At 36.9% G+C, this 144,179-nt stretch overlaps 1 protein-coding gene and 1 pseudogene across 10 annotated transcripts; both read right to left on the reverse strand.

Annotated features, from left to right (window-relative positions):
- Positions 1-59,493: 59,493 nt before the first annotated feature.
- PWWP3B (PWWP domain containing 3B) lies at positions 59,494-103,274 on the reverse strand. Of its 10 annotated transcripts, XR_007149034.1 has the most exons (8): positions 95,734-96,336; positions 94,914-95,014; positions 92,979-93,110; positions 85,117-85,250; positions 82,780-82,851; positions 79,089-81,495; positions 69,301-69,307; positions 59,494-59,504 (listed from the first exon to the last, which is right to left on the reverse strand). XR_007149034.1 is itself a non-coding variant. In XM_047844587.1 (7 exons), exon 7 carries the CDS (start codon positions 81,272-81,274, stop codon positions 79,193-79,195), a length of 2,082 nt encoding a protein of 693 aa, XP_047700543.1. In that variant the 5' UTR covers positions 81,275-81,495; positions 82,780-82,851; positions 85,117-85,250; positions 92,979-93,110; positions 94,914-95,014; positions 95,734-95,910; positions 103,161-103,262; the 3' UTR covers positions 77,742-79,192. The 10 variants fall into 10 exon arrangements, 9 of the variants coding, with proteins under 9 accessions (XP_047700543.1, XP_047700550.1, XP_047700545.1 ...); XM_047844587.1 differs by lacking the exons at positions 59,494-59,504; positions 69,301-69,307 and adding an exon at positions 103,161-103,262 and having other exon boundaries at positions 77,742-81,495; positions 95,734-95,910; XM_047844594.1 differs by lacking the exons at positions 59,494-59,504; positions 69,301-69,307 and having other exon boundaries at positions 77,742-81,495; positions 85,117-85,222.
- An 8,592-nt stretch (positions 103,275-111,866) lies between these two features.
- Positions 111,867-115,259, reverse strand: LOC125157031 (histone acetyltransferase type B catalytic subunit-like; annotated as a pseudogene).
- Between the last annotated feature and the right edge of the window lie 28,920 nt (positions 115,260-144,179).

Genomic DNA, 144,179 nt, shown 5'->3' on the forward strand with positions numbered 1-144,179 from the left:
ACTGGAGCCACCAAGGTCTAAAAGATGCTGGGTTTGTTCTAACATTGCAGGTGCCAAGAGGGCCAATAGCTGCGTCTTGACAGTGTCAGTGATGAAGCAGCCCTTGGTTTACCAAATAATTTTCAGGAATTTAACGAAGGTGGCACGGCCTTGCCCTATGTGTGGAACAATGGCCCGTCCCCTTTTTGTAAGCCCCTTTGTGAGTATTTGCATGTCCTGAGTCTTTCAAATGCCTATCCTTGGAGGAGGAGGTCATCCATGTAATATCATACATGTGATCCTAGACAAATGTGGATGCAGTTAAAATCTTGCCTGTGTAGACCATGTACGATGGCAGGGCTGATACAGAGGTACCCTGTGTGTCGCCAGGTAAATGTGTATCGCGTCCCCTCAGAAGTGAAGGCACACTGAAACTGAGACACTGTTGATATACAGCCACCGAACAGAGCACATTAGCCAAGTCTATAATAACAAAGCCTTTACCGGCTTCTGATTGGATGGAGTCCATAATTTCAATAACATTGGGTATGGGGGCCTTAATGTGTGAGACCAGACACTGAGGTACCAAGGCTGCGGTAACCCATCCTAAGGTGCCATTCATTCTTTCCTAGTTTAAGAACAGGCCAAACCGGAGAAGGTTAAATGGAGAAGCAGTGGGGAAAATCATTCCTTCTCTACAGAGGACTTACCTCATGGATTTCAATCTGTTATAGGCCCTGTTTAATTTTCCCTAAGCCTATAATCAATGTTTTTCAGTGGGGATAGTCCAGTGGGTCCCATTTTGCCAAGCCGATTTACAAGTGGAAAAGACTTAATTTAACTTTATTAACCATTGTGTCAGAGTGCCTATGCCTACTGTAAGATACTGGAGGACAATGGGTACCATGACCATGGGGAATTGAGGCAAGGCAATACTTCCAATGCATAAGGCAAGGTAAACCCATTTTTCCTCTATCAGTAGCTACCCTAAGATTGTAGGGGTGTGATTTCCAAGTATTACTATAATTTGAGCCCCACAATGAGAACATAGAGAGTTCCTAAATGTTGCATTTTAGCAGATGTTGAAATTAATTCAGTCTACACAATGAGAACATAGAGAGTTCCTAAATGTTGCATTTTAGCAGATGTTGAAGTTAATTCAGTCTATCTGTAAAAGTGTAAAGACAATCAGCACCTTTTATCTGTTTCTGTTGTTGTTGTTGATGATGATGATGATGATGATGATGATGAATTCACCATTTTGGAAGGTACATGTCAGTGGCATTTAGTACATTCACAATGTTGTCCAGGCATCGCCTCTGTCTAGTTCCAAAATAAACCATCACCCCAAAAGGAAACCCCGTACCCATTAATTAGTTCTTCCCCATTTCCCCCTCCCTGCCCCCAGGTTCTGAAAACCACTTATGCTGCTTTCTTTCTCTATGAATTTACCTATTCTCCATTTATTTTATATTACCTATATTTGATACAAGTGAAATCATACAATATGTGGCCTCTCGGGTCTGGTATCTCTCACTTAGCATAATGGTTTTGAGGTTCATCCATGGTGTTGCATGTATCAGTACTCCATTCTTCTTTAAGGCGGCATGATATTCCATTGTATGGATAAACCACATTTATTTCTACATCCATCAGTTGGTGGACACTTGGGATGATTTCCCCTTTTGATTATGGTGAAAAGGACTGCTATGTACATCTGTATGCAAGTTTTTGTTTGAATAAATGCTTCCGATTTCAGGGGATGGGAGTGGTATTTACCTAAGAGTGGAATTGCTGAGTCAGTCATATGGTAATTCTACAGTAAACTATTTGAGGAGCTGCCACACTTTCCCCACAGTGACGGCATCATTTTACACACCCACCAGTGATGTGCAAGGATCTCAATTTCACCACATTCTGCTCAATATGTTTTATTTTTCAGTTAAAAATAAATTCCATTACACCCACCCTTGTGAGTATGCCGTGGCATCACATGGTAGTTTTGTTTGCATTTCCCTAATGAATAAGGACGCCGAGCTGATTTCCATGCCCTTATTGCACATTTGTGTATCTTTTCTGGAGATATTTGTAGTCACATCCTATGTCCATTTTTAATTGGATTGGCTACTTGTTGTTGGGTTGTGTTTTTTATGCATTCTGGATACTAGACCCTTATTAGATACATGCTTGCCACAAAATTTTTTATCCCATTCTGTAGGTTGTTTTTGCTTTCTTGTTAATATCCTTTGACACAAAAACGTTTCTAGTTTGGCAAAGGCCAATTTATCTATTTTTTTCTTTTTTTTTTCCCTCGTGCTTTTATTGTCATATCTAAGAATCCATTGCCAAATGAAAGGTCATGGAGATTTGCCCCTAATTGACTGAATTATATACCCCCAAATTCATATGTTCAAGCCCTAGACCCCATTATCTCAAAACTTCAGTATATCTGGTGACTGGACCTTTTAAAAGGTAATACAGTCAAATGAGATCAACGGGTGGGTCCTAATCCAATCTGACTGGTGTCCTAGAAAAGAAGAGATAATTTGAACATACAAAGACACACCAGAGATACATGCATACACACAGAGGAAAGATCATGGAAGGACACAGTGAGAAGGCGGCCACCTGCAAGCCAAGGAGATAGTGCACAGAAGAAACCAAACCTGCTGACAACTTGATCTTGTACTTCTACCCTCTGGAACTGTGAAGAAATAAATTTCTGTCTGTCGTTTAAGCCACCCAGTCTGGGGCATTTTGTGATGGCAGCCTTAGAAAACTAAAATACCAGGTGTGGACAGACAAAGCTCCTACTGAAACACTCTTTGTCTTTTCCATTGATGTTGTTGTCTTTCTTATTCATTCCATTTCCATACTTTTGTTATTTAGCTTTGGGGTGAAACCCATCAGAGAAATTTCCAGGCAGAGGAGAGAAATTAAACCCCGATATTTTAGCCAAAAGACGGTACGGGTACCCTGAAGCACTAGAATTCACCAAGGATTTTGCTGAGATAATGGAGTTCATGAAAATGACCACATAAAATTGTGCATAAAGATCTGAGCTCCGAACAAACTGCACATGCATGTATCTGAACCTAAAAAGAATATTAAACGATTTGAGTATTGATCAAGCAAGTAGACCACTGTCATTATCCCACATTCCTCACTGGTTGCCACATATATAAGCCAGATATGAATAGCACCACAAAGGCTTTGAAAGGTGAACGGAGACTGGAACAACAGCCAACAAAATTTAGATACGAATTTTGGCCTGAACCGAAAACAAAGCTAAACTGAACTTAGCAAAAAATATAAACATGCTCCGTAGGATTCAACGATACAGTGTCTAAACACATAATACTAAAATATTCAGGCTATACGTAGAATTAATTACTATATGAAGAACCAGGAAAATGTCAATAAATTCCAAAGGAAAACACAAGCAACAGGGGCAAACACCAAGATGACACAAGTATTGGAAATAGAAGAAAAAGGTATTAAAGCAGCTATTATACTACAAGAAGTAACAGCTGTTGGTAAAAAACTAAATCAAAAAGGAATGCTATTCTCTAATTTTTCAATCTCTATACACATGCACCTATAAATACAAATTTATACATACAAATACATGTATATATGTACACACACATATATGTGTATATACACACACATATAGAGATATACTTACACATGCACATCACACACACACACACACACACACACGGGAGAGCTGTCAAGCCAAAGCTGCAGCATGCATTTCTGTGAGGCATTAAAAGTTCCATCCGTCAACTTCAGACCCACTCTATGGTGTGCAGCCTTTTTTGAGTGCCCAGAAAATTGCACCAAACTTTGTAGAGACAAGTATAGAGGGCCTATATGTGTACACAAATTATATCATGTTTTTATCAGTTTCGTTGTGTTTACATTTGGCCACAAAATGAGATTTTTTAATACAGACCCTTCTGCAATTTCCCTTTATCATACCGCCTGACATCATTTTACACCCCCCCCCCTTCTCTACAGAGGGATGTGAATACCACTCCTTTCGATCTCATCACCTTAGCATCTGTATGGCATTATATTGTTCAGAGAACATAATTTGTATAAATTAAAATGTTTTAAGTTTATTGTGGCTTATTTTAGGGCCCATACAAGGTCTGTCCTGCAGAATAATCCATGCCCTATTGAAAAGAATGCATATTCTGCTGTTGAGTATTCTATAGATGTCTGTTAGTATGACTTATAGTGTTGATTGCATCTCTTAATTTCTGCCTGATCTTCAGCCTAGTTGGTCTATTCATTTGTAAAAGTGAGTTGTTGAAGCCTCCAACTAGTGATGAATTGTGTATTTCTCCCTTCAACTGTGTTAGTTTTTGTTTCATGTATTTAGGCACTTTGTTGTTAGGTGCATTTATATTTTTAATCATTATATCTTTTCTATGAATTGTCCCTTTAGTCATTATCAACAGTCCTTCTTTGGTCAGTAACTCTCTTTTGTGTTAAACTCTATTTTATCTGATCTTATGATAGCCAAAGGGGAAAAAAAAGGTTACTTTTGGTTATTCTTTCCATATTCTATATTTTCGATCTTTTTACTTTCAATTTATTTTGAATCTAAAGTGTGTGCCTTGTAGACAGCATATCATTGGACAATGGCTTTTTAAATCCATTCTACAGATAGATGATTTTCCATTGGAAGATTTAGTCCATTTGCATTAAATGTAATTAATGACAAGATAGGATTTATGTTTACCATTTGGCTACTCCTTTTCCGTACGTTTTATGTCTTTCATTCCTTTATTCATTTAATATTGCTCTTCTTAGGGGTGCCTGGGTGGCTCAGTTGGTTACACTTGGTTAAGTGTCTGACTCTTGATTTCAACTCAGGTCATGATCTCACTGTTTGTGATATCTAGCCCTGCATTGGGCTCCGTGCTGACAGCACTGAGCCTGCTTGGGATTCTCTCTTTCCTTCTCTGCCCCTCCCCCACCCACGCTCTTGCTCTGTCTCTCTCTCAAAATAAATGAACTTTAAAAAATTGCCCTTCTCAAAGTTAAACAGATACTTTTATTATACAATGTAATTGCCTTATTGTCAATTTTACTAAATTCTTGAGTTATTTTCTTCATGGTTGCCCTAGAGATTACAAGTGACATTTTATCTTAAAATAACCTAGGATACAGTAATACCAACTTAATTTCAGTAGTAAACAAAAACTTTGTAACTATTACCATTCCCTCCTTCTTTCTTAAAGCTACTGGTGTTATATATGTTATGGGTGTACATGTTATAGGCCCATTGATGCAGGTTTATAATTATTTTTTGTAGAAGTGTGTCTTGAATCAGATAAGAAAAGAGAAACAAACAAAAATCCATGTGCTCTGTCTTTGTATTTACCTATCTAGTAACATTTGTTTGCACTTTTTATCTCTTCCTGGAAATTAGAGTTTTTGTTTGGTGTTCTCTTATTTCAGCCTCAAAGATTCATTTTAATATTGCTTGTAGGAAATGTCTGCTAGTGACAGGGCCTCTAGGTTTTTGTTTATGTGTAAAGGTCTTAATTCTTCTTCAATTTTGATGGATAGATTTTATTTGTTAGATATAGAATTACTCACTGACAGTCTTTTTCTTTCAACACCTGAAATACATCATCTTGCTAGCTTTGGGTTTCCATGGTTGTAGAAGAGAAGTAAGGATCTCTCATATGTAAAGACTTGCTTTTCTCTTGTTACTTTCAAGATCTTCTTTTTGCATTGGGTTTTGAAAGTTTAATTATATTGTGCCTTGGTGTATCTCACTATGAGTTCATCCTACTTGGATCTATTGAATTTCTTGAAGGTGTAGATTAACATTTCTCAACTAATTTGGGAAGTTTTGGTGATTATTTCCTCATATACTCCTCCTGCCCTTTCCCCTATCTCCTCTATTTCTGAGACTCCCGTTATGTGTATATTGACATGCTTGATTTTTGTTCAATAGGCCTCTGACTCTTTGTTCTTAATATTTTTCTTTCTATTCCTCAGTCTGGATAATCTTTATTGACCTACCTTCCCATTCACTGATTCTTTCTTTTGTTAGCTCAAATCTGCTATTGAGATCCCAATGGGGGAATTTTTCATTTCACTTACTGTGGTTTAAACTCAAAATTTTCTATATTTTAAATGTTTATTTATTTTTGAGAGAGAGAGAGAGAGGGAGAGACAGAGGGAGAGGGAGAGGGAGAGAGAGAGGGGGAGAGAGAGAGAGAGAGAGAGCACGAGTGAGCAGGGGAAGTGTAGAGAAGGAGGGAGACACAGAATCCAAAGCAGGCTCCAGCACAGAGCCCAATGCAGGGATCCAACTTATGAGCCCTGAGATCATGACCTGGGCTGAAGTTGGACTGAGCCACCCAGGTGCCCCAGAATTTCCATATTTTAAAATTATGTCTCTTCATTGATATTTTAAATTTGGTGAAATATTGTTCTCATGTTTAACTTTAATTATGTAGACATGCTTTCCTTTAGTTGGTTTATAATAGTTGTCTTACAAAATCATAATGAGATATCACCTTACATATGTCAGAATGGGTAAATTAGAAAGACAAGAAATAATAAGTGTTTCTGAGACTGTGGAGGAAGAGAAACACTTTTGTACTGTTGGTGGGAATGCAAACTGGTACAGCTGCTGTGGAAAACAGTATGGAGGGTACCCCCAAAATTAAAAATCGAAATACCGTATTATTCAGTAATTCCACTCCTGGGTATGCACCCAAAGAAAATGAAAACACTAATTCAGAAAGATATATGTATCCCCCATGTTTATTGTAGTAGTATTATTTATAATAGCCAAGATATGGAAGCCACCTAAGGATCCACTGACAGATGAATGGATAAGGAATATGTGATACACACACACACACACACACACACACACACACACAGAGGCTAGAATATTACACAGCCATAAAAGAGAATGAGATTGTGCCATTTGTAACAGCATGGATGGACCTAGAGGCCATTATGCTAAGTGAAATCAGTCAGACTGGGAAAGGCAAATACCATATGATTTTCACTAATATGTGGAATCTAAAAAAACAAAACTAATAAACAAACCAAAAGCAGAATCAGACCTATAAATAAAGACAACAAATTGATGGTTGCCAGAGGGAAGGGGGATGAGGGGATGAGTAAAGTGGGTGAAAGGGAGTGAGAGATATACCCTTCCTATTATAGAATGAATAAGTCATGCGAATAAAAGGCACAGCATGGGGAATATAGTCAATGGTATTGTAATAGTGTTTTATGATGACAGATAATAGCTATACTTGTAGTGAGCATAATATAAAGGGGGAAAAAAGTTGAATCACTATGTTGTACACCTGAGACTAATGTAACACTGTGTTTCCACTATACTTAAATTAAAAATATTAAATTAAAATAAAATAACACAAAATCAAATTTAAAAGAATAGTGGATTTAAAGTCTTTGTTTGGTAAATCGTATGCCTAGGCTTCATGAGGAACAGTTTATGTTCGCTGTTTCTTTTTCCATGAGTCATACTTTCTTGGCTGTTTGCACAATATTGTAGTATTGTGTTTTTTTTTTTAAAGTTGAACTTTTAAGATAATACATCATGGAAACTCCAGGAGTCACACTATGCCTCCCTCTCCAGACTCATTGTTATTGTGTGTTCCTTTTGTTGTTATTGTTTAATTGTATAGTGACTTTGCCTAAATAATTCATTAAAACCCAGATACTTTTTCAACTGTGTCCACTCAATTCTCTTGTCTGATAGCTTACTGATGAGCTAGTGATCATACAGAGATTTAATTAAATCCCTCGAACCAATAAATCTTCCAGTCTTTATCAGGGTACTTTGTGTGTATGATTTGAGATGGCTTCGATGCTCGGGTGGGCAGTTTACAACTCTGCCTGACCCCTTCAGGTTCTGCATGGACCGGGCATTCTTGTCAGCTAGAGGTGAGAGCTCGGCCTCCTCAGATATTTTCTGAGCACGCACACCAACCATTCTACACGTACTCATGACCTTCTAGATCCCAGTTATATGTTGGAACTTTTCAAAGCATCTTATGGACATTTCCTTTCCCAGTTTTTCATCTTTAATTTTTTGAATGGCTTCTTCTTATTAGCCCCAACTAGTAGCACCACATTTGGGAGCTGCAGTGATAAACAATTGCTGCTGAATATTTTTTCCAAACGCCTTGAGGATAGGCCAGTTTACACAAAACAGATTCTAAGGGAAAACAAATGAAGTCATGTCTGAGAATGGAACATTTAGAGAGCTGCCAGACAGGTCAAATATTGACAATCCTTTGAGGACTGGATTGTTGGGGAGCTCTCAATCTTTCTGCCCCTCCACTAGGTGCCAGGCTGCAGTCTCACGGGTCACACGATTTCAGATCTATCGCTTTTCAATGCTACCACAGATCTGGGGTGAAGGGGTTCAGAATAGGCCAAATTAAAATACCATACAGCTTATTGTTCATAATAAAATTGGGCCATTTTCCTTGAATAAATGTTCTTTGGATGACTGGCAGCATTTCATTAATTTCCATAGTTCTGAAAATTTGATTTTGGCAATCGTTTCCAGTGTTCTCATTGCATATATGGAAGAACAGATTTTCGGAGGTCCTTACATCTCCATTCCAGAAGTGCTACTCTAACTCATTTCTTCATGTCAGTAAGTGTTCCTTTTAGTTGTAGAAATTCCATTGTGATCTGTTTGTTTTCCTTGTAGTTCCACCCTACTTTTTTAAAGTTTATTTATTTTGAGAGAGAGAGAGAGAGAAGGAGTAGGGGATGGGAAGAAAGAGAGGGAGAGAGAGAATCCCAAACAGGCTCCATACTGTCAGCGTGGAGCCTGATGCAGGGCTTGATCTCACAAACCATGAGGTCATGGCCTGAGTCAAAATCAAGAGTTGGATACTTAATGGAGTGTGCCACCCAGGTGCCCCCACCCTACTTAGTTTTATAGATTCCAAAATTATGCTGTCATGTCCTTACATTTTATGATGACTAGTTTCTTCCATTAGAATAAAACGTCTCTCCCAGGTTCTCTGAAGGTTATTTGTCACAAATTATAGTTCTTGGACAGACTTTGCTATATTTGCTTTGTTGTCTACATGTGTTTTCTCTATTTTTTGTCTCTTTATAGGCTTTTAAAAAGTAAAATTGAGTTGCATACCTGAATCATAAGGTCATTCTTCTTGTAAAAATTTCAAGCATTATGAGAATACTAAAGTCCTGTTTTACCACCTGTCACCATCTTCATTCTTCCTCACTTCATATGTTAGCCCATCATCAGACAATGGTATATCCTTCAAGAGCTTTATTATGTAGATTTACATGTCCTTGTGTATTCTAGGAAATATATTCTTTTCTTTATACATATTTGTGATTTTAAAACAAAAGATATAATTTAGTACTTGTTTGCAATCTTAATTTCACTTGAATTGTCTTTCTATTTGTTATATTTGTATCAGCCTCATGCTTTCTTCTTTTTGTAATGTTTATTTTTGAGAGAGAGAGAAAGAGAGTGCGAGCGGGGGAGGGGCAGAGAGAGAGAGGGAGACACAGAATCTGAAACAGGCTCCAGGCCCTGAGGTGTCAGCACAGACACCGATGCGGGGCTCAAACCCACGGACCCTGCGATCGTGACCTGAGCCAAAGTCAGATGCTTAACCGACTGAGCCACCCAGGCGCCCCAGCATCATTCTTTCTAACTGATGCATAATATTCCATTTTCTGGGTAGACTACAGACTATTTTTCTTTCATACTTTGATAGTCACTCTAACTTCATGAAAGGACATTTTCTTGTTATTACAGAGGATAATGCAGTGAATAACCGTGAAAACATCTCCTTATGACAACGAGACACTGTGTGTACTGAGCACCATTGAGGATTCTCAATAGGTGAGGAGAAAATTACCTACTCCACTCTCCTGGAAGTCATAATGGAGGTCTTAACTTTGGCAAAGGATGAAATGATTCTTGCCTTTTTAATATAAAACGTCATTCAGTAATTTATTACAGTAAAAGGGATTTGGAAATTCTCGGCCATGGCAGAGTATGAAAGTAGGAATCCATAATAAGAAGACATGGGAAATTCACAAAAATTAACAACACAACCCTAAACGACATGAATAAAGGAAAAGAATCGCATTAGAAATTAGCAAATACTCTGATATGAAAGAAAAGGAGAAAACAAACTATCAAAGCATGTTTATAATTGTTGTCTTGCAAAATCATAATGAGATATCACCTTACATCTGTCAGAATGGATAAGTTAAAAAGATAAGAAATAATAAGTGTTTCTGAAGATGTGGAGGAAGAGGAACACTCTTGTACTGTTAGTGGGAATGCAAACTGGTACAGCTTCTGTGGAAAACAGTATGGAGGGTACCCCCAAAATTAAAAATAAAATACCATATTATGCAGTAATTCCACTCCAGGGTATGTACCCAAAGAAAATGAAAACACTAATTCAGAAAGACACACGCATCCCCTATGTTTATTGTACTATGATTTATAATAGCCAAGATATGGAAGCCACCTAAGGATCCACTGACAGATGAATGGATAAGGAATATGTGATACTCACACGCACACACAGACGCAGATGCAGACACACACACACACACACACACACACTCACCGATGTATTACACAGCCATAAAAGAGAATGAGATTGTGCCATTTGTAACAGCATGGATGGACTTAGGGGGTATTATGCTAAGTGAAATAACTCAGACTGGGAAATGCAAATGCCATATGGTTTCACTAATATGTGGAATCTAAAAAATAAAACAAATGAACAAACAAAAGGCAGAATCAGACTTATAAATAAAGAGAACACATTGATGGTTGCCAGAAGAAATGGAGATGAGGGGATGGGTAAAGTGGGTGAAAGGGAGTGAGAGATACAGCCTTCCTATTATAGAATGGAGAAGTCATGGGAGTACAAAGTATACAGCCTAGGGAATATAGTCAATGGTATTGTAATAGTGTTTTATGATGACAGATAATAGCTACACTTGTGGTGAGCATAACATAAGGAAAAAGAAGTTGAATCACTATGTTGTACACCTGAGAGTAACACTGTGTGTCAACTACACTTAAAAATTTAATTAAAATAAAATAAAACAAAATCAAACTTAAAAGAATAGTGGATTTAAAGTCTTTGTTTGGTAAATCGTATGCTTAGGTTTCTTGGGGAACGGTTAATGTTCGCTGTTTCTTTTTCCATGAGCCACACTTTCTTGGCTGTTTGCACAAATTTGTAGTAGGGTGTGTGTGTGTGTGTGTGTGTGTGTGTGTGTGTGTGTTTAAGTTGAACCTTAAAAATAGCACATTGTCGAAACTCCAGACGTCACAGTATGCCTTAATGTTACACAATGTTCCAGACCTTTAGCTAGATTGACCAAGGAACAATTTGAGGAGATTTAAATTGAAAATACCAGGAATGAAAGAAGGGATGTCACAGTTGTTAAAAATGAGACAACAGAACCAAAGTGAATCATTTATGTTAAGCCCCATGTCTGTCATCAAACCAAGACTGAACTTAAATACAGTTTCAGCTCTCTCAGAAATGGAAACTTAAACCAGTCAATCAGGAATCACCTAATCAGCACTAGATAAGTAATCTGCCTGATACACCACTGCCATCCTCAAAAGGAAAGTGCCTTGCTACAACCAATCCACATTTTCCTCGCTAACTTCCTGGTGCCTGCTCCCTTCTGCCTATAAAACTCTTTCATTTTGCACAGTTCCGTGGACCTCTTTTCTATCTGCTAGGTTGAGTGCTGTCTCATTCATGAATCATTGAATAAAGCCAATAAGCTCTTTAAAATTTATTCAGTTGAATTTTGTTTTTTCACACTATGAACGCTACAAAATTAAGGGGGATTGAAAGGTAGGGCTATGAAAAAGTGTATTCCAACAAATTAGATAATCTGTATGAAATGCATAAATTACTGGAAAGACACAAAGCAATGAGATTGACTCAAGAAGAAGTAGAAGATATGAATGGACCCTATAACAAGAGATTGACTTGGTAATGACCGCACCCGCACCCACACCCCAACACACGATAAAAAGCCCAGGACCAAATGGCTTCACTGGTCTACTCTATATTTAAAAGAGACCTAACATTGGGGTGACTGGGTGGCCCAGTGGGTTGAGCAACCGACTTTGGCTCAGGTCATGATCTCACCGCCCAAGGTGTTTGAGCCCTGCACTGGGCTCTGTGCTGACAGCTCAGAGCCTGGAGCCTGCTTCAGATTCTGTGTCTCCCTCTCTCTCTGCTCCTCCCCTGCTCATGCTCTTTCATTCAAAAATGAATAAACATTAAAAAAATTTAAATAAATTAAAATAAAAGAGACCTAACATCAATCTTTAAAAACTCTTCCAAAAAACGGATGAGGAAGAAACATTTCCCAACTCATACCATAAGTCCAGTATTACCCTAGCACTCATTGAGTCAAAGTAATAACAAGAGAAAAAAAATCCCTGCATGTCAAAATCCCTTACAAATAGAGATGGAAAAATTGTCAACAAAATATATATATTACTAATCCAGCAGCATAAAAAAAATAATGATTTACCATGGCATTGTGGAATTTATTCCAAGAATAAAACATCAAGCAAAATATGAAAATCAGTCAATGTAATTGTGGGGAAAAGTACTTGTGCACAGTCCATTCATCCCTGATCCACTGCATAAAAATGGGCCTTGGGATTGTGGTCTAAGATGGTAGAACAGGAAGATCTTGAGCTCGTCGTATCCCATGGACACACTGAAGCAACACGTACATCTATGCAATTAACTTTGTAATCAACCTGATGACTGGTAGAACAGATCTTCCACAGCTAGTCATAGAGAAAAGACCACACTAAAAAGGGGTAGGAAGGGTAGAAATGCAGTTGGAAACCAAACCCTCAGTGTGACTAAGCACCAATGGGGGAGACATTACAAGCACAGAAAAGTGAGAGGACCAGACCCCTCATCAAGCACTTCTGGCACTGGGGACCCTCACTGGGAGGACAAGTCTCCATTATGTCTGGTTTGAAAACCAGTGGGGGTTAACTTGGAAAGCTTTAAAAATCAGTGGGGCTTAACTCTGAGAGAGTCAAAGTCCCCACCTTTAAGGAGCTAGCATACTAAATAACTCAGCTTGAGACACAGCACAGAAGCAGTAGTTTGAAAAGTGCCCAGGCTATATAGTGAAGATTTATTGACGAATCTTAGAACTTGTGCCAGAGGGGCAGGGATCTGCAGGAGATTTCTCCAGGAACAAAAGTGCTGGTGGGTGCCATGTTTCTTCCCTTCCCTCAGCCTAGATAGCCAGACACTTGCACAAACCACTTCCAACACTCCCCATCTATCTTGCTAGCATGGCATGCCCTGTCCCAACATTCCTCTGTGGATGTGTCCCACCCAAGCCACCCTCCTCAGCAGGCATCTCGTCAAAGTGGTTCCTGCCTCTGCCACACCTGGCAGGCAGCCAGAGCCAGGACTAGTGCCACACTAAAGTGATTCCTGCTCAGGGGAGGGGGAGAGATACCCCACACCCCAGTTCACTCATAGTTCCTTCAACCAGACCTTTCAACAGCACAGGGAGCAAACTCTGCCCAGCGCACCCACTATAGGCAAAGTGAGTCATTGCAGCTGACTGGGCTGAAGGCAATCACAGCTCACACACAACAGGGTGGTGCATGCAACCCATACAGTGGACACCCCTGGAGTTCCTGGTTCTCTGCTGACTGGGGAGGTGTGCTGTAGGGCAAAACAGGACCTCTTCTACATGAGGCGACTACTTTTGAGACTGGGAGATATAGCTGATCTACCTAATACATAGAAACAATCACAGAGAATTGGACAATTTAAAGAGACAGATGAATATGTCCCAAATGAAAGAACAAGACAAAGTGACAGTAAAAGAGCTAAATAAAGAGAAATATGCCTGAAATTGTTCAAAGTAATGGTCATAAAGATGCTCACTGTACTTGAGAAAACAGTGGGTGAACTCTATGAGAACTTCAGACAAAAGACAGAAAATGTGAAAAAGAACCAGTCAGAGCCGAAGAATTTAACAGCTAAAATGAAAAATACACTAGAAGAAATCAATAGCAGATGAGAGGATGCACAAGAATGGATCAGTTATCTGGAAGACAGAGTACTGCAAAGCAACCAAGCCAAACAGCAAAAAGAACAAAGAATAATAAGACAATGAGAATAACTTAAGGGAGCTCTGCAAACTAAATTAAGCAAAATACCAATAGCATTTCACAGATCTCAGAAAAGGAAGAGATAAAGAAAGGAGAAGAAATGTTATTTGAAAAAATAATAGCAAAAAATCTTCCTTAATCTGGGAAAGGAAAAATACATCTGGGTCCAGGAATCACAGACAGCCCTAACAATATGAATCCAAGAAGGTCCACACCAAGGCACATAGTAATTTAAAAGGCAAAACATAACGGTAAAGAGAGAACTTTAAAAACAGCAAAAGAAAAGAAAATAGTTATATACAAGGGAAACCCCACAAAGCCATCAGTTGAAGTTTCAGCAGAACCTCTGCAGGCCAGAAGGGAGTGGCATGATATATTTAAAGTGTTGAAAGGAAAAATAAAACCAGGAATACATGGTATCATTCGGAATAAAAGGTTATCATTCAGAATAAAAAGAGGGATAATGAGTTTCTTAGACAAACAGATGTTAAAGGAGTTTATCATAACTAAACCAGCCTTAAAAGAAATGCTAAAGGGGATTCTTTGAGTGGGGAAAAAAGACATAACTAGAGGAACATTATGAAAGTTATGAAAAGTTCACAAGCAAAAGCAAACGTATAGCAAAGGTGGTAGATTAATCGGCTACAAAGCTGGTATGGAGGTTATAACGCAAAAGTAGAAAATCAATTTTATCTACAAATATTCATCAATGGATACAGAAAATAAAAAGGTATAAAATATAGCATCATAGGCATAAAACATGGAGGGGAGAGTGAAATTTAGCGCTTTTAGAATATATAGCGACCTCCAACTGCTATACACACAAGATGCTAGATGTGAACTCCATGGCATCTACAAGTCAAAAACCTATAATAGGTACAAAAAAATAAAGAAAGAAATTGAAGCATAACCCTAAAGAAAGCCATCACACCACAAGGGAAGAGAGCAAGAGAAGAAGAAAGGAACAGAGAAGAACTACACAAAGAGCCAGGAAACAATTAACAAAATGGCAGTAGGTACATGGACTAAGTGCTCCAATCAAAAGACACAAAGTGACTGAATGGATTAAAAACACGACCCATCTATAGGCTGCCTACAGGAGATTCACTCCAGACCCAAAGACACATAAGGATGAAAGTGAAGGGATGGAAAACGACATTCCTTGCAAAAGTAAGCAAGAAAAAAAAAAATATATATATATATATACACACACATATATATACACATAATATATATCATTGGTGACAGCAGTACTTGTATCATATGAAATAATCTTTAAGGTAAAGAAAGAAGTGTATTACATAGTAATACATGTATCGATCCAACAAGGGATATAACAATTGTAAATATCTATGAACCCAATATAGAAGCACCTAAACACATAAAGCAAATTTGACATAAAGGGAGACATTGACAACAATAAAATATTAGTAGGAAATTTAACACTGCACTTCCATCAATGGACAGATCATTAGACAAAAAACCAACAAGGAAACATTGGCTTTGAATGATATATTAGATCAGATGGACCTAAGAGGTATATACATAACATTCCATCCACAAACAGCAGAATACACATTACTTCCAAGTGGACATAAATCATTATCATTCGGTAGGCTGGGGCACCTGGGTGGCTCAGCCGGTTGAGTGTCCGGCTTTGGCTCAGATCATGATCTCAGAGTTTGTGAGTTTGAGCCCCCCATCGGGCTCTGTGCTGACAGCTCAGAGCCTGAAGCCTGCTTCAGATTCTGTGTCTCCCTCTCTCTCTGCTCCTCCCCTGCTCATGCTCTGTCTCTCTCTCTCTCTCTCCTTCAAAAATAAATAAAAACATTTAAAAATTTAAAAAAAAAGTCATTTGGTAGGATAAATCACATGTTAGGCCACAAAACAAGTTGCAAGAAATTTAAGAAAGTTGAAATCGTATCAAGCATCTTTTCCAAGGACATCACTATGAAGCTAGAAATCAATTACAAGGGAAAAAAGGGGAAAAGCACAAACATACGTAGGCTAAACAACATATTTCTAAACAACCAATGTGTCAACAAAGAAATCAAAGGGAACATTTAAAAATACATACAGGGAAATGATAATGAAAATACAATCATCCAAAATTTGGAGGACACAGCAAAAGCAGTTCTTAGAGGGAAGTTTATAGTAATATAGGTCTACTTCAAGAAACAAGAAAAATCACAAATAAACAACCTAACCTTATACCTAAAGGGACTAGAAAGAGACGAAGAAGCAAAGGCCAATGCTGGCAGAAGGAAGGGAAGTATAATAAAGATTAGAGTGGATCTAACTGAAATAGAGCCAAAAACTTGAATAGAAAAGATCAATGAAACCAAGACATGGTTCTTCAAAAAGATAATAAAAGTTGGTAAACCTTTAGCCACAGGCATCAAGAAGAGGACTCAGATAAATAAAATCAGAACTGAAGAAGGAAAAATAACAACCAACACCACAGAGATGCAAAGAATTATAAGAGAGTATTATTAAAAATTATATGGCAACAAATTGGACAACTGAGAAGAACTGGATGAATTCCTAGAAACATACAATCTTTCAAAAACTGGATAAGGAAGAATTAGAAAATTTAAACAGTCTGATTACTAGTAACAAAATTGAATCAGGAACAAAAAAATTCTCAACAAATGAAAGTCCAGGACCAGATGGTTTCACAGGCAAATTCTACCAAGCATTAAAAAAAAAAAAAGAGTTAATACTTACTCCGCTCGAGCTATTAAAAAAAAAAAAAAGGAAGAGAAAGGCTAACTTCCAAATTCCTTTTATGAGGCCAGCATTACCCTGATATGAAAACCAGACATAACCATTACAAACAAACACCCCAAAACTGTAGGCCAATATCTCTCATGAACATAGATGCAAAAATCCTCAACAAAATATTCACAAACCAATTCAACAGTACATTAAAAGGGTCATTCACCATGACAAAGTGGGATGTATTCAAGGGAAGCAAAGGTGGTACAATATTTATAAATCAATCAATATGATACACCCCCATTCATAAGAGGAAAGATAAAAACCATATAATCATCTCAACCATTTGACAAAATGTATTTGTTCAACAAAGTGCGTTTATAGGTACATAACTCAGCATGATAAAGGCCGTATATGAAAAACCCACAACTTAAATAATTCTCAATGATCAAAAACTGAGAGCTTTTCCTTTAAGGCAAGGAAGAAGACAAGAATGTCTGTTCTCACCAGTTTTCTTCAACATAGTACTGGAAGTCCTAGCTCCGGCAATCAGACAACAAAATGAATAAAAGCCAGCTTAGTTGGTAAGATAGAATTAAAACTTTCCCTATTTGCTGATGATGTGATACAGTGTACAGAAAATCCTAAAGGCTCCACCAAAAAACTACTAGAAATGATAAATCAATTCAGTTTGTTTCAGGATACAAAATCAATGTGCAAAAATATGTTGTGTTTCCATGCACTTGTAATGAAGCAGCAGAAAGAGAAATTGAGATAAATAATCCCATTTACAACTGCACCAAAAGGAATAAAACACCTATAAATAAATTTAACCAAAGAGATGAAAGATCTATACTCTGAAAACCCTAAGTCATTGATGAAAAAAATTGAAGATGGTACATACAAATGGAAAGATATTCCATGCTGATGAATTGGAAGTGTTAACATTGTTAACATGTCCATGCTAACTGAAGCAATCTACAGATTCAATGCAATTTCTATCAACATACCAATAGCATTTCCCATAGAACTAGAACAAATATTCATAAAATGTATATGGAAACACAAATGATCCCAAACAGCCAAAGCAATCTTGAGAAAGAAAGTTCTACAGATACCAGAGTCACAGATTTCAAGATATAAAACAAAATTATATTAATGAAAACAGTATGATACTGACTCAAAATGAGGCAGATAGATCTGTAGAACAGGATACCAATCCCAGAAATAAAGACACACCTGTATAGCCAATTCATCTAGGACAAAAGAGGCAAGACAATGCCATGGAAAAAAGGACAGTCTCTTCAACAAATGGTGTGGGAAACTTGTCCTCTAAATGCAAACGAATGAAACTGGACTGCTTTTTCACACCATACACAAAAATAAACTCAATATGAATTCAAGACTTAAATATCAGACATGAAACCATAAACTCCTAAAAAACCAGTAATTTCCTGGAGATTGGACATAGCAAAATATTTATGGATATATCTCTTCAAGTAAGGGAAACAAAAGGGAAAGTAAACTATTGAGACTACACTGAACTAAAAAGCCTTTCAATAAAGGCAATCTAGTAAATGGAAGAAGATATTTGCAAATGATATATCCAATAAAATGTTAGCATCCAAAATATACAAAGAAATTATACAACTCAACACACACACACAATTTGATTTAAAAACACAGGCAGAGACCTCTGAATAGGTATTTTTCCAAAGAAGACATACAGATGGCCAACAGACACATGAAAAGATACTCAACATCACTAATCATCAGGAAAATGCAAATGAAAGCTGCAAGGAGATATCACCTCACACCTGTCAGAATGACTAGTATCAAAAAGACAAGAAATAACAAGTTTTGGCAAGGACGTGAAGAAAAGGGAACTCTCATGTACTGTTGGTGGAATGTCAATTGGTGCAAACAATTGTTGGTAGAAGACAGTATGGAGGTTCCTCAAAAAATTAAAAATAGAAATATCATATAATCCAATAATTCCACTACTAGATGTTTACCTAAAGAAAACAAAAACACTAATTTGAAAAAATATGTACCCCTCTGTTTATTGTAGTGTTATTTATAGTAGTGAAGATATGGAAGCAATCCAAATTTCCATTGATAGATAAATGGATAAAGAAGATATATAATCGTATATATCATATATTTAATATATATTACATATATAAACTTACAGGTATAAAATAAATAATTCATGGAGATAAAATTATAGCATACAGAATATAGTCAATAATATCATTATAATGTATGCTGACAGATGGTGGCTACACTTACAGTGAGCATTGAATAGTTATAGAGTTGCTGAAACAACATATTGTATACATGAGACTAATAAAACATTGTATGTCAGTTATATTTCAGTAAAAAAAAAACTGAATGGGCTCTGGCCCTGGAACAGTTCCTTACTGGAAGATAAATGTCCTTAACAGCCTGTGCTGGGCTTATCTATTTGTGAGGGAATGTCTTTCCCTGTTCTGCACTTGAAGTATATTTCATTGCTCTGCTAATGTGGTGCATCAATGACCCTCAGCCACTCTCCCAGCTGTCTTTATTTCAGACTCCACAATGGAGGGGTTACTTCCACAATGGCACCAAGTAAGGTGCATGCAGTCACACCCCAAGTGGGCTGCAGAATTAATCCCCTGGCTATGGGGGACTTGTGCATTACAAGGGGTTGGATCTTGTGCACACTATCTCTCCTCTTTCTTTAAGTAAGTGCTATGCCACGTGATCCTGATGTATATGTGTTATCTGTTCTCAGCAACATTGAATCATATAGTGGTTTCTTCCCCACATGACACTTAACCTGAATTTTAACCTTGGCCACTCTGATGTTATATTCTATCTTGAAGCACAGCCCAACCACCCAGTTAACAGCAAAAAGTAATACATCATATTCATAGAGAATAAAAGTTGCATAATTATCTCAACAGATGCAGAAAAAATATTTCATGAAAATCCAACAGCTTTTTATAATAATCATACTCAACAAAGGAATAGAAGAGAAATCCCTTACTTGTTAAAGGACATCTATGAAATCCCCACAGCTGTTATTATATTTAATGGTGAAAGACTGAAAGCTTTTCCCCTAAATTCAGGAACAGAAGATGATGCCTGCTCTTACTACTTCTATTCAACATTATACTGAAGGTTCTAGACAGGGAAATTAGACAAGAAAAGGAAAAAAGATGTAGATTGGAAAAGAAGTAAAATTATTTCTATTTTCAGAAGGCATAATATAATATATAGCATACCCTAAAGAATCTATTCAAAAAATTATTAGAGCTAATAAATCAATTCATCAAGGTTGCAGGATACAAAACCAACATATAAAAATCAATTGTTTCTTTATATTAACAATAAACAATGCAATAATGAAATTAAGACATAAATTATATATACAGTAATATAGAAGAACAAAATACTTAGGAATAAATTAACAATCCAATGTCCATCAACTGATGGATAAATAAAATGCGGATAAATAAAATGCGGTGGGATATTATTCATCCATGAAAAGAAGGAAGTACTGATAAATGCTACAACATGTATGAGCTATGGAAATACTATGCTAAATGAAAGAATATAGTCATGAAATGTCGTGTATTGTGTGTTTCAATTTATATGAAATACACTGAAAAACAAATTACTGGAGACAGAAAACATATTTACGGTTGCATGGGTCTGAGCCTGGGATCGGGAATGTGAATTGCCTGCAAATGGGCACCGAGTATTTTCTGAGGTATCAGAAATGTTCTAAACTTGAATAGAATGTATAGATTGTGATGATGATTTCATAACTATTTAACTTTAATATAAAGTCATTGAATTGTATATTTAAAACAGGTTTATGTTGTATTAATTATACCTCAATAAATATATTAAAATGATCTCTACTAATAGTGTTTTGTATACTGTTGTTGTATGAAGTAATCTATGAGTCAATTGGAGATTTGGTGGAAGGAAAATTTCATTTTCCCATATTACTCAGACTCTCCTTCCTCATTAGAGCCATCTCAATATTCAGATTCTAACACATTGTTTTTTTTTTAATGTTTAATTTATTTTTGAGAGAGAGAGAAAGAGAGAGAGAGAGAGAGAGAGAGATAATGAGCAGTGGAGGGGCAGAGAAAGAGGGGAACAGAAAATCCGAGGCAGGTTATACGTTGACAAGAGAGAGTCTGACGGAGGGCTCAGACCCATGAACGGTGATATCACAGCCTGAGCCGAAGTGGAACGCTTAACCAACTGAGCCAACCAGGCGTCCCTAACATATTCTGTTTTATCTCATTCATTTAGTTTTAGAACTGTGAGTCAAGTGTGAGCCACTTAGTTGTGTTACAAGGCTATGATTTTGATGGTAAATTTAAGGTACTATAAATAATATCTCAATCTTGTGTACCAGATAATCTGGAGCTCTTGAGTGTTTGTACTGGATCTGGGGATTATTTGAGATCCTTTTCAGCACAAGCACCTGTTATTTCATGTTCTAAGGTAGCCCTGAACAGAGATTAAAACAGGTTTGGTTTGTCTGATGGGAAAGCTAGAATGATTATCTTTTTTGTCCACTTTAACTCACTGTGTTAAATTTTTTTTTTACTAAAATGGTCATTATTTGAGATTGGCTTTATAACTTCACTTATTTTATTCATTTATTGTATTTGATTCTGAGAATGAAGTTGTATGTCTCACTTTCCGCAGAAAGCTAATGTCAAGCTGATTGCTATACTAATATTCGTGTTAAATGACAACTTTGAAAGGTTATTTAATAGCTGGAGGTATAAATAGATTTAGGAATATTTGGAGACAGGAGAGGTGGCATACCTACATCCATAACAGCCCTGTTGGGGAGTTACCACCACTGTGACTGTGTGTATGTATGTTGTATATCTGTCTATGTTTGGGAAGGTGATATATTTTATTGAAGAAGCTATGTCTGAGAACTCTATTATGTGGGGTAAATTGTTATCTCCTTGTCAGTGAGACTGGAAGTAGCTGAGTCACCAGTTATTCATTTACTTCCCTTGTTTCTGTGTCCTAAAATAGCCTGACAACTGTATAAGGAAAGCCTAGCTATTCTTTGATACTTTCAAATGTATTATGTTGATGGACATAGAACAAAATTTGGAAAGTTAGAAAGAATAAAGTTTTCCAGTCTTTTAAGAAAACTGATGTTAATTTCATGCATTTATAAATTTTTGTAGTATTTTTAAATGTTAACATTATGTATTAAAGATTCCCCTGCTAAAATGGATATTACTTATTAAGAAAAAAATTAGAATTTAGTGAAGTCCTAAAATCTCTTTAAATTTTTCTATGTTGACTACCTAGTTAATTATCAAAATTTCCTTTTAGTTATAGAAGGCAATTCTAATATTTATGTCATATCAGTAAGGTGCCAGATCAGCCAGAATACTTTTATTACACAGTACCAGTAGGAACTTTCCTTTTGTTGTAATAAGAAAAGTATCCTTTATATTTATTTTTTTGGAAATTTCAAGGACCTTGAAATTTTAACAGGCTACGTCATAAAAGAAGCTGCAAGGTAACAGCTTGAAATTTCAGTAGGGAAGTTTGAAATAAAAATAAATATAAATCAGTTTTACCATGGGTCTTTGTGTTCATGAGGGATATTTTAAGAAACATGCCCTTATTTAGAGAAAACCCTATATCTAGGGTTTCTTTTCCTTTGGGTATATGTCAACTAACCACCTGGGGAGGTATTATCAGAATATAGATTCCAAATTAATACTTTTGTAAGTCATGCCTGTTTGTTGAATACTGGAAAATTATTTTTTGTTCAGTGATTTTGTTTTCAGCCTAAAAGAAATGGTGAAAAACAAATCATTATTTCTGTTAATATTAAATTGTTGGAAATTAAAAACTCTTCATTTGTACATTTTATTTCTTCATGATCCTTAGAAAAGTTTAATTTGTTTGGCATATATTTAGAAAGATTGGAGCACCTGGGTAGCTCAGGCAATTGAGTATCCAACTCTAGGTTTCAGCTCAGGTCACGATCTCATGGTTTATGAGATCAAGCCCCACATTGAGTTATGCACTGACTGCGTGGAGCCTGCTTGGGATTCTCTCTCTCTCTGTCCCTCCCCCACTCTCTCAGTCTGTCTATTTCAAAATAAATAAATAAACTTAAAAACAGAAAGAATAATTATTTGTTCTTTATGTCAATTTTATTGTGGATAGGAAAGTGTTGTTCAGACAATGCACATTTCAAAGTGCCTGTCTTCTAGGCTGGTACTTGGCAGAGTCCTGAGGGCATAACCTCTGACCCCTTGGAATATTCTACCTGGCAAGTTTACTTTTGTATGTATGAGTTTTGGGGCCACGCTGTACCTATTTGAACAGTTAAAATTTCTTCTAACAATGTGATTTATTCTGAATGCCTATTTTTGCTCTGGAGGATGGACTGGAATCTGAGTCAGTCCATACCTATGTGACTGACCTCCAGTAAAAGCCTCTAAGGCTCAATTGAACTTCCTGGGTTGGCACACATTATTTCTGGGAGAGTTATGTGTGTTTCTATGTGGTTTCCCTGAGGAGGGACTCTTGGAAGCTTGCACCTGGTTTCTCCTGTACTTTTCTCCATGTGTCTTTTCCCTTTGCTGATTTTAATCTGTTTTCTTTCACTGAAGTAAACTATAACCATGAGTACAAGGGCTTTCTGAATTATTTTTTTATTTAAATATAATTAACATAGAGTGTTATATTAGCTTCAAGTATACAATATAATGATTCAACACTTTTATGCTTTTTTGAGTTCTTTGAATCTTTCTAGCAGGTCATGAAGCTTGAGGGTGGTCTTGATGATGCCCAGCAGAGTTGGCATCAGAAGTGGGATTCACCAGAATGACCCTGACTCACTGAAATATGGTAGTCTCATTGTTTAGGAATATGAAGGATATGGGGGTGATGAATGACAGATCTTTGATATGTGTGGAGCTACTGCATTACCCATTGTATGAGATAGCAGCTGTGCTTTAGTCAGACCTTGAATACATAAAAAAATCCAAAACAATGAGAAACAAGCTAACTACCAATCCCCTTAGTTTTTCTAATCTATAAGAGATAAAATGAAATAAAGAAAGTTTTGGAGTGGATCCTAACACTGCACTGAATTCAGATTTTAGTTATTGTGATCTATAACTATCAGCCTTAGAGCTGCTGCCAAAGGTAAAAATTGTTTTCAAACAAAAGATAACATCTCTATGATGTATGGTCACCAAGAAGGTATTCCATATGTCAGTGGGAGGAAAATCCCCAAAACTACTAAAACCAGTGGGTATAGTGTTAAAGAATTGTTTCCTTTTGTGGATCTATATCCGCAGCTTCCTGAAGATTCTTGAATAAAAATTGGTGGTGATCATTACTAAACTAGGAGTCTCTTTACTGTTGAATGCTGCAGAATAAAGGAATAGGTTTGATTTGAAGTAAGACCTACTGCATACTGTTGAACAGATGGCTGTATATAATTTAAACAAGCAGCAGTTTCTTCCTGAGGGGAGAGCTAGCCTTGTGGACTGGATAAAAGCTACTATAATTTGTTTGCCCTGAGAAGGGGAATGCTCTTTCCTCTCCCTTAAAAGTCAATGGGGACTCTAAGATGAAGCAGCTGATCTGCTTTATCCGCAATATGCTGGATGGACTTTACAACGATCAGGATGTTTATCTATGTAATGTGATTTAAGGACACTCTTTTCATTGTCACCCAATGTAACTTTGTTGTTGCAAAATCAAGCAATGGTCCAAGGAGCTGTATCCGATTCATTATCTCAGTTTACATTTATGGGTCTCACAGATGCTAAGAAAATTAGAGTTATTAACAAGAGAATAGGGAAATAAAAAAGCGATAGTCAAGGGACTCACTCCAGCAAAGTAGAACTCTTTAAATAGTTGTTAAGGAAGGGGATGAATTAAGTAGCACTGATGGGATCAACACTGTGATAATGGGAGAATATGAAGATACCATTGTTACTGGGAGGTAAGATCAATGTTTGGATGAAAATTGAATGTTTGAACAGACTTTATATAAAGTGTTTGCATTTCCTTTTCTTGCATGTATTATTGAGAAGGATATATGTTTACTGAGGAGCACTTTCTCTATGTAGTATTATAAAACAGAAGGCATGTAAGTTCACCCTTTGGTCAGTATTAATTGGATATGCTAAATGAGAACCTACAGAATTTCCTAAGCTCACAGAGGTTGTTAATTTGAAACTGTATATGATACATGGTAGAAAAAAACAGACTACAACTTTAATTAATGACATATCAGAAGTTAAAATGCTGCAACCAACAAATTCTCTATACAACAGCCCTGTGTAGCCAATGAACAGGCAGATGGCACATAGAGACTAATAGTAGATTATCAAGGCTTGAATAATATAGAACTTCATATAGCATTATCAGTCCAAAAAAGTGAAAAAAATTCAAGTTAAATAAGGTGACAATTTGGTGATTGATCTTGAAAATACTTACAAAATACAAATCACGGAAACAAGTCAACTGCAATTTTTCTTTATGTGAGGGGGACCTCCATTTGTTTTTACTGTATTGTCACAGTATTATTTAAATTCACTAGCTTACTGTGATAATTTGGCTAAGAGGGACTTAGACTTGATACAAATGTTGAGTGCAATACTACACTGCATTAAGGATGTCATGATACAGGAACTGAAGAATAAGATACAACTTACCTAATGCAGTCGTGACACACTAAAAAAGGCTGACTGATAAATCCAACAAAGATCCAAGGGCCTTTACAAATGGTGAAATTCTTAGGAATAACATGGGCACAAGCCACTAAGACATTTTATGGTAACTAAAAATAAAGTGCTGTCATTGCCTACCCCTGGAAACAAGCAAGAAGCACAGCCCTTGGTAAGTGTTTTGTTTTGTTTTTTTAATTTTGGAGGATGCATATTCCACTTCTGGGAATATTGCTAGTTCCAATACATAAAACTATCTGTAAGAAGGGCACCTGAACAACAACAGGCTATTTCTGAAATGCAAAAATCAGTAGCTTAGTCAATGACTTTAAGCCTTTATGATACACACTCAGATATAATTTTGGAAGTATCTGTAACTTGCACTTGTGGTGACTGGAGCTTATGACAAAGTGCATGAATGCTGCTCAGCAGTGACCACAGGAATTTTGGACTAGAAAGTTTACAGACAGGGAAGTGCACAGCATACTGACAGATAATTATTGATTTGCTATTAGGTATTTATTGAAACTGTCACTTATGACTGGAGGACATAAAATAATCTTGAAATTATTACATACAGTGTCTTGGGTAATATCTGATAAAAAAGGCAGCGCCCTGAAGGAACTAGCTAGTGGAAAAATAGGAGAACATACTCATCATGTTTATGACTATGGAGGTTCTTTTCCCTTATGCCAACTTTGAAATCACCTAAGGAACTTCCAGACCCTATTGTCACATGGGTGGAGCTCTATGTGCAGCTCTCAACTGATGAAAAAATACCTGCTTGGTGTATAGATGTCAGTTACAAGGTTGATTGGAAGCATCCTGGTGCTTTATTACCTGCTGATGGTAGAACCCTGATTGAAGTAGGTAAGAATACATCAGCTCAATGGGCTATTGAACTGCATGTTCTTTTTCTTGCAGTGGTGAAAATATTGAAAAAAATAAAAATTTAAAAGTCTGGGTTTGTTCTTACACATAATTAGGATAGATGGGTTTTGGAGGTGGCCAGTGGCCTGGCCATATAATCATGTAGATGGGCAATGGAAAATTGGACTCAAAGAATTCCTGTATGTGTCAAAGCCCTATGAAAATTACTATGAAAACTTAAGACGCACATTGAAGGACTTCCTTCCCAAATCAGAAGATAATGTGAATCAGCAAGTGGACGTCCTGGTGTGCTTGTTTGTGATGGCAACTTGGTTCATAAAATGAGTGCACGTGGGGTAGCTGCAGCAATGCAGAGATGGTCTGATCATCAGTATATTCCACTTACACCTTCTGAGGCACAAAATTCCATAAAAAAATTTTGTTTTCCAGCCAGAGAGACAAGAACTACAGATGGATATGTGACAGATTCCCTAGGAGAGAAAGTCTACACACATAGTTGGCATATAATCTACATCAGACCACTACCAGTAGCCTTACGAAGTATACATTAGTCTTGAGGGGAATAGATATTTATGGTGGACTAGGTTTGCATACACAGTGGTAGATGCAAATTCTAAAAACTCTATAAAGGATTGGAACAGAAAATACTGTACCAGTTGAAACCATCAACTTACACTTCTTCAGACCAAGGGTCATATGTTACAGTCCATAGGTTCCAATAATGGTTAAAGAGATATTATATCAAGTGGACATATCATATTACATATCATCCTAAGAGTAGTGATTTGGCAATTAGAATGGTAAATTAAAACACTAGTTGTCTAAAATTAGTGGAGATAAAGATATGAAAGTTGACACATTTTCATGAATGTGAACTCACATTCAACATGAGAAGGGGACAAAGGAGAATTCCCATTTGGTAGATTCTTGTTTTTCTGGGTGATTTGGTAGAAAAGGAGGTAGAGGAAGATGCTGGTACAACTATACAATGCTTCCCCAAATCATCCCAACTTTCCTTTTTCCTACCTGATTTAGTGGTCCTAGAATAAGGGCTACAGGTGCCGAATGCAGAAAATGATGCCTAAGCAAGAACTATATCTTTAAAACTTTATGCCAGTATTCTTTTAAAAATTTTTTTTAAAAGTTTATTTATTTTTGAGAGACAGAGAGAGCATGGGAGGGGCAGAGAGAGAGATAGAGAAAATCCAAAGCAGGCTCCAGGCTCCAAGCTATCAGCACAGAGTCCGACGCGGGGCTTGAATCCACAAACTGCGAGATCATGACCCCAGCCAAAGTTGGACGCTCAACTGCTTGAGCCACCCAGGTGCCCCAGTATGCCAGTATTCTTAAAAGTCTTATGTGATGAACTGACCTTTCACTTCATCTGGCGAAATTGGGGTTGACAGTGAATGCAGCCTTATTGCCTAGTGGTCAAGAAAGCCTACTAGTTCTAAACTTATGTGACTCTATCCTATCTGGATGAGAATGGACTGGGTTTCTCCCTACACAGAAAATGTTGAAACTATTTAGGGTAGGCAATTGTTAGACTGGTATTGGTGCTAATGATATGGACCAACACAATGCCTCAACCTAGCATACTTTCCAAATATGGAAAAGTTTAGGTTAAAAGAAAACAGAGAAAAGGAGCAATAGCACTTGAGGTTAAGGGAATTACTAACTGGGTTATGGAATAGGAAACTCCAATATTACAATGGTGTCCTGAGAGAGGCTCAGAGCAAGAAAAATATATTGTTTCTTAGCACAATTATACCCTAAAGCTCAAAAAAGTGAAATCACATGTTTTCCAAAAACAGCCCTGCTTTTTGAATCTGATTAGATTGAATGGAAATCTGAGTGGCATTGCTCTGAGACATTTTGGTCATACAATATGATGAAATGTATCCTATAGTTAATGACAGAGTGGAACTCTAGTGATGTGCCAGTATCTTTTGGCTCTTGTTTTTCAGGTTACATTTACTAAAAAGGATATCATTTGTGAAAGAATTTCCCAGAACTACTGCATACTGGGCTATTGGTTTGTGGAGTATATAGCTCCTGGAAGACTAATTACTGTGTAACTATAAAACTTGGTAATAAATAATTAGAAATATCCCTGGTTATAATGGATGAAATGTAGCAGGACCATTCCCAACACTGGTTTCTCCAACTGTTGGGCATATTCATGGTGATACTATTGCTGTATCTGTTATGTAAATGCTATACCAAATATAGATGCACAGAACAGTGTGATAATTTTGCTATAAGAAGGCCTATGACAAGGGTCAGGGGAGCTGACTGGGCAGGAAAGAAATAACTCAGCTGGCCTGGTCTTCTCAAACACTGCATATTCTAAAGAAAGGACTGTCTTCAGAACTGGCCTTAGACTAACTTCTGGGAAATAATCTCTGTATACAAGGGTATTCTACCTGATAAGTTTGTTTTTGTATGCCAGATAACTTTAGCATTTATGGTGAAGGCTTGTTTTGGTTTGAGAATGTGGAGATGAGCACAGGTACAAGCAGATGAGGTTCATCACATTGTGTGACTACCCCAAAATCTTTAGGCAGCAAGGCTCAAATGAGCATCCTTGGTTAGCAATATTTCACATGTGTTGTCACAACTGTTTCTGGGTGGGGATTGAGCATGTCCCTGTGGAAATCCACTGAAAAAGGACACCTGGAAACTTGAACCTGTTTTGTGCTGGGATTTGTTCCATACACCCTTTTCTTTTGCATATTTTCTATTTGACCTGAATTTTCACTATAACAAACTGTCACTGTGGGAATAATAGCTTTTTAAATTTTCTTGAATCCTTAGATTAAATGATTAAGCATAAGCATGAAACATGTTGTGTATCTAAACATACATGACATAGTAAAAAATTTAGGTCAATATAAATTGAGATATTTGGTTATTTGTGAAAATACCAAAACTGGGAATTTGGAGATAGTTTAACATAGGTGGGTGATGTTGAGTTTCATGTAATAATGGTGAAATATAACAAACAGGAGAAAGAAAGAGGGAGTGAGAAACAGAGTATGAGAGAGTGGAGGGAGAGGAGAAAGGTGCCAAGGAAGTGGAGGGAGGGAAGGAGGAAGAGAGGAAAAATAAAGATGAGAGAAAGAAAGGGAGAACTGAGAGAGTGAGATTTCTATGGGTATGGAAAATTAAATGACATTACTAGAAATTTATATACAAACTTGGTAGTAAAGGGTATATTGAGAAAGGGACACTGGGAGCTGTGCCAGTTCATTTAGATATTTTTAATGTAAGGGATCTTCTAGTTTATATTAAGCATATATCATTTTTATCAGAAAAAAAACTAATTTTGAGAGTATGTGGAAAATATATCATTAGTATGATACAAACTTTCTAAGTAACATATAAGTATGAGCAACAAAATATGTTGAAATCTGGTGTAGAACTAAAAAATAGACTTTTGGATGTAGAAATAGAAAGACATAGAGAAGAGAGACTTAAATATTGGCAGTAATATTTTTACCTCTTTATTATATATTTTTGGCATTTTCTTCTTTAAAATTTTTTTTACCATTTATTTATTATTGAGAGACAAAGCATGAGCATGGGAGGGGCAGAGAGAGGAGGAGACACAGAATCGGAAGCAGGCTCCAGGCTCTGAGCTGTTAGCACAGAGCCGGATGTGGAGCTTGAGCTCACAAGCCACGAGATCATGACCTGAGCCGATGTCAGATGCTTATCCGACTAAGCCACCCAGGTGCCCCTATTTTTGGCATCTTCAGTGAGCTTTCCTATGGTGATGAATACTAAGGAGAGATACCCCCCTTCTTTGGTGGTTGATTAATCTTCGTTCCAATTTAGGCACTCCCACCTGTGGGATCTCAGGAAATAGCAACTCTTCCCTGCAGCCCCCAGGTGCCTGTTTCCTCAGGCTTTGGATAATCTTATTTTGACATTTTTCTGGTTTACCAATTTGAAGAGGTGAAATATGGAATGCTATTGCATTTGCATTTTATTATTATTATTATTGTTATTATTATCTTTCTAGGCTCCAATACTTCATCATCTTGCTTACCACTACTTGAATAACTGAACATCACTTTGGCAACCAGTTCTCTAAAGGAATATTTATGTCTTTTTCCACCACTATTTAAAAAATCAATATGGCTTCCCTTTACCTGTAGCATAAAAAACAAGTCCCTAAATTAAAACTATTTTAAGTCAGCTTGGATGCATTCTAGTAAAATATTGCTGATGATGCAGTTAGTAATTCATTCTATTAACAATGTTTTGAAAGAGATGCATAGTTTCTTCAGTACTTATTGGTTACTTTCTTATATGAAATATGTTTTAAGCGGAAGTAGATGGTGGGTAAGAGATTGAAATCTCTGAGTTCAGTATTCTTTAAAGTGTGCATAAATGCTGTGGTAAGGACTCTGACAGCTCTATCCTTTACCACCTGCCTCCCATTTGGATCTTACCCTTGAGAATGCCACAGAGAGCTAGGAGATCAAGAGGAGAGAGAAACAGGTTGCACTTCCTTTCTGATTCTTATTCTTTTCAATGTCACCCCATAGAAGACCCTTCACTCAGCTGTGCCATGTGGTTTCAGTAGGGGCAGTAAGAATTAGTTTGCATATTTCTTCTAGTTGCAGGTACATTGAACATCATACCCCCTTAGAAAGTTCAGGAGCATTTCCTGGTTTGTGACCTCTTTCCTCCTTGCATCTGAGTCTCAGCTCTCGGGAAGCCTCCTCTAGATCTTGATGCTCAGCACCGGTAGAGTAGCTCACCCTCTTTAGCAATAACTTGTCAGGTTTGTGGGGTCATTTCTCTAATCCCCTTAAAAAATCACCATTAGCTGGGCACCTCCCTTTACTCAAAAGTCTGGGTCCCAGTAATTAAGGACCTGTCTTCTTCTTTTTTGTATTCTCAGAAACCTCATATCTTTCATTAGTTTGCCCTGCTCTGGGAGTGGGAATTCCTTCATGTTTCTCCTATCTCTGTATAACATTAATCTTTTTTGTCTATTTAGATATCACCAGCCTCGTGAACTAATTCCCTCTATTAAATTCACACTCTTACAAACATGCAGTGTCTAAACAGAAAAGTGATCTCAGCCTGCCTGATCATGTTTCTGTCTGGAACCCTTCTTTGCTTTTCATGACTACTTCTTGGATCTCCTGCTTGAATATTTCCCATAATTTTTTGGGGAAAGTCCCCATTGTTTCTCTTCAAATATTGCTTCTTTCGTATTATGTCTCATTATTCTAGGAATCCAGCTACATATCTCTTTGAAATCACATTTGTCGGGAACTTTCGGCAAGATGGCGGCTTAGGAGGACGCTGGGCTCACCGCACGTCCTGCTGATCACTTAGATTCCATCTACACCTGCCTAAATAACCCAGAAAACAACAGAGGATTAGCAGAACAGAGTCGCCGGAGCCAAACGCAGACGAGAGGCCCACGGAAGAGGGTAGGAAGGGCGGCGAGGCGGTGCGCGCTCCATGGACTGGCGGGAGGGAGCCGGGGCGGAGGGGCGGCTCGCTGGCCAAGCAGAGCCCCCGAGTCTGGCTGGCAAAAGCGGAGGGGCCTGACGGACTGTGTTCCCACAACAAGCGCGACTTAGCGTCTGGGAGGTCATAAGTTAACAGCTCTGCTCGGAAAGCGGGAAGGCTGGAGGACAAAGGGAGGGAGAGCTGCTGAGCCCCCTGACAACAGAGCTCAGTTTGGTGGGGAACAAAGGCGCTCGCCAGTGCCATCTCCCCCGCCCATCCCCCAGCCAAAATCCCAAAGAGAACCAGTTCCTGCCAGGGAACTTGCTCGCTCCGCGCAAACACCCAACTCTGCGCTTCTGTGGAGCCAAACCTTCGGCAGCGGATCTGACTCCCTCCCGCTGCCACAGGGCCCCTCCTGAAGTGGATCACCTAAGGAGAAGCGATCTAAGCCTGCCCCTCCTGCCCCCGTGCACCTTGCCTACCCACCCCAGCTAATACGCCAGATCCCCAGCATCACAAGCCTGGCAGGGTGCAAGTAGCCCAGACGAGCCACACCACCCCACAGTGAATCCCGCCCCTAGGAGAGGGGAAGAGACGGCACACACCAGTCTGACTGTGGCCCCAGCGGTGGGCTGGGGGCAGACATCAGGTCTGACTGCAGCCCCGCCCACCAACTCCAGTTATACATCACAGCACAGGGGAAGTGCCCTGCAGGTCCTCACCACGCCAGGGACTATCCAAAATGACCAAGCGGAAGAATTCCCTCAGAAGAATCTCCAGGAAATAACAACAGCTAATGAGCTGATCAAAAAGGATTTAAACAATATAACAGAAAGTGAATTTAGAATAATAGTCATAAAATTAATCGCTGGGCTTGAAAACAATATACAGGACAGCAGAGAATCTCTTGCTACAGAGATCAAGGGACTAAGGAACAGTCACGAGGAGCTGAAAAACGCTTTAAACGAAATGCATAACAAAATGGAAACCACCACAGCTCGCCTTGAAGAGGCAGAGGAGAGAATAGGTGAACTAGAAGATAAAGTTATGGAAAAAGAGGAATCTGAGAAAAAGCGAGATAAAAAAATCCAGGAGTATGAGGGGAAAATTAGAGAATTAAGTGATACACTAAAAAGAAATAATATACGCATAATTGGTATCCCAGAGGAGGAAGAGAGAGGGAAAGGTGCTGAAGGGGTACTTGAAGAAATCATAGCTGAGAACTTCCCTGAACTGGGGAAGGAAAAAGGCATTGAAATCCAAGAGGCACAGAGAACTCCCTTCAGACGTAACTTGAATCGATCTTCTGCATGACATATCATAGTGAAACTGGCAAAATACAAGGATAAAGAGAAAATTCTGAAAGCAGCAAGGGGTAAACGTGCCCTCACATATAAAGGGAGACCTATAAGACTCGTGACTGATCTCTCTTTTGAAACTTGGCAGGCCAGAAAGAATTGGCACGAGATTTTCAGTGTCCTAGACAGAAAAAATATGCAGCCGAGAATCCTTTATCCAGCAAGTCTGTCATTTAGAATAGAAGGAGAGATAAAGGTCTTCCCAAACAAACAAAAACTGAAGGAATTTGTCACCACTAAACCAGCCCTACAAGAGATCCTAAGGGGTACCCTGTGAGACAAAGTCCCAGAGACATCACTACAAGCATAAAACATACAGACATCACAATGACTCTAAACCCGTATCTTTCTATAATAACACTGAATGTAAATGGATTAAATGCGCCAACCAAAAGACATAGGGTATCAGAATGGATAAAAAAACAAGACCCATCTATTTGCTGTCTACAAGAGACTCATTTTAGACCTGAGGACACCTTTAGATTGAGAGTGAGGGGATGGAGAACTATTTATCATGCGACTGGAAGCCAAAAAAAAGCTGGAGTAGCCATACTTATATCAGACAAACTAGACTTTAAATTAAAGGCTGTAACAAGAGATGAAGAAGGACATTATATAATAGTTACAGGGTCTATCCATCAGGAAGAGGTAACAATTATAAATGTCTATGCGCCGAACACCGGAGCCCCCAAATATATAAAACAATTACTCATAAACATAAGCAACCTTATTGATAAGAATGTGGTAATTGCAGGGGACTTTAACACCCCACTTACAGAAATGGATAGATCATCTAGACACACGGTCAATAAAGAAACAAGGGCCCTGAATGACACATTGGATCAGATGGACTTGACAGATATATTTAGAACTCTGCATCCCAAAGCAACAGAATATACTTTCTTCTCGAGTGCACATGGAACATTCTCCAAGATAGATCATATACTGGGTCACAAAACAGCCCTTCATAAGTTTACAAGAATTGAAATTATACCATGCTTACTTTCAGACCACAATGCTATGAAGCTTGAAATCAACCACAGAAAAAAGTCTGGAAAACCTCCAAAAGCATGGAGGCTAAAGAACACCCTACTAACGAATGAGTGGGTCAACCAGGCAATTAGAGAAGAAATTAAAAAATATATGGAAACAAACGAAAATGAAAATACAACAATCCAAACGCTTTGGGACGCAGCGAAGGCAGTCCTGAGAGGAAAATACATTGCCATCCAGTCCTACCTCAAGAAACAAGAAAAATCCCAAATACAAACTCTAACAGCACACCTAAAGGAACTAGAAGCAGAACAGCAAAGGCAGCCTAAACCTAGCAGAAGAAGAGAAATAATAAAGATCAGAGCAGAAATAAACAATATAGAATCTAAAAAAACTGTAGAGCAGATCAACGAAACCAAGAGTTAGTTTTTTGAAAAAATAAACAAAATTGACAAACCTCTAGCCAGGCTTCTCAAAAAGAAAAGGGAGATGACCCAAATAGATAAAATCATGAATGAAAATGGAATTATTACAACCAATCCCTCAGAGATACAAGCAATTATCAGGGAATACTATGAAAAATTATATGCCAACAAATTGGACAACCTGGAAGAAATGGACAAATTCCTGAACACCCACACGCTTCCAAAACTCAATCAGGAGGAAATAGAAAGCTTGAACAGACCCATAACCAGCGAAGAAATTGAATCGGTTATCAAAAATCTCCCAACAAATAAGAGTCCAGGACCAGATGGCTTCCCAGGGGAGTTCTACCAGACGTTTAAAGCAGAGATAATACCTATCCTTCTCAAGCTATTCCAAGAAATAGAAAGGGAAGGAAAACTTCCAGACTCATTCTATGAAGCCAGTATTACTTTGATTCCTAAACCAGACAGAGACCCAGTAAAAAAAGAGAACTACAGGCCAATATCCCTGATGAATATGGATGCAAAAATTCTCAATAAGATACTAGCAAATCGAATTCAACGGCATATAAAAAGAATTATTCACCATGATCAAGTGGGATTCATTCCTGGGATGCAGGGCTGGTTCAACATTCGCAAATCAATCAACGTGATACATCACATTAACAAAAAAAAAGAGAAGAACCATATGATCCTGTCAATCGATGCAGAAAAGGCCTTCGACAAAATCCAGCACCCTTTCTTAATAAAAACCCTTGAGAAAGTCGGGATAGAAGGAACATACTTAAAGATCATAAGAGCCATCTATGAAAAGCCCACAGCTAACATCATCCTCAACGGGGAAAAACTGAGAGCTTTTTCCCTGAGATCAGGAACACGACAAGGATGCCCACTCTCACCGCTGCTGTTTAACATAGTGCTGGAAGTTCTAGCATCAGCAATGAGACAACAAAAGGAAATCAAAGGCATCAAAATTGGCAAAGATGAAGTCAAGCTTTCGCTTTTTGCAGATGACATGATATTATACATGGAAAATCCGATAGACTCCACCAAAAGTCTGCTAGAACTGATACATGAATTCAGCAAAGTTGCAGGATACAAAATCAATGTACAGAAATCAATTGCATTCTTATACACTAACAATGAAGCAACAGAAAGACAAATAAAGAAACTGATCCCATTCACAATTGCACCAAGAAGCATAAAATACCAAGGAATAAATCTAACCAAAGATGTAAAGGATCTGTATGCTGAAAATTATAGAAAGCTTATGAAGGAAATTGAAGAAGATTTAAAGAAATGGAAAGACATTCCCTGCTCATGGATTGGAAAAATAAATATTGTCAAAATGTCAATACTACCCAAAGCTATCTACACATTCAATGCAATCCCAATCAAAATTGCACCAGCATTCTTCTCGAAACTAGAACAAGCAATCCTAAAATTCATATGGAACCACAAAAGGCCCCGAATAGCCAAAGGAATTTTGAAGAAGAAGACCAAAGCAGGAGGCATCCCAATCCCAGACTTTAGCCTCTACTACAAAGCTGTCATCATCAAGACAGCATGGTATTGGCACCAAAACAGACACATAGACCAATGGAATAGAATAGAAACCCCAGAACTAGACCCACAGACGTATGGCCAACTAATCTTTGACAAAGCAGGAAAGAACATCCAATGGAAAAAAGACAGCCTCTTTAACAAATGGTGCTGGGAGAATTGGACAGCAACATGCAGAAGGTTGAAACTAGACCACTTTCTCACACCATTCACAAAAATAAACTCAAAATGGATAAAGGACCTAAATGTGAGACAAGAAACCATCAAAACCTTAGAGGAGAAAGCAGGAACAGACCTCTCTGACCTCAGCCGTAGCAATCTCTTACTCGACACATCCCCAAAGGCAAGGGAATTAAAAGCAAAAGTGAATTACTGGGACCTTATGAAGATAAAAAGCTTCTGCACAGCAAAGGAAACAACCAACAAAACTAAAAGGCAACCAACGGAATGGGAAAAGATATTCGCAAATGACATATTGGACAAAGGGCTAGTATCCAAAATCTATAAAGAGCTCACCAAACTCCACACCCGAAAAACAAATAACCCAGTGAAGAAATGGGCAGAAAACATGAATAGACACTTCTCTAAAGAAGACATCCGGATGGCCAACAGGCACATGAAAAGATGTTCAGCGTTGCTCCTTATCAGGGAAATACAAATCAAAACCACACTCAGGTATCACCTCACGCCAGTCAGAGTGGCCAAAATGAACAAATCAGGAGACTATAGATGCTGGAGAGGATGTGGAGAAACGGGAACCCTCTTGCACTGTTGGTGGGAATGCAAAGTGGTGCAGCCGCTCTGGAAAGCAGTGTGGAGGTTCCTCAGAAAATTAAAAATAGACCTACCCTATGACCCAGCAATAGCACTGCTAGGAATTTATCCAAGGGATACAGGAGCACTGATGCATAGGGCCACTTGTACCCCAATGTTCATAGCAGCACTCTCAACAATAGCCAAATTATGGAAAGAGCCTAAATGTCCATCAACTGATGAATGGATAAAGAAATTGTGGTTTATATACACAATGGAATATTACGTGGCAATGAGAAAAAATGAAATATGGCCTTTTGTAGCAACGTGGATGGAACTGGAGAGTGTGATGCTAAGTGAAATAAGCCATACAGAGAAAGACAGATACCATATGGTTTCACTCTTATGTGGATCCTGAGAAACTTAACAGGAACCCATGGGGGAGGGGAAGGAAAAAAAAAAAAGAGGTTAGAATGGGAGAGAGCCAAAGCATAAGAGACTGTTAAAAACTGAGAACAAACTGAGGGTTGATGGGGGGTGGGAGGGAGGAGAGGGTGGGTGATGGGTATTGAGGAGGGCACATTTTGGGATGAGCACTGGGTGTTGTATGGAAACCAATTTGTCAATAAATTTCAGAAAAAAAAATAAAAAAAAAATAAAAGTGTACAGTGTATTGAAAAAAAAAAAAGAAAATTAAAAATAGACCTACCCTATGACCCAGCAATAGCACTGCTAGGAATTTACCCAAGGGATACAGGAGTACTGATGCATAGGGGCACCTGTACCCCAATGTTTATAGCAGCACTCTCAACAATAGCCAAATGATGGAAAGAGCCTAAATGTCCATCAACTGATGAATGGATAAAGAAATTGTGGTTTATATACACAATGGAATACTACGTAGCAATAAGAAAGAATGAAATATGGCCTTTTGTAACAACGTGGATGGAACTGGAGAGTGTGATGCTAAGTGAAATAAGCCATACAGAGAAAGACAGATACCATATGGTGTCACTTTTATGTGGATCCTGAGAAACTTAACAGAAACCCATGGGGGAGGGGAAGGAAAAAAAAAAGAGGTTAGAGTGGGAGAGAGCCAAAGCATAGGAGACTCTAAAAACTGAGAACAAACTGAAGGTTGATGGGGGGTGGGAGGGAGGGGAGGGTGGGTGATGGGTATTGAGGAAGGCACCTTTTGTGATGAGCACTGGGTGTTGTATGGAAACCAATTTGACAATAAATTTCATATATTGAAAAAAAAACAAAAAAAACAAAAATAAACATTAAAAAAAAACTAGTCAGGATGAAATAAAAAAATGCTATAGCTGAGATTCAATCACAAGGATGGAAGAAGCAGAGGAAGGAATAAGTGATATAGAAGCTAAAATTATGGAAAATAATGAAGTTGGAAAGAAGAGGGGAAAAGCTATTGGATCACAAATATAGACATAGAGATCACAGTGGCTCCATGAAGCATAATAGCATTCATATCATAGAAGTCCCAGAAGAGAAGAGAAAAGGGGAAGAAAGTTTATTTGAGGAAATAATAGCTAAAAACTGCCCTAATCAGGGGAAGGAAACAGATATCCAAATCCAGGAGGCACAGAGAACTCCTGTCAAAATCAAAAAAAGCAGAGCAACACAAAGATGTATTGTAGCTAAATTTGCACAATATAATGATAAAGAAAAAATCCTAAAAGTAGCAAGACAGAAGAAGTACTAACTTACCAGGGAAGACAAGTAAGTTTAGCAGATCTCTCCACAGAAACTTGGCAGGGCAGAAGGGAGTGGCATGATATATTCAATGTGCTGAATGAGAAAAATCTGCAACCAAGAATACTCTATCCAACAAGGTTGTCATTCAGAATAGAAGGAGAAATAGAGTTTTCTTAAATGTTTACCTAAGCTAGACAACTTGAGGTAAACTTCAGAAGGATTGCCATAATAGCTCTTATATAGACAATATTCCTGCTTGTTACTCTGTGGGGGTAACAAAAGGGACCCCATGGGCATATGATTACTTAAGCAGCTCGACATTGGAATGGAGTCCCCACAATTGTGTAACTCAGTTGTCACCTTGATCAATTCTATGTGGCTAGGGTAAAAAAATTGCTCCTTAAAAGCCAAAGAGTGAACTTGTGGAAATAATAGATGCCCTGATGCCACCACCATCCTTATTATTGGGTGGGGTAATACACTTGGGGATGCCTTTGTCTCCCAGGACAAGAAATCTTGCATTTCCCACTGATTCCTCATAATTAGGATATTGTTAAGACTAGACATCAGACAAAGAGGGCTTCTTTTTTATAATGTTTATTTATTTATTTTTAAGAGAGAGAGAAAGAGTATGTGGGTGAGTGGAGGAGGGACAGAGAGAGAGAATTTCAAGCAGGCTCTGCAGTGTCAGGACAGAGCCCCGATGTGGGGCTCGAACTCATGAACCATCACATGATGACCTGAATCAAAATCAAGGGTCAGGCATTCAACTGACTGAGCCACCCAGGTGCCCCCAGGCAAAGAGGGCTTCTTAATGGTTTTATCTCTTAGTCATATTTGTCCTGGGAGCTACCTTATAGCCATCGATATAAAATTACAAGTAGAGGCTTTAGCCAAGCATACAGTAGCCACTTTTAACCAAACCTAACATGAAGTCGCCCACCAATTCAAAAAGTGGTCTTCCAAAACCTGATGGCCCTTGATTTGCTGATTGTAAGTCAAAGAAAAAGTTATTATACTAATATTGATACTAAATGTTATATAAATGTCCCAGATGACTCTGCTAATGTATCCAAAGTTTTAGCAGACATGCAGACCATACCTAAATGGAAACTCTCTTTTACAATGGGCACATTAAATTGAGATACAAAACCAGTCTTCATGCTAGATTTGTGGCTTATGGCCCATATCAAGCACTTCAAGCCTCCCTTGGTGGGTTTCTCCATTACAAGGCACAGATTCAAATTATTTATATCAATACATAGCTGATGTGATACATCACCCCAATGCCAGTACATATAGGGATATTTCTCTTCTTTTTTTTTAAATTTTTTTTTTCAACGTTTATTTATTTTTGGGACGGAGAGAGACAGAGCATGAACGGGGGAGGGGCAGAGAGAGAGGGAGACACAGAATCGGAAACAGGCTCCAGGTTCTGAGCCATCGGCCCAGAGCCCGACGCAGGGCTCGAACTCACGGACCGCGAGATCGTGACCTGGCTGAAGTCGGACGCTTAACCGACTGCGCCACCCAGGCGCCCCGGGATATTTCTATTCTTAAAAAAATGTTTCTTGCTGGCTTCTGGTAAATGGGACTCTCTGGGCGGCCTCTGGTAAATGGGACTCTCTGGGCCATAAGAGGCCTTTCTCTTATCCTCAAACTAATAAACATTTTAACTGAATATGACAACCCACAGATGGGCTCAGAACAATGGACAAGATCCGTGTTTCAATGATATGACCATCTGACATCTATTTTTATTCCATCAATAGGTTTAGCAGATGTCATATAGCACGTGGAGGTTCTTGATAAATATACAATTAAGGCCTTAAATGACTCTCAGAATAGCATTACATTATTAAAAACTGAAATGACCCAAATGCATAAAGCAGTTCTACAAAATAGAATGGTGTTAGATGTCTTGACAGCAGCACAAGGAGGAACATGTGCCATTATTAAAGCAGAATTCTGCATATATATTCCAGATTATAACAAAAATATAACAGGATTACTTGCTGATATGAATAACCAAATTGGTGCTCTTAAAGACCCTACATTGTCACTTAATAATTGATTATATTCCTGTTTGGGAGGTGGACTATGGTCCACCCTAAGGGATCTTCTCATTACACCTTTTATTTTTATTATGATATTAATCCTAATTAAAAAAATATCAATCCTATGTTGTCTCTTTAGCTTTGTTCTTTCCTATTGTCAAGATATATGCAAGCAGTTCTTGACTCCTTCACCCAGCCGACGGATGATCCATAGTATCCAAAACAAATTCACCCTGATGTCCCCTCTGGACTCTACAGCAATGGTCTTCCATAATAGTTACTTGTAGGGACAAAGAGTGACCAATTTCATTCCATAAGTAGGGATATCTCTATGCCCCCTGTCAGCTTGAAGAAGTTAGAGAAGACGAGCACTTCACCCTTCAACAACTTAAAAATTTAAGGACTGAAAATTGGTCAGGGGTGAAATGATGAGGGATAGAAGTAGAAAAATGTTCACCTTTAGTCCAGAAGGCTGACCTATATAGTCTACATAGTTTTGGTAAGGATTAGCTAAGTGCTGGTTGCTACATTCTTAAAGGGTCTTATGACTGCCTGTACATGTCACTGATAGTTAATATTGAACTGAGTGATAAGCACTAGAGAAATATTGTGAAAGTAGTTTTGCAAGTTGAAATTTGAAGAAGACATTATGATCTAATACTACCTGCACATACCCTCCCCCTTGAGCACTAAGGATATAATCACCAGGTTCACACAGCAAAAGTGCAGCTCTTTATGCCCATGGGTCTTGTCCCTGTGCTTTACTAAAAACATCTTTTTGCACCCAAGATATCTCAAGAATTCTTTCTTGACTGTGTCTCATGGCCCCACATTAACATGTAGTGTTTTATCTACAATATCAAGGATGAATAAAAGTGCTTTAAAAATTCCAAGGTTTTTTCTATAATATTCAGGCACCAGTCCATGAAAGCATGAAATTTCAGTCTAGAAATTCTGAACTCCACTTGTCAGCATTTAAATGGCCAGCAAATAAGTATTTAGATAATTATCTAAATGTTCCCACATGCCGAATGGGGAAGAAAATGAGATTTCTTGCACCCTCTTCATTCCATAACAAGGAAACATTAAAAACACAACAACCAGAGAATAGTAAAAGTTACTTACTTCAATAATAATTAAGGGAATGCAAATGGGAAAGCATCCCATATTTCACCTCTGCAGATTAGTAAAACAGTAAAAGAACTGGAAAATGTGAATCATTCAGAGTTTAAGGTGACAGGTAACTGGGGAAGAGTTGCTGTTTCCCAAGATCACCCAGGTGGGATATGGAACACCAAATAGAAACCCAGATTAATCAACCACCAAAAAGGGCATTTATCTATCCATAGAACTCATTATAGGAAAGCTCAATGAAAATGCCAAATAATAATAATAAAGAGGTAAAAATATTACTGCCAACATTTGAGCCTGTCTTTTTTCTCTTTGTCTATTTCTACAACTAAAAGGTTTTTTTTTCTTTTCAAGTTTATATTTAAATTCCAATTAGTTAACATACAGTGTAATTTAAGTTTTAGGTGTAGAATTTAGTGATTCATCAGTTATATACAAAACCCAGAGCTCATCGCAACAAATGCCCTCCTTAATATCCATCACCTATTTAACCCATCCACCTGCCAAGCTTCCTTCCAGTACCCCTCAGTCTGTTCTCTATAGTTAGGAGTCTGTTTTATGGTTTCCCTCTTTCTCTTTTTCCCCCCTATGTTCACCTGTTTCCTTTTTTAAATTATACATATGAGTGAAATCATATGATATTTGTCTTTCCCTTACTGACTTATTTTGCTTAGATTAGTATACTCTAGCTCCAACCATATTATTGCAAATGGCAAAATTTCATTCTTTTTTATGGCTGAGTAATATTCCATTATATATATATATCTCACATCTTCTTTATCCATACATCTGTCCATGGAAATTTGGGCTGTTTCCATAATTTGGCTATTGTATATAATGCTGCTATAAATATTGGGGTGTATGTATCCCTTTGAATTAGTATTTTTGTATCCTTGGTGTAAATACCTAATAGCGTGATGGCTGGATCACAGGGTAGTTCTATTTTTAACTTTTTGAGGAACCTCCATACTGTTTTCCAGAGTAGCTGCACCAGTTTTAATCCCCACCAACAGGGCAAGAGGGTTACCCTTTCTCCACATTCTCACCAACCTCTGTTGTTTCTTGTATTGTTGATTTTAGCCATTCTGACAGGTGTGAGATGATAGCTCATTGTTTTGATTTGTATTTCCCTGATAATAAGTGATAATGAGCATCTTTTTATGTGTCTGCTAGCTACTTGTATTTCTTCTTTGAAAAAATGTCTACTCATGTTGGCTGCCCATTTCTTAAATGGAATATTTGTTTTTTGGGTGTTCAGTATTATAATATAAGTCCCTTATATATTTTAGATACTAACCCTTTATCAGATATGTCATTTGCAAATATCTTATTTCATTCTTTGGGTTGCCTTTTAGTTTTTTTGACTGTTTCCTTCACTGAGCTGAAGCTTTTCATTTTGATGAAGTCCCAATAGTTTATTATTGCTTTTGTTTCCCTTGCCTCAGGTGACATGTCTAGTAAGAAGTTGCTATGGCCAATGTCAAAGGGGTTACTGCTTGTGTTCTACTCTAGGATTTCGATGGTTTCCTGCCTCACATTTAGATATTTCATCCATTTTGAACTTATTTTTGTGTACGGAGTAAGAAAGTGGTCCAGTTTCATTCTTTTGCATGTTGTTATTCAGTTTTCCCACTCAACACCACTTGTTGAGGAGACTCTTTTTTTCATTGGATAGTCCTTTCCAACATTAGTTGACCATATAGTTGTGGGATCATTTCTGGGTTTTATATTCTATTCTATTGATCTATGTGTCTGTTTTTGTGCCAGTACCATACCGTCTTGATCACTACAACATTGTAATATAACTTGAAGTGCAGAATTGTGATTCCTCCAGCTATGCTTTTCTTTTTCAAGATTGCTTTCGTTATTTGGGGCCTTTTGTGAATCCATACAAATATTAGGATTATTTATTCTAGCTTAGTGAAAAATGCTATTGGTATTTTGTTAGAGATTGCATTATATGTGTAGTTTGCTTTGGATAGTATAGACATTTTAACAATATTTATTCTTGCAATCCTTGAGCATGGAATGTTTTTCCATTTGTGCCCTCTTCAGTTTCCTAAGTTATCTGTAGTTTCACAATACATATCTTTTACCTCTTTGGTTAAGTTTATTCCTACGTATCTTATGAGTTTTGGTGCAATTGTAAAATGGATCAGTTCCTTGATTTCTCTTTCTGCTGCATCGTTATTGGTGTATAGAAATGGAACAGATTTCTGTACATGGATTTTATATCCTGTAACTTTACTGAATTCATGTATCAGTTCTACCAATTTTTTTGGTGGTATCTTTTGGGTATTCTATATATAGTATCATGTCTTCTGCAAATAGTGAAAGTTGACTTCTTCCTCGCTGATTTGGATGCCTTTTATTTCTTTTGGTTCTCTTTTGATCGCTGAGGCTAGGACTTCCAGCATTATGTTAAAAAACAGTGGGGAGAGTGGACATACCTGTCCTATTTCTGACCATAAAGGAAGAGCTTTCAGTTTTTCTCTATTTAGGATGACATTAACTGTGGGTTTTCATATACAGCCTTTATTATGTTGAGATATATTCCCTCTAACTATACTTTGTTGAGGGTTTTTATAATAAATGAATGTTGTATTTTGTCAAATGTTTTTCTGCATCTATTGAAAGGATCATATGCTTCTTATACTTTATTTTATTAATGTGGGGTATCACTTTGATTTGTGAATAGTGAACCACCTTGCAACACAGAAATAAGCCCCACTTAATCATGGTAAATGGTTCTTTTAATGTATTGTTGGATTCAATTTGCCAGCATTTTGTTGAGATTTTTTGCATTGTGTTAATCAGGGAAATTGGCCTGTAGTTCTCTTTTTGCTTGTCTTGTTTTGGAATCAGGGTAATGTTGGCCTCATAGAATGAAATTGGTAGTTTTCCTTCCATTTCTATTTTTTGGAATACTTTGAGAAGAATGGGTATTAAGTCTTCTTTAAATATTTGGTAGAATTCCTCTGTGAAGCCATCTGGCCCTGGACTTTGCCTCTTGGGAGTTTTTTTGAATGTCCATGCTGGTTATTGGTCTGCTCAAGTTTTCTATTTCTTTGCCTTTCCGTTTTGGTAGTTTATATGTTTCTAGGAAGTTATCCATTTCTTCCATGTTGTCCAATTTGTTGGTATATAGTTTTTCATAATATTCTCCTATAATTGTTTGTATTTCTGTGGTGTTGGTTGTTATTTTTCCTCCCTCATTTGTGATTTTATTTATCTGGGTCCTTTCTCTTTTCTTTTTGATAAGTCTGGCTAGGGGGTTATCAAATTTATTATTTTTTCCCAAGAGCCAGCAGCTGGTTTCATTAATCTTTTCTCCTTTTTTTTTTTTTTAAGTTTCTACATCATTTGTTTCTGCTCTAATCTTTATTATTTCCCTTCTGCTGGCTTTAGGCTTTGTTTATTTTTCCTCTTCTAGCTCCTTTGGGTGTAATGTTAGGTTGCTTATTTTAGATTGTTCTTGCTTCTTTAGGTAGGTCTGTATTGCTATTAAATTCCCTCTTAGAATTGCTTCCACTGCATCCCAAATGTTTGACTGTCATGTTTCATATTCATTTGTTTCCATGTATTTTTTTATTTCTCTGATTTCCTAGTTGACCTATTCATTCCTTAGTATTGTGTTGTTTGATCTCCATGTATTTGTGACATTTCCAGGTTTTTTCTTGTGGTTCACTTCAAGTTTCATAGCATTGTGGTCAGAATATATGCATGGTATGATCTTGATCTTTTTGTACTTATCAAGGCCTGATTTGTGACCCAGTATTTGATCTATTCTGGAGAATGTCCCATGTGAACTTGTAAAGAATGTGTATTCTGCTACTTTAAGATGAAGTATTCTTAATATAGCTGTTAAATCCATCTGGTTCAGTGTGTCATTCAAAGCCATTGCTTCCTTGTTGATTTTCTGCTTAGATGATCTGTCCGTTGATGTAAGTGGGTTATTAAAGCCCCTACGACTATTGTATTATTATAAATGAGTTCCTTTCTGTTTATTATTAATTGTTTTATGTTTGTGGGTGCTTTCATTTTGAGGGTATAAATATTTTCAATTGTTTGAACTTTTTGGATAGTCCCCTTTATTATGATATAATGCCCTGCTTCAACTCTTGTTACAGTCTTTTAAAATCTACTTTGTGTGATATAACCATGGCTACTCTGGATTTCTTTTGACATCAGTTTGGATGATGAATATTTCTCTATCCCCTCACGTTCAATCTTCAGGTGTCTTTAGGTCTAAAATTAGTCTCTTACAGGAAGTATATAGATGGGTCTTGTTTTTTTTGTCCATTCTGACACCCTATGTCTTTGTATTGGAGCTTTTAGCCCATTTATGTTCAAAGTAATTATTGATAGATATGCATTTTGTGTCATTTTATTACTTGTTTTATCATTGTTTCCAGAGATTTTTCTCTGTTCCTTTCTTGACTTTGTCACTTTTGCTCTTTCTTTCCACTCAAAGTGTCCCCTTTAATATTTCTTGCAGGGTTGGCTTAGTGGCCATGAACTCCTTTCGTTTTTGTTTGTCTGGGAAACTCTTTATCTCTTCTTCTATTCTGAATTATAGCCTTGCTGGATAGAGTATTCTTGGCTGCAGATTTTTCCCATTCAGCACGTTGAGTATATCATACCACTCCCTTCTGGTCTGCCGAATTTCTGTGGACAGATCTGCCATTAGCCTTATGAGTCTTCCCTTGTAAGTTAGGGACTTCTTTTGTCTTGCTTCTTTTAGGATTTTTTTCTTTATCATTATATTTTGCAAATTTAACTACAATACATCTTTGTGTTGCTCTGCTTTTTTTGATTTTGACAGGAGTTCTCTGTGCCTCCTGGATTTGGTTGTCTGTTTTCTTCCCCTAATTAGGGAGGAAGTAAATCTCAAGTAAATCTTCTTTCCTCAAGTAAACCTTCTTTCCTCTTTTGTCTCTCTTCTTCTGGGACTCCTATAGTACTAATGTTATTATGTTTTATGGAGTCACTGAGTTCCCTAAGTCTATTCTCATGATCCATAATTGTTCTTTCTCTCTTTTGGTCAGCTTCATTATTTTCCATTATTCTATCTTCTATACCAATTGTTTATTTCTCTGTTTCTTCCATCCTGTGATCATTACATTCAGTATGTTTAGAATCTCAGTTATTGTATTTTTTTCTTTCTGACCGATTGTTTTTTAAATCTTTATTTCTATGGTATGGGTCTCCCTGATGTCTTCCATGCTTTTCTCAAGCCCAAAGAGTATCCTTATTATTGTTGCTTTAAACTATGGATCAGGCATATTACTTATATCTGTTTCGATTAGATCCCTGGCTGTAACTTTTTCTTGTCCTTTCTTTTGGGATGAATTCCTCCATCTTGGCATTTTGTCTAGGTCTCTGTATTCTTCTATGTGTTAGGAAAGCCAGTTATGTTTCCTGCTCTTGAGAGTAATAGCTTTATAAACAAGAGGTCATATACTGTCCATGGCTTGGTGCTTCAGGGAGTGTCTCTGGTGTGTGCTGCATGCACTCTTGCTGCTGTGTTTGGCTGTTTCCCTCAAGTTAGTCATCTGCAGAGGTTCTCCTTGCCTGTAGTGGGGAATGTCTAGACCCTGGCTAGAGTGTGGTGATTTTTAACTAGGTGTACCTTGGTCTGTTTATTAAATGAAACCTGATGCTACTTTCACTAGAACTGAAGCTTTGCAAAACTCTATGGTTGGTAGATGCAGTCCACGTGTGGGTTTCTGCTGGTCTTCTGGGGAAGGGACCCATTGTTCTGGGCCTTAGGCACACTTGCCAGAGAAAAGCAGTACAGCAGAGTGCAGGGAGGTGGGATTTGGTGTAAGCAGTTTTGGGAGCCGGTATTGGCACTGTGCTGTTTACTGAAGTTGGTTTATACTTAGGGGTGGAGCAAGGGAAAGGGCTCCAGCCAGCTCCTTTGCCCCCAGAGAGGTGTGTCTGTCCCTCCCTTGCTGCTCTCAGGGAAGCATACCCAGAAGAGTGAATAACTTTTCCTCATTTGTCCCAGGCATTTTTCAGATCACTATTTTCATGCTGTCTGTCTTTGGATTGCTCACCTGCTTGGAGCAGCACAGTGAACTTTGGGCTCTATCTCAGCCAAGCCTGCTGACTTTTAAAACCCTAAACTTTAAGGATGTGCTCTGGCAGAGGTTTGCACTGGTCTTCTGTGGGAGGGTCTCACCATGCTGAGACAGATGCAGATATGACTGAGAAGGATAGTTGCACCATAGTGCAAGGGCATGGGATTTGGAGCAAAGCAGGCTAAAGAACCAATGTCCAGAGACACCTCAGCAGGTGTCTCTGCATCTTTGCTAAGGAATGGGGTTGGGAAATGGCACCAACCAGCTCTTTTGTCCCTGGAGAGGCGTCTTTGTGAAAATCAGCACTCACAGATGCCCTCCAAGAAGAACAGTTTCTCCCTGTATGCCTTATTGATACTCAGATATTGCCATCTGCCTCAGGGTTGTTTGCCTACCTTCTTTCCAGTAGTGCAGCACCCTCAGGGCTCTTTACCAGCCAAGGCCAGTGACCTTTAAAATTCTGGTCTTTGAGCCCTGCTGTTTGTAAAAACTCACAAAAAACAGCCCCTCTCATTTTCCCAGCCAATGGTTTTGGGGGAAGTGTTCTCCTTGTATGTATCCCTGTGCACTCCACTCTCACTTTTCTCCATGACCATGGATCTTTGCCCTCCACAGCACCCATAACCCGTTTCTCCCCAAACCATGTCTCCAAGTTTCCTATCTTCATCAATGTGGCCTCTTCTCTCCCTCTAGTGCAGTTTTTTGTCAGTCCTCAGTCAGTACCCAATTTCTTGGGTATTGGGAATGATTTGATAGTTATATAACTGTGTTCGAGGGACAAGGCAAGCCTAGGGTCCGCCTACTATGCCATGGTTTTAGCTCAGATCCCAAAAGTCTATTTGTTTTAGCTCTACACCAGATTTCAATAGATTTTATTGTTCATATTTGTATATTACTTAGAAAGTATGTATCACATTTATGGTATATTTCCCATATATCCTAAAAATGGTGATAAAAATAATGATAAAAATGATGAATGCTTAATGTAAACAATTAATAGAAAAATATCTTACATAAAAATATCTAAATGAACTGGCATATCACCCAGTGGTCCCCTTTCAATATATCTTCTACTACTAAGTTTGTATATAAACTAATAGTAATTTCATTTCATTTTCTGTACTCATAGAAATCTCTCTTTCTCTCTCTCTCTCTTTATTTCTCTTTGTGTTCTCCTTGACCATTATTAGTACATGCACCAAACAACACATAACTTGTTTAAGCATACCCCAACTCTCAGAAATTTTCAACTTTTAAAATATCCAAATATTTATTCTGACCCAGATCTTCTAGAACTTGGTGTAATGTTTAAATACAAAATCAAATTAGTATAAAGACAAAATATTAATCTTGGCCAATCTATGCCCCATAAATTCATAGTTTTTAAATTGTCATCAAGAAATAAAATTTCCAGGAGTTACATCAGCAAGGTGGTAGAGTAGGAAGTCTTAGATCCTCCTTCCCCTCACAAACACACCAATTCAGCAACAATACAAGGACAAATTCCCTTTGTGATAAATCCAGAATGTAAATGGAATGCTCCTCTACACTGTGTGAACATGAAACCAGGCTCACTGAAGCTAGCAGAGAGATTCAGGACATCTTCTCATTTCAGTCTCTGCCTCTGGTATACGATCAGAAAAGACCATTTAGCTCTCAGCTTCTTCCAGGGGAAGGAAGAAGTTTGTTCATGTGTTCCACACACCAACATTTCCTCAAGGGCTCCCCAGAGAACTGGTTTTTCTCCTTCCAGTCTTGGATCTCTGACAAATCTGACACAGTCTAGCCACCTGAGAGAGAATGGAGAGGATGGTTTGAATTATTAGATGCTGAAGATACTCCCCCCTGCTCAGCATAGAGTAAGCAGATGAAAAATCCCAGCTTTCAGCTTCCCCCTTAGAGGAGACGAGTTGATCCATCCATCCAACACTCCATCTACTCCAGGCCTGCCCTAAGAAGTGGCATCTGGCTTTGCAGTCTTGGAACTCTAGTGGGTCTAGCATAGTTTAGCTACCTGAGGAAGAATACCAATTTCGACTGGTAGAGGCCATAGATCCTCCCCTTCTTTAGCACCAAGCAAGCAGACAAAAACACAGCTGCCTGCCTCTCCTGGAAGAGGGAAAGAGTTGACAGAGAATCCCAGAATCTCTAGCCAGGCTGTTGGATAGAGGACTTCATGCATTGTGGCCAGCCCATGGAGACTGAGAGAGGTAACTGCCTTAGCTAGTGCACAGATATCAGCACAGAAAGTAAAGGAAAATTAAGAATCAGGAAAAGATGCTCCAACCAGAGGAATAAAACAAATCTCCAGAAACTAATCCTAATGAAATTGTACATAATTTACAGAGATTGATAGAGAATTCATATCAACTGTATAACATTACTCACTGAGTTCAAGAGAACAATACATGGACAAAGTAAGAATTTCAACTAGGATAAAATATTGAAAAGTACCAAATAGAATTCATGCAGCTGAAGAACACAATAACTAAACTGAAAAATTCACTGGCAACACTGTTCTTTAAGAATGAAGGGGAGGTATGCCTGGGTGGCTCAGTCGGTTAAGCATCCGACTTTGGCTCAGGTCATGATCTCATGGTTCATGAGTTGGAGCCCTGCATCAGGCTCTGACAGCAAAGAGCCTGCTTGGGATTCTCCCTCCCTCTCTCTCTGCCCCTCCCCCAATCATGCTGTGTCTCTCTCAAAAATAAACATTAAACATTAAAAAAATAAGAATGAAGGGGAGATAGACTCATCCTTCCCCCCACAAAAAACCCAGAAACAAAAACTGAGTAAGTCCATCACTACTTTCCATGCACCCCAAGAAATGCTAAAGACATGTATTCAGGTTGAAGCAAAAGGACCCTAATCAGGGCCTTTATGATAATTGCATAAGAAAGCATGAAACTTGTTGGGAAATGTAAATATTAAGACAAATAGAGAATACTCTATTACTATAATGGTGTTGGGGTAAACATTTTTAATTCTAGTAGTAAAGATAAAGGAAAAAGTATTAAAAATAATTGTAATTTAAAAATGTGTTAGAGGCCCCTGTGTGGCTCAGTCGGTTGAGTGTCTGACTCTTTATTTTGGCTCAGGTCACGATCCCAGGGTCACGGGATCCAACCCTGAATTGAGCTCTATGCTGAGAGTGGAGCCTGCTTAAGATTCTCTCTTTCCCTCTCCCTCTGTCCCTCTCTCCTGCTTACGTGTGCCATCTCCTGAAAAAATTGTTTAAAAATGTTAAAAAAATATATACTATAAATAGATGTAAATTCTAACAATAACAAAATGTGAGGGGGCAATTAAAATGTGGTGTTTTTGTATGTGATTAAAGCTAAGTTGTTATCGGCTTAAAATAAAGTGTTAAAAATAAACTGACAAGGGTGCCAAGAACACTCATTGGGATAAGGGTAGTCTCATCAACAAATGGTCATGGAAAAAATGAATATCCACATGCAAAAAAAAAAAATAAGGTTGGGCCCTTACCATAACCACACACAAAAAACCCAACTCAAAATGGATTAAAGACTTAAACATAAGACCTGAAACTATAAAAGTCCTAGAAAAAAAATAGAGAAAGAGCTTCATGACATTGATCTTGGCAATTATTTCATGGATGTGACACCAAACATGCAACAAAACCAAAAATAAACTAGTAGGACTACATCAAATTAAAAGTCTTCTGCACCACAAAGGAAACAAGTAACAACAGAGGGAAAAGGGAATCTGTGGACTGGGACAAAATATGCACAAACCATATATCTGATGAGGTTAATCTCCAATAATATACAAGGAACTTCTATAGTTCAAGAGTAAAAAAAACAGAACAAAAAAAACCCCCCAAAACAAACACTAATAACTCACTTAAAAATGGGCTAAGAAACGGAATAGTCATTTCTCCAAGGAAGACATAGATAACAACAGGTATATGAAAAGATGCTCAATGTTAATAACCATCAAAACCATAATGAGATGTCCCTTCACACCTGTCAGGTTGGCTATTATTAAGAACATAAAAGATAATAAATATGGGCGAGGCTGCAGAGAAACTGGAATCTTTGCACATTGTTGTTGGGTATGCAAAACATTGCAGCCAATACGGAAAATAATATTTTCCTCAAAAAATTAAGTACATAAATATCATATAATCTAGTAATTCCATCCTAGGTATTTATCCAAAAGAATTGAATAGGATTTTGAATAGATATTTAGAACTCCCATGTTCATTGCAGTACTGTTCACAATAGCCAAGATGTGGAAACAACCTAACTGTCCATCAACAACTGGATGAATAGAGAAAATGTGATCTATATCTATCTATCTATCTATCTATCTTTTATCGATCGATCTATCTATATATCTATCTACCCATCCATGTATCTATCTATCTCTATATATACAATGGAATATTATTCTATTTTAAAAAAGAAGAAAATTCTGCAATATGTGACAACATGAAAGAACCTTTGGAATATGATGCTTAGTGGAAAAAGCCAGTCACAGAAAGACAAATGCTGCATAATTCTACCTACATGAACTATGTAAGATAGTAAATTTTCTAGAATCCAAGAGTGAAACAGTGGTTTCAGGGGTCCAGGAGGAGAGGAAAATGGCAAGTTATCAACAGGCATAAAGTTTAAGATGAATAAGCTCTAGAAACCTGCCGTATAACATTATACCTATAGTCCACAATAATGTACACTTAAAATTTTGTTAAGAGAGTAGATTTCATGTTAAGTGTTCTAACCACAATAAAATCTAATTTTTTATAATAATAAAATGTCTAAATTATGAGTTTTTATTCCTATGCTTTTTAAAAAAATTATTCATTTTCTACAATTAGGTTGAAATAAAATCATTAATCAAAAAGTAGTTTTTAGTTATCTTATTGACAGTCATGCTCTATAGAAATAGTGATTTGGAAGCTATACTCTGATAACTCTTTACTAGGTGGTTAACATATTATCTCAAGGAAAAGAAATCTTCATATGGAGTTCTTTCTCAGTAAGTGCACATTTCTTAAAATAACTCCCATGAGCACCAACATCCATAGACTGAAATTCATTTTTTTCACTTTTATCTGAAATGCACATCACCAAAATTCCAACTTATTACATTAGAGCTTCTTGTACTAAGTAGCCTGTGGAAATTTAGAGGCAGCTGAAAGGAGTATTTCTTCAAAATAATGAGTAAGGAAATTTTACTATACTAAAAGAGCAGTTTGTAATGGTTTCATGTAATAAAATATTTTGGCTCTTCTATCACCTTACTGACACTAGATCAATTTTATAATTGCTTTGTGTAGTTAAAAGGAATTTTTGATAATTATTTTGGTATTGAATATAAAGGATAAATTAAGGAGAATTTTGATCTTTACTAAAATTCTATTTCTTCATAAGGTATACACATTTTGTTACGGGAATTTTAATACATAATGTTAAATTTTAAAATATACACAATTTTTAAAATCATAAAATTAATTTAATCCTCTATTGGATTTCCAAATTTTATTCTATGTCCACTAACAGAATCAAATGAAAGAATCAATGGTTAAATTGGTTCTTCCTGCACAGGTGTCAGGCTATTTTAGGGCACAGAGACAAGGGAATTAAATAAATAACTGGTGACTCAGCTATTTCCCACTGTCCTCATGAGGAACTGACAGTCTCTGCAAAATTACAAGGGAGATCAGACCCAGGTTCTCCAATAAAATAACTCACTCTCTCAAAGACCCATGTAAAAAGACACATGATCACAGTCATATTGATGGGAGACTCCCAAGTAGGCCTGTTTTGGATGCATGTGTGCCATTCTTTCTAGCCATGAATATCCTTGCTAACTATTTCTCCCTCTGACCATTAGATAGCACATTCCAATTGTCATAGAAACCAGAATATCAGCATAACAATCAGTATTACATTAGCTTTCCAAGGAAACTGAAGCAAAAATTCATCCTCAGAATCAGTGAAAGGAAGAGATTATTTCAGCAGTATCCCCCCAAATTTACTATTGGAGTAAAATAAAAGGATTTCAAAACAAAGAGTTAAATGGATGAAACGGATGATTAATCATTCTGGTTTTCTGTCATACACAGCAAAACTGGTTTCAGTGTCTGAAAAAGATCACCTTAGAACCTGAAATAACATACTTGTGATGAAAGGAATTTCAAAACCCACATAGCCCCAAACCCAGGGCAAACACTCAATACATCCAGATGCCCTGGTTCACAAAATTACCACATTCTTCCTATTTCATCTTAAGTTTATCCCAAAATCAATGAATGCCTGATACCACAGCTCAGTGGTTCACTCATTACAATGCTAAAACTAGATGAATAAATGAATGAGGTAGAACAGAAAATGTTAGAATCTGGACATTGAGATGACTCTAATAAGGAAACAGAACTGAGTAATATTTGACAATGAGATTTTTCCTCCACCAAAATCCTTGTTGATAATGGAAGTCCTTGATTATAACAAGAATATATTGAGGCCATGTCCAAGGATTTTTGGTATTTTTGGGACAACACAGGGAGGAGAGAATTTAGTGAATATTAACCTTCCAGATATAATATTAAGGAAACCAGCCACTGAGGATCTTCCTAGGCTAAGGGCACTGGTAAGTTTTTGGACAAATGTTTATGAAAATGGTAGTATTAAGAAAATGATTCCAAAAAAGGTAAATTGACTTCCAATTCTAGGACAAAATGACATGGACTAATTTTCCCTTTTCCTCTGTTGTAAATGTCATGGGAATAATTCAACAGTTATAAAAGGACTCTGAAGGTTGAAGGAAGGTGACAGGCTTGTAAACACAAGACTTAAAGAAAGACACAGTGGTGTCTGTGAGTCTATTAGGTTTTTTTTGTATCTTTTATGTATTCTTGCTTGTGTGCAAAAGAGGCCTACAACCTGGAAGCTCCCACAGGCATAGATGAAAAACAAAGGGAAACACAAAAAATCTACTCTCTCTGCCCAAAGATGTTGGAAAAAGGAAATCTTAGCAAAGACCTAGTGAGGCAATCCACCACACCCAACAACAGAAGCAGTGGTGGCCTAATCAATAGCAGCAGCATAGTCTTCCAGGCCTAACCAGAGAACTTTTCCACACTCCATGCATGAAATAATGGTGGATCAGTCCACCACAGCATTGGCAACTAACGCCTAATATTTCATGATATCCCACTCAATGGCATTAGGCACACAGGTGGCACATACAGATATCAAGAGGGAGACTAGCAGAGCCAGAATGAAGTCAGCTAGAATAGCGCTTGAATTGGTGTCTGAACACTAACCTGCCATTTGAACAAAAGGTCACAAAAGTTAACTGAGATCTACAAGCTAGATCTAAAAAAGAGTGACTACCTGTTGAAATGGGCTATAAGATCAAGAATCTTCAAACATAATAGTCAAAATGTCAAGGATTTGTTAAAAAATCATTCATCATGCCAAGGACCATGAAAAACAACTTGAATGAAAATAGAGGCACTACCACATAGTGTTTTGGTACAAGGGAATACAGGACAAAAGATAAATATGAGGCTACTACTTTAGGGATTATGCTGTTTCCAAAGCAATGATAAAATCTACAGACTTCCATAGATAATACATTCATAGGTAAATGTTTCACTTATATACTATGTTAAGATTAATTTTATAAAAATATTTAGGTATATTTGATGTTCACCATACCAACTTATCATCAGAATAGTTAAGCACACACATAGTTTCTCTAATATATGCATTAGGACACAGCTCTACTTTCTATTAACAAGCATAGAAAGGATGCCTCTATGCTCAGTTGAGGGACTCAAAAGCAAAAAGAACTCATCTCACACCTCCTGGGATCCATGGGGGATGTGCCAAGCAATTCTAAAAATATGCCTGTTTATAAACTGAATGAAGATTTTCAAAACATTTTTTTAGTGAAGATAAAATGAAAAGGGAAACCAAGACACATGTCCAGACTTTATAGTTAAACCTAGAAAATAAATTTTGATAAGATTGCCAGATTTAGCAAATAAAATTATAGAATGCCTGGTTGAATCTGAATTTCAGATACACAAAAAATATTCCCAAACTTAGGGATGTTAAGCATATTTTTTTATCCATACCCTTTACCAGTTTGAGGATGTTTCTTTTCATTACAAGTTAGAGGATTTTATCACAAATAGATGCTGAATGTTGCCAAATGTTTTTTATGTATTGACTGAGTTTTTCTTTTGTGTATTTATAGGTGAATTGCATTAATTGATTTCTGAATGTTTAAGCAATTTTGAATTCATGGGTAGTTCCCTTTTATAGATGATATATTAACCCTTTTATATGTTGTTGAATTCAATTTACTAATACTTTGTTAAGGATGTTTTTACCTATATCAATGAGAATTAATAGTCTATAGTCTTCTTTCTTGTAATTTTTTGTCTGTTTATGTCTTCAGTAAAATATTGTTCTTATAAAATGACTGTGTAAGAGACTCTTAAATATAAAGAATAAACAGAGGGTTGCCGGAGGGGTAGTAGGAGGGGGAATGGCCTAAATGGGTGAGGGGCATTAAGGAATCTACTCCTGAAGTCATTGTTGCACTATATGCTAACTTGGATGTAATTTTATAAAAATAAATAAATAAATAAATAAATAAATAAATAAATAAAATGTGAAGTGACATTTTATTTTCTATTTTATAGAAGAATTTGTGTAAAATTGGTAATGTTTATAACTTAAATATTTTATAGAATCTCCCTGTGACGACATCTAAATCTGGAGTTTTCATTGTTGGAACAATTTTAACTATTAATATAATTTTTTCAGTAGATATAGAAGTATTCAGGTTGTAGATTCCTCTTTTAGTGACCTCTGGTAGTTTCTTTCAAGCAGTGAGTTTATTTTATTTATGTTGTTGAATTTAACTGTATAAACTTCCTCATAATATTCCCTTATTATATTTTTAATACTTGTAGTATCTGTAGTGATGTTTTACCTTTAATTTCTGATAACTGGTAATTCATTTCTTTTCTCTTTTTCTTGATTACTCAGGCTACAGTGCTATCATTTTTTTAAGTTTTTATTTAAATTCCAGTTAGTTAACATACATTATACTAGTTTCAGGCATAAAATTTTGTGATTCAGCACTGACAAAACACCCAGTACTCATTATAAGTTTACTCTTTAATCCCCATCACCTATTTAACCCATTCTCCCACCACCTCTGGTAACCATCAGTTTATTCTCTTTAGTTAAGAGTCTGTTTCTTAGTTTGCCTCTCTTTTTCCTATGCTAATTTGAATTGTTTATGTTCAACATATGAGTGAAATTATATGGTATTTGCCTTTCTCTGACTGACTTATTTTTCATAGCATAATACTCTCTAGCTCCATTTACATTGTTGCAAATGGCAAGATTTCATTCTTTTTTATGGCTAATATTCCATTGCATATATATACCACATCTTCTTTATGCGTCAGTTCATGGACTTTTGGGCTGTTTTCATAATATGGCTATTGTAGATAATGCTGCTATAAATATTGGGGTGCATATATCCCTTTGAATTAGTATTTTTGTATTCTTTGAGTAAATACCTAGTAGTGCAATTGCTGGATTGCAGGGTAGTTCTGTTTTTAACTTTTTTGAGGAACCTCTATACAGTTTTCCAGAATGGCTGAACCAGTTTGCATTCCTAACAGCAGTGCAAGAGGGTTACACTTTCTCCAACCTCGCCAACACCTGTTGTTTCTTGTGTTGTTGGTTTTAGCCCTTCTGACAGGTGTGAGGGGATAACTCACTGTAGTTTTGATTTGCATTTCCCTGATGGTAAGTGATGATAAGCATCTTTTCATGTGTCTGTTGACCATCTATATGTCTTCTTTGGAAAAATTTCTAATCATGTGTTCTGCTCTTTTAATTGGATTATTTGTTTTTTGGGTGTTCAGTATTATACATTTTTTATATATTTTGGATACTAACCATTTACTGGATATGTCATTTGCAAATATATTCTCCCATTCTGTAGGTTGCCTTTTAGTTTGAAGATTGTTTCATTCACTATGCAAAAGTTTTTTTATTTTGATGAAGTCCCAGTAGTTTACTTTTGCTTTTGTTTCCCTTGCCTCAGGAGACACATCTAGTAAGAAGTTGCGACCATTTTTTTTTCTTTTTAAAAATCAGCTTGTGGGGCTCCTGGGTGGCTCAGTCGGTTGAGCGTCCGACTTCGCTCAGGTCACGATCTCACGGTCCGTGAGTTCGAGCCCCGCATCAGGCTCTGTGCTGACAGCTCAGAGCCTGGAGCCTGCTTCAGATTCTGTGTCTCCCTCTCTCTCTGGCCCTCCCCCCATTCATGCTCTGTCTCTCTCTGTCTCAAAAATAAATAAATGTTAAAAAAAAATTTAAAAAAAATCAGCTTGTGCTTTCATACATTTTCTTTATCGATTCTTTGCTCTCCAGTTGGCTTCTATCCTGATTTTGATTATTTCATTCTTCCTGCTCTCTGTGAGTATAATTTGCACTTCTTTTTTGTAATTTCTTAATGATGTAACTTAGATCATTGATTGGGGATTTTTCTTCTTTCTTATTCCAAACATTTCATGCTATAGTTTTCTCTCAAGGTATTGCTTTAAAAACATCACAAATATTTGGATATGTTGTATTTTACTTTTATTCTATTCAAAAAATTTTCTAATTTCCTTTAGAGCTTTCTCTTTGACAGATTGAATTGTCAGTGCCATTTAATTTTAAAACAATGGGGATTTTAAAAATATTTTTCTATAATTTATTTCTAGTTTAATTTCATTATGGTTAGAGAAGATACTTTCTCTACTTTTAATATTTAATCTTTTTGAGGTTTTTTAGTATCCAAAATATTGTCTATTTTGGTAACTGATCCAGGTGCATTTGAAAGGAATGTTATTATGCCAGTTGTGTCAAGTGCTCAATAAATATCAACCAAGGCAGTTAATTTATATAGTCTTATTTAGATTTTACTCAAACTTAATTATTTGTTCTATAAATTATTGAGAGTGTAGTGTTAAAACCTCCAACTATAAATGTATATTTTTCTATTTTTCTCTTTATTTCTATCTCTTTTTTTGCTTCATTTATTTTGAAGTTCAGTTGTTAGGGATGTATCCATATAGGATTTTTATTTCCTCTTCTTGATCAATTAACTCCTTTATCATTGTTATGTCTCTCTTTATCCTTTTAATGTTCTTTGTTTTAGTCTCTAATTTTTCTGTATTAATATATCCAGTCCAGCATTGTTTTGATTAATGATTGCATGGTATGTCTTTCCCATCATTTTACATTATTAAATGGCTGTAGATGGGTATAATTGTCAAAATATACTGCATATATTTAAATTATACAATGCAGCTTTTGCCATGTGTATAAGCTTATGAAACTATCACCACTCTCAAGATAGTGACACTTCACTCATTTCTAGAAGCTTCTTCAATCCTTCATTGTTCCCACTCCCTGCAACCTACCCCCTCCTGTTCCAAAGGTATCCATAGGTTTTGCATTTTCTATGATTTTATATTAATGTAATAATGCAGAATGTACTTTTTTCTTCTTTCTTTCACTTCTTTATCTTACTACTATTAGTATCTTGAGTTTAATCTGTGTTGTAACAACATATCAATAATTCATTTTCATTAATTAAATAATCATAGATGTTAGATAGAGATAGAGATGTATGTAGATCTAGATAAAGATACAGTTCATAGTTTAACCATTTACTTATTTTTTATTATTCATCTTTGAGAGAAAGAGAGAGAAAGACAAAGAGAGTGTGTGTGAGCAGAGGAGGGGCAGAGAGAGAGGGAGACACAGAATCTGAATCAGGCTCCAGACTCTGGGCTGTCAACTCAGAGCCTGACACAGGGCTCAAACTCATGAACCATGAGATCATGACCTGAACTGGAGTTGGACATTTAACTGACTGAGCCACCCAGGCACCCCACCACTTACTTCTTACTGTTCATTTGGATTATTCCCATTTATGATTTTTGCTTAATACAAATAAAATTGCTATGACCATTTGTTTGCAAATGTTTCTATGGATATATAGTTTCATTTCTCTTGGGTAAGCATCTAGGAATCGAATGTCTAGCTCATATGGTAGGTTTGTGTTTGACTTGTAAAGAAACTGCTAAACTGTTTTTCAGTGTGTCTGTACCATTTTTGTTCCCACCAACAGTGTATGACTGTCCCATTTTCTCCACATCCTCACCAGTACCTCATATAGTTAATATTTTAATTTTAACCATTATTATAAGTGTGATTTTAATTTGCATTTCCCTAATAATGATGTTAAACATCTTTTGATATACTGATTTGCCATTTATATATTTTCTTTGACAACATGTTGAAATTCTTTTTCCATCTTGTGTTGTGTATTATCTTATTATTGAGGTTTGTGATTTCATTTTATGTTGGGTTGTTTTCTTATTTCTGAGATTTTTAAAATATTCTGGCTACCTGTCCTTTATAAAGTGTAGAATTTGAAAATATTTTCTCTCTGTAACATATCTTTATTCTCTCAGTGTCTTTTAAGGAGAAATAGCTTTAATTTTGATAATGTCCAGTTTATTAATTAGTTTTATTATGAATCATGTTTTTAGTGCCATATCTAAGAAATTTTTGCCTCATCTAAGGTCATGAAGATTATCTTCTATGACTTTTTTCCTAGATGTTTCATAGCTTTAGGTTTTACATTTAATTTGATACTGTATTTTGATAAAATATTGTACATGATGTGAGGTGTATATCAAAGATGGAAAGAAAATGGATATATCTGTGATCTCTAGGAATGTTAGGCATTTCCTTTCCAACTCCTTGGGCTTTCTGGATCTCCCACTTTCTACACTACAGTGCTCACTTCTGGGTTTCGGAATGCATTGCATTTAAGTCAGGGGATAAAAGAAGAAAAAAATGTCAAACTCATAGTTCCATAATAGTTTGATTTTGTTTGCTCTTTCTCAATTTTCCTGCTGTTATTTACATTTCAGAATTCTCATATAGCTTCCTCATGCATTCTGCTCAAGTTCTATAGTTGTATTCAGTAGCAGAGATGGGTGACATATGCTTATTTTACATTACCTGAAGCAAGTACTGACATTCCCACTTTCATGTTTTTATACCACGACTTTCACCTCACAAACACACACAGCTCACAAATCAAAATGCTTTTCTTGAAAGAACTAAATATAAGTGTTGAGCATACCCAGAAGCCAACAGCCAAGGATGGCATTAGATTCCAGAAGCACCAGAATGTAAAGATGTATAAAATATACTCCGTTGTTTAAGGACAATTCCTACATATGTAAATGTAAATGTCCCAATGCAATGGAGGAATTCTGTTTCTCACAAATGTGCCACACAAAACTCTCCCTTGCTTTTAAAAAAATTTACATTTTACTATATACTAAGTAGTTCAATCACATATTTATCAACTGGACTATCAATCTGGATAAAATATTTTCTTATTGTATACCATTCTGTGCCAATAACACTCAAAACTCCATTTTATTTTTTTTTTATTTTTTTTTTAAATAAACTTTTTTTTTTAAATTTTTTTTTTCAACGTTTATTTATTTTGCGGACAGAGAGAGACAGAGCATGAACGGGGGAGGGGCAGAGAGAGAGGGAGACACAGAATCGGAAACAGGCTCCAGGCTCTGAGCCATCAGCCCAGAGACCGACGCAGGGCTCGAACTCACGGACCGCGAGATCGTGACCTGGCTGAAGTCGGACGCTTAACCGACTGCGCCACCCAGGCGCCCCGAAAACTTCTCCATTTCAAAGGAATATTTTTATTTTTTAATTAATTTTTTTTTTAATTTTAATCACCTAGTGCTCATCACAGGTGCATGCCTTAGTTCTCATCATGTACTTCATTCATTCCTGCCACCCACCTCCCTTCTGGTAACCATCAGTTTGTTCTTTATAGTTAAGAGTTTGTTTCTTTGTCTCTCTCTCTCTCTCTCTCTCTTTCCCTATGATCATTTGTTTTTTTTCTTAAATTCCACATATGAGTGAAATCATATGGTATTTGTCTTGCTCTAACTGATTTATGTTACTTAGCATTATACTTTCCAGCTCCATCCATGTCATTGCAAATGGCAAGATTTCATTTTTTTTTAATTTTTTTTTCAACGTTTATTTATTTTTGGGACAGAGAGAGACAGAGCATGAATGGGGGAGGGGCAGAGAGAGAGGGAGACACAGAATTGGAAACAGGCTCCAGGCTCTGAGCCATCAGCCCAGAGCCTGACGCGGGGCTCGAACTCCCGGACCGCGAGATCGTGACCTGGCTGAAGTCGGACGCTTAACCGACTGCGCCACCCAGGCGCCCCCTTTTTTTTTTAAGATTTCATTTTTTATGACTCAGTAATGTTACATTGTATTTATGTATACCATTTCTTGTCCATTCATCTATCAATGGACACTTGAGCTGCTTCCATATCTTAGCTATTATAAATAATGCTGCTATAAACATAGGGTTGCATGTATCCCTTTGAAATAGTGTCTTTGTATTCTTTGGATAAATACCCGGTAGTGCAATTGCTGTATTGTAGGCCAGTTCTATTTTTAACTTTTGGAGGAATCCTCATACTGTTTTCCAGAGTGGCTGCAGGGAGTTTGCATTCCCACCAATAGTGTAAGAAGGTTCCACACCCTTACCAACCCCTGTTGTTTCTTGAGTTTTTTCTGTTAGCCATTATGACAGGTATGAGGTGGTATCTTATCATGGTTTTGATTTGTATTTCCTAGATGAGTGATGTTGAGCATCTTTTCATGTGTCTATGGGTCATCTTTATGTCTTCTTTGGAGAAATGTCTGTTCATGTCTTCTGCTAATGTTTTAATTGGATTATTTGTGTTTCTGGTATTGAGTTGTGTAAGTTCCTTATATATTTTGGATACTCCTTATCAGATATGGCAGTTGTAAATATCTTCTCCAATTTAGTAGGTTGTCTTTTAGTTTTGTTGATTGTTTCATTTGCTGTACAGAAGCTTTTTGTTTTGATGTAGTCCCAATAGTTTATTTTTCCTTTTGTTTCCCTAGCCTGAGGAAACTTATCTAGAAAAAAATTGCTATGGCTGATGTCAGAGAAATTACTGCCTATGCTCTCTCCTGGGATTTTTGTGGTTCCAGGTCTCACATTTAGGTCTTTAAACAGCTTTGACTTTATTTTTGTGTATGGTGTAAGAAAGTGGTCCTGTTTCATTCTTTTGCAGGAGGATGTACTGTTTTCACAACACCATTTTTTGAAGAAGACTATCTTTTCCCCATTGCATAGTCTTTCTGTTTTGTCAAAGATTAACTGACCATATAGTTGTAGATTTATTTCTGGGCTATTCTGTTCTATTGGCCTATGTGTCTATTTTCACGCAGGTACCACACTGTTTTGATTACTACAGTTCTGTAATATAATTTGAAGTCCAGAATTGTGACTTGACTTTTCTTTTTCAAGATTTCCTTGGCTATTCAAGGTCTTTTGTGGTTCCAAGCAAATTTTAGGATTGTTTGTTCTAGGTCTGTGAAAAATGCTATTGGTATTTTGATAGGGATTGAATTAAGTGTGCAGATTCCTTTAGGTAGTGCAGATGTTTTAATAGTATTTATTCTTCCTTAAATAAATGTTTTTTAAAACTTTTCATTAGTATAAAATCTTTGTATCCCCAAATTTCCAAATATAATTGAATATTTTCTTTTAACACAAAGGCAGATTTATATAAAGATGATATACAAATGCATGTGAAGATGATTGCTTTTGAAATACAATTTGGGATTAGAAGTATTTCAGATTGTAGTTTATGTTTCATATTGCTCAACAGCAGAGCCAAAGTGACAAAGGCTTTCTGAGAGAAATCTCACAGAGAAAGGAATATATTCTCAGTGTTTAGTACATTATTTTTTCAATTTTAAACTTTGAAATATACTGTAAATTTTCTGAAATAAAGCAATCCACAAAAATTTATTTTCCATATTTCTTTTTATGCTAATTACATTTATATAAGCCATCCTGGAAAACTCATGAGATTTGAACTACTTTTATTTTCTCTTTGAGACTAATACAACATATGTGTTAAGTTTTCCTTTATGTTCCCTACCTTAGAACTAATTGAACATTAGTATTTGGGTAAAAGAGAGGTGTACTTCAAAATACTAACTTTATTCCTGATATCAAACCAACATGCTTACAAATAGTTCCCCCCTGAACTAGACAAATTAACTTATCTAATATATCACACTATTAGAAAACCACTGCCTTCAGAATCTCCCAGCACCACAGAACAGGTCCATTTTAACTTATGGCATAGAGAAAGTCAGGATGAACCCTCAGAGTGGACAGTCAGATCCACAGACAAAAGAAGGAACTGATCCAGGCATGCTCAATTTTTTCTCCCAAGCTCACCAGGCATCCTCCTCAAGGGACAGAATACTAGGGGAGAGATCAGGAATGTTACTCTGAAATCCTTTATCAGGGAAATAAGTAGACAGGGAAATGGATGATCTCTTGCCCACCTTTATTACAATATTCCACATGGCCATTGTTCTTTGAACTCACATGGCTCAAGCATTAATTAAACTTATGATAAACCAAGTGTGTAGCTGCATTATCCTGTCATCAGATCTCACTAGAAGTGCCTTTTCTTCTCATCCAGAATATTTAAACTTTCTTATATGCCTATTGAACCCTGTGCTACTGGCACTATGTAGAGTCATGAATTGACTGTAGACTTTGTCTAGCCATCTGGTCTCCATGCTCTCATTAGCAAGATTTCCCACATCTGTAGCAGCAAATTGTCCATTTACAAGCATGGCCTTGCTTTCTCTGTAGTCCTAGTCTCCTCCTCTAACTCCCTCTTCTATTTTTCATTTTAATTTATGTCCTCTATGTTGCTCAATATAGTTTATCAGAGTTTCTAATATAAGATCACATTTAGTTATACCAATAATAAAATGACCAGAATATAGAGATGCTCCAAATTTGAAAAAAAAATCCTTTTTTTAACCTGTGTAAGTTTACCAGAATTAAATAAACAAATAAAGTCAAAAAGATGTAATAAACATTATTTTTCCCTTGTATCAAAATAAGTGAAACCAAAAGATTTTAAGCTCCTCCATAATTTCTTTTTTTTTCATTTAACTTTGGCCAAAGATATTCCTGACATCTGGATAGTGTTGAGCTTACTTCAAAACTTACATCCTGGGATATATTTCATTGTAATTAGTATAGTGCTTTAAAAAATCACTTTATTGAGGTATGATTAACATACAAAAGCTGTACATTTATTTATTTATTTAATTTTATTTTTTATTTTTAAAAATTTACATCTAAATTAGTATATAGTGAAACGATTTCAGGAGTAGATTCCTTAATGCCCCTTACCCACTTAGCCCATCCCCCCTGCCACAATCCCTCCCGTAACCCTGTTTGTTCTCCATATTTATGAGTCTCTTCTGTTTTGTCCCCCTCCCTGTTTTTATACTATTTTTGTTTCCCTTCCTTTATGTTCATTTGTTTTGTCTCTTAAAGAAGTCTTCATATGAGTGAAGTCGTATGATTTTTGTCTTTCTCTGACTGACTAATTTCACTTAGCATAATACCCTCCAGTTCCATCCACATAGTTGCAAATGGCAAGATTTCATTCTTTTTGATTGCCGAGTAATACTCCATTGTATATATATGCCACATCTTCTTTATCCATTCATCCATCGATGGACACTTGGGCTCTTTCCATACTTTGGCTATTGTTGATAGTGCTGCTATAAACATGGGGGTGCATGTGTCCCTTTGAAACAGCACACCTGTATCCCGTGGATAAATGCCTAGTAGTGCAATTGCTGGGTCGTAGGGTAGTTCTATTTTTAGTTTTTTGAGGAACCTCCATACTGTTTTCCAGAGTGGCTGCACCAGCTTGCATTCCCACCATCAATGCAAAAGAGATCCTTTTTCTCTGCATCCTCGCCAACATCTGTTGTTGCCTGAGTTGTTAATGTTAGCCATTCTGACAGGTCTGAGGTCGTATCTCATTGTGGTTTTGATTTGTATTTCCCTGATGATGAGTGATGTTGAGCATCTTTTCATGTGTCTGTTGGCCATCTGGATGTCTTCTTTGGAGAAGTGTTTATTCACGTCTTCTGCCCATTTCTTCACTGGATTATTTGTTTTTTGAGTGTTGAGTTTGATAAGTTCTTTATAGATTTTGAATACTAACCCTTTATCTGATATGTCATTTGCAAATATGATCTCCCATTCTGTCGGTTGCCTTTTAGTTTTGCTGATTGTTTCCTTTGCTGTGCAGAAGTTTTTATTTTAATGAGGTCTCAGTAGTTTGGTTTTGCATTTGTTTCCCTTGCCTCTGGGGACGTGTTGAGTAAGAAGTTGCTGTGGCCAAGATCAAAGAAGTTTTTGCCTGCTTTCTCCTTGAGGATTTTGATGGCTTCCTGTCTTACATTGAGGTCTTTCATCCATTGTGAATTTATTTTTGTGTATGGTGTAAGAAAGTGGTCCAGGTTCATTCTTCTGCATGTCGCTGTCTAGTTTTCCCAGCACCACTTGCTGAAGAGACTGTCTTTATTCCATTGGATATTCTTTCCTGCTTTGTCAAAGATTAGTTGGCCATACCTTTGTGGGTCCATTTCTGGGTTCTCTATTCTGTTCCATTGATCTGAGTGGATGTTCTTGTGCCAGTACCATACTGTCTTGATTACAGCTTTGTAGTATAGCTTGAAGTCTGGGATTGTGATGCCTCCTGCTTTGATTTTCTTTTTCAAGATTGCAAAAGCTGTAAATTTAAAACGTGTAGGGGCTTCTGGATGGCTCAGTCAGGTAAGCAACCAACTCTTGATTTTTGCCTCAGGTCATGATCTCACAGGTTCCTGGGATTGAGCCCTGCATTGGGTTCTGTGTTGACAGCAGGGAGCCTGCTTGGGATTCTCTTTCTATCTCTCTCTGCTCCTGCTCCTGTGTGCTTTCTCTTAAAATAAATTAATTAATTAAAAAAAAGAAGTTAGTTAGACAATAATCTCTGCGGCCCTGAAGCTGGCATTCTAAGAAGCTCATCATGTGTACAAGTAGAAAACAGAAGATTCTTCCATATTTTTAAGGCAATTATCTCATGGAAAATTATGTTACTAGAACACAGTACATGATGTTGCCAAAGATTATAGCAACAGTTGAATGGCACTTGATGAAAAGAGAGATCAAAATCTTGGCTTCAGTATTGCTGACCATTTTATGCAACTTGTTTAGATGAAAAGTCTAATCATAAATTCAATGAAAGAGATATCCATTTAAGAAGTCAATTATAGAATCATGTTATTTAAACACTCATTAATACTGTTACCTCTATCAGAGGGTGTCATTTGAGACATTGCTATCTTCTAAGTTTAGAAATTGGCAACAATTAACAGCCCACTCACTGTCTTACCCAAGGTTCCCATCTTTACTATGCAACACATTTAAATCCTCCTAATTTCCATTTATACTCTGAGCCTCATGATTTTGGTATGATGATACTTAGTGCATATGGGTTTTGTCTAGTGACAGTTTCCAGACACTTTCATGAGCATACATTTTTAATCCTATGCCATAAGAGCTGTTACCACTTATTCATATAAAGGAATTGTGTGGGTCTTGTGAAACCTGCATAGAACTAATCAGTCAGCTCAGCAAGATCATAGGATAAAGGATCAACATGCAAACAGTGGACGTGCAAAGATGGAAATAAAAAAAAACCAATATGATTTATTATAACTTCAAACAAAATGAAATACTTAGGTGTACACTTATCAAAACATGTACAGGATCTGTAGGCTGATAATTACAAAATTTAGATAAAAGAAATCAAAGAAGATCTAAAATGGAGAGGCATACTGTGTTCATGGGTTGGAAGACTCAAAATAGTAAAGATATAAATTCTCCCTAAATTTATCTATAGATTGATTGCAATTCCTATAAAAATATTAGAACTTTTTTTTATAAACATAGATAATCTTATTCAAAATTGTATGTATAAAGGCACAGGATTTAGCACACCCAAAACAAATTTGTAAAAGAAGAATAACACCACTCCTCCCAATGTTGTGTGTGTGTGCTCTGTCTCTATATCACCTCTATCTACCTCTATCTCTATTGCTATCTCTATCTCTATCACTATCTCTATCTCTGTCTTCTATATGGTGATTAAGATATTGTTGTACTGGTGTGGAGACAGATATATAGCTCAACCTCACAGAACTGACAACCTAGAAATAGACTCCTACAACTATGCCCAACTCATCTATGACAAAATGTCATAGATCATTGTAAAAATAATCCAGTAGAAGACAGATAAGCTTTTCAACAAATGGTGTGGAAAAAATGGACATCTATAGACAAAAAACAGAAAAGAACATTGACATAAACATCACAGTTTCTTAAAAAACTTAACTTAAAATGGAATAGCCTTAAATGTAAAGCACAAAGTTATAAAATTTCTAGACAAGAAATAAAGCATAGGAGAAAATCTTTAGGACCTAAGGCAAAGCAGTTCTTAGTATTTACATTAAAAGCATAATGAAATAAGGAAAAATTGATCATTTAGACCTTAACAAAATTCAAAGCTTTTGCTTTCAAAAGTACATGTGGACAGGATGAAAAGAAAAGCTACAAGCGCACCTGGGTGGCTCAGTTGGTTAAGTGTCCGACTCCTGGTTTCATTTCGGGTCATGATCTGATGACTTCATGGGTCTGAGCCCCACATCGGGCTCTTTGTTGGCAGTGCCAAACCTGCTTGGGATTCTATCTCTCACCTCTCTCTCTGCCCTTACCTCACTCGCACTGTCTGTCTCTTTCAAAATAAGAAAATAAACTTTAAAAAGAAAACAAAGAAAAAAAAAGAAAAGCTACAAACTGACCAAACCAATTTGTACAGTACACATCCAACAAAGAACTAGCATTTATGCTAATTGGAATATGCTCAAAAAATAGAATATACAGGTGAAAAACAAGCACATGAAGAGGTATTCAATATCTTTAACCATTGGAAAAATGCAAATTAAAATCACAATGAGGTATCACTATACACCTATTAGAAGGGCTAAAATAAAAGGTAATGCCAATGCCAAATGTTGGCGAAGATGCGGAGAAATGGTATCACTTTTATATTACTAATGGAAAGGTAAAATGGTACATACAGTCTGGGGAATTTTTTTTTGGCAAGTTCTTGTAAGGCTGAGCATGCCATTACTATAGGACCCAGCAAGTGCACACTTGGGCATTTACCTCAGAGAAATGAAAATTTACAATTACAAAAATTCTTCACACAAATGTTCACAGCAGCTTTATTTGTAGTAGTCTAAAATGAAAACAGCTCAGATGTCCTTCAAAGGATAAACTGTAGAACAGCCATACTATGGAATACCACTCAACAATAAAAAAGAACTGTAGAACAGCCATACTATGGAATACCACTCAACAATAAAAAAGAACAAGCTATACACACAACTTGAATGAATATGGTGAGTGAAAAAAGATAAATGCAAGAGGCTATAAACATTATTATTTCATTTACATAACACTTTAAAAATAATATTTGAGAAATGGAAGACAGATTAGTGTTTGCTAGTGGTTAGGGATGGACAAAGGAGGAGAGAGAAAAGTATGTTTACAAAAGAGCAACAAAACGGGTCTTTTTAGTGTTGGAACTGTTCAGTATCTTGACCTGCCATATAGGTAAAAATAGACAACCACAATTCTTTGAAAACTAGGTCCACATTACTCCTCTGGCACTAGCAAGCCATACAGGGCATGTAGGCTAGCTATCATTCTCATGGTCACCTCCGAGCTGGCAAGTGGCAAATGATAGGTAAATAAAAATGCCTTAACCATCTCTTATCCAAAATTATCAGCTTATTTCTTTTTTAAGGATCTCATGATTGTATATTTTCTAAAATTATGCTAAAAAACCCATGTAACATAAAATTTACTGTCATAATTATCTTTAAGTATATAGTTCAGTAACATTAAGTCTATTCATATTGTTGTGAAACAGATCTCCAGATTTTATCTTTACAAACTGAAACTCTATACCTATTAAACAACAATTCTTCTTTTCTTCCCTCCCCAGCTACTGGTAATCACCATTCTACTTCTGTTTCTATATATTTGACTACTTTGAATACCTCATAGAAGTGGAATTATACAGTATTTGTCTTTCTGTGAATGGCTTATTTGACTTAGCATAATATCTTCAAGGTTCATCTATATGGTAGTTATGGTTGAATAATAGTCCATTGCATGTATACACAATATTTTCCTTATCAATTTTTCAGTCAATGGACATTTGGGTTGCTGTTGTGATTTTATTTGATTCCAGAATTTCCAAAAAGTTGATTCTAACAATTTTTCTGCAAGCTTATAGTTTGCTTCAGTAGACTGAAAGAGACTTGGACTTTTCTACCTCACAATTTCAGCAATGCCATTTGACTATTTTTTACTACTATATCACACTTTGAAATCAACATTGAGAAAGGGTTTAGCAGGAACACCTGGGTGGCTCAGTCAGTTAAGCTTCCAACTCTTGATTTTGGCTTAGTGTGGGATCAAGCCCCATGTTGGGCTCTGCATTGACAGCATGAAGCCTGCTTGGGATTCTCTCTCTCCCTGTCTCTCTGTCCCTCCCATGCCCTTGCTCTCTCTCTCTCTCTCTCTCTCTCTCTCTCTCAAAATAAATAAATAAACATTAAAAAAAGAAAATGGGTATAACATATTACAAATTTTGTTTGTAATTATTTTGACTGAAAGTCTGTATTCCTCTTAAAACATTAACTTACTAATTGAAAGGAAAATGGACAACCACCCATCCAATAGAAAATGCAGTATAATTTTTACTAAAGGAATTTCTGTAAAGTGAGGGGGAAATTAGGGAAGTGGCCTCATTTTTCCCACAAATTCAACTTCCATAGTCATTACTGTGAAAAAAATATATGTAAATGACTTCACATGTCAGTTGTAGTTAATCTACCATAAAAGGTAAAAAATATAGTTAGGTCTAGGTTAAGCCCTTAGTATTTATTTTCACATCAAGTTTTAAAAATACAACAGTTTTTCAAACATTTATTTTCACAAAAAGTAGTGTTTTAAGATAAACATTCAGCTTCAGGCTTTAACTTTTAATTTTTTATATTTAACCATATTCAGGTAACTGTCAAATTTAGCCAGGTGGCTTTTTCCATCATACATTTCCAATTCTTAGATCTTGGCTTATCTACTCCTTCTAGCAGAAAGGAATAACTTACCAGTCCGCATTTATATTGTTGGAACCTATTAGAGATACTCTAAAAATAAGCCAGATGACAAAGCTTGCTTGGTTTATGACAAATGACTATGTTTTGGGAGATACAAGAGTCAGAACAAAGTGCTTATATTTCCTACAGTTTAGAGCAAACTGTATAGGCTCTTAAGCAGTCAGCCTGGACTCATATTCTAGAGTAGCCAGATCATGAATACAATGACTCTAGCTATCTTCCACATATTGTCAGATGGCTATATTAAGAGGATCTAGTCGCTTTCAGTTAGGAAGGCAACCAAAAAAAAAGCCTGTCTATTTTAAGAAGACATTCATCCATTGAAGAATTGATACTCCCATAAATGAAATTTCAGGAAAGGTAGAGTGAACAATTTTTATCAAGGGTGCCAAAATTGATTTATTACATGTTGAGATTTCATTCATGCACATACACACTGCAGACAGATAATGTGTTAACCTTATTTTTTAATTGCAGACTGTTTTCTTGCAAATGAAACTGAAGTTAGTGATAACACATAATAAAGCATCTTTGTCATTGGCTTGATGTCTCTTTAAAGTGATTTTTCCAAAAATAAATAGGCATTATAGGGAAATTTAAGAATTATGTTTAAAAAATCAACAGATTATATCAATGAAAAAAAGGGAAAAATTCAATATATATCTCAGGAAAATATACATTAAGTTTTGAAAATTATTACTGTTTAATATCTGACACCAGTGCCTTTTCATATAAAAAATATGAATCCTATTTTAAAATATCAAGTACAGTAAAAAGAAATGCTATAAAATACTTCAAATTATTTGAGGAATTGGTCCATTTCATCTATTTGTGTATATATTGTTATTGATAATATTTTATGATCCTTTTCATGTCCATGAGATCAGCAGTAATATTCCATCTTGCATTCATAATATTGATCATTTGTGTCTTCTTTTTCTTAGTTACCTTGGCTAAAGTCTTATCAATTTATCGCTCTTTTCCAAAAATTAGCTTTATTTTCATTGATTTACTCTATATTGCCCTGTTTTCAAATTTGTTGATTTATGCTCCACTATGTATTTTCTGTCTTCTGCTTGTTTCAGACATAATGTGCTCTTCTTTCTCTAGTTTTCTAAGGTAAGAACTTAAGTTATTGATTTTGGCAGGATGAATGGGGGAAATGTATGACTCCATCCCATCCAGAACAGGAAAACATTTCATTCGTTCATTCATTCATTCATTCATTCATAATTCCAGTGTAGCTAGCATACAGTATTATATCAGTTTCAGTTGTATAATATAGTGATTCAACATTTCCATTTATTAGTGCTCATCAAGATAGGTATACTCTTAATCCCCCTCACCTATTTCACCCATCTGTCCACCTACCTCCCTTCTGGTAACCATTTGATTGTTCTCTACAATTAAGAGTGCATTTTTTTGTTTGTCTCTCTGTTTTTCTTTTGTTCCTTTGTTTTGTTTCTTAAATTTGATGTATGAGTGAAATCATATAGTATTTGTCTTTCTCTTACTGGCTTATTTTGCTTAGCATTATACTCTCTAACTCTCTAGATCCTTCCATATTTGTGTAAGTGGCAATATTTTGTTTTTTATGGTTGAATAATATTCCATTGTATATATACAATTATATATATGCAATAAACATGAGTGCATGTAACTCTTCAAATTAGTGATTTGTATTCTTTGGGTAAATACACAGTAGTATGATTACTGGATTGTAGACTAGTCATATTTTTTCTAATAGTATAATTTTGTTATTATTTTTAAATTCAAGTGTAATTAACATACGGTATTTTGTTAATTTCAGATATTCAATATAGTGACTCAACAATTCTATACATTACACAGTGTTCATCATGATACACTTGATCCCCTTCACTGATTTCTTATTTTAGTATGTATTTACTCAGTTATTTTAAATTCCAGTATAGTTACTTTACAGTGTTATATTAGTTTCAGATGTATAATATAGTGATTCAATAATTTCATATATAACCCAGTGCTTTTCATGGCAAGTGAATTCCTTCATTCCCATTACATATTTCACACATCCCCCTACCAACTGTCCCTCTGGTAGCCATCATTTTGTTCTCTGTAATTAAGAGTCTGTTTCTTGGTCTCTCTCTCTCTGTGTTTTTTCCTTTGCTCACTTGTTTTGTTTTTTAATTTCAACATACGACTTAAATCATATGGTATTTTTGTTTCACTGACTAAATTATTTTGCTTAGCATTATACTCTTTAGCTTCATCCATGTCATTGCATATGGCAAGATTTCATTTTTTAATGGTTGAATAATATTCCATTGTGTATACATATCATTTCTTCTTTATCCATTCATCTACTGACAGATACTTGGGCTGCTTCCGTAGTTTGTCTATTGTAAGTAATGCTGTTATAAACATAGGGGTGCATATATCCCTTTGAAATAGTGTTTTTGTATTCTTTGGGCAAATACCCAGTATTGTGATTACTCAATCATATGGTAATTTTATTTTCAACTTTTGAGAAACCTCAGTATTTTTTTCTAGAGTGGCTGAACCAGGTTTAATTCTCACCAATAGTGCATGAGGAGGGTTCTTTTTTCTCCACATACTTAACCAAACTTGTTTCGTGAGTTTTTGATGTTAGCCATTCTTACAGGTGTTAGGAGATATCTTACTGTAGTTTTCATTTGCATTTCCCTGATAATAAATGATGAGTATTTTTTTCATGTGTCCGTTGGCCATCTGGATGTCTTCTTTGGAGAAATGTCTGTTCATGTCTCCTGCCACTTTTTAATTTGAATTATTTTGTTATTTTGTATACTAACTCTTTATCAGATATATCATTTGCAAATACCTTCTCCCATTCAGTAGGTTGCCTTTTAGTTTTGTTGATTGTCACTGTGCAGAAGCTTTTAATTTTGATGTAGTCCCAACAGTTTATTTTTGCTTTTATTTGCCTTACCTCAGGGGACTTATCTGGAAAAGTTACTATGGCCAATATCAGAGAAATTACTGCCTGTACTCTCTTCTGGGATTTTTATGGTTTCAGGTCTCACATTCAGGTCTTTAAATAATTTTGAATTTATTTTTGTGTATGGTGTAAGAAAGTGGTCCAGTTTCATTCTTTTGCATGTAGCTGTACAGTTTCCCCAACACCATTTGTTGAAGTGACAAACTTTTACCCATTACACATTTTTGCTTCCTTTGTCAAAGATTAACTGACCATATAATTGTATGCTTATTTCTGGATTGTCTATTCTGTTCTATTGATCTATGTGTCTATTTTTGTGCCAGTATCATACTCTTTTGATTACTAAATCTTTGTAATATAATTTGAAGCCTGGAATTATGATGCTTCCAGTTTTGTTTTACTTTTTTCAAGATTGCTTTGGTTATTTGGGGTGTTTTGTGATTCCATAAAAAATTTTAAGATTTTTCTAGTTCTGTGCAAAATGTTGTTGCTATTTTTATAGAGATTGCATTAAATGTGCAGATTGCTTTAGGTAGTATAGACATTTTAACAATATTTGTTCTGTTAATTCATGAGCATGGAATGTCTTTCCATTAGTTTGCATTGTCTTCAATTTCTTTCATCAATGTGTTATAGTTTTCAGAGTACAGGTCTTTCATCTTTTTGGTTAAGTTTATTCTTTCTAAAATTTTTTAATGTTTATTTATTTTTGAGAGAGAGAGAGAGAGAGAGTGGGAGTGGGGGAGGGGCAGAGAGAGAGAGGGAGGCACAGAATTTGAAGCAGGCTCCAGGCTCCAGGCTCTGAGCTGTCAGTGCAGAGTCCGACGGGGAGCTTGAATTCACGAACCGTGAGATCAGACCTGAGCCAAGGTCAGACACTTAACTGACTGAGCCACCCAGCCACCCCAAGAAGCTGTTTTTCATTAAAAAAAATTTTTTTAATGTTTATTTATGTTTGAGAGAGAGAGAGAGAGAGAGAGCAGGGGAGGGGCAGAGAAAGAGGGAGACACAGAATCTGAAGCAGGCTCCAGGCTCTGAGCTGTCAGCACAGACCCCCACGCAGGGCTCAAGCTCATGAACCGTTAGATCATGACCTGAGCCGAAGCCAGACACTCAACCAACTGAGACACCCAGGCATCTCTAAAGTATTTTGTTTTAAAGTATTTTGTCTGATATATTGTTACCCCAGCTTTGTTTTGACAACCATTTGCATGAGAAATTTTTGTGAGAACAAATAACTACCACTATTATAAGATAGAATGAGTGTAGTGCATTCAAAGTGGAATGAGGTAGCTGAAAGATATCCTTGAAGGAAGGTTTCAGAATTGAGGGCCCAGAATCAGATGTTGCTCTTAGGGAGCAACACACACACATTATGGTGATGTCCTGAAGTTTTGTGCTTGGCACTGGGGCCTGGAATCCTATCATCTTTATTGCAACATAGTTTACTTCCAATCATGGTTTGCAGAGGAGAGCCAATATTGAGCTTCTAAAAAATGTGTTTCCCCTCACCCACAGACTCATTATACTAGAGTCTTCTCTGCCCCCCCCCCCAGGAAAATAGTTTAAAGATAGGTCCTCTTGTCTCATACTAGAAATCATTTCTAATACTTTCACTCCCTTTGACCTTTTCACCAATTCTTCAGCATTCTGGCAAGGAAGTTCCAGTACTGCTATCTCATTCACTATAGGGTGTCATCCAAGCTTAAAGATGTCACCTGAGCAGCATATTAAGGCAGCTCTAGGTCACTGAATTCTGAGTCATAGTTTTGCACTCCCATGTTAGTAAGTACTCTCGTATATTCACTTTTTTTCTGCTTCGTTCTCTTGATAATTCATCATCCTCAAAGTCAATTCCAACATATATTATCCCGGTTCATGCTAGTACATATCAGCCAGTCTCTGTAGTTCCTTCTGGATTTTCCACCTAAACAAAGACTACATTTTGCTCTTTGTGCTGTGATACCTCACCCTTAAGAGTTAGAAGTAATGAAATATATCAATGCTGGGTGTTGAGGAAGACACGCAATTTCTTTTGAGGTAGCTGCCTTAGATGAGGTTACTGCCTTGTCTTTAGGAACAGAGAGGCTGCTCTCCAATTATAAGGGTTAAGGGGCTGCTTTTGCCAGGCTGAGGATTCAGGGGATTGTAGATATTCAAGATTCTCATACTCATTACCATTCCAACTCCTAGAGTTCCACTCTTTATTGAAATACATGCATTGATATAGAGACATGTAATGTGAATGCAGTTTCCATGAAACTCTTCTAGCCTTACAATTAGAACCTGTGCCTTATATTCAGCAGTCTTCTTTATGACTGAAGGAGATGAAGGTCTCCTTAACCTAATGGCTTAGTGTAGATGACAGGTTGGGCATTCTTACTAGACACACAAACTTGGGTTAGAGATTCAGATTAGGGCAGTCTTAGAGGCTGCTCCAACAACCACTTAGACTGAAAGGTATCTCAGAATCCACGCTGAGTTGGAAGCCAAATTCATTCACTCCCATACCTCAAATGCCAACCCATTTATAGAGAATAGATGCATGTCTGAAGCATATTTCCCTCACTGCAATAAATGCTACAACATGACATCCCAGGAGGAGTCAGTTACCCTCCTTTTACTCCAAACCATATACTCAGGACTCAAATACGGGGAAGCCTGGGGCTCTTGTTTTGAAATATAAGCAGTCCACAAGGTTAATAAGTACTTCTCACTATTATGATGTAGTGCATCCTAATCATTTTAGAAATTAGATTATCATCTGGTTCACCTTAGATCTAACCCTGTCATTTGGGGTACCTTAAATCCTCAGAGTTGAGCTTTAAACCACACATTGTTTGCTCTCCTGACTCACAACCATATGAATGAATGAATGAGGTAGGAAAGAAAATATTGGAACCAAGTGATAGAGTTGGCTCCATTGAGAAAACTGAAGGTTGGTAATAGATTGGAATCAAAGGGACACAGTTTTATAGAGTAAATACAGTGTTTTCTCAGGGTACAAGGTCACATATAGTGTGGTGATGTCTGTTGTCAAATACATCTCAGAACCATGAAGAAGCTATATGGATTGATTTGGCTGTATGCCCAGAGTCTTGGTCTTTGTCAGGCAGGGTCCAAAGAAGGTTCTGTGGAATCTGAAGCTTATACAATTTAGATGGCTTTCTTTTAAAATAATACAAAATCAATCATGAAAGTGAATATTTATTTAGAATGATAATGTATAACATGTGTTAAACTTATGACAACTACAATAGGCAAAAATTCCAAATTATAATATATGTGTGTGTGTATAATTTTTTTTACAGAAACACTACTTTGGAGGCTGCACAATCTGAAGTATGATAAAGTGACAATCCAAAGTGAAAGGTATAATAGTTTTATTGCAAATCAAAACATAAAACATTTGTAACTTTTACATAAACATGTGGCCATGTGAACACATAACAAAAGCCCAAGAATGGTATGTGTCTCACTCAGTAAAAACGCAGACAGGTAAACGTTAAGCCTTTAGCATTTATTTTTACATCTATTTTTAAAAATAAAGCAGCTCTCCTAATATTTATTCTCACTAAAGTCTTGTTTCAAGTTAGAATAAACAATTCATTGGCTTCAAACTTTAACTTTTAATTGTATATTTTAAATCATATTCAGATAACTGTCAATTTTGGCCAAATGAAGGCTTTTTCTGTGACCCATTTCCAAATTCACAGATTCTAGTCCATCTACTCTTTCTACTAGCCTGGAATAACGTACCAGTTGGCATTTATAATATTGGAACCAACTAGAACTATTTTACGAATAAGCCAGATGCTGAAGATTGGTTGGTTTGAAACAAATGACTGTATATTCAGAGATACAAGACTCAGAACAAAGTGCTTGCATTTCTATAGTTTATATCAAATTAGATGGGCTTTTAAGCAGTCAGTCCGGATTCATTCATCTAGAGTAGCCAGACCATGAATACAATGACTCTAGCTGCCTTTCACATGTGATCAGACGGCTATATTAAGATACAGTCTCACTGTTAATAATGAAGACAGCCAAAAGGCAAGAAACCATTCAACTATTGAATAAAAGACACTCCATAAATGGAATTTCAGGGAAACATAAAATGAACAATCCTGTTCAAGGCTGCCAAAATTATTTTCTGCATGCTGAGATGTTATTCACACACAGAAAGACTGCATGCAGGTAATCTATTTACTTTATTTTTGAATTCCAGACTGTTATCTTGCAAAAGCAATTGCAATTAGTTATAGTATATAGCAAAGCATCTCTCTATCTTTGGTTCCACGTCTCAGAGATATTTTTTTCCAAAAATAAATAGGCATGGCAGGAAAAATAATTCAACTAGCTTAAGAGAAAACCCAATATTTTATAAAAAATTAAGCAAAAAATATATGTGATGTTCTTTAGACTTTTTTCTAATTATCTCTGTTAATATCTAACACCAGTACAATTTTAATATTAAAATGATTGTGCACACTGTATTTAACTATACAGCATAGACACAAAAATGTCAAAAAACAAAACAGTACTTTCCCTTAAAAATCATTTAGGAATTATGCATTCCAAAAATGTATGGGAAAGTAGAACTGCTGATATATGTTAGTAAAATTGACTTTGAAGAAGTGTAAGAAAAGAAAACAAAAATGTAGTAATAGTCACAAATCCTAGAGATCTAAAAAAAAAAAGTGAATACATTACCCAAACTTTCTCATTTCTGGAAAATATATGTTAGAATTGCTCAGCGAATTTTTAAAACTAATATGTATGTAATTTTTCTGTTATGATTGGGATTCTCAAGAGATTTAATGAGACTCATTTGTTAATGGTTTCCGTCTCTTTTCAAATAAGATTTTTGCATCAAATAATTCTCTTTCCCTGTATCCTAGGGATGGTCCCTTTAGATACTTTGCTTCAGCTGCCTTGTAATCTAATCCATCAACAGCAGAAATTGAACAAATGATAGCTTCTGGCAGAAGAACTTCCAGGATAAATTTAATTTTATCATCTCTTATCACAGTCAGCATTCTTTCATCTATTTGTTTGTAGACTTCTTGTAAATATTTCACCACCTCATCCAACTGATCTTCATCCTCAAAGTATGTTTCAATACAGGGAGTGAACCTATTTGCGTTCAAAAATGATTTCAGCCACCTGGATCCTTTTGTACCTTTTAAAATGGCTAGAAGATGGTTCTCTGTTCCCTTTGCATTCACAATGAAGTCCACTAAGTTCTTGTTGGCTCGGTCCCGAGCAGCCTTCATTCGGTCAGGAAGAATTTTCTGGAAGGACATTTTCTTGGTCTGGGAAGTCACAACCATCTGTTCAACAGGATTCTCATTATGCAGCTTAGGAAATAAGTTCCTGAAGGTATCCTGTTTGATTACTTTCCTAATCGGATAACTAATATCAGCAGCATAATACTCAAGGAAAGAGCCTGCAAAAGAACCACAACCTAGTCTTACTCTGTAGTCACAAATCAGCGAGATGCACCAGTCAATACTTTCACTGTATTCTTCTCTGGCTTTATCCACTAGTGCTTGTTTCTCTTTACAATCAAATTTCTTTAATCTTCTAAAAGACACCCTAATACCTCTCTTTTCAGGATTCATATTTGCCTCAACAAAAAGCACACTTGCTTTTCTCTCCTTTCGCCTGATGCTCTTCACCACTGCTGGCCAAAATGGATATTTTTGATATTTAAACCAGACTATCATTCCTGTTTCAAATGAACGAGGCTCATAATTAAAAACAAAGCGTGGAAGTTCTTCATCTTCCTCATTCTCATCTACTATGGAAGTATCAATAGGATTTAGATGCACTGACTTATCAGAAGCTTGAAGTTCTTCTCCAAGTTCTTCAAAATCCAGTCTCTGAGGATTTCTTTCATTATTCACAAGAAGGAGTGAATAATCCAGGACGTTGTTAGAGGCACTAAATGAAACTTGACATTCCCATGAACAATGCCTGGGGGATGTCACAGCACTTGCTTCTGATTCTACAGTTTGATTCTGGCTGGTATCTGAGCACGGATTTGAAGGGCCCTCTCCAGGATCTTCAATATTCTCTGAGAAGGAAGAGCATTCAGAGGAAATAGCCTGGGTCTCTGGGCAAATGTCCTGTGCCTCCTCTTTCAAAGCTTTGGGCACAGTGAGTGTATCTAATGGCAAAATTGGAGTGAACTTTTCATCTTTAACACATACATCCTCCTCTTTGATTGTGGAATGCAAAGGCATAACTGTTGAGATATCAATCTCTTTCTTGCTTTCCTTTTCATCATCATCTTCTGAAAGTGAAGGAAATCTCTGGCACCAGCTGGAGTTTTCTGATGACTTTGTTTCGATTTCACTTGGAAGAGTATCAATGGTTGCATGCACCTGTGATTTATCATCATACAGGGAATCATTATTCTCTAATGATACTAACGAGGATGTTGCATTTTTACTTTCCTCAAGACATTCTGATAAGTCTCCTTCATGCTTCCGGTACTTTTTATGAGGGGGTGAATCAGAAAGTTTTTGTGCATCATTTTGAGACAGAGTAGTGGTTTCTTTGTCATATGAACTGCTTGCTTGACTCAAATATATTCTTTCATTCAGAATATCCAGTGCCACTTTTAATGACCTTTCATAGGCTGTTTCCACTCTAGGTGGAGTGCTGACTTCTGACTGTGCTGCTAGTGAGGAGGCAATGGCTTCAATTTGAGATTTATTTAGAATCTTTGTTTCCGTGCTTTCCACTTTAATTTTTTCATCTAGTGAGAGTATTTGAACTTCTAGGGAAAATGCCTTTTTTCGTTTACTGTTTGATGAAGTCTCATATCCAGACAAAACTTTTGCCGGCCATAACTGGTCTTTCCAGTTGCACAGGACATACTTGGCATCCATTATGATTTATATACGTGTGCCAAGAGGTTATTATCAGAGATTGAGGTGTCTGGCTATTCTTGACTCTGCTAAGACAGTTTCAACCAAAAGCAATACTCTGATCAAAGCCTCTTTTGTGTTAGAACTACAAAGGATATACAGCTTGTGTCACCTGTTCTTCTCCAGCTGAATTTCTCAAGGATGCTTGAACATGTTGTTTGAATGGGACAATATGGAGGATACTAGAATAAGTCAAAGGAAAAGAAGAAAGGTATCAGCAAGTTTTTGCCCAAGTAGAGGTGGGCAATTGCAAACAGAGAAGTAAAAGAAAGAACAATGCTCAATGGGGTATCAATTGGGAGGAGAAAAAAAGCAACATAATGTAAGATGGGGGACAAGAATTGGAGAAATGCTTTTATAATATCTCAAATTCAAAAACTTGCCCCTATTACTACACATGATTATTAAGGAGTAAATTTGTATACATAATGGCAGAGGTGGAAGAGGTTGCAGTGATATGTCAGGGAGTCTATGTTATTAGATGCTTTGGGACTTAGGTGTCCCCTAATGTTTTACCTAGGCCAGTGGGACTCTAAACTATGCACGCATCAGAATAATTTGGAGCACTTGATAAAACTACATTTCTAGCTCCTATCCCGAGAGTTATATTCAGAGGGTCTAGATAGGACCCAACATTTTATATTTCTAAAAAGTTCTCAAGTGGGGCGCCTGGGTGGCGCAGTCGGTTAAGCGTCCGACTTCAGCCAGGTCACGATCTTGCGGTCCGTGAGTTCGAGCCCCGCGTCGGGCTCTGGACTGATGGCTCAGAGCCTGGAGCCTGTTTCCGATTCTGTGTCTCCCTCTCTCTCTGCCCTTCCCCCGTTCATGCTCTGTCTCTCTCTGTCCCAAAAATAAATAAACGTTGAAAAAAAAAATTAAAAAAAAAAAAAAGTTCTCAAGTGATTCTAATGCTTCTGGTCCACGAACTCCTTGAGAAGCACTGTTCTAGATGAACAAACAGCTTTATAATTTTTAAACTGTAAACAAATGCTTCTCTGTTCACCCAAAGCAGGCAGACAAAGATAATAGGATTATGTATTTCCTGGACTCAGACAACATACAATGACCTTGTTAAAAGCATGAACTTAGGAGGCAGAGATTCAGAATGACTGCTATGTTCACTTATTAGGATAGTTATCAAGGATTTCTTGAGAGTCAGGTAGCTGACTAGGACCTCATAGTAGAAATCTTAATAGCCTTTTGCATAATTTTTTCATAGTGGTTAAACACATGAGATTCTTTCCCCAAACTGGAAACTCTGATACTTAATTATGAAATGTTATGGCTATAGAACAGGGAGCAAAATAAATTATACCTCATATGCTCAAACAAACATAATTTTAATATGAAATGTGGGTTTTAATTTAAAATGGTATGGTTGCAGAGCAGGAAGCAACATGAATTACACCACATGTTCTCAACATATTTTTAATGTGAAATGTTTCATGAAATGGAAAGTGCCTTACCCAACTTGTGACTCGTGAAGGGTGTGGCCCTATGATCTGGTTGTCTCCATTCGTACTCTAAAAGGAGGGAAGCTGTCCAAAAAGAGACAAGCCAATTAAATGGAAAAGGCATAAAGAAACTTCCCTACCAAAACTTTAGCAGGCATGTCATTCTGAAACACAGAAATGGGATGAAATCTCATCTATGACATAGATACCATGTTTATTTTCCTTCTTGTTCTTATTATTTAAATACACTCTCTGTGATACAATTATGCTATTTGGTTCATGCTGAAATAATCTCTCAGGAAAACTGTAAGGTAGGGATAAGAGAGAAGGGAAGTAACAACTACCTTGTGTCTATTATGAGCCAGACTATAGACCTTTGTTTGAATCTTCACATCGATCACCATGTGTATTTTTCCTTCTTTAAATATATAATTTTCTCAACAGAATTTTGATTACACTCGATATACTGTATCATAGTTCACTAATACAAATATGTGTCATTGTTCTGTTTGCCTACTTCAAAAAATGGTTGCCTGGAGAAATTCAGGAAACCTGGCAAGTGCCATCTTGTGACCAAAACCAGAACTGCAGCCTCCTGGAGAAGTACAGACAAGGCCTCAATCACTATCAGATCCTTCTCATGAGAGAAGGGTGGGAACTGCATTTAGCCAGCTAGGAGCCTTCCCAGGTTTCTATAATTTTTGTTATAAGCTCAAGGATTTTATTGTATAGAATTATAACAGGATTATAATGTCTTCAACTATAATATTTCTGGTTGTAAAAATATCCAGAAGCAAACTTAAAAGATACAAAAAGATATATGCAAAATAAAGTACAGCTCTATACAAATATTCACTAGGAATATTTTCTCTTTCCAGAATTTTTACATGTATAAATGAATGCATATAATTTCAAACCAACTTCAGATCTCAAGAGCAGAGTTTGAACATCATTCTACATAAATTATTTTCCACATATTTCATGAATTACTTAAAATGATATTTTTCCCACATTTGCAACATTTTATGTTAGTATTTTCCCTTATGATGTAAATATTTTAAATAGAGAGCAGTAAAGCTAGCTCTGTATCTCCAACTACGCAAATAATCCCATTAATACTGTGGCAGACACATTTTCCGTGATTTGGTTGCAAGTCCTGTAGTAGCATACACATGTTTCACTAACATACATATTTAATTTTAAGTGAAGTCATATGATAAATGTTATGATCTAATTTGGTTTTCTCACTTCATACCATTTATTTCTCAGACATTTCAAATCACCAGATGTAGGAGTTCATGTTTCTCTTCTCCAGATACATAGTACACCATGCTTTGTAACAATTTTAAAAACTGTTTATAGAAATAAACCACTGTATCTCACTCTTAGATCACAGCCCTGCTGACCACAGTCATATCTGTGGTCTGGAAGAATTAGCTGCAAGGAGAACATATGCAATTCTGTAGCCTGTAACACAGCAACCAGGTTACATGTTTGATCAGGTCTAGAAAAATTTCCAATATTGGCAAAAAAAGGGGGGGTATGTTTGCATGTCTGCATGTATCTATGAATGCTTGCTTATGTGTTTGAAACAAAATAGGCATGTTGCTTCAGCTTTATTTTTCTTTCCTGATTATAAAAATAATCATGGCAACAAATTTGACAATAAATTTCATATTAAAAAAATAAAATAAAATTTTCTAAATTTTGAAAAAAAAATAATCATGGGAAAACCTACTCTAAAGATGATGAAATATACTAAAAAAATAACATTAATATAGTAACCTCACCACCCAGAAATGCTAACATGGGAGTTTATTTTCTCCCAGGTTTTGCTTCTACTCACACATATATACATGTATATATATGTGCAAATGTCTTCACTCAGCTACATACATGCTCCCCTTTCTATATTCATGTACTTATGACACACACATAGTATTTCTATATGTTAATCAATTCACAGGAGTATTTCCCCCCAAGTTGTTAAATATTTTTATCTATCATTTTTGTGTGTAACTTAATAAACGCTTAAAAATTCAAACAGTAACAGAATGTCTAACAATATAAACAAGTGATGCCAAGTCAATAAATTAGCATGAACGGCCATGTTGCACAGAGGCCTTAATATAGAGGCTGTAATCTGATCACCCCTTCTCTTACTGGAGACTTTTAAAGCATTGGGAGATACAACATTTCCAAAGGATTAAATCCTTCAAAACACCAGCAATTCTCTGAAAAGCACATACCTTTCCCACCACTCCAAGACCACCCTCCTTGTTTTTCTCATCTCTACTCCAGGGCCCTGAGAAGTCCCTAGAAAATAATTAGCTTTAAGACAGCCATTACCTTGAAGCTTCTTGTCAGCTGCAGACTGGTGAAATGCAGCTCCTCCCCCAAGACTGACCAGACACAGCTCACTTCCAAGCTTCTCAGAGAATTCTCCACCCAGTCCCTGTGATGGGGATGACAGAGGCACCTCCCTGAATCAGAGAAGGGAGAATTGCCAAGTTAAACTAGTGAAGTATGAAAGGGTAAAGTGTTTTTTTTCCCAAAGAACTTTAAAGTGGAATAGCAACAAGTGCCTGTTTAATTTCCACTCAACTCTGAGAGCGTGCAATTTTTGGATAAAAAGAGGTTAGCAAACCACTTTACTAAAACACAAAAATCTAGTTTAAAATATTCCTAACATATTTTTTTTCCTTGCCTTCTTTGGTACCTTACCTTTGCAGGTAAATTTTACAGCCCAGCTGTTAAACCTCCAATAAAATAGCTCATTAGGGGTCTTGACTGGGAATGCACTAAAAGTGTACCTTATTTTAGAGAGATTGCTTTATATATTTTTTTCTTTTTCCATGACACGGTAAATCTCTCCTTTTATTGTTTTTCTATTAAATGCTTTAGAAAAGTTTCAGAGAATTCTTCACAAACATGGATATTTCTGACTAAAGGCTGAGAATCACTGGTTTTGCAGGAAAGTACCCATTTCACATACCCTCATCAATAATTGGAAATTCCTTCTTTTATTTTGTTGGTATTTTTCACTCAGGCAATTCAATGTGGGGATAATTAATTTATAAAAATTTACATGTCTTTGTATGTCTGAAATGTATTTTGTTGTTTTTTTTTTAAATTTTTTAAATGTTTGTTTATTTTTGAGAGAGAGAAAGATAGGGTATGAGAGGGCAGAGAGAGAGGGAGACACAGAATTAGAAGCAGGGTCCAGGCTCTGAGCTGTCATCACAGAGCCTGATGTGGGTCTAGAATTCACAAGCTGTGAGACCATGACCTGAGCTGAAGTCAGACGCTTAACCAACTGAGCCACCCAGGTATCCTTGAAAGGTATTTTGTAAATTTTATTCATTAAAATTTTCCTGTGTTAAATTTAAATTTAGATTTCCTGATTTAACTTAGAAAGCCAATTTTCAATATCATTAGTGATAATTTGGGGATGAAGATATTTAAGGATGACATGTTTTATTTGGCCACTCTGTCATGTAATATATAACATATATATTATAAAAATTTACCATTATATAAGGATTAACATTGGAACAGTAAGTATCAATAAATTAATGAAGGTCATCTCTAGACTGGTATATTATTGGGGGCTCTAACAATTAGAGTATGTAATGTTCTGTATATAAACAACCCCTAAATCTCAGAGGCTCAGCCACAGAAGTTTATTTTCCTGATGTCAAAATAAAATGCAAGCCATCATGTTGCTATTATAGGGAGGGAGCTCTATTCCAAGGAGTCATTAAGAGACTCAAACTTCTTCCATCCTATGGCTATACCATCTTCTTTAGCCTTGAAGTCCTCAACTGCATTTTTTTGCATCTGGCTAGCAATCTTATAAAGAGGGAGGCTGGAGAATACCGTGGCAGGTTTTAGGGACAGGTCTAGCAAACATCACTGCTAGTCACAGTCAACTAGCTAGAACTGCCATAGAGCCTCGGGGAGGCAGTCTCCCTGTGACCCAAGAGAAAAATGAAATGGAGTTTGGTGAGCCCCTTAGCATTCTCTCTGTCAAAGTTTTGAAAGTTTTCCCTTTCAATCTTTTATAGATTTCCTTTATTGTTTAATGCTTTTTTTGTTTACAACCACGTATCATAGTTATAATGACTGCGTCAGAAACTTCTAGTTGCTCGCCCAAAATCCACTGTTTCCATTTGTCCTCATTAGCAGAACCCCAGTCGCATTCAGGGTACAGTGTAAACTCTTAAAATACTACTTTTTCCAGACTCTCTTACTGTACAAGCCATGGTCATATGATGGAATTTCTTGCCAAAGAATGTAAGCAGAAATACTTGTAAAGATTCCAGAGAAGGTGCTTCCAGATGGAGTAAACAGCCAACTTGGGCTTTTTTCACTTTCCTTCTTTCTCTTGCTTCCCCCCTAGAATTTGACCATGGTGGAATTCAGACAGTCATTCTGGACCAAGTGATGTAGAAAAAAGATGAAACTCACTAGGGATGGAAGATCCTGAACCCCTCAATAATGGGGCCAGCTCATTCCTATAACTTAATGACACAATAAACTTCTATCTTATGTAAATCACTGTGTTTTCCAGTCTCTCTTTCTAGTAGCAGAACAAAACAGTCGATCTTGTAATCACTAACAAAAATAATATCATTTTTATTACAGAATTAATATTTTTCAAAGCTTTCAAGGTATTACTATATAATGTAAAGAGATTCCACTATATATTTTATAAATGAAATATTTATTATCCTTTCTTCTCATTTCACATGTTGAGAAAAAAACAAATGCAAATAAAGTATGGCCATTACATCAAAACTATACTTTCTTTCATTTGTCTATTTTCTATATTGCACATGAATCAAGAAATGCTACATTACCTTACCATTTTCCAAACAAAATGCAAAGGAAAAGATTAATTCCTTGGATAATATTTTATGTTTTATTGTTCTATATAGCAGGAGGTGGAAAGGAATGATAACCAATAATAAAAAAGCTATTATTACTACTATTATTATAATGAATATATATAATAATTATGACTATAATAATATTTAATACCTGTTCCCAGCACTCAACATATTATCTCATTTAATAATCAGATGGTTATTTCATGGAGAGTCCCATAACTAACTCATTCTGCACAACAGTAGTATTATTCACAATAACGACAAAAATTGGGGTGCAAGGTGGCTCAGTCAGTTAAGCATCTGACTCTTGATTTTCCCTCAGGTCATGATCTCACCATTTGTGAGACTGAGCCCCGCATCGGGTCCTGCACTGACACCGTGGAGCCTGCTTGGGATTCTTTCTCACCTTCTCTCTATGCCCCTCCCTCTCACTCTCTCTTTCTCAAAAACAAATAAATAAACATTAAAAAAATGATAAAAATTATAGAAGCCAGAAGTGTTTCTTACCATGTGCCAGGTGTTCTACCAGGTGCTCTGTATACACTATCTCTCTTAATTCTCATAAAATCTTGTTAGGTGGGTGTTATGAGTATTCCCATTTTGTAGATAAGGCTTTAGAGAGGTTAATGAATGTTTACAAGGATATCTAGAGAGCATGTGGTGCATGGAATTTTAATCCAGGTACTTTAACTCTAGAGTCCATGCTCTTAATCACTAAGATACACTGTACCTACCCCACTGCAAATGGAAAAGTGCTCTATAAATGTGCCTGGATGAACAGGTGAATTAGTTAATGTTGAAATAATTATGTATGGGGAGTTGACAGAACCTCTTGATAAGTATAGAGAGAACCTGTGACTTGTTTCTAATCAATAGAATTTGGCAAAAGTGATGGGATGTCACTCACTCCCATAATTATATTAGGTTATTTTGGAAGTTGAAGTTTTAAAAAGTACCATGTATAATATCATCAAAAACCAGGAAATACTAAGATAGAACAAATCTAACAAATACATGCACAATTTGTATGCTGAAGACTTCAAAACACTGATGAAAGATATTAAAGAAGAACCTAAATAAATGAATATGTCATGTTCATTGACTAAGTATTTTTAGGATGTAACTTCTCCCCAAACCTATCAATAGAATCATTATAATCTCAACCAAAATCCCAGCAGAATTTTTTTTTTTGTAGAAATTGGAAAGTTATCTCTATACATAGAAAAGCAATGGAACTAGAATAGGCAGACCATTTTTGGGAAGGAAATATGAAATTTGAAGACTCATGCTATTTGATTTTAAGATTACAGCAATCAAGTATATTATTAATTAGTTATCAATTATTAATTGTTATAGTGTACTATTAACATTAAATAGACACATAGATAAATACAACACAAATATATCAGCAAATATGGTCAACAGATTTTTGACAATGGTAATAAATGGAGAAATGATGGTCTTTTAAACAAATAGTGCTGGAAAAATTGGACATCATATGCAAAAATATTCATCTTGACCCCTTATCTATGACCATATACAAAAATGAACTCAAAATGAATTACTGACCTAAATGTAAAAGCAAAAACTATAAAACTTCTAGTAGAAAACAAAGTAGAAAACCTTTGAGGCCTTCATTTAAACAAAGATTTATTAAAACATAAAAAGCTGCACCATAAAAAATTTGATAAATTGGACTTGAAAACTTCTGCTTTTAGAAAAATAAGATGAAAATCCACAGGAGGATATATTTGCATAACACATATCTAATAAAGAACATTTATTCAGCATATAGAAGAAACTCTTATAATTTAACAATAAGATTAACAACCCAATAAAAAATGGACAATTTAAATAAGACCATCATCAAAGAAGATATATGAATATCAAGTGAACACATTGAAAGATGCTCAACACTATTAACAGTTAAGGATATGCAAGTAAAATCACAATAAGGCATCACTTTATAAGAATGGCTAATATTAAAAAGAGAAAAATCCTGACAGTATCAATTGCTGGCAATGATGCAGAGCCACTAGAACTCATACACTGCTGGTGAAAATACAAGATATCACAGTTACTTTAGAAAACAGTATGGCAGTTTCTAACATAGTTAGACACACATTTACCATATAACCCAGAATCCCACTCCTAGGTATTTACCCAAGAGAAATAAAAACTTATATACACACAGAGATCTGTTCTGGAATGTTTATAACAACTTTAATCATAATCACCCCAAATTATAAATCTACTGGTGAGTAGATACACAAATTGTAGATACTAGAACACTTCTAAGCTATGATAACAAATTACTGATACAAACATCAACATGGGTAAATATCAGAAACATCATGCTAAGTAAAAGAATCCAGATTAAAAAAAAAACTATATATTATATGGCTGCATTTATAAGACATTTTTGAAAATAAAAAATATAAGGACAGAAATTAGATCAGTGGTCACCAGGAATTAGAGTGAGTATTGATTACAATGGGGCAAGAGGGAACAATTTGGAATTATAGTAATGATCTATAGCCTGACTGTATTCATAATTACATGACTACAGATCTTTGTGAAAACTCATCAAACTATACACTTAAAAGTCTTTAAGTCTATGTAAATTACACCTCAATAAATCTGAGCCTTAAAAAAGGCATTCAAAATCAGAATATGACCTATATAAGAAGACTGGATTTTACTGTGTAAGTAATGGGGATACATACAAGAGTTTGATATTCATTAGATGTTAGTTAACACACGACAAATGTCAAGAATCCAGATGATATCGTCACCTTACAGTTTGTAAACTTATCCTCATTGGCAGAGCTTTTAACTAAACTGAAGTTCTCACATAACCACTCAACTATGTGAATGGAAGGAAAAGAAGCAGTAAAAGCCAAAGTGTTATAATCTGGAGACAGAGATCCGGATAAGAAGTATGCCCCTCAATGAGAAAATATAAGCCAAATAATATACAAGAGAAAGAATGGTTATAGAATAAACAAATAGCAACACTCGTAAAAAACCATGAGGGGGCCATGAGCACTGGTAAAGCAAGGAATTGCAGATACTACAAGGAATTTGCAGATATACAAAATATTGAATAGGCACAAACAAATAATGGACACTGGCTATAAACAAAGTTAAAATCTTATTAACGTTCACTGGCTGAATGTGAGCCCACCTGAAGAGGAGGAACATTAGAAGAAAACTTACTAAGAATGAACATCTCAGGTAAGAAAAAAGGCTAGCCAGATAGTGCATCCCTGCCAGAGCCAAAGGGACTCCATAATCTCTGGTCAAGTGTATGTGACCATGACAGGGAAAAAAGGAAAAAAAAAACAGTGACTCAGGGGTCACAAGAAGATAAACCTGCCATGTCTGGAGATTTTGTATTCCCCAGATAATGCTGAAACCTACAAAGTGCTAACATTTGAAGCTGCTAGGAAATTAAGATTCAGGATGATGAAATGGGAAATATATTAAAAGAAATAAAATAAAGCAAAGGTTGATGAGGACCTCACAACTTCATCATTATAGCACATATCAAACAAAGCTTTCCTACACTTTGAAGTAGAGAGACTCAGCTATGTTCTTCTTAGGATTAACAAGCAAAGAGAAAGAACTGTATGGGATCTATCTTGGGGAACTTAAAAAAGGAATCCCCTTCCTGTTCTCTCCCCTCCACACTCCATTATTCTCAGAGACATCCATAGGGAAAGATCCAGGCTGAACCAAAATTATTTCTTGTTACCACTCTTAATAAATGTACTTATCAGTTTTATCAGTTTTTCAGACATATGACAGACTATTAAAAGATACAATGTCTAAATATCAGAGTTTCTCAGATAAGCATTACAGTAAGGTTGTTACGTGTTAAAAGTTTTCAAATAGATAAACAGACATGGGTTTGGGACCAGGTTCTAACTTTACTACCTGACTGGAGGGGCAACTGGTACTACTAGATATCAAAATATATTACAAGGAGGGGTGCCTGGGTGGCTCAGTTGGTTAGGTGTCCGACTTCAGCTCAGGTCATGATCTTGTGGTTTGTGAGTTCAAGCCCCGCATCAAGCTCTGTGCTGACAGCTCAGAGCCTGGAGCCTGCTTCAGATTCTGTGTCTCCCTCTCTCTCTGCCCTTTCCCTACTTGCTCTCTGTCTCTGCCTCTCAAAAATGAGTAAACATTAAAAAAATTTTAAAGATAGAAAAATACATTACAAGGAAAAATAATTTGTAAAAGTTCAGTAACAGTCTAAGTGTGCATAGCAAGGATATGAACATAAGAAAGGGAAAATAAACAGAGTTCAAAATGAATCACTGAAGATCTGAATCTGTGTGTGATTGACTGGTACATCTGGATATAGATTAGAAATCTGAATCATTTATAAAAATCCTTAGGTCATTGGGCTATGTTTGACTGCCTAGGTAGCCACAAAAACAGTGATTTTAGAGGCCTCTATTGCCTTAGAGCTACTAAATAGTTTTCTCATTCAGTACTAATACATATCCTGCTGAAAACTTGTTAGGAAGCTTGAATTCGAATTCGAATTCGAATTTGTAATTTTGAATGGGAGATAATAAGAAAATATTTACTTAAACAGAAGGCAAAGAGAAAAGAAAATAAGCAAAAGGATTTCTTCTGTCAAAGAAGGAAGGTAGAAAATGAAAATGGAGAGGACATACAAAAAGATGAATAAATACCTGACACCAAAAAACCCATATTGTGGTTGCGGAAAAGTATTTGAAAATTCAAAAAAAGTTCTATAATTCTCCACTATGTAATACTTATTGTAGCTATTACATATAAAATATGAATGAGTATGTGTGTGGTAGGGGATGGGGGGTGTTGGGGAATGTGTCAGGGAGACCATTTCTATTACTGGATATTTTGATACTTTGGGGACTCTTGAGGTTAATTCTAGGGTAATCTTAAGTTCTTAAAGTTGCCAGTGCTGTTCTATCTACCCAAGGCAGTCAGACGGATACTGGGGTTTGTACAGCACCATGACCTCATTAAGAAGATGAGCTTAGGAGTTAGATATTTTGAGAGGCTGCCATAGCTACCTACTGAATAGGGTAGTTCTCAAGGATTTCTTGAGAGTCAGACAGTTGGCAGAGACCTGAAAGTCTTCCATAAGTACACTTCCATTTGTATAATTTCTTCATAGGAGTTTAACATATTTAATTCTTTCCTAACACTAGAATCTCTGACTTATAATTTAAAATGCTATGGCTAGTGAGCCAGAATAAAAATAAAGTGTGCTGCATATTCTCAACTTAACCATGTTTTAACATGAAATGAGAAGAGTCTTACCCAATGTCACGTGGATCATGGAGGATCTGCTCCTGTAATCTGGTTGTCTTGATTCTCACTCCAGTTGCTTGTACAGCAGAGCCATCTCCCTGCTCAGCACTTCTGAGGTTACACTGTGTTTCTGGGATTCAACTGAAATCACATGCAGATTCCCCAGGTCATGCACATCTTTTATATTAACCTACACTGTTCAAAAGTAGACAGGGAATCAAACCAATTAAATGGAAAAGGTGTGGGGAGCCTGGGTGGCTCAGTCGGTTAAGCCTCTGACTTTGGCTCAGGTCATGATCTCACAGCTCAGAGCCTGGAGCCTACTTCAAATTCTGTGTCTCCCTCTCTCTCTCTGCCCCTCCCCTGCTCACGCTCTGTCTTTCTCTCGCTCTCAAAAATAAATAAACATTACAAAAATATAAAGGGCGCCTGTGTGGCTCAGTCCATTAAGTGTCGGACTTCAGCCCAGGTCATGATTTCATGGTTTGTGAGTTCGAACCCCACATTAGTCTCTGCTGACAGCACAGAGCCCGCTTTGGATCTTCTGTCTCCCTCTCTCTCTCTCTCAAAAATAAAATAAACATTAAATTTTTTTTAAAAATGGAAAAGGTGTAAAGAAACTTCCCTACCACAATTTTAGCAGGTGTGTCATTCTGAAAAACAGGAATGAGACAAAATCTCATCTATGATATAGATGTCATGCTTATATTCTTTTGTTGTTCTTATTTGAAATGTTCTCTGTGCATTTCAGTTGTTATTTGGTTCATACTGACATCATCTTTATCAGTAAAAGGTGAGGTGAGGACAGAAGAGTAGGGAAATAACAATTGCCTTGTGTCTTCTATAGGCCAAATTCTATGTAGTTACTTTTAAAAAGAGTGCTTTCTGGTTGAGTTCTCACATCAGTCTTCATGTGGAGTTTTTTCTTCTAGACACATATGGTTTTTTTTCAATAGAACTATAATCACATTCTACATGCCATCTCATAGTTTACTAATACAAAATGTGCTTCATGGCTTTGTTTCCACACTTCATAAAAACAGTTGCCTGGAAAAAATTTGGAAAATCTGGCAAGCGCCATCTTGTGACCAGTACCAGAACTGCACTGTATTACTGCCAGATCCTTTTGGAAGGGTGGAAACTACATGCTGCCAAGCCAGCAGTTTTCTCAGGCTTCTAGAATATACCATGCTTAAATTTAGAGTTTTGTTATGCATTATGCAAAAAATGGAATGCTAATGTCTACTTCCAATGGTCTGATAAAAAATTGCATACTTAATTAAAATTGAAAAGATGTGATTTATAAAAAGAAAGTATAATTCTAGAAAAATATTATTGTTTCCTGAATATTTTTCCATAATATTTATTTAAAAATATACCGGAATGCATATGATTTCAGACCAGCTTTTTTATCATGCTCAAGTGCATGGTTTGAAAGTTTTCTCGTATCAGTAAGTATTTTCAATGTGATTTTTTAATGACTTGCTTCAAATGTAATTTCCCCCTAATTTATAAGATTTTACTTCAAACTTTTTTCCTGTTACTATTAAAAAATGAATAACTATGTATTAAGGATTATTTTTACGTAGAGATAGTAAAGACTGTCGTATGTCTACAACCACACAATCCCATTAGCAGCTGGCCTTATATTTTGGGGGATTTTGTTATACATGTTGTATTAAGGCAGTCCTTTATCTTTAAATGACATAATATAGTGCTTGCCATTCTGTAACTTCCAGTTTTCACTTCATATTACTTCTCAGACATTTTTTCAAATCATCACATGTTCATACTTCCATTTGTCAGCTATATACCATTCAACTGTATGGATGCACCATGCCACATCATATTTTTAAAACTGCTCATAGAAATAAGCCAAATCCCCTGTCCCACTAATAAACTTAAAAGATATAGAAAAATGGTTCTTGCTGACCACAGCCATACCTGTGGCCTGAAAGAATGAGTTGCAAGGAGGACACACAGGCAGGGTGGTAGCCAACACAGCAACCAGGCTACGCGCTTGATCAGGTCCAGGAAAATCTCCACTATCGGCAAAAGACAAGGAGGGGGTATGTTTGCATGTCTGTTGTTGTGTCTGTGAACGTTTATGTGTCTGAAACCAGACAGGTACAGCGTTTCAGCTTTATGTTGCTCTTCTAAGTATAAAAATAATCATGGAACAAAATAATTCTAAAAATGCTGAAACCAAATAAAAATGTATTTTGAAATCCCCAGTAATGTAAACACTTCAGAGATGCTGACTGTTAGCATGGGAGTCTAGCCCTCTCTTTAATGAAAATGCATATATTTTTCACAAGTGTTATCACTCAACAGTATATATGAATCTCTTCCACATTCGATTGTGTACATTTTTATTTGTGTTTGTATGTGCCAATCACTTTTTATGTTTACATTTTTCTCAGTTACTTTTTGTGTAGAATAATAAATGTTTACATCAAAATATAATTAAAATCTAACAAAAATAGAAACATGCATGCCACGTAAAAAATTAACATGAACAGCATGCCTCACTGAATTTAGAATTTAGAAGCTGTAATCTGATCGTTCATTCCCACACTGTGGACTTCAAAAAATATCGAGAAACTAAATTTTCATGGGATTGATTCTGTCACACTAACAGCAATTTTCCCCAAATCATAATGCATTCCCACCTCCCCCAGGCAACAATGTTTGTTTTTTTTCACCGTAACACCAAAGCCCGAAGAAATTCCCAGTAAATAACTAGCTTTAAGACAGCCATTACCTTGAAGCTTCTTGTCAGCTGCAGCCTCCTGAAATGCAGCCCCTCCCCCAAGACTGGCCAGGCACAGCTCAGTTCCAAGCTTCTCAGAGAATGCTCCACCCCCTCCCTGTGATGGGGGAAGTAGGGGGGCTTTCCCTCAATTAGAGGGAGGAGAATCGCCAAGTTAACTGAAATTCACTTAAAGGGGAAAAACGTTCATTTTTAAAAGACTTGAAAGTGAAATGACAACACGTGTCTCTTTAATAACCATTCAAACCACAGGTAAGGTGATTTCCTGAAAAGAAGTAGCAAATCCTTTTATCATAAAATAAAGACCCAGTTAAAATAGCTCTTGCATATTTTTCTTGCCTTTTTTGGCACCTTATTTCTATAAGATTTTAAGACCCCGCTGGTGACTGTCCATAAAAAAGAGCTGTTAGATCCTTGTTTGTGATCGCAGTGAATCAATACATTATTTTGTGAAGAATTAATTGTCTACAGTTTTGGCTCTGGGACATAATATGTCTTTGTCTCATTTATCCTTCAGAATATCTTCTAGTTTTTTTCAAGTACAGTCATTGCTAAACATAAAACATCAACCAAAATCCTTAGAGAAAAGATATATGTCTCTGCATATACTGAAATTTAAAAATATGGTAAAAACACAATAAACCAAAGTTGAAAACAGAAGAACAAACTTGAGAGAACCATTTTCAATTAAAAAAAATTTCTAAAGTAGCGCTTCCAAATTAATAAGAAATAAACAGCAAAATGGGGGCTCCTGGGTGCCTCAGTCAGTTGAGTGTCCCACTTCAGCTCAGGGCATGATCTTGTGGTTTGTGAGTTCGGGCCCCAGATCTGGCTCTGTGCTGACAGTTCAGAGCCTGGAGCCTGCTTTGGATTCTGTGTCTCCCCCTCTCTCTTCACGTCCCATGCTCATGCTCTGTCTCCCTCTGTCTCTCAATAATGAATAAACATTAAAAAATTAAGAAAAATAAGAAATAAACAACAAAATGAAAAAAAAAAAGAGCAAAGGATACAAACAGGCAGTTCACAATATTCTGAGGGAATAGTTCTTCCCTGCTCCTAATATTTACTTGCTCTAATCAAGCACAAGTAATTCAACTACAGGTATCTCTGTCCTTTTTGTATGGTTGCAAGCTTCTAGGCTGTTTGTTAGATTTGTTTAAATGTGGTGGTTGGGGCACCTGGGTGGGTCAGTCAGTTGTGTTCAACTTTGGCTCAGGTTATGATCTTGCAGTTCCTAAATCTGAGCCCTGTGTCAGGCTCTGTGCTGACAGCTCAGAGCCTGGAGCCTGCTTTGGATTCTGTGTCTCCCTCTGTCTCTGCCCCTCCCCGGCTTGTACTCTGTCTCTCTCTTTCAAAAATAAACATTAAAAAAAAATTTAAATGTGGTGTTATAAGGGCCACTGGATTTTCACAATAATCAGTGCCCTGCAACTTATCTTCCCCATTGTACAAAGCTGACATTTTGGCTCCCATCTGCAAATTTATTTGTTTTATATCAATTTGCTCAATTTGTTCAGTGGCGAAAAGAAAGTGCTATTCATGGGCCTTCCCCAAACCCAAACATTCAAAATAAAAATTAAAACTGGGCAATACATGGAAGATACTCATCTTCCCTAATCACCAAAGAGATGCAAACAAAAACAGAAATGAGATTTTTCTACCTAATTTAAATCACAAAAACGCAAGGAAATGATACAATGGACAGTTGACCAGAAAATTAGGAAATGGGCACTCTTACCCATGTGCAAGGTCATGAAGTTGGAAAGAGGTCAAAACAAAATTAAAGCCAAAGTCTACCTGACTTCCAAACAAAAGGATCTTCTCTACAAGTATTCCCTGCCTCCTGGGCTTGGAATCCTGACTCTTTGGTAGAACCAAGGATGATGTCATTTACCTTCAGATTGTGAAGAAATTGGCAAATGTAGCCCCAGAGTGAGCATTGCTTAATCTCATGTCCCTTCTGGTAAACACATTGGTGAACTACAACCACTTTCAGTAGCTACCATACTTATATATAAACTCTCCATCTTTTACATACATCCACATTCCCACACAAATTTAAAAATATTTTTCTGCACTATGTTTTTGCACTGACCATATCTGAATGATAGCATTCACTTGGCCACGTAGTAGGTAGGACATATCTCTTTTGTGTTTCAGAGCCTGGTAATACCTTTCCCTTAAGATATAGCAGGGACTGGAAATCATTTGTTAGGTAGAGAAATGCCCCAGTTCATTCCACCCTCATTTTACATTTGTCAACTCCTTGTGCTTTTGTTGTTTGCAGATTCTAGTTCAATATTAGAAAATCATTTTTCTATCTGCTTTTATTGAGATTTTGTGTTTATAAAATATTCAAGAAATTAAGGTTTAAATTTAGATTTTTAACTTAGAGGTGTTGTTTCCCAGGAAGTGCAAAAACCTACACACTGCCAGTGGATCATTCAGAGGGTTCGTTCTCTTAAGATAATGTTATGCCAAGTTTAAAAACAAAAAAATTATAAAACATAAGTAAAGTTGGTGAGATCCTCACAACCCTATCCATTACCACAGTGAACAAGTAAACACAATTCCTGCCTCCTGCCACCTCTGACTATTCAGGTGACAGAAACAGAACTGCAGTATGACACAGCTCTTCCTGTAATTAGCAAACAAGAGAAAGAAAACTGTCTGCACTAGGGACTCTGAAGAAAGAAGAAGCCATCATTCTTCCAGAGACACATAACAGCAGTGTTAGGCTGGGTCAAAATTATTCTGCTAACCAATCTGAATAAAGGACATCAAGGGCTGTTTGGTGAGGAGATATGGATTTTTGTAGGCAGAATCCAATGCCTAGCTTTTAAGAATTTGTCATGGAGGCATTATGACAGAGTTACGTTTCTGAAGGGTTCAAACAAGCAGGCAGGCAGACAGTTTTGGGTTTGAGACCTGTATTAATTCAGTGGAGAGAAAAATATCAAATCCTTGGCAACTATGCTAAGTTGTCATCTCCCCATATTAGACAACATAGTTAAGAAAGATGCATGAGTCACACGTTATCTCTGATATTAACCTACATTGTCTAAATATTAAATCACATTTAATGTTAGAATAAAAAAGAGTTTATTACCTGTATAAGTGAGTAGAAAGAGACAGATGAGACAGGAAGTATGGGAAAGGGGGTAAAAGATGTCCTAACGTAATCACAGAGAAACTGAATTTGCACATGTTCAATTAATGCATCTGACAAGAAGTCAATCAAAAGATACACTATATGCTGGGAAAATCCTTACATCAATGATCTGGTTTTAGCTACCTGGTTTTCTAGAAAAGCAGTGTTTTTAAAGAACCCTTAACTCTTCTTACTAGGGCTAGTAAATGGTTCTCACGTGCTGTAGCCTCTTATCCTTCTGAAACTTCAAAAAATAGCCTGAATAAACTGTTTTCAATGGGTGACAACTGAATTAGATTAAAACATAGTGGAAAAGAAAAGGGATCAAATAAAAGTTTATTTTGCTAAGCAGAAAGAACATGGAAAATAAGGATGAAGATAACATAAAAATCAGAAGAATAAGTAGTGAGTATCAGTGGAGGTCAGAGATATGGAACACATTTTGGGGGAGAGGAACAAAAACAGAAGAAGTATTATGGTAACAAACCCAATATGCTATCTTTATTATTTCTAATGTAATATAAGAAGGGAACGTATGTGGGAGAGGCTCTGGCAGCAGAGCCAGAGAGGCATCTCTCTGGCATCCAGAGAGGCTCTGGATAATTTGGGCCTTTTGGACCCCACTGGGTTATCATGAGGGAAAGCTTGGCTTTATGTTTCCTAAGCTTCGAGTGCTGCCCCATCTGTCCAAAGCAACCAAAGATCTCACAGACACAGATAGGAGGGTTCAGTACCAACCTCACTAAAAGCATGACTTTAGGAGTCAGATTCGTGATGGCTGCTGAGAAAGAATTAAATGTTAAACCACTATAAGATACTATTCAGGAGACTATACAGATACCTATTTAAGGAAGGTCATAAGACCTTAAGCAGGTTTTAAGAAATCTTTGTAGCTATGTTATCTAGGATGTGGTGATGACAACCTAAAATAGTGGTGAAAGAATAGAGAGTCAGGCCATTGGCTGAAACCTCAGGTAGATACCTGAATAGACGCTTGCACAATTTTCCTCACAGTGGTTTGACACATGAGATTCCCCCCCGCCAAATGAGAAACTTTGACTCTTAATTACAGAATAGGGAAGAATATTAATTGTACCTCTAATTCTCAACCTAATGTAATTTTAATATGAAATGTGGCTTGTAATTTAAAATGCTATGGCTAGAAAGCAGGAAGCAAAATGAATTACATTCCAAGTTCTCAACATGTTTTTAACATGAAATATTTCATGAAATGGGGAAAGCTTTATCCAGTATCTCATAAATTATGGGAAGGCTGGTCCTGTGATCTTCTTGTCTTGATTCTTACTCCAACTGCTTGTCCAGCAGAGCCTTCTCCCTGCTCAGCACTTCTAAGGTCGCACTGCCTTTCTAGGGCTCAACTGAGATCATATGCAGATTTCCCAAGTCATGTGCATCTTTGATATTAACCTACTCTGTCCAAAAAGAGAGAGGGAATCAAACCAATTAAATGGAAAAGGCATAAAGAAACTTCGCTACCAAAACTTTAGCAGATGTGTTATTCTGAAGCACAGAAATGAAGTGAAGTTTCATCTGTGATGAAGATGCTATGTTCATTACCCGTTTTGTTGTTATTTGAAATGCTCTCTGTGATACAATTGCTATTTGGTTCATGCTAAAATAAGCTCTCTCATGAAAAGTATGATTTGGGGACAGGAAAGAAGGGACATAACAATTGCCTGTGTCTTTCACATCCAAACCTGTATAGCTACTTTTTTTTTTTTAATGCTTTCTGTTTGAATTCTAACATCAGTCCTAGTATGGATGCTTTTTCTGTTATACATGTGAAAATTTTCAATGGAACTACAATAAAATTCTATGTACTGTTTCATAATCTGCTGATGAAAAATATGTTTCATTGCTTTGTTCATCCACTTCATAAAAATGGGTGCCTGGAGAAAAATTAGGACACCTAGCAAGTGCCATCTTGTGACTGTAAACAGAACTGCAGATACCCTGGTCCTTTGTGGGGAAGAGTGGGACCTACAGTTATGCAGACAGTGGCCTTAGGTTTCTATATGTTTTCATTCTTTCTCTTTTATATATATAATATATATATACACATAATATATTTCCTCAATTTAAGAATTGTGTTAGACAAAAATGGAATCATAATTCCTCATTTTAATGGCTTTTATTATAATATCTCTCATGCAATATTGTAGTTCTTACTTCATCTTTTAGTTTTTCAAAGAAAGCAAATCCCCACCATAACGATCAAAATATAATGGTTCGCTCTATATATTTCTAGATTTTTTTCTACAGATATTTATAAATGTGTATTTTTTTAAACAAGAATGTATTTTATCATCTCCCCACATCAATAAATATTTTCTGCATTATCTTGCCATTCCACATTCCCTTGGGATAAGTAGGAATTACTTTTAAACAAGTTGTCTATATTTCTAAAATTTTATCTCATTTTCTCATAATGAAAATTATTTCAGGTTACTATTTTCAAAATAAGGTTAAGAAATTTTTTTTAATGTTTTTATTTATTTTTGAGACAGAGAGAGACAGAGCATGAGCAGGGAGGGGCAGAGAGAGAGGGAGGCACAGAATCCAAAGCAGGCTCCAGGTTCTGAGCTGTCAGCACAGAGCCTGACACGGGGCTCGAACTCACGGACTGTGAGGTCATGACCTGAGCTGAAGTTGGATGCTTAACCGACTGAGCCACCCAGGTGCCCCTCAAAGTAAGATTTTTTTAATGGAGAAATATTATATATAGAAGATTGAAGTGTGCTGTCTGTGCAACTAAACCTATATCCCCAATTAATAAAGTAGCATGCATATTTCCAGATTTTTCTGGCATATATTGTATTAACATAATATAGGCCATTCTGCAATTTGCCTATTTTTGGAATATATCATGGACACTTTTTCTTATTATTTCATTTAGCTCACTGCATTAGCTTCTTCTTTTTACAGCTGCATAGTACTCAACATTATGGATGCACTATCCCATATAACTATTCTATAATATGTTTTAAGCATTTTTTGAATTATTTCTCAAGAGTACATGAAAATAAAAATAAATACCTTCTGCTTGAACCCAAGTCTGGATGGTAGTCTAAATATCTGTACTGCAAGAAAATCCAAGCAAACAGATAACCAGCCTTCTCAGATACACCTCCAGATAAAGACAATGGAGTGCACGTGGTATCTATTTAAATAACGGTAACAAAATGGATTTTCCTCTTCAGCTCCATTATGTATTTCCAAAAAAATCTAAAGGTACATAAAATCTAAAGAAGAAAATACACACCATCATTACTTCAACCACTGAGACGTTTACTGCTTACATTTGGGTCTAATCCCTTTGATTATTTCCCTCATCATACATGTTCTAGAATGTACTATCTGAGATTACATTTATTCACCCATATATTTGAATATCTTTCCATGTTTATGCACACACACACACACACACACATTTTGAGGAAGATAATTTTCTCCCCCATGTTTTAAAATTCTGTTTTTTTATGCTGACATAAGTATTACATGCTAAGTGAAATGTGGAAGGAAGAAGTGGAAAATTTCCTCTTTTTTTCCTCCAGACATCCTTTATTACTAGACATAGTGTTTGTTGTGTTTTATTATGTTAATATATGTCCGTTATTCCTTAGCTTATGATTTTTCAGGTATTTTTCAGATTATAGCAAATAAAGGAATACATCATTCTTTTGATTGGTAGAGATGTAGACAAAGATGGTCTTCTAAACATCCATAAAAAGGCAATTCTTTTAAGGCATTGAGTATCCCTTGACAAATAACCAAACTCCTAATTTTCAGAAGTATTTAAATCTGCACACTTATACATTACTTCAGATTATTACCATACAAACTCCACCACAACAGTAAGATTTGTTAGAAATACAATACAACCAAAGTAATATAAAAAGCCAACAACCCCAACTAACTTAATTTTTCATTTGGGATTATCACAATCTTTTTTCACAAGAAGAAAGATTAATTTCTCAACTTTTGTTTCATCATTTATCTCCTGTTACCACTGCTTTTTGTTTCAAACCTAAAATGCCTTATTCAGAAGTTAGCTTTGGCAACCTCATGAACTATTTTTCCTGCAGGTGTAATCTGATCACCACCTCCCCCACTTTCAAAATGTGGGCTTTTAAAATATCTGGAGGAATACAAAATCCAGATATCAATTCCCTCACAGAAACAACGACTCCCACGAAAAGACACCCCTTTCCCTTTACTCCAAACCAGCAGTCCCTTCTTTTCTCACCTTTACTCGGAAGTTTCCAGAAATCTCCGAAAATAACTAGCTTTTACGACAGCCATTACCTCCAAGCTTCTCTTCAGCGGAAGCCTCCAAGTCTGTATGTTAATACGGCTCCTCCCCCAAGACTGGCCAGGCACAGCTCACATCCAAGCTTCTAGAGAATGCTCCGCCCCCTCCCTGTGATGGAGAAAGCAGGAGGTGCTTCCTTCATTTAGAGGGAGGAGAATCACAAGTTAAACAGAAATACAGTTAAAAGGAAGAACTTACCCTTTTTTTTTTTTAATTTTTTTTTTCAACGTTTATTTATTTTTGGGACAGAGAGAGACAGAGCATGAACGGGGGAGGGGCAGAGAGAGAGGGAGACACAGAATCGGAAACAGGCTCCAGGCTCCAAGCCATCAGCCCAGAGCCTGACGCGGGGCTCGAACTCACGGACCTCGAGATTGTGACCTGGCTGAAGTCGGACGCTTAACCGACTGCGCCACCCAGGCGCCCCAGAACTTACCCTTTTAAAGAATTTTGAAGTGTAATGGCAACATGTCTGTTCAGTTTCCATTCAAACCCCTAGGGTGGGTGATTTCCTGAAAACAAAAAAGAAAAAAAAGAAAAGAAGTAGAGGTAGCAAATTTCTTTTTCCTCTAATAAAGATGCAGTTAAAGATTTCCTCACGTTTTTTCCAGGCCTTCTCTTATACTTTATCTCTGGTAAATTTGAAACCTGCTAGTCAAGCTCCACTACAAAAGCATGCTAAGTGTCTTGATGGGGATTTTAATGAATGAATACTTTATTTTAGGTAGAATTAATTATTTAAAATTTTGAATCTGAACCTGGGACATAATGTGTATCTCTTTTCACTTAGATCTAATACTTCCTTCCTTAAGTCACTTCTAAACAAAAATCCTGAAACAAAATCTAGCTATACTCAAATTGAAAAAAAATAACCATATGTGTCAATAGTAAAATCACAATAAGCGAAAGTAAAAAATCAACCACAAACTTAGAATGCTTTTCAATCCATATGATTGGATAAACAAAAATATCCCTAAACTAGTTCTTATATTTCATTGAGAAAGAAATGAACAGTAGGGTAGAGAAACTGGCAAAGGACACAAACAATTCACAAGGTTCTTCCCTACTCCTGATATATATTTCCCTGTGAAGAAAGCACAAGTAGTGCAGTTAGAAGGTTTTGCTTCTAGACTAAACAGGCCTCTAGGCTGATGGATAGTTTGCTTAAACCATGGGGTCTGTTAGTACCATTTCACTCTCATGACGAGCAATATCCTGCAATTCGCTTTCCTCTCTTAATAAAGCTGACATTTTTGTTTCATCTGCTATTTCATGTATTTTGTTGCTATTGTTGCAATTTGTTCATTGTTTCCAGGATGTATAAACTTTTATGTATCTACAATTAACCTCAAAATGTATAATAATGTAAACACATTGCTGGAAAAGTAAGAAACTTTTGTGTAGCTCTATCAGAAGTAGGAGAAAAATGCTGATCAGCTCTTCCTGAGGCTCTTTTAACATACAAAACATTTTGATCCCTTCCAGATTAAAGTCTTTTTATTTTGGTCTTGTAATATCTGATATGATTTCTAACAGCACATTCTCTCAAGGGCTCTAATATAGTTTTGAAAACCAAATCTTCTCAGTATTGCAATTCTATGAAAACCGTTTCTGTTCATGGGAATCTTTACAAAACTGTGGAAGCGGTTCTGCTGTTTATCAAGGACATAATACTAAGAAACTGCTCGTTGAAACATAGCAACACTGACAACAGAGAACTGGTCAACTTTGTTTTTCAAAATGGAAAAACCGTGAGAAACATTGCTATTCAGAACAAAAAGGTTCTACTCTGAGCGTTGCTTTTTTATTGTTTTTGATACTGTTGTAATTTTCTTTGGTATTGAAAAATGCTTTAAAAAGAAACCAGTGGAATATAGACAATAAATATACCAAAATATAAAATATTGAATATACCAAGTGTTGGTGAAGATAAGGGGAAACTAAATGTTCATACACTGATTGACTGTAAACTGGAATTAGTATTTCGAAAAATGTTTGATGTGATTCCCTAAAGTTGAGCATTATAGAGATTAACAGAGAACATTTAGGGCTTTTGGTAGCAGAGTGGCATGACTAAATAGGTGGTAGAGCACATATGAGACTATCCAGTCGGGCCTAGGAAGCAAATATTCAAAAATTTTCATTTTTTTCATTTTATTTATAAGCTTTTATTTATAAACACTTTTAAATGCTCATAATAAATTATTTTTACTCTAATATATACTTTATAAAAATATGAACTGGGGGGCTTCAATAAATTTTTCACAGTAGTGAGAATAAAAAATATGTAGAAATCTCTGCTTTATGGGCCTCATAGTTGACCTAGTCCTTCGACTTGTCTTCTTGATTTGCATTGTTTGGGACTATTATATTATAAAAAGTCTAATTAATCTGAACTTCCTAGATTGCCTCAATTACTGATTTTGCTGCTCATAGAAGTTGCCATTACTCATGAAATGTTTAAGATAATAACGAGAAACTGAATTGCAGTAAGCCAAGTTTTTACAAAAGGATCAGTTCTTGCCAACTTCAGACAATGCTACAAAATATGTGGCCCTACAATTATTCTATTTGGAATATATTATAGTATAGGTTTTCATTGAAATATTATACAGCCAAAATTTTAATGTTAACAATGATTGTGATTTTTTAATTGTTTTTTTTTAAATGTTTATTTACTTTTGAAAGAGACAGAGAGAGAGAGAGAGAGAGCACAAGCAAGGGAGGGGAAGAGAGAGGGGGAGACAGACAATCCCAAGCAGGCTCCTTGATGTCAGCACAGAGCCAGATATGGGGCTCGAACCCATAAACCATGAGATCATGACCTGAGCCAAGATCAAGAGCCGACTGAGCCACCCAGGTGCCCCATGATTGTGTTTTTTTTTAAATGTCAACTTAATTTCTAAGTTCTCTAGTTGACTTTAAGACCTCAAAAGTAATGAGGGAATATTTTTTGGATACCTGGGAAATTCCTCAGAAGATCAGAATCCATAAACACAGAGCATCAAACATACCAAGTTGCAATGCAATAATTTTTAATTATAGTTTTATGTATAAAAGTATTTACTTTTTATACATTTCTAATTAAAATGGCAATATTTTCAGCAGTTAAAATTATATTTTAAAGCTCAAGGTTAAACCTTTTCATGTATCTGGGGCTGTATGTTTAAATATATACATATAATGATACATTAGTGCAAATAAGAGCAACCTAGGAATAATAGAAAGGAGAGGATTAAGCAGTTAAAATGAAAACTGATCTTAAAATGTACAATTTCCCTTCCCAATGAGATCGTATAGACTTATTATTTATTTTTCCTTTATTCTATCCAGATTGCAGAAAGTTTTAATATGCCTCACCTGTATGTATATTTTATTTTATTTTATTATTATTTTTTAATATGAAATTTATTGTCAAATTGGTTTCCATACAACACCCAGTGCTCATCCCAACAGGTGCCCTCCTCAATGCCCATCACCCGCTTTCCCCTCCCTCCCACCCCCCCCCCCCCCCCGCCCCATCAACCCTCAGTTTATTCTCAGTTTTTGAAAGTCTCTTATAGTTTGGCTCCCTCCTTCTCTAACTTTTTTTTTCTTTCCTTCCCCTCCCCCCATGGTCTTCTGTTAAGTTTCTCAGGATCCACATAAGAGTGAAAACATATGGTATCTGTCTTTCTCTGTATGTATATTTTAAATTTTTTTTAATGTTTTAATTTATTTTTGAGACAGAGAGAGACAGAGCATGAGCAGGGGAGGGGCAGAGAGAGAGGGAGACACAGAATCTGAAGCAGGCTCCAGGCTCTGAGCTGTCAGCACAGAGCCTGACGCGTGGAACTCATGGACTGTGAGATCATGACCTGAGCCGAAGTCGGATGCTTAACAGACTGAGTCACCCAAGCACCCCTCTCTGTATATTTTAAACTCAGAACAGTTAAGTTGTATCCTTTTACACTGTATTTTATTGTATTCATAGATTCTGCATTTAAAGAAAAGCTAAAGTTTTTACTTATTGATTTGCTTCTTTCTGCTATGTTTATTTTATTATACTTTGTAGTTCTTTTTTATTGAAGTATAGTTGACATACAATATCTATTAACTTCAGGTGCTATGTTTATTTTAAATGTTGCATTGTCACTCGGTTTAACAAGGTAGCCAATGATAAAACTGTTCCTTATTCTCAGATACCTATGATCAAATTTGAACTGAGCAACCAGTTTCCCCTAAAAGACCCTTTTGTTATTTTCTTCTCCAAAATCTAACCCTAAATGTAGAGTAATAAAACTGTCAAGATGTCTCTTATACCCAAATCAACTTTAGCAGTTTCTAGATACCTAGAAGATAATACAAAAGGCTTATTCCCTCACCTTATAAAAGAAGGAATGAAAAACAGACAAGTATATTTTTTATGCTCTTTATTTTGTAATTGGATTCACAGTGTTAGAAGGACCACTATTTTTTCAGATACACTTTATAGAAAAACTGTCAAATCAAAGAGGGGACATCAACTCCTACATTAATTTTGTATAACTGAAGTACTATTGATATAAATATGTTTCAGTAACTGTCCCTTTAGGATATGTAGAAACATGCTTTTAGGTTCATGGGCAGACACAACTTACATAAATCAAAGAGTAAGTCAAAATGAGAATGATTATTGTTTTTTGGAGGAGGAAACCAAAAGGAGTGACAGTCAAAGAAGAACAATTGTCCCCAAACTAAGAAATGGGTAAACTTTATATTCTGCATCTTTGTATCAGCTTGAAAAAAATTACTGGCACTACCATCATTTAGTGATTTGTTTCCAATATCTGTTGATTATGTTTCATGCTTTCCTGATAGATGTCCCTATTATGCACATTGCTGGAGAATAAAACCAAACCCCAATCTCAGGCAGATATATTCTGAACATTTGCTACTTAAATGCACTTGCTTGTTATCTTCTGACTGATAGCATGTACCATCCCACTACAAGCTTCCTTTGTAATAACTGGAACCTTATATGTTTAAAGACATTATGTGTTTAAGACTTTGTGAAAGAAGATTTTAATTGGTATAAAAATCTACTTGCTTATGTAAGCATTCCTAGTCTCCAAATTTGTAATCATTCCATTTCAATATTCTTTCTGACTGGGCACACTCCTTTTTAAATAACTTTGTCATCTAAAAAATTAAAAAAAAAAAAGGGGGCGCCTGGGTGGCGCAGTCGGTTAAGCGTCCGACTTCAGCCAGGTCACGATCTCGCGGTCTGTGAGTTCGAGCCCCGCGTCGGGCTCTGGGCTGATGGCTCAGAGCCTGGAGCCTGTTTCCGATTCTGTGTCTCCCTCTCTCTGTCCCTCCCCCGTTCATGCTCTCTCTCTGTCCCAAAAATAAATAAACGTTGAAAAAAAAATTAAAAAAAAATAACTTTGTCATCTTCTTGGTTCCCTTACTAGTGAGTTAATGAAATTTGACACCTTAGAGATAAACTTATTTAAAGCAAATTTTTTACTTGATGATATACAAAGCATGTAACAATCGTGAAGGCATAGGCCTTGACCAATACCCAACACTGGCTATAAGTAAATAGTATGGTCATAAAAATGTATCCTGTTTGCACACCTTTAGTACAAGAGCAGAAGAAAAGAACTTCCTGGAGTTGAGTGCTCAGATACAGAAGTGAGTCACTTCCAGGGCCAAAAGGGGCTGAGAAATTTCTGGTCAAATGTGTGGGAACATGGTGGTGAAGGACAAAATGCTTCCAGTGGAGAGAAATGAACTCTGACACATTGCCTGCAGGGACACAAGTTTGAGTTTGACTCGTTTTGGGGATTTTGTGTTCTTGAGTCAATACTAAAACCTACATACTGCCAATTGCTAATGAAACTATGGGGTAGACCACTTAGAGTGATTTAATAGTAGGATTTTAAAAAAGATATAAGTGAAGTTGTTGAAGACTGACAACTACATTAGCACAGTGCACAGTTCACAACCACCAGCTCTTGTCACACTCTGAGATAACAGGTTACAGTTGCAGTATAGACACAACTCTTCTTGGGATTAACAAACAAAGAACAGGACCCTTTGTGGTCTTTCTGGAGGACTCCAAAACAAGAAGGAGCCATCTGACTCTCTAGGGGGCACCTAAAAGAAGGACTAGGTTGGATCAGAATTATTCTTATATGCACATTAAATACAGGTCATCATCATTTTCCAGTGTGTGTGTGTGTGTGTGTGTGTGTGTGTGTATGAGACTATTCACAAGGTCCACTGTCTAGCCTTTAGAAATTATTAGGGAGGTTTATTACTGGATGGTTACATATTTGATATTCTCAATAAAACAGGCAATCTTATAGATAAGAATTTATTTCCCAGCTCTGCCACTTATTAGTCATGTGATCTTTAGTAGCTTCTTTCACTTGTATGTACAAAGTACATACAAAGACAAAATGTGAATAATCTTAATACCTACCTTTAGGTTTGATAGAAGGAATCAAAACAACTTGAAATGTTCACTTGAAATGAAACCATCTGAGAATTTCCAGGAAACTACTGCAAAAAGAACTGTAAGTAGAGAAGACTAATGCTATCATTTATGAAGCCACATAAACAAAGTGACAATGATTGAAACTGTTTAGTGCTAACCTACTTAGGTGTATAGCAAGAGGCTAATGAAGGCATAGCAAGCATAGAAAAAAAAAAGGGAAAATGAAGCCTCAAATTAATTACAGAGTATCTGAATATATAGATGAAAAATCCAGCATGGATTTTTTATGCTCTAGAAAAATCCTTGGGGCATTGATCTGTGTTTAATTCCTGGTTTTCTACTAAAGCAGTGCTTTTAATCAGACTCTTGTTTTAGGATTACTAATTGCCCTCACCTTGTCTTTTACTCCTTTAACTCTGAGGAGGTTGAAACTTTGTTTTTAATGGACAATATTTGAAGATACTGTGTTAAGGACAGGACAGAGCAGAAGAATCAGCAAAGAAATGTCTATATCAAAGAAGGAATATTTTTAAAACTTTTTGTTTAAATTCCATTGTAATATTAGTTTCGGGTGTACAACATAGTGATTCAACATTTCAGTACAACACCCAGTACTCATCACAAGTGCCCTCCTTAATTAACATCAGCTTTTTCACCTACCCTCCCCCCAACCTACCCTCTGGTAACCATCATTTTGTTCCCTAAAGTTAAGAGTCTGTTTCTTGCTTTGCCTCTCTCTATCTCTTTTTTTCCCTTTGCTCATGTTTTGTTTCTTAAATTCCACATATGAGTGAAATCATATAGTATATGTCTTTCTCTGTTGACTTATTTCGCTTAGCATAATACTCTCTGGCTCCATCCATGTCACTGCAAATGGCAAGGTTTCATTCTTTTTATGGCTGAGTAATATTCCATTGTGTGTGTGATACATATAGCACTTTTTCTTTATCAATCCATCTATCAGTGCACACTTGGGCTGTTTCTATAATTTGACTATTGTGGATAATGTTGCTATAAATATGGGGGTGCATGTATCCCTTTGAATTAGTATTTTTGTATTGTTTAGGTAAATACCTAGTAGTGCAATTACTGGATTATAGGGTAGTTCTATTTTTAACTTTCTGAGGGACATCCATATGTTTTCCATAGTGGCTGTATCATTTTGCATTCCCACCAACAGTGCAAGAGGGTTCCCCTTTCCCCACATCCTCACCAACACCTGTTGTTTCTTGTGTTGTTGAATTTAGCCACTCTGACAGGTGTGAGGTGGTATCTTATTGTAGTTTTGATTTGTATTTCTCTGATGATGAGTCATGTTGAGCATGTTTTCATGTCTGTTGGCCATTTGTATGTCTTCTTTGGAGAAATATCTTTTCATGTCTTCTGCCCATTTTTTATTTTATTTATTTTGTTTTTAAATTCTTTAACGTTTATTTATTTTTCAGAGAGAGAGAGAGACAGCAAGCAGGGGAGGGGCAGAAAGAGAGGGAGACACAGGATCTGGGCTGTCAGCACAGAGCCTGACACAGGGCTTGAACCCATGAACCACGAGATCATCACTTAAGACGAAGTTGGTTGCTTAACCAACTGAGCCACCCAGGTGCCCTGTCTTCTGCCTATTTTTAACTGTATTATCCATTTTTGGGGAGTTGAATTGCATAAGTTCTTTTTTTCAATCACAACTAAACATTTATTATTCTGTTAAGTGAAGCAATTGCAGTGATATTTCAGAATATATATATATATATTTATTTATTTAAATGTAATGTATGCTCATAGACTCTAAACAGTATTTTAAAATATAAAATCTCTCCAAAAGAAAATATTCAACTACAGGTAAGATAGATAGCTTTTAATATAATAAAGGGGCACCTGGGTGCCTTAGTCAATTGGGCGTCCGACTTCGGCTCAGGTCATGATCTCATGGTTTGTGAGTTCGAGCCCTGCGTCGGGCTCTGTGCTGACAGTTCAGAGCCTAGGGCCTGCTTTGGATTCTGTGTCTCCCTCTCTCTCTGCCTCTCCCATGTTCATGCTCTGTCTCTCTCTAATACATAAAAAACGTTAAAAAATTTAATATAAGAAAATGTTACAAGCTTTTAAAATTAAAGTCATCATCAGATTTTCCATAACACTATGTACAGAAATTTGCAAACTTCCTGTACAGAACAGACTAATCTTTACTCTTGACCAAGATGTTCAGTAACATATTGGTAATCTTCTACAAGTTCCCGAAAGCTTTCTTGCAGCTGTTCATGTTGACTGCTTATTTCTATTTGATTCATCTGTTTTGTCAATTCTTCTGGTCTGAGATATTTTCTCATTTTAGCAAGATCTCTCTGCTTTTTCTTATACCGGCTAATCCATCTTCTTTTAATGCCCAGTCAATAGCTTCTGAATTGTTCAGCATCACTCATGTCAGTTACCAGTAGTCGAAGATTTTCATAAACCTGTCTAGCATGCACTTATTTATTTTGAACTTCTGTTGGGACTCTATTGCTATATCTTCATTGAATTCTTGCATCAACTTTTCCTGGGAAAAACATGACAAGTCTTGACAAAGCTTCACAAGCACAAAGTCTCTTAATTTCACATAGCTTTTTGATGGATCTTCCACTGTAATATCAAGAACAGAAGGAGATACAATGTGGTATCTATGAGCTGTTTCCAAGAATTTGAGGACCATGGCCTTGACCTTGAAATAGATTCAGTATCAGCATCTGACTTATACATGACTGGGTTTTGTCTGGATACACATAGTAGTTATAGACTGTCAGGTAGCCTGTGGTTGCAAAGAGTGTAGCCCCATCTTTATTATATTTCTCAAAGACTAGAAACTAGTGTTATCTTTCATAATCCACGTCAATACAGCTAGCAGTTTCAATAAACCACATCAAAAATGACTGAAGCCTTTAATGATATTCTCAAATGCTTTTACATGCCATGCCAGACTTGTATATCTGAAAGGTAAAGTTTTCTCCTCTTGTTGGACTGAGAACAGAGTATGTATGCAGTATGATTCCAAATGTCTTGAAATCAACTTCTTTTCCCAGCAAAGAGAGAAAATCATTCGTGTTTGTACAAAATTTAGGTGGAATGATTTGTCCAATTTTGCCCTTTACATCATCTGCCTCTACACAGTCGAAGTTTTCATCAACTCTAGATGCATATTTGACATGAAACAATGTTGACAGGCTACAAGCAATATAGCATGATACGTTCATCAGATCCTTGTAACAAAATCATGTTCATCATCCCCAAAGAGTTGATGGGTTTATTCAAGTCAGAAAGTTCTAATTTAATTCTCAAGATCTTCAGGAAAATGAGCCATTTTTAGTTCAATTACTGTGTTGGTATTACATTTGTACTCTGCAAGTTTCTTCTCCACTGCACTCTGGCACTTAATCAAAAATTTCTCCAAATTTCACCAAATCCGACCATTTCCAAGCTGCAAGAAACTGTGGCTGAGGAAGGATTAATCTATAAGTTCTTTATACATTTTGAATACTAACATTTATCATTTGCAATATCATTTGCAATAACCACTTGCAAATATCTTTTCCCAGTCTATAGGTTGCCTTTTAGTTTTGCTGTTTCCTTCATTGTGCAGAAGCTTTTTATTTTGTGATGTCCTTTTATTTTATTTTTGTTTTTGTTTCCCTTGGCTCAGAAGACATATCTAGAAATATGTTGTTATGACCAGCACCAGAGAAATTACTGTCTGTGCTCTCTTATAAGATTTTTATGCTTTGGGGTCTCAAATTTAAGTCTTTAATCCATTTTGAATTTATTTTTGTGTATTCTGTAAGAAAGTGGTCCAGTTTCATTCTTTTACATGCAGCTGTCCAGTTTTCCCAACACAATTTGTTGAAGATTCTGTCTTTTTTCCATTGGATATTCTTCCCTGCTTTGTCAAAATGTTAATTGACCATATAGTTGTGAGTTTATTTCTGGGTTTTCTATTCTGTTCCATCGATCTGTGTGTCTATTTTTGGGCCAGTACCATACTATTTTGATCACTACAGCTTTGTAATATAGCTTAAGTCTGGAATTGTGATGTTTTCAGCTTAGCCTTTCTTTTTCATGATTGCTTTGGCTATTCAGGGTTTTTTGTGGTTCCATACAAATGTTGGGAATGTTTGTTCTAGCTCTGTGAAAAATGCTGGTGGTATTTTTATAGGGACTGCATTAAATGTGCAGATTGCTTTGGGTAATATAGACATTTTAACAATATTTGTCCTTCCAAACCATGAGCATGGACTATTTTTCCATTTCTTTGTGTCCTCTTCAATTTCTTTCTTCAGTGTTTCATAGTTTTAAGAGTATAGGTGTTTCACCTCTTTGGTTAGGTTTATACTTAGGTATTTTATTGTTTTTTGGTACAATTGTAAATGGGATTGATTCCTTAATTTCTCTTTCTGCTGCTTTATTATTGGTATATAAAAATGCAACAGATTTCTTTACATTGATTTTGTATCCTGTGACTTTACTGAATTCACTTATCAGTTCTATCAGTTTTTTGGTGGAGTCTTTCAGGTTTTCTATATAGTGTATCATGTCATCTGAAAATAGTGAATGTTTTACATCTTTCTTGCGAATTTGGATGCCATTTATTTATTTATTTATTTACTGTTGTCTGATTGCTGTGGCTAGGACTTTCCAGTACTATATTAAATAACAGTGGTGAGAGTGTACATTCCTGTCTCATTTCCAACTGTAGAGGAAGATCTCTCAGTTTTTCCCCACTAAGGATGACATTAGCTGTGTGTTTTTCGTATATGACCTTTATTATGTTGAGGTATGTTCTCTCTAAAACATGAGTGTTTTTATCATAAATGGATTATGTGCTCTGTCAAATGCTCTTTGTGCATCTATTGAAATGATCCTATGGTTCCTATCCTTTCTTTTATTAATGTGTTGTATCACATTGATTGATTTATGTATACTGAACCAACACTGCAACCCAGAAGGAAATCCCACTTGATCATGGTGAATGATTTTTTAAAATGTATTGTGGGATTTGTTTTGCTAGTATTTTTTTGAGAATTTTTACATTTATGTTCACCAGGGATTCAAAGAAGGAAACTTGTCAATGAGAATATAGTAGAGGTATGAGAATGAAGAGAAGAGTGGGGATCATACAAAGGCTTCATGCATGGAATATACTTGAAAGAAAAGAAAGAGTCCTATCATAACACCCCAACATCATCACATTCTAACTATTGTTAATGTACTTTAAGGTGTAAGTATGTATGTATGTATTCATGTGTGCAAGAGAAAGCAACACTGGTGTTACAGACGCCCACAAGCTCAAAGTAACCTGCCACTTTTCTCATCAGAGCCAAAGCCCATGAGTGCCCTGAAGCTATGGGGATCAGAGCATACAAGTGTTGTGTTACCAAACCTTCTGGAACTCCCAAGGCCACTGTTAAAACAAGAGCCAGGAGCACATAGCTGCCTAGGCTGTTAGAACATCTGTGACTTATCACCATAGTTGGAACCCTTCTGTTTGAGTAGGAACCAAGGAGACTACACTTCCACTGAGAAGCCTGTGTTCCTGCTGAGGAACCCATTTCCGCACTGTTGCTGCTGTATTTTCAGGAAGTGTGGCAAAAAAAAAGAAAAGAAAAAATAAAGTAAAACAAAGGAAAAGAATGGAAAAAGGAAAGGAAAAAAGGAAAGGAAGGGAAAGGAAAGGAAAGGAAAAGAAAAGAAAGGAAAGGAAAGAGGAAAGGAAAAAAGAAAAGGAAAAAAAAAGGAAGGAAAGTACAGGAAAAAAGAAAAGAAAAGAGAAGAGAAGAAAAGGAACAATGTCTTCTCTCTTTCTCCCACCTCCTAATCTCCAAACCTTGCCTCCCATTGACATAACGTAGTAGATACCAAACAAGAAAGGGACCTGGGAAATGTAATCTATGGGATTCCATCACCTATGATACACAAGGATGAAAACAGAGCTAAGAGCATCAGATACAATAGGATTATAATGTCTTTATTGACTATTTTTCTGTAAAATAATTATATGTGTTATAGAAAAAATATTTAGCTTTCCTTAATCTTAGAACATCTTTATTTTCCCTTTGTTTGTAATGGATATTATCCCTAGAAATAGGGATTCACAGCTGACATTCTTTTCTTTCAGTGCTTGGAAAATATTGTGCCACTTATTTTTGGCTTCCAGTGGTTTCTGATGAGAAATCCACTGCCACCATATTCTCTCTGGCTTCTTTCAATATTTTTCCTTCTTTAGGTTTCAAAAGTTTAATTATGATGTGTATTGGTGTGAATTTATTAACTTATCATATTTGGGATTCCTCCAGCATCTTTAATTTGTAGGTTTATGTCTTTCATCAAATTTGGGAAATTTTCAGCTATTATTTCTTTGAATACCTTCTCAGTTCCACTATCCTCTTCTTCTGGGACTCCAATAATATGAATGCAGGATTTTTTTTTGAATGTTGGATCTTTTATTGTTGTTCCACAGATCACTGAAAACGTTCACTTTATTCAGTTTATTTTCTCTCTTTTGTTCAGATAGTAAGTTCCATTAAACTATCTAAAAGTACATTGATTCTGTCCTCTATAATGCCTCTGCTATTGAGCTCACTCAGTGAGATTTTTATTTCAATGATTGCATTTTCATTTCTAAAACTTATATTTTGCTCTATTATGTAACTTCTATTTCTTTACTGGGATTATCTTTATTTTCATTTTTTTAAATAATTTTAGGTGCTTATTCAAGCATTTTTATGATGGCTACTTTAATCCTTGTCAGATAATTCCAATAGCCCATTCATCTTGGTGTTGGCATCTTGGTGTATAGTCTATTATCATTTATTTGGTGGCTTTTCTGTTTATTTGTATGTTTGGAATGATTTCCAGTTGTATCTTGGACATCTTACATATTATGAGACTTTGTATCTTGTTTCATCTTAATTTTTCATGGCTCTCCCCCCTGCTGAGGTGTAGTGGAATGCCCAGGCAATATGTATATTCAGCTTCTATCTCAACTTTACCAACACCATCCAGGCAAAAGTGGGACACTCACTCACACTTCCTTATTGTAGATGTGTGACATAGAAACACAGATCCACACTGGGCCCCACTGATTCTAGAGAGAAGGACAGGGCTGTCAACAAGCTCTGGTTTATACCATAAATGGTATATTAGCTTCCTGCTAGACTCTCCACCACCTGGCTGAGGAATCACAATGCTGCCTGTGTCTGCCAGGTAGAGCATGAGTTAGCTTCTTGACCAGCCTCACTGACACCACTATGTATAAAAGTACACCTGATTTCATGGAGTATGTAAGATGGACAATCCACTTCCTGTTCACCCCACTGAAACTGTGGGAATGAGTGTAGTTTCTCATCGGTGTTTCTCTGAAGTAGGGTGGGTATTGTCAAAAAGTTTTTCTGTTAAGCGACACTTATCCATGACCTGGCCAGGGGAATAGCTTTTTCTTTGAGCTTTTGTTTATTTTTGTCTGTGCCTGTTGGTGTTTCAGAGTTGGATGTTTCTACAATCACTTTCTGGGGCATATGAGAGGCAATAAGGAAACCAAAGTACCTCACTTGCTGTGTCCTTTAAATCCCAAGGTCCCTGGACAATCTGTCTTCTCCTTTCCAGTGATCTGTTTTTTTTTTCCATATTTGCTATGTTATGTCCAAGGTTTTTATTTGTAAGTATAGAGTGAGGGAGATGATCATGCTTATTAAATCCCTAAACATGCCTATGCAAACAATGATACAAAATTAATGTTTGCCTATCACTTTTGGTAACATTAAAAATAAACTTAATATAGTGACTTAAAGTATATAGAAAAAGCACACTGCAGGTGGTGTTATATACTGTTATAATAATTTTTCAGTAAGTGTCTTTCAAAATTTAAAAGTATTTTAGGGGGCATCTGGGTGGCTCAGTCAGGTGAGCATCCCACTTCAGCTCAGGTCATGACCTCACAGTTCGTGAGTTCGAGTCCTGGGTCAGGCTCTGTGCTGACAGCTCAGAGCCTGGAGCCTGCTTTGGATTCTGTCTGTCTCTCTCTCAAAAATAAATAAACAGGGGCACCTGGGTGGCTCAGTCGGTTAAGCGTCCGACTTCAGCTCAGGTCATGATCTCATGGTTTGTGAGTTCAAGCCCCGCATCAGGCTCTGTGCTGACAGCTTGGAGCCTGGAGCCTGCTTCGGATTCTTTGTCTCCCTCTCTCTCTGCCCCTCCCCAACTCATGGTCTCCCTCTCAAAAATAAATAAACGTTAAAAAAATAAATAAGCATTTTTAAAAAGTTTAAAAGTATTTTTTATAGCTAGCCCTATTGTAGTGGTTTTAATTTTATTACAATAGATGTATTCATAGATTACCTGTCATTTTGCCCTGTATTAAATGTGTATAAGGAGAAAAAAATAAGATATTTGCTTATAATTGTTGACCAATTGTTGACCAAGTCAAATGTGTTGATTTTGGGGGCACCTGGGTGGCTCGGTTGGTTAAGCGTCTGACTTTGGCTCAGTTCACGATCTCATGGTTCATGAGCTTGAGCCCCACATAGGATTCTCTGCAGTCAGCACAGAGTCCACTTCAGATTCTCTGTCCCCTTCTCTCTCTGTCCCTCTCCCACTTGTGCTTTCTCTCCCTTTCTCTCAAAAATAAATAAAAACATCAAAATGTATTGATTTTTAAATTATCACTTTTATCTTTTCAACTTGTTTTTTGTCCACTGTGTTTCACTTTTCTCAGTTGAGGCACATGTTTCAAAAATTAAAATAAATATTAATTATATAGCTCAATGTCACTTCACATATATAAACATCCTGATAACCACCACACAGTTCAAGATGTTGAACACTTATTCCATCATAGAAAATTTTCTCATGCCCTTTTCTAATCAGTAGATGTAGCTACTGAGCCAGCAGCTTTTTTGACCTGTATCAACATAGATTAGTTTTTTCTGATCTTGGACTTCATATAAATAGAATCATACAGTTTATAGTTTTTTGTATAGTTGGTCTATTTTAATAAGCATCATATATTATATTCATCCATGTAGATTTATTAATAATTTATTTTTCATAGTGGCATAGTATTCCATTGTATGAATGTATCTATCATACTTCAAGAGGAGTGCAGGAATGACCTCAAGATGGTGACATATGTCATTCCTGACTTCAGTCCCCCTCACAAGAAGATCATTTAGCAAATATCCTTAGACAAGATACAACTGTGAAAATCACAGATTGCAAGGGTGAGGCTGAAGCATACCTTTGGACCACAGAGGCCAGGAAAGACCAAATTAGAAGGATCAGAAAATCGGCTTCATTTTGACCACATTGCCCCTATCTGAGGCCAGCACACTGACAGAGCTCCACAGAATTTATGGTTTTCTCCAGTGGAAAGAAGAGAATCCAAGATGGACATCCAGCTTCCTAGCATTGTGGGACACTTCCTGGGAGGCCCATAGAGGTTTCATCTCATGGGGTCCCGGGAGAATCTGTGGAGTTTTACTGGGGATCAGATAGAGATGGGAAGGGGGGAGGAAGTTACAGCAACCAGCACTCAGATCTTGGTGGGCCATGTTTCTGCTTACAGTGGGGCTTGAGCAGAGATCCCAGCCAGTGGCTCTGCCTATCTGCAGAGTTGAAGCTATAGCTCCCTCTAGCCAAGGGAGTTCTGCCTGATTTGGATCCCTAGGCAACAGGCCATACCACCTTTGGAGCCCATTCTAAGGTTCTACCCAGGCAAAGGAATTAATTTGCCTTAGCTTAACTGCTAAGCACAACTTCCAGTCCTGCCCCTCTGGGAAGTATAGACACAGATGCCCAACAGCTGTGGAACACATTCTATTGCCTGCCTGGCAAGAGAGAAAATTTGCAGTCTTGCCCAGTTGCTGAGCATAGCCTCCAAGTCCTGCCCCTCCAGGAAGTGTGGCCAAAGTCACCTGGAAAGTTCAGAGCCCATCCAATGACCTACCTGGGCAGAGAGCCAAGCCCACATCCCTGCCCAACTGTTGAACATAGCATCTGGTCCTGCATAATCAGGGAGCCTGAAAAGTGACACTGAGCAGCCTTGGAGCCCATCCTACACTATCACTAAGTCCAGCCTGTAACCCTACCCAGTGGCAGAGAAAAGCTTAAAGTCCTGCCTTATTTCTGAACAAAACTTGTGGCCTCACCCAAGCAGGCATCTCAACCATTGGGTCTGGGCAATAGGGAAGCACAACTTGTGACCTCACCTGACCAGAGAAGCACAGCTTGTGACCCCAGCTGACCAGAGAGCCAAGACAGCAACAACCTACCTGATTGCAAAACCAAGCCTATGGCCCCATTTAACTTTATGGCACAGCCTGAATTCATCCATTTGATCTCAGAGCATAGTCTGAGGCTCCAACCAACTGTAAAGCCTGGCTTATGGCCCCACTTGAATGTGGAGTCCAGCCAGTGGCACCATCTGGTTGTTTGGGGAGCACAGCTGGAAGCCCCACCAAATCATATGTGGTTGCAGAGACCAGGTAGTGGACCCAGCTGACCTTGGAACACAGACAACAGCTCCTCCCAACCATAGAGCTCAGCCTGAAGTCCTGCTTGAACAAAGAGCCCAGCTAATAGGTACACCCAACCATGGAGCCAAGGCAGCAGCAACCCTCCCACCCTCAAGATCATGGGCAGTATCTCACCCAACTAGAGACCCTGACAGCAAGCCCTGTCGACCCTTGAATGCTACCAGCTGGCTTGTACAGTACCTTGAGCTAAGCTGACTGGTGAAGATTTTTTCCTGCCAAACCAAACCAGTAAAGTTTGGAAAAGAGACTACTTGTTCAAATGTGCAGATACCAATGCAAGCATAAAAGAATTGTGAAGATAAGATAAAAATGGAACACTAAATGATTAATAAAGCCCCAATAATTGACCCCAAAGAAATTGAGTTCTATGAACTGACAAAGAATTCAAAATAATCTTCTTTAAAATGTTCAGCACACTACAAGAACACACAGACGACAAGGAAAAAAGAACAAAGAATGTACAAAACAGAAAACAATTAACAAAATGGCAACAGCAAGTGCTTGTCTATCAATTACTTGAAAAGTAAATGTATTAAACTATCCAATCTAAAGACATAGAATAGGGGCACTGCACGGCTCAGTCACTTAAGCGTCCAACTCTTGATTTCGGCTCAGATCATGATCTCATGGTTCATGGGTTTGAGCCCCACATCGGGCTCTGTGCTGTCAGTGTAGAGCCTGCTTGGGATTCAATCTCTCCCTCTCTCTTTCTCTCAAAGATAAATAAATAAGCATTAAAAATAAAGAATAAAACCATAGAATGTATAACTGGATTTAAAAAATATCTAATGATATGCTGCCTACAAAAGACTAAAGTGAGGGATATACTTAGTCTGAGAATGAAGAGTTGGAAAAATATATTCCAAACAAATAGTAAACAAAATAAAGCAGAGACAGCTATACTTATATCAAACAAAATAGAATTTATGCTAAAAATGTTCACAAGATACAAAGGAAGTCATTATAGAATGATAAAAGGGTCAATTCATTGAGAAGATGTAACAATTGTAAATAATTATGCATCCAACATCAGGGCATGTAATATATAATGCAAATAGTAATAGAAATAAAAAGAGAAATAAACAGTAATACAATAATAATTGAGGACTTTAATACCCTACTCTTGGCAATGAATAGATTATCTAAAGAATCAATAAGGAAACAGTGGATTTGAAAAATACTGTAGGCTAAATGGACTGAACAGATTTATACAGAACATTCCATCCAACATCAGCAGAATACACATTCCTCTCAAATTCAGGACATTACTACTGAACTACTGAAAATAAAAAAGATATAAGAGATTATTATGATCAATTATAAACCAATGAATTAGATAACTTAGATAAAATGGAAAAGTTTTTAGAAACACACAGACTACCAGAACTGATTCAAGAAGTGGAAATCTTAATAGAACTATAATAAGTTAAGAGATTAAATATCAAAGATCTTCAAAAAAGAAAATCCCAGTAATAGCATCAATAGGTAGTTCTACCAAACATTTAAAGAAAAAAAAAATAGCACCAATCCTTCACAAATTCTTCCAAAAAAAATTGAAGAGAGGGGAACACTTCCTGATTCATTCTATGGGGCTAAGCTTGATAACAAAGTCATATGAGAACATTACACAAAGAGAAAACTATAGGCCAATATGTCTTATGAATATGGATGCAAAAACCCTCAAAAAATACTAGTAAATGGGTTACAGCAGCATGTAAAAGGTATTGTAAACCATGACCAAATCCTGGAATTTATCCCAGGAATGCAAGGGTAGTTCATCACATAATAATCAATAGAATAATCTTCAGTAATAGAATGAAGAAAAAACCCAACATGATCATTGCCACTGGTGCAGGAAGAGCATTTGACAAAATCTATTACCCATTCATGATAAAAAACATTCAGTAAATTAGGAATAAAGGGGATTCTTATTCACATGATAAGAGCATTTATGAAAAACCCACAGCTAACATCACATTAATGGTTCCTATGATTAGTAATAAGACAAGGTGCCCACTTTTACCACTTCTATTCAACATTTTAGTGGAACTTCTAGTCAGAAAAATTAGGAAAGAAAACAAAATAAATGACATTCAAGTTGGAAAAGAAGTAAAACTATCTGTATTTACAGATGACATGCTATAAAAATTCCTAAAGAATTCACAAAAAATGAATATATCTAATAAACAAGTTCAGCAAGACCACAGGATACAAGATGAATACTCAAATATTAGTTGTATTTTTGTATATTAACAATGACTGTTCCAAAAAAAGAAATTAAGGAAAGAATTCCACTTAAATTAGCATAAAAATAACCACTTAAGAATAAATATTATCAAGAGATGTGATACTTGTACACTGAAACTATAAAGCATTGCTGAAATAAATTAAAAAAGACCTAAATAAAGAGATACACATTCTGAGTTCATGGATTAGAAAATCTAATATTGCTAAGATGATATTACTCCTCAAATTGATATACAAAGTCAATGCAATCCCTGTAAAAGTTCCAACTGTCTATACATATTTGGCATAAATGCACAAGCTAATCTTAAAGTTCAAAAGGAATTTCAAGGGACCCTGCATAGCCAAATAAATCTTGGAAAGGAACAAAGTTGGAGAACTCACCTTCCCAATCTCAAAACTCACTCTAAAGCTACAGTTATCAAAATTGTATGGTATAAGCATAAGGATAGACATATAGATCAATGGAATAAAATAAGAGTCCAGAATTAAATCCATACATATGAAATCAATGATTTTTTAAACAAGGGTGCCAAGGCCATTCAATGGGGGACATCAATCTTTTAAACAAACAGTGTTAGGACAACTAAATAGCCACATGCTAAAGAATGAACCTGCATCCTTACCTCATACCATATACAAAAATTAACTGAAAATTGATCAGTGAACTCTTAGAAGAAAACATTGGGTAAATATTCACGTTCTTGGATTTCAGAATGGATTCTTAGATATGACTCTAAAAGCACAAGCAACAAAAGAAAAAATAGGTAAATTAGACTTCATAAAAGTGAAAAACATTTGTGGATTAAAGGAAACTATGAAAAAAGTAAAAAGACAACAAAAAGAATGAGAGAAAATATTTGCAAATTATACATGTAAAATATGTAAAAATGGTCAATAAACTCATGAAAATCTGCTTAATACCATTAGGACTTAAGAATATGTAAATCAAAACCACACTGAAGCACCACTTCCAAACTACAATAGTGGCTATAATAAAAAATGTGGAAAACAACAATTATCAGAGAGGACATGGAAAAGTCAGAATGTTAATATATTCCTAGTGGGAATGCAGCTGTTTTGGCACAGTTTGTTGATCTCTCAAGAAGTTAAACATAGAATGATCATATGAACCACACATATATATATTACTCATATATATATATTATATATATATAATAGGTATATATAGGTCTCTTTTATATATATATATATATATATAATATATATATACATATAAAAGAATTAAAAACAGAGGTGCCTGGGTGGGTCAGTCAGTTAAGCATCAGCTCAGGTCATGATTTCATGATGGTGAGATTGAGCCCCACATCAGTCTTAGCACAGACCCTTCTTAGGATTCTCTCTCTCCCTTTTTCTCTGCCCCTCCCCTACTTATGCCCTTGCTCTTTCTCAAAAAAAAAAAAAAAAGAACTAAGAAAACAAATAAACTTAAAAAAAAATTAGGAGCACCTGGGTGGCTCAAGTGGTTAAGCATCCGACTTCGGCTCAGGTCATGATCTCACAGTGAGTTCGAGCCCCACATAGGGCTCTGTGCTGACAGCTCAGAGCCTGGAGCCTGCTCAGATTTTGTGTCTCCTTCTCTCTGCCCCTCCCCAGCTCACACTCTGTCTCTTTCTTAAAAATAATAAATAAACATTAAAAAAATGAAATTTTTAAAAAAATAAAAAAAAGAATTAAAGGGGCACCTGGGTTGCTCAGTTGGTTAAGCCTCTGACTCTTGATTTTGGCTCAGTTCATGATCTCACATTGTGAGATCAAGCCTCATGTTTGGTTCCTTGCTGAGCATGGAGCCTGCTTAAGATTCTCTCTCTCTCTCCCTATGCCCCTCCCCCTACTCTCAAAAAAAAAAAAAAAAGAAAGGGATAAGGATTATACAAAATAAAAAGAGGTATATGGACACTCAAACTTTTATGAGTGTAGAAGACAGTTTACTCAGTTTTATTTATTCATTTTAAAAGTTTGTTTATGTATTTTGAGAGGGGAGGAGTGGCAGAGAGAGGGAGAAAGAGAATCCCAAACAGGCTCCACGCTGGCATTGCAGAAAAGATCATGACCTGAGTTGAGATCAAGAGTTGGACGTTTAACCAACTGAGCAACCCGAAAATCTCTGGTTACTCAGTTTTAAACAGTCTGCTTCTCAGGGAAAAATAAAGATAACTCAGAAAGTAAAAGCAAGATCCACAAAGCAAATGAAGAACCACAGAGACTAGATCTCAGGGGGTAAGACTAATCCCTAGTCAAGGAACGTCAAGAGGAGACTAGTTAGAATTTGAACTGCCATGTTCAGTGGCTGTTATGTGGTTATTATTTCCCCTTCTGAATGGTAGTGTCTATAGTAATTTTCCTGTACCTGTCTCAAATTTTATGTTGGGAAGGAAGGGAGCAATTATTTGTCACATTAACTCACAGGTCTTCAGATTGAGAATGGTACTCAAATAGGTGAACCTGAAGAACAATACCTGAAGAGCCTCATGTGCACTGGGACCTAACTGAGATGATGAGATCTTGGTCTTGAGCAGAATTTTTAGTGGTAAGAGACTTTGGAAGGTCTTGAAGCAGACAAGTGTAATTTGCATTCTGAAGGAATATAAATAATTGTGGCCATATGGAAGATTGTAGAAGACTGTATTTTCCAAAGATGGTTACTACCTCATCTTCCATCCTACATGCTGTTTAAGAACATTGTTATACACCATTGAGGCTTGGGGAGTCTATGTTCCTTCTCCTTCCAACTGGGCAGGTTTGGGAGAATGTTTCATCTAATGGAGTTTGGTGAAAATGACATTATTTGACTTTCAAGGATAGACAATAAGAGTCAATGCAACTTCCATATGGCTTTCTGGGACACTTGCTTTTGAATCCTGAGCTGCCATGTAATAAGTCTATCTGGAGGCCACCATGATATAAGGAAGCTAAGTCATGTACAGAGTTCATGTGCAAACATGAGCTCTGACTTACAGTCAGCATTTGAGTTCTTCCAGTCCAGGTATGATATGTGTGAGTGAATGTCCCTTTATATTATTTCATTTCCCAGCAAATGAGCGACCCCTAGATTTCAAGTCTATCAAGCTGAGGCACCAGATATAATGGAGCAGAGATGTCTTTTCTACTGTTCCACCTCAGAGTTACTGACTAAAAAAATCGGATAGCATAATACAATTTTTGTTTTGTACCACTATATTTTGGATGATTTGTTAAATGTAATAATAACCAGAATAGGAATTGGCATCAGAAGTGTTTCTAGAGGTACCATTTAAGGATGCATTCTCTGAATTAGTTCTTGATAATTGGAAATTGGTTCTCTGATCTTAATATATTTAAAGACATCAATGATTCTGTTTCCATTGGCAAAGGGTACAATGATAGTTCATGGTGTATATCAGCAAAACAGTTTTTTATATTATCACCTGTTGACACCTGGAAGCAAATGCATATATATTGGCAAGACTTTGGGTGACCACAACACATGTGTAGCTATAAAACAGGTTAGTGAAAATAAATATTATAAAGGGAAGATTTTTTGCTTCTACATGTTCCAGAGAACTTGAGAAAGAAAATGATGAGCTCAGGGCTTTAAATTCCCATATCAAATTTTGGATAGGGAACCAAACCACACCTCTGACTGCTCTAAAAAATACTCATCATTTTTTGTAGTCATGAGGCTAAGGTTTCTGAAAAGTTAAACTGAAGTGTAATCTTGTGGAATGCTGAAGTATGATACAAGTTTAGTTTTCAACCTCATGGATTCTCTTACATTAAAGTTAGAATATTGATAAGGAAGAGATTAAACAATGAGGATTTAGACAAAGACATACAGGAAAATCAGGTTGAATCTAAAATCCTTGAAATCCTAAATTCTGCTGCTCTGCCTTTGCTACTAGTAGCAACCTTTACACTCATGTCTGAGAAGATCAGTCTCCTCTAGCATGAAAAACTTCTAATGGGTTTACCTGAGGTAGTTGCCTTGCAAGTGACTACTGATTCACCTTAGGACCCACCCATACAATGTATCATTGCTTTTATTTTTAATTTTATTTTTCCAACATTATTAAGATATGATTGACATACAATACATGGAAGTTTAAAATGTGTTGATTTGATATACTTATATATATTAGTCCTTCACCCTTTATCTGCAATTTTGCTTTCACGGTTTTAGTTACCCGTGGTCAACTGCAGTTTGAAAGTAGAGTATCCTTTTTTTTGACAAATCATCAAAAGGCCAATAGTAGCTTAACACTATGTCACAATGCCTGTGTCATTCACCTCACTTCATTTCATTATGTAGGCACTTTACCGTTTTATATCATCACAAAAGGATGAGTACAGTAAGATAAGATATTTAGAGAGAGAGAGAGACATAGAGAGAGAAGGCACATTCACATAACTTTTATTATGGTGTATTGTTATAATTGTTCTCTTTTATTATTGTTAATCTCTTACTATGCCTAATTTATAAATTAAAATTTATCCTAGATTTGTATGTAAGGGAAAAAGCATAATATATATGGGGCTTGGTACTATCCATGGCTTCACACACCCACTAGGTGTCTAGGGATATTAGAAAATATCTGCCAACAGACAAGGGGGGGCTACTGTACTGCAAAATAATTTCTACTATAGTGTTAGTTAACACCTCCATAATGTAACAGTTGCCATTGCTTTTAGACCTATAACCAGATTCAAGTCCTAGCAGCTTCCAGAACATGAATTCAAAAGTATAGCCTATGAATAAATGTGATATACATAAAATGAGTTATATGATTGTGTTCACTTATATTAATGGAAACCAAAGAAACATATACAGAAATAGATCCTAAAGTTGTTAGGTCAGATGATAAAAATGTGTAGCATTGGGCCAAATTTACTTGTATGGTCTCACTGAGTAGAGACCTCATATTTAATATGCCAGATAGAGTGGCAAGAGTGAACCTAACAATTTGCTTGGTTATTTAACAGAAACATGGACCCAAAGACATCCTATAGTAAATGAAATTAAAATGTCAGAACTTCCTTAGAACAGCAGAGATAAAAGTATCCAAAGGTTTAGAGGGTTTGAAAGGATTGACTGGATTTATCACTTAATACCTCCACAATGGTGTCCGGAAAAGCCCAGAAGATTCTCTTTACCAAAGCTGTCAGAAACACATTCCTGAGGCGAGCTCCAGAATTATTGAAGGCTTTGTGAGGTATAATCTTGTTAGGGCATGATAAGAGTGGAAACTGCTACCATCAAATTGGGCTTCCTGAACTGAAAAAGGACATTGTGTTCCTGGTTTGGAAGGAGCCAAGTGGAGACATATATTTGCCAAAGACAAGATGAGTATTATCACTATAATAGGTGGCAGAGCTCAAGCAGTAATAATAATTTTCTGACTCGCAGTGATCTTTGGTATTGACAAGTTGATTATGGTGTCCCTAGATGGGCAGCCTACTCAATTCTACTTCATCTGTATAAATAAAATGACTCTATATCTAATGAGTTGAAATCTAACTTAAATCACTATAATAGTCAGCCTCTCATCAGTTTCCATACTGGATCCATTTCACAGACAGGATGCCCTATAAAAAGGGAGAAGCCAGATCTCCTTGAAAAAGGATTATGCTACCCAGCCAAAATAAATATTGTAAATCTTCATCTGGTCTTCCCTAAAAGGACTTGCATCCTCTTACCAGGACAACTGTGCATTGAGGAAACAGGGAAGAAATCAAACTTGTCAAAGGTTACTAGACATTGACTCTGAAGTAACTCTAAATCCTGGCGACCCAAAATGCCACTGTGGAATTTTCACTCAAGTAAGTGACACAGCTCCTGCTAACCTGTTGTTATCTCCTTCACAGAAGGCATAAGGCATAATAGACATACTTAGAAACTGAACTGAACCAATTTTCACACTGGTTTCCTGATTCATAGAATATGAGCTATTATGATAGGGAAGGTCAAATGAAGAACAGTAAAACTGTCTCTAACTATCCATATAGTAAACCAAAAGCAAATGGAGGAAACTTCAGAGGTTAGCACCACCATCAAGGACTTGAAATATTCAGGGAGTAAAGATTATCATAACAGTCCCATTCAACATTCTGATCTGGTCTGTGCAGGAGAGGGATGGATTTTTTAGATTAACAGGGGATTATTGTAAACGTGGTCAGATGATATTTGGGATGGTGGAAGATGGTGGCATAGGAGAACGCTGGGCTCACCTTGTCCTGCTGATCACTTAGATTCCACCCACATCTGCCTAAATAAACCAGAAAACCACCAGAAGACTAGCAGAACAGACTCCCCAGAGCCAAGCATAGACAAGAGGCCCACGGAAGATGGTAGGAAGGGTGGAGAGGCGGTGCTTGCTACGTGGACTGGCGGGAGGGAGCCAGGGCAGTGGAGGGGCAGCCAGCCTGGCAAGGCAGAGCCCCCGAGTCTGGCTTGCAAAAGCGGAAGGGCTGGACTCTGTGAGTTCTGATGGCCAGCGGGACTTAGCATCTGGAATGTTAAAGGTCAGCAGCTCTGCTCTCGGAGTACAGGGAAGGTGAGAGGATGCTGGGAGGGAGGGTTGTTGAGCCCTGGAAGACAGAGCTCAGCTCAGTGGAGGAACAAAGGTGCTGGCAAGCACCATTTCTCTCTCCCATCCCCCAGCCGAAAATCCAAAGGGAACCAGTTCCCGTCTCCGAACTTGCTTGCAAGGTGCAAACGCCCAATGCTGTGCTTCTGTAGATCCATGCCTCCCATGGGCCTGCCTCCCTTCTGGTGTTGCAGGGCCCCTCCCACAGGGGACCACCTACAGCAAAGCAAGCTAAGCCTGCCCCTCCTGCCCCTGTGCACCTTGCAGATCCACCCTGGCTAATACGCCCTTGGCCAGATCCCATCAAAGCAATACCACAAGCCTGACATTGTGAAAGTAGCCCAGACAGGGACCACACCACTCCACAGTGAGTCCTGCCCCTGGGAGAGGGGAAGATATGGTACACACCAGTCTGAATATGGCCTCAGTGGTGGGCTGGGGGCAGACATCGGGTCTGACTGCAGCCTGCCCACCAACACAAGTTACCCTGGACAGCACAGGGGAAGTGCCCTGCAGTTTGGAACCACTGCAAGGACTACCCAAAATGATGAAATGGAAGAATTATCCTCAAAAGAAACACCAGGAAGTAGCGACAGTTAACGAATTGATCAAAAACGATTTAAGTAATGTAATGGAAGAAGGATTTAGAATAATAGTCATAAAATTAATCGCTGGGCTTGAAAAAAGCATAAAGGACAGCAGAGAATCTATTGCTACAGAGATCAAGGGACTAAGAAATAGTCATGAGGAGCTAAAAAATGGTATAAATGAGGTGCAAAATAAAATGGAGGCACTCATAACATGGATTGAAGAGGCAGAGGAGAGAATAGGTGAATTAGAAGATAAGATCATGGAAAAAGAGGAAGCTGAGAAAAAAAAGAGATAAAAAAAATCCAGGAGTATGAAGGGAGAATTAGAGAACTAAGTGATGCAATCAAACAGAACTATATCCATATAATAGGAATTCCAGAAGAAGAAGAAGAGAGAGAAAGGGGCTGAAGGTGTACCTGAACAAATCATAGCTTAGAACTTCCCCAATCTGGGGAAGGAAGAAAGCATTGAAATCCAAGAGGCACAGAGAACTCCTTTCAGACGTAACTTGAATAGATCTTCTGCATGACATATCATAGTGAAACTGGCAAAATACAAGGATAAAGAGAAAATTCTGAAAGCAGCTAAGGATAAACAGGCTCTAACTTACAAAGGGAGACCCATAAGACTAGTGGCAGACCTATCTACTGAAACTTGGCAGGCCAGAAAGGAATGGCAGGAAATCTTCAATGTGATGAACAGAAAAAATATGCAGCCGAGAATCCTCTATCCAGCAAGTCTGTCATTCAGAATAGAAGGAGATATAAAGGTTTTCCCAAACAAACAAACACTGAAGGAATTCATCACCACTAAACTAGCCCTACAAGAGATCCTAAGGGGGACTCTGTGAGTGAAATGTTGCAAGAACTACAAAGTACCAGAGACATTACTACAAGTATGAGACCCACAGACATCACCATGACTCTAAACCCGTATCTTTCAATAATAACACTGAATTTAAATGGTCTAAATGCTCCAACCAAAAGACATAGGGTATCAGAATGGATAAAAAAATAAGACCCATCTATTTGCTCTCTACAAGAGATTAATTTTAGACCTGAGGACACCTTCAGATTGAAAGTGATGGGATGGAGAAACATCTATCATGCTACTGGAAGTCAAAAGAAAGCTGGAGTAGCCATACTTATATCAGACAAACTAGACTTTAAATTAAAGGCTGTAACAAGAGATGAAGAAGGGCATTATATAATAATTACAGAGTCTACCCTTAAGGAAGAGCTAACAATTATAATCATCTATGCACCGAATACGGAAGCCCCCAAATATATAAAATAATCACAAACATAAGCAAAGTTATTGATAAGAATGTGGCAATTGCAGTAGATGCTAATACTCCACTTAAAGCAATGGATAGAACATCTAGACATAATAAATAAAGAAACAAGGGACCTGAATGATATATTGGATCAGATGGACTTGACAGATATATTTAGAACTCTGCATCCCAAAGCAACAGAATATACTTTCTTCTCCAGTGCACATGGAGAATTCTTCAAGATAGATCACATATTGGGACACAAAACAGCCCTTAAAAAGTCTAAAAGAATTGAGATCATACCATGCACACTTTCAGACAACAATGCTACGAAGCTTGAAATCAAGCACAGGAAAAAGTCTGGAAAACCTCCAAAAGCATAGAGGTTAAAGAACACCCTACTAAAGAATGAACGGGTCAACCAGGCAATTAGAGAAGAAATTAAAAAATATATGGAAACAAATGAAAATGAAAAGACAATGATTCGAACGCTTTGGGATGCAGTGAAGGTAGACCTGAGAGGAAATACATTGCAATCCAGGCCTATCTCAAGAAACAAGAAAAATCCCAAATACAAAATCTAACAACACACCTAAAGAAACTAGAAGCAGAACAGCAAAGACACCCCAAACCCAGCAGAAGAAGAGAAATAATAAAGATCAGAGCAGAAATAAACAATATAGAATCTAAAAAACCTGGAGAGCAGATCAATGAAATCAAGAGTTGGTTTTTTGAAAAAAAAATAGACAAAATTGATAAATCTCTAACCAGGCTTCTCAAAAAGAAAAGGGAGAGGATCCAAATAGATAAAATCATGAATGAAAATGGAATTATTACAACCAATCCCTCAGAAATACAAGCAATTATCAGGGAATACTATGAAAAATTATATGCCAACAAACTGGACAACCTGGACAAATTTCTAAGCACCCACACACTTCCAACTCAAACAGGAAGAAATAGAAAGCTTGAACAGACCCATAACCAGTGAAGAAATGGAATCAGTTATCAATAATCTCCAACAAATAAGAGTCCAGGACCAGATGGCTTCTCAGGGGAATTCTACCAGACATTTAAAGCAGAGATAATACCTATCTTTCTCAAGTTCTTCCAAAAAATAGAAAGGGAAGGAAAACTTCCAGACTCATTCTATGAAGCCAGCATTCCTTTGATTCCTAAACCAGACAGAGACCCAGCAAAAAAATGGAACTACAGGCCAATATCCCCAATGAATATGGATGCAAAACTTCTCAACAAGATACTATCAAATTGAATTCAAAAGCATATAAAAAGAATTACTCACCATGATCAAGTGGGATTCATTCCTGGGCTTCAGGGCTGGTTCAACATTCACAAATCAATCAATGTGATACATCACATTAATGAAAGAAAAGAAAAGAACCATATGATCCTGTCAATCGATGCAGAAAAAGCATTTGACAAAATTCAGCATCCTTTCGTAATAAAAACTCTCGAGAAAGTTGGGATAGAAGGAACGTACTTAAACATCGTAAAAGCCATTATGAAAAGCCCACAGCTAATATCATCCTCAATGGGGAAAAACTGAGAGCTTTCCCCCTGAGATCAGGAACACAACAGGGATGCCCACTCTCACCACTGTTGTTTAACATATTGTTGGAAGTTCTGGCATCAGCTTTCTGCAGATGACATGATACTATACATGGAAAACCCGATAGACTCCACCAAAAGTCTGCTAGAACTGATACATGAATTCAGCAAGGTCACAGCATACAAAACTAATGTACAGAAATCAGTTGCATTCTTATACACTAATAATGAAGCAACAGAAAGACAAATAAAGAAACTGATCCCATTCACAATTGTGCCAAGAATCATAAAATACCTAGGAATGAACCTAACCGAAGATGTAAAAGACCTGTATGGTGAAAACTATAGAAATCTTATGAAGGAAATTGAAGAAGATATAAGAAATGGAAAAACATCCCACATTCATGGATTGGAAGAATAAATGTTGTTAAAATATCAATACTACCCAAAGCTATCTACACATTCAATGCAATCCCAATCAAAATTGTACCAGCATTCTTCTCCAAGCTAGAACAAGCAATCCTAAAATTTGTATGGAACCACAAAAGGTCCCGAATAGCCAAAGTAATATTGAAGAAGAAGACCAAAGCAAGAGGCATCACAATCCCAGACTTTAGCCTCTACTACAAAGCTGTGATCATCCACACAGCATGGTATTGGCACAAAACCAGACACAGAGACCAATGGAATAGAATAGAGACTCCAGAATTGGACCCACAAAAGTATGGCCAGCTAATCTTTGACAAAGCAGGAAAGAATATCCAATGGAAGAAAAGACAGTCTCTTTAACAAATGGTACTGGGAGAACTAGACAGTAACATGCAGAAGAATGAAACTAGACCACTTTCTTACACCATTCACAAAAATAAACTCAAAATGGATGAAGGACCTGAATGTGAGACTGGAAACCATCAAACCCCTAGAGGAGAAAGCAGGAAGAAACCTCTCTGACCTCAGCCACAGCAATTCTTACTTGACACATCTCCAAAGGCAAGGGAATTAAAAGCAAAATGAACTATTGGGACCTCATGAAGATAAAAAGCTTCTGCACTGCAAAGGAAACAATCAACAATACTAAAAGGCAACCAACGAAATGGGAAAAGATATTTGCAAGCGATGTATCAGATAAAGGGTTAGTATCCAAAATGTATAAAGAACTCACCAAACTCCACACCCAGAAAACAAATAATCCAGTGAAGAAATGGGCAGAAAACATGAATAGACACTTCTCTAAAGACGACATCCAGATGGCCAATCAACACATGAAAAAATGCTCAACGTCACTGATCATCAGGGAAATACAAATCAAAACCACACTCAGATATCACCTCATGCCAGTCAGAGTGGCTAAAATGAACAAATCAGGAGACTATAGATCCTGGAGAGGATGTGGAGAAACGGGAACCCTCTTGCACTGTTGGTGGGAATGCAAATGGGTGCATCCACTCTGGAAAACAGTGTGGAGATTCCTCAAAAAATTACAAATAGATCTACCCTATGACCTAGCAATAGCACTGCTAGGAATTTACCCAAGGGATACAGGAGTGCTGATGCATAGGGCCACTTGTACCCCAATGTTTATAGCAGCACTCTCAACAATAGCCAAATTATGGAAAGAGCCTAAATGTCCATCAACTGATGAATGGATAAAGAAATTGTGGTTTATGTATACAATGGAATACCAGTTGGCAATGAGAAAGAATGAAATATGGCCTTTTGTAGCAACGTGGATGGAACTGGAGAGTGTTATGCTAAGTGAAATAAGCCATACAGAGAAAGACAGCTGCCATATGTTTTCATTCTTATGTGGATCCTGAGAAACTTAACAGAAGTCCATGGGGGAGGGGAGTGAAAAAAATGTTAGAGAGGGAGGCAGCCAAAGCATAAGAGACTCTTAATAACTGAGAACAAACTGAGGGTTGATGGAGGGTGGGAGGGTGGGGAGGGTGGGTGATGGATATTGAGGAGGGCACCTGTTGGGATGAACTCTGGGTGTTGTATGGAAACCAATTTCACAATAAATTTCATATTAAAAAAAAGTGGTCAGATGATGACTCCAAATGTACATGCTTTTCCAGATGTGGTTTCTTTGCTGGAGGAAAGCAACATATCCCCGGAAGCCTGGTATGAAGGTTTTTTTGTTTTTTGTTTTTTGTTTTTTATTTTTTGTTTTTTAGCAGTGAAGACCATATAAAGCAGTTTGATTTTGGTGGCAGGACCAGCAAGTTACTTTTACACTCTATCTCAGGGCTATATTAACTCTCCAGACCTATGTCAAAATCTAATCTACAGAGAGATTTATCAACTTTCTATACCACAGGACATTATACTGTCATATTACATTGATGACATCATGTTGATTTGGCCTGATGAGCAGGATGTAGTGACAATCCTGGCAATATGAATACATCCTGAGGAATGGAAAATGAACCCCACGAAAAATTCAGGAGGCTGGCCTCCTTGTTGAATATTCCAGGGGTTCAGAGGTAAAGAGAATGTCAAAATACCCTTCAAGGGGAAGAACAAGTTGTAGCAACTGGCCCCTACTACTAGGCAAAATGCCTAGTGGGCTTTTTTGATTTTGAAGTCCATTATATATCTTATTTGGGAGTGCTAATTGTACTCATTTAGGGAGTATGCTAAAAGGCTGTCAGTTTCGAGTGGGGCCCAGAACAAGAAAAGGATCTGTAGTATACCCAAGCTACCATGCTAGCTGCTCTGCCACTTGGTGAATATGGTTTAGCAGATGCAATGGTACTTGCAGTGACTGTGGCAAATCAGAATGTTAGGTGGACAATTTTTCAGACCCCTAAAGGTGATAGTTTGATTATATATCTTTCAAAATCTATGGCAAATAGTTTATTTAGATTGATACTATTCTACAGATGATGGTGATATACTAGCTGACTTACTTCCCACCCCTTTGCTTTTTCTCAGAGGGGACCAGTATGAGGTTATTCTCACTCTAACAATTCCCACATTAATATTTTATTTTCTAAAATTAGCAATATAACTTTTATTTTTAATAAAGAGGTTAAAGATTTCTCAAATCACAGAGGAACATTCTAATGTTTTCCAACTTCTTTGTAGCTTCCTCGGTCTTTTGCTCTGTTAAACAAAAAAAACCCCTTACATTTGCAAAAATAGAAACTGTTCTGTAGCCCTTCTCAATATGTGTAACAGAGGAGATAAATCACATAAGATATTGACACGTCAGACCAAAAGATTGCCAGAGAGTGCATCAATTGTAGTTACTCCCATTTTATTTTAATTTTTAAATTTGTTTAGCTTACAAACCACAGAAATGTATTTCTTTTATTTATTTTTCAAAATATAATTTATTGTCAAATTGGCTTCCATACTACACCCAGTGCTCATCCCAACAAGTGCCCTCCTCCCTGCCCATCACCCACTTTCCCCTCTCCCTCACCCCCATCTACCCTTAGTTTGTTCTCAGTCCTTAGAAATGTATTTCTTTTAAATTCCAGTTAGTTAACATGCACTGTTATGTTAGTTTCAATTATACAATATGATGATTCAACAATTCCATACATTAGCCAGTGCTCATCATTACAAGTATACTCCTTAATCCCCATCACCCATTTCACCCATACCCCCACCCATCTCCCACCTGGTAATGGGAAGTTCTCTATAATTAAGAGTCTATTTCTTGATTTGTCTCTCATTCTCTTTTTTTACCCCTTTTCCCCTTTGTCTTGTTTCTCAAATTCCACATATGTGAAATCATATGATATTTGTCTTTCTCTGACTGGTTTATTTCACTTAGCATTAAATACTCTCTAGCTCTATTCATGTTGTTGCAAATGAGATTTCATTCTTTTTTATGGCTGAATAATATTACATTTTATACATATACATATATATGTATGTATATCACATCTTCTTTATCTATTCATCAATTGATGAACACTTGGGCTGCTTCCATTATATTGGCTATTTTAAATAATGCTGCAATGAATATAGGAATGCATATATCCTTTTGAATTAGTGTTTTGTATTCTTTGGGTACAAAGAGCAATTATTGTATTAATGAAATTCCTGGTTAATAGGGTAGATCTATTTTTAACTTTTTGAGGAACTTCCATACTCTTTTTCAGAGTGGTTGCACCAGTTTGCATTTACATTAACAGTGCAGGACTCTTCCTTTTTCTCCACATCCTTGCCAACACCTATTGTTTTTTGTGTTGCTGATTTTAGCCATTCTGACAGGTGTGAGGTGATACCTCATTGTAGTTTTGATTTGCATTTCCCTGATGGTAAGTGATGATGAACATCTTTTCATGTGTTTGTTGGACATCTATAGGTCTTCTTTGGAGAAATGTCTGTTCATGTCTTCTGCCCATTTGTAATTAGATTTTTTGTTTGGGTGTTAAGTTTAAGTTCTCTATATATTTTTGGATACTAACCCTTTTTCCGATATGCCATTTGCAAATATCTTCTCCCAGAAGAATTGTTCTTAAGGATTGTTCTGTATGATCCTGAATGGGTTCCATACAGGTGTACCTGAATGAGATGATTACTGGTAGCCTTTAGCTGGCTATTTTCATGGGACATAAGTGGTCTTGAATAACAGAATTTGTATACTCAATATATGCAGAGAAAGTGAGATGTGTGGGAAAGAGGGTGGATGGGCAGAGGGGAAGGATGGTTGGTGGTTATACTTTAGCTTTGCTTGGGAATTAGGTCCATAGGTCCAAGCCCTGTAGAATGATGGGCCATGGGATTCAGCTGCAGAGGCTATTTCCAGAGCAAAGGGTAGCACTCTTTCAGTACTTAGGAAACAAAGTTGACAGGGAGTGAGGAAGGAGAAGGGGGTGATACACCAAATATTTAATTTGGACCACCTGTAACACATAATGTTCAAAGGTTTCAGAGCAAGAGTTCAATTGGGGGCCTACCTGCCATGTATAATATGTGAAAGATTTAAATAAACTAATAGACTGTTAAATAAAATATCTTTTCTACCATGAAAAATATATTAATTTGTATTAATCTGAATGGCCAGGTTCTAATTAGACTATTCAGTGTATTTTAATGTTTCTTTTTCTTATATAGTTTATTGAAGGAGTTTTAACACAAAGTTTTCAGTAACAGGTTCATGTCAGGAATGGTTGGGTGATACCCAAGATCACACATATAGATGCCTGGAGTCTCCACGACTGTTAAGTGCGGTGTATTTCTTTTCTGTTGTTATATAACAAATTATCATACAAAGGATATCTCTCAAAATAAAGAAATAAACTTAAAAAGAATATGCAGAGACGAGAGAGAGAAAGAGAGAGAGAGAGAGAAAGAGCGCCAGTGGGGAAGGGGCAGACAGAGAGGGAGACAGAGGATCCCAACTGGGCTCTTTACTGACAGCAGAGAACCCGATGCAGGGCTTGAACTCATGAACTATGAGATCATGACCTGAGCTGAGGTCGGATGCTTCACTGACTGAGACAACCAGGCACCCCTCTATCCATATTCTATGGGTTGGAAGGAAGTCATTGGTGCTTCCAAACTCAAGTATAGGGGATTATACAAGTATGAATACTGGAAAGTGGGGATTATTTGGGGCCAGCTTATGGCCTGTGCACAATACTTGGACTCCTCTAAGTTCTATTTAAGTGATGTAGGGAGAATGGAACCCCCACCCTTAGCTCGTGGACCTCATTCCAGGTCCCAGGTTCTAGGGCCCAGCCTCTCCTCCATCCCTTCTCCACACACACTGAGCTCCATTCCTCACCGTTAAGAGGCTTCATATGCATATATGTGGATAATGTAGCCCACTTATCCTCTGTTCCCTGTATACAACCACCACCTATTAGTCAATTTGCAGTCCTGGGAATATTTATACCCTGGAAGTAAATACAACCCCCAGAAGTAGATCATGAGGACCCACTGAAGAGGAGCATGCAAGGCTCTGGGGCTTAGGAGTTAGGGCTACATGAGGAGAAAATTCAGGGCCTCATATATATATGGAGCATGGTTCAAGATAGGGGGCATGGTTTCTGGGTATGCATATCCTCTTAACCCCACACACTGGACTCTTGGCCATTTTCAAAGTTTCAGGCCACCATGTAACCCTTCCCAACTAAATTGTCTTTACTCTGTCTCCACACGATGTTGCCACTGTCCTAAGTTATTCTCATGCATGACTTTCTGCATACTACATATGGATGCATGATTCTTATGTATTATTTTTAGTACATGTATATTTATTGTAATAAATTCATGGCACTTTAAAAAATGTTTTTTAAACTTTGCATACATGGCATTATAAACTTTGTATACTTTTGGAACTAGATTTTTACCTTATCAATTTTTTCACTGCTGCCACCCAATCTTTGCACCTGTAGGTCTTTCTCTGTGTCTCTACCTCTGAGAATTCTAGTCTCTTCCAGAGTCCAATTTTTGTTACCCTGTTCATTTACCTGAAACAAACTCAAGACAGTGAAGTAAGGCTGGTCATAACATAGATGATGCTCAAACCAGTGGTTCTCAAACTTTAGTATATTTCAGAATCATCTAAAGAACTTGTAAAACTTTAATTATAGGTGCATCTTCAAATTTACAGTTAGGTAGGTCTGGAGTGGGGCTAGGGACTTTGCATTTCTAACAAGTTCCCATGTAATGTTAATGCTACTTGTCCATATCAGCCCAGTACCAACCCAGCACCATTTGGTCTTCAGGTAAGCTAGGTCATCCATTAAGTTATTTCAACAAAATTCAATAGGGAAGGGCAACTCCCCCATATCTCTTCACATAAATTGTTTATAACTTGATATTTTAATTAATTTGTGGCTACAGTAAAATAAGTTAAAACATGGTTGAAAGTGATCTTTTTCACTTATGCTAAGATGAGACAAAACAAAATATATAAAGGTAGATTTGGATGAGCATTATTTATCTAAAAGATCTGAAGCTTATATATTTCAAACAAACTTTAAATTTTTTTAATTTAATGTTGGGGCGCCTGGGTGGCGTAGTCGGTTAAGCGTCCGACTTCAGCCAGGTCACGATCTCGCGGTCCGTGAGTTCGAGCCCCGCGTCAGGCTCTGGGCTGATGGCTCAGAGCCTGGAGCCTGTTTCCGTTTCTGTGTCTCCCTCTCTCTCTGCCCCTCGCCCATTCATGCTCTGTCTCTGTCCCAAAAATAAATAAACGTTGAAAAAAAAATTTAATTTAATGTTTATTTATTTTGAGAGAGAGAGAAAGAGAGACCGAGCCCCTGCCCAGCAGGGGAAGGGCAGAGAGAAAGGGAGACACAGAATCTGAAGCAGGATCCAGGCTCTGAACTGTCAGCACAGAGCCTGACGTGGGGCTTGAACCCACCAGCCGTGAGATCATGACCTGAGCAGAAGTCAGATGCTCAACCGACTGAGCCACCCAGACGCCCCTTAAGCAAACTTTTATTTTTAACCTGAAAAAATACTGTCAGATACATCTGAAAGATATAAGAGAAAAGTCAGGTATCAGTGGATGTTAATTTTTTGGTGAAGAACTTTGGAGCAAATCCAGTTTTGATAAAATTTCCCATGGACTACTGAAATCAGAAAATCTTGAAATTGGTGAAGAATAAATTCATTGCCTTTTCCTCATCCATGTCTTTCTATGCTTTCACACTGTACAAAGAAATAAGAGAATATTAACAATTGAACATAATTAACATACACCAATGACTTTCTAAATCTAAGCATAGTCAATCCTGTGTATATCTGTTGTCTCAACAGGAGAAAACCATGCAATTTTCCTCTTGCAACACAGACTTTTGGGTATCAGGGTGTTCATGCATCATTTGATGTCTTCAATCATTTGATCACACCAACCTCACCTCCCACTTGCCAAACACCAAAAATTCTTGTTGTTTTTTTGGTGGGAGGTGGGGAAGACCATTTAGGGTTATAAATGTTTCTCCACCTTAGAAGTCTTTGCTTCTTTCATAAACCATAATCTCTTAACCTCCCAGGCCTTTAGTGTTCATGTCTGTGAAAGGAGAAAGAAAAGAGGGAAATAAATGATGATATGTAAGTTAAAATAACAATTCAGTGATAACCAAAATCTTACTATGAGTAATCTTTCTTTTGACGTCACATGAAACACAAAACTTAAAATGAATGAATACCTAGGAATCAATCTTTAAATGTGGTCCTACTTGAAATTATTATTTTTTTACAAGTTTTTAGGTAGACACATTCTCAAAGGCATTGTCTCCAGAGACCACATAAGTGACCACCAAAGATGAAGGCCCATCTAGTGTATGTTTCAGTCACTTTAGCCACTTGTTCTAGTAACTGCATTCTAAACAAATGTGATATCAACTACCAGGTCTGAAATTTCCTACCTGTATAAGTCTTATAGTCTCAGCTCAAAGAGTAGTATGCCTGTGAAAGAAATATATTTCAGAACATCCTGCATTCTATATGATCTAGTATATATGTACATTTTTAACACTAAAAGTGGTTTATAAAAGTAAATTTAAAATACTTTTTAATTATTAAGTTTACTGGAAAAATGTAAAATTATAACATGCGTATGGCAAGAATGGTTGGGTGATACTCAGCATGCACTGTCCCAGGCTATATTCTACTGGATCTGGTTCCTTTTCAGGTCCTTCTGGTTTCCATTTTTATCCATTCTTTTCTCCTCACTTTCAGCTATTTCAGTGATGTATGTCAGAAATGGATGAATGTTACACAAAGCTGTACACAGATACCTGAGTTCTCAGGGACTGCTCTCTTCTGGGTCCATATCTTCTTCAGGTCCTTTTTCAGGTTCTTCATTTCTGATCACTTCTTTCTTTTCGTCACCTCCAGCTTCTTGGGCCTCATCATCAGAACTTTCATACTTATATACACTGGCTTCATTAGTGAAGAATAATAAAGACTTCAGGACCAGAATTTCATGGAAAAAATAGCCCAATTTATGACCAGTGGTGACATTCAGTACTCTACCTTCAGGATGATCGGGAGGACAGAAGTAAGTGAAGATAGAATAGCTGGGCATCAAAAAAAAAAAAAAAAAGAATAGCTGGGCATCTTCTTAGTGGTTGATACAACACTTCTGTGGCCCTCATATTTCTGCAGCTTGATAGTTTTCACAGTGATATATCCCCCGTCTTTCCAGTGGATCTCACACCCTGTGCTGCTGATAATTTCTGGCCCTTTGGAGAAGAAGGGATCAGAGTCATCTGGGTCTGATTGCATTCAGTGTGTTTTCATCAGGACTTCGTTGGAAAAGTATTTGTTTCACTTAAAGATGAATTCTATGGTGAAGCTCATTGGTTTCTTAACTTCTGAAAATTTAATTTTTACATGTTTCAAGTGCTCTAAGTAGAAGTTCATCATTTCTTTGGATCATCCTACCAAGGATCTTTGCATTGTTTTTTTTTTTAAGTTTATTTATTTGCGAGAGAGAGAGAAAGAGAGAATATGAGGGTGCAGGCAGAGGAGGAGGGAGAGAGTCCCAAACAAGCTCCATACTGTCAGGGCAGAGATCAACTTGGGCTTGATCTTACAATGTTGAGATCATGACCTGAGCTGAAATAAAGAGTCAGAAGCTTAACCGACTGAGCCACCCAGGAGCCCCGATCTTTACATTTTTAAAAGCTGTCAACCAAAAGTGAGATATGCCATTTGTTTGCTCTTTTCCTGCAGGCTCTTTTTCCACCCCCCTCCACGCCTTCCTGAACACCTCCTTGCCACTGACATTCACTTTCTGTGGGCTCATGGATTGCATTGATTATCTCAGATCTCTTATCAAACAAAGGATGATAGAAGGCAGCATATTTTTTCTCAAGATCGTGAAAATTTTTATAGAATTGAGTTTCTACTTGCGCATATTGGGCCTGAAGGTTTTTGAGAGCTTTGACACATTGCTTACCTGCTAAAGGAAAGTGTTGAACACCCCTTGCTTTTTAGCTGGATACCACAATGGGGGTTGCAAGGGCCTGAGGATACTACTGCCACTTGCTAGCTTCAGTCCCCTGACTGCACAGGCCCCTCCTCATAAAATACTTTTGTATTGTGGACTTGCTTTCTTGGACCCTGACCTCTTCTGATTCTCTGCCTTCTGGCTTTAGTCCCTCTGTAGTTTTCTCAGACACTTGGGTGTAGGTTGCCTTTGCCAGGTACTCACCCTCCCACTTCTCCACTCCCTCTGCATGTCCTTGCCCTCTGGAAGTGTGGGTCCCTCTACTGGATCCTCAGATTTCCAAGGACCATGCTTTACCAACATGTGGCCTCCATGGGGCTGAACCAGGAGGGGGTCATTATTCTGGATAGGGTATAGAACGGAACAGACCAGATCATGAAACAGGGACCAAAACCATGCTGTGGGGAACTTATGAGCCCCTACAAGGACAACTTCAACACTCTCCTTCTGTATCTCCTTGTCATGGTCTTTCCCTTCATCTTCATCTTCCTCCTCCTCACCATCATATTCCTTTTCTTCTTTCTCTTCTACCTCCTCATTGCCCTCCTCTTGACCCTTCTTCTGCTCACTGAATGTCCCTGTTCTCCTCAACTGTGGACTGGGAGGCCTCTTCCCCAGCCTCTTCTTCTAGAAGGGCTCTCACAACCTCCTGGGAAGTCAAAAAGGCCATGGTCCCCCAAATTCCATCTAACCCTTCTGCAGGAACCAGATACCTTGAGGAGCCTGGGGTAATGGTCTGTTTCACCCTCAGCTCTCTCCTGGTGACCTGTGCTGGGTCTCGCTCCTGTTGCAGACATGGTAATAAAAATGCTCCAGTCTGTGTTTGGACCTGAGTGATATTCTTGTTGTTGTGATGACTGTGGTGAAGATGACAACTAAGTGAGGTGACTGCTGCCAAGGGGAGGCTACTGACAATGGAGCCTGCCTGGAGGCAGTGGAGGCAGCAAAAAATATGACTGAAAGGGAGACAACAGTCTTTAAAATTGTGGAGGCCCTACCACAGGAATGGCAGGAGGGCTGTTAGAGGAGTGGCCAACCAACATTGCACTTGAGATGGCATTTAAGAAGGTGGGAAAAATTGGATGAGCAGATGAAAGGAGGCAGAGCTTGTAAGGGTCAACAAAGGGCCCATCCTGTCATTGAAAGCTCCAAATTCATTTGCTGGGAAGTGAGGATTGACATTCCTGGGGTCCAGTGAATGATCAAAGCCTTTTGGTTCTAGTCTCAGAATCTATATCTTTGAGACCTTAGAGGTCTGGGTTATGTTTTAAGCCCATGAAAGTCCTATCCATTTAATTCTACTATTTTCAGCAAACTGTAGAGTTCCAATGTGACTGTACCCTGCAGCACAGGAACTGTGATCCCCACCACTGTTCCCTAATTCCCATCTAGAGACAACTTATGTCAGTAGGGACAGAGTCATAAAAAATTGCAAAACTCAGATCTCAGCAGTGGCAAAAGTCTCCAAGAAGAGAGATAGAAAAGAAATACTAACATTATTAAAGCTGCTTAATAAAGAACATATAAAATTAAAATGGACTCAGTCAGAACAGGGTTGAAGAAATATTAAAAACAGGAGCTTTGAGGTGTTTAATAAATGCTGCCATTTTGCATCAAGCCTTTACAATACGAATACAGAAAAAGAGACACTTACAGGCAACCATTAAAGACTTTAAAAGGGCACCTTGCTATAATGATCTGAGTAAACTAAGGGTTTCTGTTGCATTTAGACACACTAACAA

The sequence above is a fragment of the Prionailurus viverrinus genome, chromosome X (genome assembly GCF_022837055.1).
Source record: "Prionailurus viverrinus isolate Anna chromosome X, UM_Priviv_1.0, whole genome shotgun sequence".
Classification (NCBI taxonomy): domain Eukaryota; kingdom Metazoa; phylum Chordata; class Mammalia; order Carnivora; family Felidae; genus Prionailurus; species Prionailurus viverrinus.

Bases quoted from the DNA above. Each gene is read 5' to 3' on its own strand.
- PWWP3B (XM_047844592.1), bottom strand. From the start codon at position 81,274: ATGGATGCCAAGTATGTCCTGTGCAACTGGAAAGACCAGTTATGGCCG.